The following is a 122,079-nucleotide window of genomic DNA, read 5'->3' on the forward strand; positions in this document are numbered from 1 at the left end:
CAAGCAGCAGCGGAAAAAATTGTCAGTGCTATACATGATGACCTGCATTATTGTGATTCTAATGAGAAAAGCAAACTATCCACGCCTCATTTTAATACGGTGCTCCTGGTCAGGAGTTTCTGTTAGGGCGCAGTCCTGATGCTACTCAACAGACAAAAAGACAGCAGTTTTCTAAGTTTGTCAGAAGACAGTTTGAGAAAATGATGGCAGAGCTGAAGGCTGCCTGTCAGAAATCTGACAATGATTTCCTTGTGAGTGTTGAGACTCCTGAACAAGATGAAAACGAACTTGAATATATTTTACCAGGATTTGTTCCAGAGTATCCAAAATCGACACCTTCTTCTTCATCATCTTCTTCTTCTTCACTGACACAGAGAAGAATGCTGAAAAAACAATCGTCTCTCGATTTTGACACTATCAAACCTGACATTGACAGTATGCTGGAAAAATTAAACCAGTTGCAAAAACCTGCGAAAAGAGCCAGCGGCACACAGGCAAACATGTACAGCAGGGAAATTAAGGAGTTTTCAAGGGAGCTGACTGATAAAATCTACGAACATCTGATGGTTGGCAGCACATATCAACTCCCCTATGTTTCAGCGGGAAGAAAATGTTTGACTCTGTACTCTCTATGTTCAGGAACAAACTTGATGACAATCAGTCGCGCTTTTCTCCTGATGTCCTGTATGCCATGACGGAGGACTCAGTGGAAAAGTTCTTGCAGCAGGTGCTATCCTGTAAGGAGAGGGAGAAAACGCACCAAGAAGCCCACATTGAGGAAATGTCTGATGCAATGGACAAAATAGAAAACCTTGTGAAAACAGTGCTGTCCCCTGTAGGGTCCTCTAAATCCAACAATGAGCAGGCACAAACTCCCCCTGATTTAGGACCTGAATCATACGAAGATGATTCAAAACATGTGGAATCAGTATCCAAGACTGTCAGGTCTCATGTTGACTCGTTACATCCGATCTCACAAAACGGGATTCAGAAGATCCTATCTCTTGACATAAGCATTCCACCTCCACCGACCATCCGTGACGCATTTTGTTTCAGACCCGAACAAACTGAAGGGTCAAGAGATGAACTTGCAGCAAAGGCTGTTGGTACTTCATCTGCAACTGAGAGCATGACCAACGACTTGATTTGTTGTCTTATCATGAGGATAATAATGAAACCCTCCAATAGAAGCAAGAGGGCCTTGAGGAAAGACACAGTCAACAGAATAATTGATCGGCTGACAGGCAAAGTGCTGGAGGAGATCAGCTCCACTGACACGAATGTCAGAATAAACAACAAGAACATGAAAAAACTTGCCAAATCCATGGTGAGAGACATTCGCAGAGAGTTTGGCTCTCCAGAAGAGCTGCTGTTTACTGCAATGTTAGACGATCCATCTTTTGACGACGCTGTTTTGAAGTATCTGCAAGTCCATCTCCATTTCCTAACCAGTCCGCCACCAAAGAAATCTAAACTTTGCGGATTCTTCTCAGCAGCGTGGAAAGCTTGCAAAAACTCACTGTATGGCTGTTCCCTTCAGGGGTCGCCACAAGGAACCATCTAGTTCCATCTCACCCAGTCCTCTCTATCCTCTATCATCTGTCCTCTATCTTGGATCCTGTATCCTCTATCCTGTATCCTCTATCCTCTATCCTCTATCATCCATAAACCTCCTATCCATCTTGGTCATACCCAGTGAAAACCTCAACACCTCCAGCTCTTCCTCCTGTCTCTTCAACTACTATCTATCTATCTATCTATCTATCTATCTATCTAAAAAAACATAAAAAAACAATAAACAAAACAACAAAAATAAAAAATAAATACTGTCTATCTACTATCTATAAAAACTAAAAAGTAAAAACATACAAACAAAAAACACAAAAAATAAAACAATGAAAATACAAAACAAAACAAATAATAAAATAATAAAAAACAAAAATACAAAAAAATAAAAAGTATGCCGAAAGGAGATCTACTCCAGCTGTCTCCTCTGAAGGATCCAGGATGACCGCGCCCACCCAGGAAACTCTCTTTTCACCAGCCTTCCCTCTGGCTTTCCCCGTTCAGTCCAGAGTTACCTGTCTTCTGTAGCCTTTATTTTTTCTATGCTTGTGACATGTAGATGCTACAAGAGATGCTGCCAAAGAAATTTCGTTGTATTCCTGTACAATGACAATAAAGCTTCTTCTTCTACTTCTTCTAATCATGTCACTTCAGGTGCTTACCCCACACGTTCCCAAATAAACACCCAAATTACCCCAGACAAATAAACTAACCCTTTTATACCTCCAATCAACTTTTTCGTTGTCTGTCATTTTGACCGACAGGGTCATAAAATGACGTCATAATCTATTTTTACCCGTCACTTTACTTTACTCTTAAACTAAATATGAGCCCTTTAAGATCTTCAAGTCACCTTTGAAACAGTATGCTTTAATTCACAACTCAAAACTCAAGAAAAAAGGGCCATCTGTTGGAAAACCTGTCTCGATCTCTCTCGTTCTCCTTTAAGCATATTATCATAAGAATGAGCTACAATATCAAACGCTATCTCTTGTCGAATTAGCATTGGCTCACTTTAGCTTCGGAAACATCTTAATGCTAAAGCTATGATACACAGGCACATTAACATTGTATGCTACCGCTAGCTAGCACGTCACTAACCGCATTACACATCCAGTTGAATCCAGTTGAATTACGTAATCCCAAGAGGAAAGCGGCAAGGGGAAAGAAAAGGACCCCCTCAACACGTGTAACGTTACAACTCAGATTGTTCTGTAACTGCAGATGAATCAGAAATATTAGGAACTTCAATACAGGCATAATGAAAGGAGAGGAGAGGAATTCCTTAATGAACTGGGAGAATGATATTCCCAACCCCATTAGTTTGCCATCCGCCCTCTGCTACAAGTGTAGATACATTACATACAGACAACATACACATGCGGAAATACACGCTGCGTTCCCCTGGAGAAGACTGGGTTGTTAAGTGTGCATGCGTTTTTTATACATTTTCGATTCAAAGCAATGCCCATGTTTACAGAATATGGATTGTCTGATATTTCAGACGCCAATTATTTCGAATTGTCTTGCAGACCAGTTGAAGACAATTGGCCAATTGGGATACCATGTCCTGAGACAGAGCAGCATGCCTAAAAGGATACACAAGCATGGAGAAAAGTGATGTTGGTGGTGTTAATTTGCGGCACCGTCTTTGTTCAAAATGTATTATATAGCCAACTCTTAATCTGCTCTGCCAATATATTTTGGTGATACAGTTACTGCTGCTTGGAATATGCAATGTTTGTTTCTATTTCAAGAACAGAAAGAAGGATGGATACCGTATTAATTGCTTTCCTTAATCATAAAACCCATCATTCTCCATTGTTCACATTTGGAGTACCTCAGTAGTTCCTCAGGACTCTGGACTATCCGTCTTCACACAGCTCTGTAACACTTAGGTAATGTCAGTTGCTGAGTCGGTATTGACTTTTAAGTTTAGCTAAGTGCATTGTTTATAGTGGCTATGATGTTGTAGAGGGGCAAATGTCAGAATCAATACCAAGGTTCAGAAAAAAGCCCAAAGGAAGAATTCAGAGAGAGAGGCAAGTGGATAACGGGGTGGCCTAGGAGTAGAAGAGTTACTGTTGTATACTGTTGTACAAAAAAAGTAGATACACTGACAAAACTTGCGGACTTAGAATCCACTAGATCAATTCAAAGAAGTCTAAATGAGTAGTCTAAGCAAGATTTGAGTAAATAGAAAAAGTAAAGTGGTCCTAGGTGAAAAAGCTGTAGAGAAAGTACATTTCCCAGAGAACTCCAACTATCTACCTATACCTAGAGATACAGTACATACTGTACAGTGTGTTTGTGTAGATGCATTCCTCCACCTCTTCTGACATCCTAGTGGCAAGAAGATGTTTCCATCTAGTTTAACTCTCTCCTCTCACTACTCTCATCACTCCGGTGTATTTTTCCCTTGCTCTCTCCTCCTTCTCTTCCCCCGTCGGCCCTGTTCAGTGTTATGCCCAGTAGCCACGGGCATCCCCAGCGGCTGTTCACAGCACTAATGGGGCGCTGAGAGGGAGAAGGAGGTACACACAGAGGAAGAGACAGACGATTGAGGTATGAGTAGTTTGGTTAAAAAAAAAAAAAAAAGAAAAGAAAGAGATCGATACCAGGGCTTCATGGGCGAGGCAGCACGCTGAGCACACAGCAGGTGTTATCTGTTAGTTTTTCCTGCACGCACGTATGTCAAGTATTTGCTTGACCCCATCATAGGTACCTAGGGAGTGAATTCTTTTATCAAAAACACTCATTTCAAGCTTTTATGTCTTATTGGGACGTTTTATGGTTAAGTGTACATGTTGATAATAGAATTATGCCTTCTGTTTGGCTGCTTCAGTGATTTATAGCCCTAGCTTTTTTTTTTATAGCAAATACAGTATATGGATGAACTGTTATCAGTAATTGAAAATAGAACAAAATACCAGCCATAAATACAGAAAACAATCAAACCTGGATTCCATATGCGTGGTTTATGTGCATGTGAGAAATGTAATGTGACTTTTACAGAGCGATTTCAAATGAAAAGTGATGATATCTCTGCGGACAGCCAATAATTGTGGCCCAGTAAATGTACAGCATGCTGCAGGCAACCAAAGTGAAATAACACTGCAACAACGTGACGTAAACTGTGATAAAGCACGGCACAGATAAACACAGCGCTGCTGCGTCAGTCCCCCAGGTCTATTCTTCATTTGTAGCCGCTGTACAAGTTTCCTGGAGTGTAATTGTTTGAGAAAGTGAAATGATGTCCTCCTTTAAGATGAGATGATGTTTTCACTGTGTCAAATTCTATCTGTTCCGCTCCGTTTAACTGAGCTGGGAGGGGAGCTGGTTGATTGGTTCGCAGGGTTTCATTTGTTGTTGAATCAACTGTGCAATCTGCTGTATCTGACGAAGCCATGTACTTAGCAATTACCATCTGTTTCTTTCGGTGCACTCCCCAGCATTCAGCGGCAAATATGCTCAAGTTAACAAAACTCCTTCAGTTTGCAGGTTTAAAAGTTCAGTTTCAATAACTGAGCGAAACTGGGCTCCAGTGGTTATTGAAATTGGCTGTTGCCCATTGTATTGCACTGTCATTTAAGTGGCAGTGGATGTGTTCTATTAGTGAGCATTGCCTGGTCTAACCAGACAACAGGCAGAGTGGGCAGAATATTCATAACACACCAAAATCAGGCTACTTCTGTGAAGTAGCAAACAGAATATTTTTGACATCGCTGTTTGAAAAACCAATTGCCCCCGTAGTCCTCAATCATTATTTTTTATTTGGAACATTATGTAAATCTCTTTCTTGCAGTGCAACTACTGCATCGCAAAAAAACAGGAGAAATTATGTGAGTGCTGTTATACTGAAAAATGTAAGATTTAGTACTCTTTCTCAGTTTATTTTTGGTTTGTTTATTTGTTGAACTTACTTCACACTCCATTAACTGTTGCCCCATGTAACCTTTATCTGAGATATTTGAAATGCGCAGTTGCCCAGTCATCCATTTATATGTATAGGTCCTCCTCCTCCTCTGTACCAGCCCTTTTGACCATAAAGTATAATGCAAGCCGTGTACCGACTTACCCTCCTCTGTTAGAGCTAAAATCAACTTTATCTGGTGCCTCTAGAGGAACTTTGATGATCATAGTGTTTAAACATCAGAAACTGGGCGCAGGTCATCCTCAGTCTGGCGTCACAGTTCATCTTTGTTCCGCGCTCCTCTGTTCATGACAGAAATAACTGGACAGATGGCAAAGCAGGAACAGGTCGCAGTTATGAGGCAAGATGTTTTAATAGCTTTGTTCTCATTCTGGGTTGCTATTCCCTGCGATAGAACAGCCAAGAGACTCGCTGAAGTTATTAAGAATTTACATGTCCCATTAAACAAGAGGAGGGCACAGTTTAATAAGGCCATTTATTTGGTAACAGAGAAAAGGTTACAAGAAAAAAAGTCTCATTCTTTTTCAACTGCATTATTGCTTCATATATCAGTTGTGGGAAGTGTACATGTGTGTGCAAAAACACCCTTTTCCAGATCACAATCAACAAAAGCTATAGAACAATTACAGTTTGATGCAGAGCATGGGAGTCCTTTCAAAATGTATTCTGAAATTTATTTTTTACAAAATTTATTTTTAAAAATCTATCCACTTTTTTTTGGTTATTGATTGTGATGAGTGAAGATTACATTTTGTTTTTCCCACAGAATCAGATTTTCTGTGCGCTTTTGATTCAGAGTATCTACACAGAGGACGGCCAATGCACAGACAGGCCGGTTGTTAAGGTTCGTGTTTACATAGATAAATATTCTGGTTTTCGACCTGATTCTGAAAAAAACAATATTCCCCCAAAGCTGCTGACGTGACGAGTGAAAGTAAATATTCCACTTCTAGTTGTGTTCACATGAAGCAGAATAGTGTTCTACTCGTAGCAGAACTCAACTGTGCACAAGACAACCTCCTTCTTTCATTACATATTTGCATAGATCCATAAACCTATTGATATCAGAGTCTTTCATAATGTTGATGAGTCTGGCTTTTATACCCCAGCCTGGCGAACTGTTGGTTAATTGGTTTGACAATATATAGAACTGACCCTGTTGTAAACTGCACTTAATTAAAACTCCAAATGAGATGTCTAGAAAGAAAAACTGACCGATTGGATCCTGAGCAACCAGGATGATGTGGAGATGTGAGGGCCTGCTAGAAAGGTGGTCTGAAATGCAGACATCCATCTAAAGAATGGAAACCTGAGACGGACTGGCTCAGAGAACGTGGCCAAACTGATCATTAGACAAGAGCAGAGATGATGAAATTGAGCATGAAGTGATACTGACTGCGTGTAATCAGATGTGATGAGGTGAATGGAGAGCTGGAAATAGCCCAAGCTGACTATAAATGAATAGAGACTGAACGTGTGAACAGATCTTCCTCGTTGAACTTTTGCCTAAGCTTCATTTAAACAGCATCTGCTGTTAACATGTCCTTTGAAAATCTTACCAAGCATTCAGGGGAGGAGGCAAGCAGGCGTGGCTTATTGCATGATCAAAATCTTTGACACAACCTTCCATTTTTAGCATGCGCGTTGCTAGTTTAGAGGTTGCCCTTGTTGTTTTCTGAAGCGAAGGGAATTTGGGTAGACAAATTACAACAGGCAGACAGTGAGCAGACAGTGGAAGGGGAGGAGAATGCTGCAGGAAATATGTGCCTAATGGCAGGATTTATCCCAACAATCAGAGGAGTGTCAAAGGAGAAAGAGAGAGCGTTGGGTGAGGAGGGGCAGAGAAAATCAATGTGTTGCTTGCAGCTCAAAAGATGTTTACCCATTTCAAATACTAAAAGAAAGGGAAGTCGATATATGGTGATCAGTGTTGCTGTTTTGGAAGGTTTTCGCACAAAACTGATTGAATGGAAGTCCACTAAATAAGGCAGCAATATCAGAGACATCGTTTTTATCTTGCAAGTTCACTGTTAATTAGATAGCTAGTATAGGGAGCAATTTTCATTTCTGGCAGGTGTTGATATTTATAAACCGAAAAGTGTTGCTAGCACATTTAACTGAAGCTGCTGTTTACTTCTTTGTAAAATCAAGACTTATTGTTTCAAACATTTCATCTACACTGAAGAACTTCGTCACTATTGTCTCTGCATAGGCCTACTATAAATGTGCCAAATGGGATTAGTCATGGAGACTCCCTGACTCTACGACTTTATCACTCTTTGACTCAGTTACTCTTTGATTGTGTTGTAAGGTGGCCGTACAGCTCACCCTTCTGTTTATGTGGAATGGCTACAGACTTGAAATAATGCCCATAGTTTTCATGTTCTTTAGGAGACAATGCCACGTCCTTAGCTTGGCATTTTAGCAAACAAACATTTTCTTATTAACACTATGCACAAAGTGCTGATGAGGATGACTGTGAATGCCATCAGTTCTCATGTATCCCTTTATACTCAAATGTATTGGACAAATGTACACGTTAAATGTTCAAATTTGGGAAATAGTGTTATCACAATGTAGCCTGGGTGCCAGCCGAACTTAGTCCCGCCCACAACATTTGAGGTCTGGAAGTTCGGTCTGGCATTGCTCCGTTGAGGCGCAATTATGCTCGAACAGGAGCTGTTCGTACCAATCAGATTCTCAGGGTGGGCTTTATACGATGATGGACAGATGATTAACAGTAACGTAATCAACCACGTCACCAAAGAGCGCTTGGGTTGAATTTGTTTACAACAAAGATGGCTGCCGCTGGAGAACTGAGATGTGTAGATTCGCGTCCCAACCGTGTTATTAAGGACTGACAGGACCGACAAATGCGACACGATTTGTTTGCTGTTTTGTGGAGATGTAATCCTAAACTGAGAACTTGTTCGTATACGCATTCACCTTTAATATTTATCTCAAAAATGATGGCCGTGTTGGTAAGTACTCCATGTATCCTTAAATTCTTTTTACAACACCGGCAAAAATCGTTTACACTCATCTTCTTCTTCTACTTCTTCCAGCGTGCGTGCAGTTGAGTTCTGTTGACAACTATGCGTCGCTTAACATACGTCACACACTCCGTTGCTCTGATTGGTTATAGGTCTATCCAATTGAGTGCAGAGGCATTTTTTTTCCTGGTTCGGTTGAAACGCCCCATAATCACAGCCCAATGGAGCAGTATCAGACTCACATTCTGACTAGAATTGAGTATGGCTGCGTCAGGCTAATCACAATGTATCATGTAGGGAACTTAAAGTACATCATTAAATGACAAGGGTCCTGGTTCCCCACACTACAATAATTTTGGTTTACAGAAGAGGCTGAGGTTTAGCACTCACTGCTGGCTTATTTAGCTGTCAAATCTAGTAGAAATGTTCAGAAGATAAAAGGATTGCCACTTTACAGCTGTCAGGTTCAGCAGATGCTGATTCATCTTCTTTTGGAAACTCAAAACGATATTTTTGAGTTCCCAAAAGATACCTTTAATACCACTCTTGGATCAAGTTTTGAAGATCATTTGAGTTTAGAATCTGCTCCGATCACCAGTTCCAGCTCCTCAACTTTTTCTACTCAATTCAGTAGTCCTCTAGCTCCTGGTGTCTTCTTCATCACCTCATAGGCTTCTCTAATCAGGCTGCTTCAAGCTTTTCTTGTTCCTCCATGACTGCTGACTGTTTTGGTCTTCTCTATTTGTGCAAAGTGACATTAACAACAGGAGACCACTTCCTACTTTCTCTCTATGTTGCTTTTTTCTGTTCTCATATCTCCTGAGTTTGTCCTCAATCTTCTATGGCTGGGATCTAGAGCTCTCACTCCAAGTCACTGACCTCATGCTGGAGTCAGAGTGGATCAGTTTCCTTTTTCGATTGTCCTGACTGATCTTGATGCAGTGGAATTCTGCTTCCGATCTACTTCAGGACATCCTGGGGTTGGTGGAGACCAAAACAGAGAAAAAAGGAGAGTAAATGTTGGGCGACAAGTAGGAGGAGAGTCACCTGTTTTGCCGTTTATAGTGAATGGAAGTATTTTGTATAAATGCCTCCTCTGAATGCATGTTTCTTTTACATGTCACAAAAAGGCCTCTCAGCACCTTGGACGTTTTTGCGACTTACTGTGTAATGCAATTAATAGGAAAGACATATTTCAAAAAATAACCTTCTGTTGTCATAAAGAAATGAAAAAAAAAATGAGCTGATCAGATCTTTGAGTCTGATCTCTGCTCTCATCTCCTTCCTCCACCACTGTCTAGACCAGAAGAAGCGGCACTCGTTATTGGAGGAAGAGGAGAAAACGTGCAGTGTCACTGGGTCGCTCGTGCCAGCTGGCCAAATCAGAGGGGCCTACACCAGCAACAGGCCTGCAAGCTTTTGTTCAGTGCCCTGTTGTGCATGCAAGTACAAGCTGTGTGTGTATATATATGCCTATTCGCCTCATCTTCTTCCATCTTCCATCTTCCATCTTGCCAAGGATTAATAGTCACAAAAAGGAAGAATCCTCAAGTATGGAGAATCTGGCAGAAACAGCAGTCACATGCCCCACATGCTCCCCCAAATCATTTGACCCATTTGCCATTTTTACCACATTTCTGTTTCAAGACTGTAACATTCGGTAGTTAAACATGTTGTATGTGTCTGGTCACCTCCAAGTCTGGACAAGCTCAGATTTTAAGTCAACCAGATTAACCTCCCTGGAGACCAGGGCCTAAAATGAGGTGATGGGCCCCATACGAATTTGGGGCCACATGTATTGATATGAAAAATAGGATCTCCTGACTCAGTGTATGTCCAATGCCAGAGAGAATCTGAAAAGACCCAAGCATCTGGGTGTTGTCGTCTTTAATTTATAATATCTTTAATTGCACTTTAGTGTAGGAAATAGGACTTTTATTTGGTTTTTATATAAAGTTTATATAAACGTATCTAGCCCTGTGATAGACTGGCGACCTGTCCAGGGTGTACCCCGCCTCTCGCCCAGTGCCAGCTGGGATAGGCTCCAGCATCCCATTCGACCCTTCACAGGACAAGTGGTTACAGAAGATGAATGAATGAATGAATAAACGTATCTTTGGACAATATTTACAAATTACTATAGTTTACATTCACTTATAGATAAGTCTGATCATACCTTTAACTGCCCTGTGGAAGACTAATAAAAAAACTGAGAGATCAGGGCAGCGGCCGTGAAAAGGATGAAACTCAATAACCTTCAGGGCCAGAAGAGATCATAGTGAACAAACTTCCTCCTCTCTGTCAAAATACAGCATATTATTGCCTGGTATATTATGGTGGTGTCACTAAGAACAATACGGTCACAGGAAACAGGAGTGTCTGGGTACTCGGACTATGTGATGGCCAGTTTGACAGGTATACTAACTGACATTTTTGCAATGCAGGCAAAGCAGTAGGAGTTGAGGGGCAGGTCTATGTCACCTATCAGACAGGAGAGTGCCGGACACTTACAAGATGTTTATCCTCACTAAGGTCGGCTTGACTGGCCCCTGAGCATTCAAGATAAAGTGAATAGAAGCATATAGACAGGTGAGACTGCGGATTCTGTTTGTTGTTGTGTCTGTGGTTTTCAGCCATCACGTGTTGTTAAAGGAGTTCATGTTTTAATTTCGTCTTCCCCGGTGATTGTGAGAATGAAATGATGCCAGCTGTTGAAAGATGCCCGATGCACATTACAATTGGTTTTCCTCGGAGGAGAGAATGTGAAACCTAACTGCTTTGCAGTCTCCAAGCTTTTCACTTTCCTCTGGGGTCAACATCAGTCTGACATGATTGGAATTCCGATGGCACAAATGAATAACTGCCTGGTCAAGACTGCTTCAGGCAACGTGTACCCTTAATATTGCAAAATACAGAAAAAAAACCAAAAACCTGATTGAATATTTTGTCAGGAAGGTAACCAGTTTCAGCTCCAATCAGCAAGAATGAAGATTGCAGACTTAGGTTGCCTGGTTTCCAGTTGTGCAGTGTGTCCTTCTGATAAGCATTCTGTTTCATAATTTCTTGCTGAGGTCGATATGTAGATGCCAGCTGAAATTAAGGAGTGAAATTGTCTGAGGAGGCCAATTTATAAGCTAATGACTAAAATAATAATAATAAAAAAAACATAAACCCATACTGTAGTTAGAGCATATTCTGGACAAACATACACACTCAACCAGAAAATGAGAAACCGAAATATATTAAAAAAAAAAAAAAAAAAAAAGATAAAAGATACATTTTAATTGCTGGAAGATCAAGTATAATAGCAGAATCTAAGGCACCCACAGTAAAACTCCTGAGCCAAATAGTATAAATGCATGTATAGTGCATGCAAGTGAAAGAAAGTACTGTTTATGGGAATAGTTTAACATTTAGTGAAATGCTTCATTTCTCTTTTGATGATAGATAGATGAGAAGATTGATAAGTCTCTCAGATGTGTATGAAGCTACAGCAAAAGCACAGTTGGATTATCTCAGCATAATTACTGGAAGCAAGGGGCATTGTGTAGCCTAGCTCTGTCTTAGTCCACCTATTGGCATTTGTCCAAGGCACACACTGACTGGCCAAGAAACAGTCCCAGTAAAACCACAAATACTCATTTTTAAAACTTTACTCTGTATTGATATAAGGTCTGGTAATAAGTATTAATCAACGGGCTAACTGCACAAACACTTAAGAGGTCACAAGGCCCCTGGTCCAGAGCCACTGTCTGAAGTGAAGGTAATATTTCATGTTTGAAAGGGCAATCAAACACCCACCATTCGACTCAAACAACCACAGGGACACAAGCTCAAAACACATCAGTGTCACTAGTAGTCGGGTTTTTGTCTCTTTCAGTGTGATCGATAGCAGTAGTCTGCTATTGTAACACTTGGACAGAGCCGGGTTAGCATGTTCCCCAGTTTTCTGTATCTGTGCTAAGCTAAGCTAACCACTGTGTGGCTGTAGCTTCATAATTAATGTGAAAGATTGTTAGCATGGAGAAACAGGGGTTGCATTGCACTGGGTGTATGTGTGTGCTCTTGTTTTTATTAAGGGCCTTGTGGAATACAAAGACTGTGGGCACATGTTGTCCTTGTGGGGCCATTTTTCTGGGCCTCACAACTTTTTTGACGGGGCTAGGGAATTCATTATGTCAATGAAAAGTCCTTTCAAAGATAGAAACACGTTTGTGTGTCTGGGTGCGTGTGTGTGTGTGTGTGTGTGTACGGTGGGCAGGTCTGTTGACAGTGAGAAAGAATTGAGCCAATGAAAGTTTAAAGATGAAAGAGGCTGGGGGAGCGAGGGATGAGGGACACTTTCACAGCATTTGTTACTTTACACACACACACACACACACACACACACACACACACACACACACACACACCCACACACACCCACACACACACACACACACAAAACCACTCTCCAAACAGATCAGTTTGCTCACCTGCTTTCTGCGGGCAGACAGCTCCGAAAGCATCCAGCAAAGCCTGGAATACAAATAATGTTTAAATGTTTTAACATCACTGTTTCGGCTTGGTTCATGAGCAGAGCAGCAGATGCTCTGTTAGCGGTGTCAGAATCTACAAAAATATGCAGGATACACGAGTAAACTGTCAGCATGGAGGGAGGTCATAAAAAACATTGCTGCTTGATTGTCTCATTATTCAGTTTATTAAGCTTCATAAATATTTAAAGACCCTTGTATCATTTTTAAACATAGTCTGTAACTGTCAGCATTCATTGGTAACAGTAATTTGTGTTTGCGTGATTGTAATAATTAGCAACATCATCACCATCAACAACTTTAAATATATCAGAGATGAGTGGTCCCATGATGAGACTGCACCAACATTAGAAGTGTTATTGTTAAAGAAGATTAAAGTGGCATAAAACATGTTCCTCTTCATACATTCAACTTTTAATTTTACGTATAAAAGCTTCAGCTGAAACCAGCTGCCATTGGGGGATCCATCTGCTTGAGGCTGGCCGGGTAGAGACAGAAAAAAAGAGAGAACAATCCTAGCAGCAATTTTCCACTGATAGCAATCACACTTCAAAACATGTTCCAGCGAAAGCCATGGAAAAGACTTGCAATCGGGTTGGAACCAAGTTGGTAGGTTTGTTGGCGTCAAGGAAGCAATGTATATTGGTAAAAAACACTTTTTATTCCAATGAACAACAGTTTCACAATTTGCAGGCAATAGAGACCAGCTGTCGACCCAACACCAACATGCTAGTGTCAGCAATCACTTGGATATTTACACATCTAGCAGACGTGTAGCACTATCCTCCGTTTAGTAGCCCCTCAAATGTAATTTAAAAATCACCTCACATCTGGCTTTAGTTCTGTTTTTGATCTCCACTAATTCCTGAGTGGAACTATAGACAGATTTTATTACAGACGTGATACAGAATAAAATACATATCTAGTTGAAGATGGTGTTAATTTACCCGACAGACCGTAAGCTAGTTCTAAAAGAATAACCAGGATGAGGTCTATCTGTGTGTCCTCGAACTGATTGGATACCAAGAGAGCAGGAGCCATAGATTATCTGTTGCAACTGCAGCAACCCAAAAGGATTAATGTTAGAGGCAGAGATGAGGCAGAGCCACAGAAGTTCGCAGACAGGAGCTTTGAGTTTGTCTTACTGTCTTCCTTAAGTCTCAAATTATTGGGTATTGTGTTTGTGTTAGAGTCATGAATTACCGTCATTCCACATTCTTTACGTGTCACTTCACAGCTCTGCTCAAGGTGTAAGATCTCTGCGGTTTAAAGTCTTTATTTGGTGCTTATTTAAAGATATGACTTTTTCATGTATCACCTTCTAGAGTCAGTCATTTCTTATATTGCTTCTTTATTACTTCTTCTTTCACATGCAGAGAATTGCAATCATTTGTTGTATTTCCTATGTTTTTTCACACCGTTTTGGCTTGAGTTCTGCATCACAAGAGAGGCTCAAACATAACATCCTTTCCAAAAGGGGTACCACAAGGATCACAGATTGGTCTCAGTTTCTTCTCAATCTGATCTTCTACACAGCATATTAGTTTCCAGAGCCACACCTCAACCCCGTCTCACTACTAAGTCTAAATTTGGTATTGCTGCTGAAACGCAATTATGCATGAGGATGGGTCCCTCTTCATGAACATCAGACCTTCCTTATATTAGTGAACATTAATTACACAATGACTCTACATGGAACCACCCTATTTAATTTACAGATAACACTCACTGTGGCAAGAAAGTGGGGCCGTATGGTTTTTATCCTACCACTCTTCACATTTTACACGTGCACCTGTTCTATACTATACGCCTAGGTATGCACGTGTATTGGCACTTCGCAGAAATCCAATTACATCCATGAGTGGAGGGCGGCTGTGGGAACACGCATATAATGCACCAGTGTAACAGCCACTCACAATCCCAATAACAGCTGGGCTCTCTAAACATTTCACAGCTCACGTTCGCGCGTTCATGTCTCATTATGTCGAATGCTCCACAGTCGCTTGGCTTATTCAATTACATCATGTGATGTTTGAGGCCTCCAGGGAGATTGATTTCAGTATAAGTTAATATTGCAGCTTACAAGGCAGAGGATTGAGCCACATATTGAGCAAATATTCAATGTTCAGTATGAGTTTAAAGATCAAAATGAGTTAATTAGTTGCTAAAGGTCAGATAACCTTAAATCACGTGGAGATGTCAAACAAAAGGATACCTCTAGCCGTGAGCAAAATGATTAATTGATGTTTTTGTGCGGAGGTCCGTTATTGTGTCCGCGCTCTCAATGACAAAACACACCATCTCTCTGTGTTCTCACTCGGCTGCTCAGGTGGACTTATGGAAGCAGCTCATCGATCAGCGCGTCTAAGGACCGCTCCGAGTGTACTGGACTTTATATTGGAGAACCAAAGAAGAGAACGAGTGAACAAAGTCAGAGCGGGAGATGAAGAGGAAAATTGGAGAAAGAAGTATATAACAAGCACTTTGAGAATGTATTGATTTCTGAAAACACATTTAGTTTTGCTTTCTTAAAGTTGCACTAATCAATACTTGTATATTAACAATAGATCAATTGTGTGCAATGTGAAAGGTGTCAGTCATAGTGATAAACTCACTGAATAGTTACCACCTAATTGTATATTTCCCCTCAGCTCAGTGGTCCTTTAGATTATTTTTTTTTTTGCACAGAACTCAGTGTGCACGACACTGCCACAACACTTTGGGTTCTTGCTTATAAAATTTGGTTTTGCATTATACTCATCAATCTTTGCACCCCTCATTCTCCACATGACTGTGCTGCTAACATCTGGCAACTATTTGCAGACTTAACACATTATTATTGCCTCTGTGTCTTTCTCTGTCAGGGAACGTTTCCCTTTAGTCTCACAATTTTGATGACCGCAATTTTGTATTTACTGAAGAACTATCACATGACAGTTCAGAAGTACACACACACACATACTCACGCTTATATGACTGATCAATAACCACTTTAACGTGGTATCTCAAAATGTTTCTTTTCTTAAAGAAATGCACTTCTTTACGTCAGTTTATCTGTTGTGAAAAAGGCCTGTGCCGCCTGCACTCACCAGTGAGGTGGACACTTTTGTGTGAATGAATTTTGTACAATCAGTCCAGTTTTACAACACACTGTTAAATATTTGTCTGCCTCCTAGGTGTGTAAATGAGCAGACATTTGCTAAAAAGCTAGCCATAACCTTAAAAAAGAAATAATAATAAATAATGAATGCCCCCAAGTGGCCAAATATTTGAGAACAACCAATAATAAATTAATGATTTCATGCAAACAAAATTAGCTATCAATGAATTTATTTTGCACATGCAGCTAGTTTGCTATAGTTTAAATCACAACAGTGGAACACAGCTGATTGTATTCAATATCAGTTTTGAATGCAATGTGATGTAATTACCAGTCTACCCTCAGCTGCCTGCAGAGAATGTAAGTAGTAACCAATCATGTAAACACATTGAAACTCTTTAGTTTATCCATCACACAGTTCTTTATCCATTATTTTATATCAGAATAAATGTGCTGAAGCACAGATGAAGAATGTTTCCAGTGTGTCTCAATGCAAAAATCAAAACCGTCTTGTGGACACACTGTTTGCTGTTAGTATTAAAGCTAATTCATTCAGTGTTTGTCTCATCTTACTACCCTAAGCTACTTCGTGTCTGAGCATTGTTTGGGGTTTAGTAAAAACTAACAAACAGTTGTGTTTTCTTTCATAAAAAAAAAAATCAAAAAAAAAATCATCCATTTATACATTTCTAGGTTTCTAATGTCATTGTTTCAACACCACAAACAGGAGAACTTTGCCTTGCATTGATCATAACACCACAAGGTTCACTTCAGTCCCTCTAATACAACTACAGCAGCTTGGTTTGAAGACGAGCAACACATCACCAACACACACGGCGTGGAGGCCGCCCTCTCATCCAGTTGTCGTTGTGCGTCGGTTTCACAAAAGAAAAAATTGTATAACTGAGTAAGTCCTTCATGCAGACAAAAGATTACGCATTGATGGTGCTAAATGGTGCTAAGATGAAGCAGTACAGCTTGCAGGTTCATGATCAGGTTGTTGACCAGGAACCAGTCCAGTGTGAGTGTGCTTGAGTGAATGAATAGGTAGATGTGTCAAAGCACTTAGCAAGTTGGAAAGACGCTATAAGGAAGATCATTTACCATTTATTACAGTGTTATTACAGTTTATATACAAAGTCAGAGAGCAAACAAATGAAGGTTTAACTGAGGCAGAAATAGGAAGTGAAGGAAAGATTAGGGAAGATCTTCATATGCTGTAGCACACATCAGGATCTCTCTCAGCCCGGTCACCCGTCCTTCCCCTCTCTTGTGTTTTTTTTCCCTCCGCCTGCATCTCGCACGTCTCTCCTGTGCACCTTCCCTTTCCCCATTCTCCTATCACCACTCGGTCTTTCTCCTCTCTCTCCACAGCGAGCAGATCCATTGTGAGCTCAAGGTGCGTGCGTGCGTGCGCCTGTGCTACAGTTTCAAGTCGGAACAACAAAGGAGATGGTGGGGAAGAAAAACGACACTCTTGCAGAGAAAAAAACATATACGTTTTCTTAAGAAATAAAAAAAAAAAAAGAAGGAAAGAGAGGTGCTGAAATGATATTCTATAACGCAGACAGTAGATGCACACAAATATAAATACATATGGCAGAGGATGCCTTTTCTGGACGGCACACTCTTATCTGCACACTGGCACTTTTTTGACTGCTTCCCTTCTGCTTTTCCTCTGTTTCATCTCTTCTTTTTTATTTACGTTCTCCTGTTTGTGGTAATTTCTCTGGGGATTCTTGTGAGCCCTCTGCCTTAGAAAAACAACTAGAACTCTAGACGTTAATAATTTGCCATGGCTAATTTGCCAAGGGATGAAACTGTACACAGACAAACACACCAGAAAGATGAATAGAGGGCCTGCTCGGTCTTTTAATAAGCAGGAGTTCCTCACGTCCAGCAGTAGAGCAGCATGTGTGTATGTGTGGAGAAAAGAGGGGTGGTGAACGATGAAGCAGGGACACGGATCAAAGATGATTTGTGTCTGTGTGTCTGAAGGTTCACTGGTTCCTCTGTGCGGGTCTTTACTCGTCCATTGTTCAGTTTTATTTTGTAATCAAGCTTTATGTTTTATTGAGCGTGGGACATTATTCATAAGCAGCGTTCCAGTGAGGTCATCAATAAACAAATGATCCAGCACTTTTGGATCCTAACTCATCGGAAACCGTTTTCGAACGGCGACTCACAAAGCGCTCTGTGCTGCAGAGAGGACCATGTGAATATAGAATATGAAGGTCAATTGATTGGTGTGCGGCGAGGATCAATGCGGTTGACACGTGCCGCGTCTGGGGTCTTATTTTCTCAAGGCCTCGCATTGTTGGGACGTTGATTACAAACAAATATGGCGCAATTCATCAGGCTCAATCTGCCTCAACACACAGTGAGGCCATGAGGGCTGTGGAAGGAGTTTCAACAGCAACCTGTTCTACCAGTATTTGTGTTTAACATAATCCACTGTGGGTAGCACTGATGCTAGCCACCACACCACCACCTCACAGCAAGAAGGTTCAGTTCCATCAGTTGACTGCGTGGGTTCTCTCCGGGTACTCCGGCTTCCTCCCACCGTCCAAAGACATGCTCATTAGGTTCATTGGTGATTCTAAATTGGCCATAGGCAGGGTTGGGTCAGATTACTTTGAAATGTAATCGATTACTGATTACAGATTACATGGCAAATTTTGTAATCAGTAACGTAATCTATTGGATTACCCAAAACATGTAACGTAATCTGATTACTTTAGGATTACTTTTTACACAACTTGTACAAGACATACTTTTTTTTTTTTTTTTTTTTATTTAACCTTTATTTAACCAGATAAAAGCCCATTGAGATCAAGATCTCTTTCACAAGGGTGACCTGGCCAAAAAGGTCAGCAGCACGAGGCACAACAGCAGCACATGTCAACACAGACCACAAAGAGCAACAGACAGAACAAAACATGCAATCCTAGAGATGCAACAGCAGTCCCAGTCAGAGACGTGGGAGCAGTAGCACAACAAACAAATCAAGATTTGAAACACAGGCACTGTTCAATGAATTTCTGCTGCCTGTCTTTCAGGATAGAGCGGAAGGCTCCAAGTGAAATCAGTTTAGAGAGTTTTAGCTCAGTCTGTAGAGTATTCCATGCCAAAGGGGCGGCAAAGCTGAATGCTCTTTTCCCAAATTCGGTCCTTACCCGGGGGGCAGTTAAAACAAGGGTTAAACAGGAACGCAAGGCATAAGAACTGCTTGTTTTCTGCAATAAAACACACAAATAGGAAGGTATCATGCCTAAGAGAGCCTTATAAATTAAAGTCAGCCAATGTGCATATCTGCGTGCACTCAGAGAAGGCAAGTTCGATTTCAAGTACAATTCACAATGGTGGGTGAGGCGTCTACACCCTGTGACGAATCTCAGTGCCGAATGAAAAACGGTGTCCAAAGACTGGAGACATTTGGATGACACATTCAAGTAGAGCACGTCCCCATAGTCAAGAATGGGCAAGAAGGTTGCTGTCACAATTTTCTTTCTGACCCTGAGAGAGAAGCAGGTTCTATTTCTAAAAAAGAACCCAAGTTTCACCCGAAGTTTAGTGACCAGCTTGTTAATATGGGCTTTAAATGAGAGCTCCTGATCTAGGGTAAAGCCCAGATACTTGTAGTTCGAGACCAGTTCTATAGGTTTTCCTTTGGTTGTTAAAATATTTGTAATGTTCTGTGGTAGCACCTTTGCCTGAGAGAAAATCATGAGCTTGGTTTTATCTGTGTTTAAAACCAGTTTAAGATCATCTAAACGAGTCTGGATAACACTAAAAGCAACTTGTAAAAACTCAAAAGCCTGAGTGAGAGAGGTTGAACAGCAATAAATAATGGTGTCGTCTGCATAAAGATGATACATACACAATCTTATTTTCCTCTGTCTTTAATTCAAAGTTGTGGCGATGTTGCCAAGTACTGAACGTATTTTTGCCGACTGGAACAGGTCTTTTCCCAGATAGCAAGAGGCTGGCGGACCACCGTCAGCCCACTGGGGATAGACCTGGCAGTCCGCTGGAGTTTTGCTCATCGGTTCACTGGCGGTCCGCGAGCGAGTTGTCGTCAAATGCCCCAATATTTTGTCACTATTGGTCTAAAACCTTTTTCATTTATTCAGTTATACTTCATCCATCACTTTAATAACATTTCATGTATTTTCTTAATATTCATGATAAGTTAAATTTCAAGAGATGGTGGACCACAAGTGGCATGCCACCAGCGGTCTGCTATCTGCCAATCTGTTTTTTTGCTATCTGGGTTGGTTGACGTTGACGGTTCCTCCATCTTGGGTTTTGATTTGAACCTTTTTCTTGTCAAGAAACTACACAGGCAAATGGATGATAATGACATCTAGTGAACAAACAAATGGGCTGCTTGTCAAATGAAAACACTGGCTAGGCTATCATAAAAAAGTTGCATTGTTTGCATGATAAAATGTAATCAGGTAATCCCCAACAATGTAACTGTAATCTAATTACGCATTTTTGTATTCTAGTCTGGGTTGATTACAGTTACTTGATTTTTGTAATCTGATTACGTAATCTAGATTACATGTAATCAGTTACTACCCAACCCTGGCCATAGGTGTGCATGTGAGTGTGAATGGTTGTCTGTCTCTCTGTGTTAGCCCTGTGATAGACTGGAGACCTGTCCGGGGTGTACCCCGCCTCTCGCCCAATGACAGCTGGGATAGGCTCCAGCCCCCTTGCGAAACCCATGCAAACACGGGGAGAGCTTCACATCTAGCACCATGTGCAGAGGTGCAGACAAAAGCGGGCAACTGTTCGCTGCCCCGGGCTAGTAGGAGACCCTCTGAGGAATGACAACCGTTGAATTACAGCTGTGGAATCTGTGCTAACCGGCAGTAGGAGGTCTCCCTAAGGGGCCCCCACATGAAACAACTCTGCACACAAACTCCCCATGCATGTCATGCGCAAGACTCTTTAAAGTGACGACGGGCGGCAAATTCAAAATGAAATCAAAATATTATCGCCCTGAGAGTGAAAAAAGAAAGAGGAGGAGGAGAAAAGAAAGCAAGACTGTGATAAGTGAAGCGGATAACGGCACCTAGTAATAGTACTTGTAGCGGTCCCCGGTCAATCAATGGTTTTACTTTACAGATATTGATGAGACGTCGGTAGATTTTCGCTCATTTAATACCGTTCCATTCAACATCCACCAACACCGTAAGAGCTGTTCATTGAACAAAAATATATACAAATCAATATAACTACATAAATCACAGACACAATCACAATCACTACAACATCAGAAGATTAAATAAAAGATACCTTGTTGCCATTTTGACAGGGCGCTCAAAAATATTTACATCAATTTACAAAGTACACTCCTTTCTTCCCTTTTTTGTGTACTCTTATCCGTCCACTTTTCTCCGTCACCTCTGTAGCCATGACAACATACACGAACATTCGAAACAACACAGAACTATGATTATGTATTGCAAATAAAACCATATATTGCTTCCAAGTCTTTTACAGTACTAAATAGCTAGTCTTAATATGGGGAGAGACATTTGAATATAATAACTTCCACTAGCATCATGTTCTTTCATATGTTCTTATTTTGACCATTGACATTAGATACCCCAGCTAGCAGAGCAATGTGTCCAGCTCTGTTGTCCATGACCAAGTCTGGCTTATGCAACCCCAGAGGGAGGGAGCCGTATATTTTCATTGCGCTGTAAATGTAATGGCCCAGCTCAGCGTAGTGTAGGAGGAAGTTTAATAATCTGTATTGGAGCAACGTTAAATTTAACTGTCCCTATCAAACGAAATGTGAATAATAAACAATGTTCACCATTGTTTAAACAATGCTTATAGGAAAGCATTCAAAAATTAATAATGTGAAAACATTTTAAATTGAGTGTATTCATAAGCATCATATACCACATCACTTGACTCTATCTCTCCTCAGGATCATTACTTAGGTTTCTGACAGCAGCTCAAGAGGATAAAACGCCCCCTCCAAACTGTACGGTCAGTATTCCACTTTTAATGTATTAAATATGTACACCGATCAGGCATAACATTATGACCATCTTCCTAATATTGTGTAGATCTCCCTTGTGCCTCCAAAACAGTTGTGACTCTTCAGAGAATGGACATGGGTCTTCTGAGGGTGTCCTGTGGTGTCTGGCAACAGAATGTTGTTAGTGGAGGCCTTTGGGTCCAATGGGTTGAGGGGAGGGGCCTCTGTGGATCATCCCACAGATACTTGATCAGGTCAGCAGCTCTTGTACTGTGATCTGTAGTTGTGATAGGAGTTTTCGAATGCGGATGTTGGAACACTGGGCTAACAGCTCGTTGTTAGCCTTGATTGTGGGTTTCGAAGTGACCATTGGTCCCACATTTACTGCATGTATCCCTTCTCTCTGGGGTTGCTCATATAGTAGCATTCCAACAGTTTCGTGTTTTCCGCCCTTGTCCATCTCTGTCTTGTTCCAGTAGCCCATTTCTCATCAGGTTGCCCTGGTTCCCTAGCACCTGACGCGGACCTTGTTGACCCGGGTGACGTCCGAGCCAGTATGACTCTGTCATTTGTCTGTACTCTCATGTTCCTGAGATAGGCCTGATACATTAAGCATCTTGCCCAAGGATCCTCACTGGATGCTGTTGTATTTGCCCCTCACTGGCAGCCATTATATTATATATAATTTATAATCAGAGACAGCACAGAGGCCAAGATCTACAAGAGTAGATCAGATCCAAGGTGCAGACTGTGCAAACATGCCCCCGAGACGGTCCAGCACATAGTAGCAAGGTGTAAGATGCAAGCCGGGTCAGCGTACATGGAGAGATACAACCAAGTGGCTGGAATAGTATACAGGAACATCTGTACCCAGTATGGAATAGAAGTACCCAAATCCCAATGGGCCGCACCACAGAAGGTGGCTGAGAACAACAGGGCCAAGGTGCTGTGGGACTTCAGCTTCCAGACTGACAAACAGGCTAACCAACCGGACATAGCGGTGGTAGACAAAGAACAGAAGAAGGCGGTGGTGATAGATACCAGCAGACGCCAACATCCGAAAGAAGGAACACGAAGAGGTTGAAAAGTACCAAGGGTTGAAGGAACAGCTGGAGCAGATGTGGACGGTCAAGGCGAGCGTGGTCCCCGTGGTAGTAGGAGCACTCGGGGCAGTGACCCCCAAACTAGGGGAGTGGCTCCAACAGATCCCAGGAACAACATCAGAAGCCTCAGTCCAGAAGAGCACAGTCCTAGGAACAGCTAAGATACTGCGCAGAACCCTCAAACTCCCAGGACCCGAGCTTGAGGATGACACAGATAACACCTCCTTGAACCGTTACTCCTCCTTGAACCGTCACCTTATCGTGGTGGAGGAGTTTGAGTGTCCTAATGACCCTAGGAGCTATGCTGTCCGGGGCAATTTGCCCCTGGTAGGGTCTCCCAAGGCAGATTGGTCTTAGGCGAAGGGCCAGACTAAGAACGGTTCAGAAGACCCTTGATGAAGAATAAGAGCAAGAGAAAGTGTACCCGGCCCGGAGGGCTACCGGGGCCCCACCCTGGAGCCAGGCCTGGGGTTGGGGCTCGTGGGTGAGCGCCTGGTGGCTGGGCCTTTATCCATGGGGTCCGGCCGGGCCCAGCCCGAACTGGTGACATGGACTCGCCTCCCTGTAGGCCCACCACCCGCAGGAGGTTCATGAAGGGTCCGGTGCTTTGTGGATTGGGCAGCAGACCAAGGCGGGGGCCTTGGCGGTCTGATCCTCGGTTACGGAAGCTGGCTTTTGGGACATGGAATGTCACCTCTCTGGCGGGGAAGGAGCCGGAGCTTGTGGAAGAGGTGGAGCGCTATCGACTAGATATAGTCGGCCTCACCTCGACACATAGCGTCGGATCTGGAACCCAAGTCCTTGAGAGGGGTTGGACTCTCTTCTTTGCTGGAGTTGCTCCGGGTGAGAGGCGGAAGGCCGGGGTGGGCATTTTGCTTGCCCCTGGACTATCTGCCTGTACGTTGGGGTTCTCCCAGATGGACGAAAGGGTTGCTTCCCTACGCCTTCGGGTGGGGGAACGGGTCCTGACTGTTGTCTGCGCATATGCGCCGAACAGCAGTTCAGAGTACCCACCCTTTTTGGAGGCCCTGGGACGGACACTGGATGGTGCCCCGACTGGGGACTCCATTGTCCTGCTGGGAGACTTCAACGCTCATGTGGGCAACGACAGCGTGACCTGGAGGGGTGTGATTGGGAGGAACGGCCTGCCTGATCTGAACCCGAGCGGTGTTCAGTTATTGGACTTCTGGGCGAGTCGCAGTTTGTCCATAACTAACACCATGTTCGAACATAAGGTTGTTCATCGGTGCTCTTGGCACCATGACGGCCTAGGTCGTAGGTCGATGATTGACTTTATAGTCGTATCATCTGACCTGCGACCGTATGTTCTGGACACTCGGGTAAAGAGAGGAGCAGAGCTGTCAACTGATCACCACCTGGTGGTGAGTTGGATCAGATGGCAGGGGAAGACACCACGTAGACCTGGTAGACCCAAACGAGTAGTGAGGGTCTGCTGGGAACGCCTGGTGGAAGAACCTGTCAGGATGGTCTTCAACTCCCACCTCCGGCAGAGCTTCAACCGCGTCCCGGGGGTGGTGGGGGACATTGAGTCCGAATGGGCCATGTTCCGCTCCGCCATTGTTGAGGCGGCTGTTTCAAGTTGCGGTCGCAGGGTCGCTGGTGCTGGTCGCGGCGGTAACCCCCGAACCTGCTGGTGGACACCGGAGGTGAAGGGAGCCGTCAGGCTGAAGAAGGAGGCCTACAGGGCATGGTTGGTCTGTGGGTCTCCTGAAGCAGCAGACCGGTACCGGATGGCCAGGCGATCCGCGGCAAGGGCAGTCGCTGAGGCAAAAACTCGGGCGTGGGAGGAGTTCGGTGAGGCTATGGAAGAAGACTATCGATCGGCTCCAAAGAGGTTCTGGCAAACCGTCCGGCGCCTCAGGGGTGGTAGGCGGCAACACGCCCACACTGTTTTCAGTGTGGGTGGTGAGCTGCTGACATCAACTGGGGATATTGTCCGGCGGTGGAAGGAATACTTTGAGGAGCTCCTCAATCCCACCAACACGTATTCCATAGAGGAAACAGAGCCGGAGGGCCTGGGGTTGGGTGGTCCAATCTCTGGGGCAGAAGTCGCCGAGGTAGTGAAACAGCTCCGCGGCGGTGGAGCTCCGGGAGAGGATGAGATCCGCCCCGGGTACCTCAAGGCTCTGGATGTTGTAGGGCTGTCTTGGCTGACACGTCTCTGCAACATTGCGTGGACATCGGGGGCAGTACCCCTGGAGTGGCAGGCCGGGGTGGTGGTCCCCATTTTTAAAAAGGGGGACCAGAGGATGTGTTCCAACTATAGGGGGATCACACTCCTCAGCCTCCCCGGCAAAGTCTACGCCAGGGTGCTGGAAAAGAGGGTCCGGTCGATTGTTGAACCTCAGATCGAGGAGGAACAATGCGGTTTTCGTCCCGGACGTGGAACCATGGACCAGCTCTTTACCCTCACTAGGGTGCTGGAGGGGAGATGGGAGTTTGCCCAACCAGTCCACATGTGTTTTGTGGATCTGGAGAAGGCTTACGACCGTGTCCCCAGGAGCATCCTGTGGGGGGTGCTCCGGGAGTATGGGGTGGATGGCTCCTTACTAAGGGCCATTCAGTCCCTGTACCAAAGGAGTGTGAGTTTGGTCCGTGTAGCCGGTAGTAAGTCGGACCTGTTCCCAGTGAGGGTTGGACTCCGCCAGGGCTGCCCTTTGTCACCGGTTCTGTTCATAGTTTTTATGGACAGAATTTCTAGGCGTAGCCGGGTGGGGGAGGGTATCGGGTTCGGTGGGCGGAGAATCTCGTCTCTGCTGTTTGCAGATGACGTGGTCCTCTTAGCTTCATCGAACAGCGACCTTCAGCTCTTGCTGGGGCAGTTCGCAGCCGAGTGTGAAGCGGCTGGGATGAAGATCAGCACCTCCAAGTCTGAGGCCATGGTCCTCAGTCGGAAAAGGGTGGACTGCCTACTCCGGGTCGGGGAGGAGGTCCTGCCTCAAGTGGAGGAGTTCAAGTATCTCGGGGTCTTGTTCACGAGTGAGGGTAGGAGGGAGCGGGAGATTGACAGGCGGATCGGGGCGGCATCTGCAGTGATGCGGATGCTTAACCGGTCTGTCGTGGTGAAGAGAGAGCTAAGCCGAAAGGCGAAGCTCTCAATTTACCGGTCGATCTACGTCCCAATCCTCACCTATGGTCATGAACTTTGGGTAATGACCGAAAGAATAAGATCGCGAATACAAGCGGCCGAAATGAGTTTCCTTCGCAGGGTGGCCGGGCTCAGCCTTAGAGATAGGGTAAGGAGCTCGGACATACGGGAGGAGCTCAGAGTAGAGCCGCTGCTCCTCCACGTCGAGAGGAGCCAGTTGAGATGGCTAGGGCATCTGGTAAGGATGCCTCCCGGACGCCTCCCTGGAGAGGTGTTTCGGGCATGTCCCACCGGAAGGAGACCTCGGGGCCGACCTAGGACACGATGGAGGGATTATATCTCTCGTCTGGCCTGGGAACGCCTGGGGGTTCCTCCGGAGGAGCTGGCTGAAGTGGCTGGGGAGAGGGCTGTCTGGGTTTCCCTGCTGAAGCTGCTGCCCCCGCGACCCGGACCCGGATAAGCGGGAGAAGACGAGACGAGACAGATAACACCCCAAGAGGGTGAGAGGGACGTTTTTTTTATATATATATATATATATATATATATATATATTAGTTTTTTTTTGTTTTTTTTTTTTAGTTTTTCCGTTTTGGTTGGTCAGTGTATGCACCTCCTGCCTATCATGATCAGGATTATGATGATGATGATGATGACACAGCATCAGCACAGGCAGATCACAAACCTTTTCAAAAGACTGATCCTGGAGTTAAAGAAATAAGTTTCCATTTCACAATTGTCTTTGTCTGCGTCAGATTATTGTAAGTCAGTGGTGATGAATGCTTGTTGGAAAGGTCGCCTTGAAATCTTTGCCTTGAGCCTCAGTGGACTCTGAATGGCCTCTGACTACGTAGCTTAAGCTCTTAACACTTTCCAACACGGAACACAAAAATAATGATGCTTCCAACAGTCTCAGCTGCACTTTTGGTTTACTGCTACCACACTGGGCTAAGGAGGTGACAATGGTACATATAGTGTACACACTACACAGCAGGCTGCTAAAATTATTACTGCAGTGGCATTTAGCTCAAGGCGACATTAAGTCTAAGGACAGTGTGGCTGTAGAGAGTTCACTTACTGTATTTCTGTGCACTTTAAACGTATACAGTCCAGAGTGTAATTATTCATATTTGCACCCTTTTGTTTGTCAGGCTGCGAATTTCAGTCAGTTTGAAACACCGTTTTAATCCACGTAAGCCTTTTTAATACGTGAAGACAAAATTACAGAGGCTCAAAAGTAGCTGGACACATGAAGTCAACTAGAATCATCATATTTGATGTTGTGGGAAATCTTCACCTAAACTCATCAGCAGAAACATTGTACCTAAATATTATGCATCACACTGAACATATCTTTGATTGCTTTGCACATATGTTGTTCTCGTCATCAAGCAAACAGGTTAAATGCAAGTCATCATTGTAAACTACCTGACATTCTGAAACCCTCCTGTAAGTTTAAGATGTGGTTGTCCCGGTCACTTCCCTTTGCACTTGGCTTTCTCCTATGTCTTACTGGTCTTGAGACCCCAGTGTACAATAACTATGAACCAAGCTCCAGACTACGTTTTATAGTGCTGTTAAAAATCTTATAAAAGGTAGTCTAATTACAACCTCTGGAAACGTACTCAGACATCTATATCTCTCACATAGTTCTTTATCTATTATTTTATTTCAGGAGGAGACTGTTGATATGTCTCAAGATGTATAGTAACTAAACCACATGTGGGTCCTGAGCCAATTCATTCAGTATTTATCTCAGCTCAGAACCACTTTGCATCTGAGCATTGTGAGGAGTTTAGTAAAAACAAAGAAGAGAAGAAGTAAAAAATAATTAATTCTTTAATAAAAAATACATTTATAAATTCGGCAGCATGAACTTCATTTCCATCAACCCAGGAGGAGAGAAACAATGATAACCAACTGTACAGTAGGCATTTACAACCAAACACGTTCTGGGAAGCAAACACGTAGAAATTAGTTAAGAACAAGTTGAAAGGAGAAACAGCGAAATCAGTATAAAGGACTTTAAAATAACAGAAACAGATCGGACGAAGACAATCCACAGAGAACTGAGCAGGTTTCTAACATCATTGTTTCAACGCCACAAACAGGAGAACTTTGCTTTGGGTTGATCAAAACACCACGAGGTTCACTTCAGTCCTTCTAGTACAACTACAGCAGCTTGGTTTGAAGACGAACAACACATGAACACGCCGTGGAGGCCGCCCTCACATCCAGTTGTCCTTATGCACCGGTTTCGCAATCGGCTTCACCCCATCACACTGAAGGAGAAGTGATACACCAGGGCTTAAGGACAACTTTATCTTCTGTGGAGCAAAACTGAGTCACCAAACATAGATGGATGGATGGACAGGCTAGGAGATTACAGATTAAACAGCAGCCCTATTGCACATGGGAGAGAGCTTTTACTGGAACTTATCATCCAGAATCAGTCCTGTACACCCTTTACATATATATACGATTTTTTTCTCGTAGCCTCTTAATGTGCTCAGCTTGTTGTGGCTCCATATGAGCTTTTTCAGAGGCCACTTGAAGTTTCCATCCTGCTTAGACATGTCACATAGTGGAGGGGGTTGTGGACACGTGGAAGGGTTAAGCTGTTGGATGTCGGGGCCATACACGTGCTCTCACACACTCATGGTGTAATTTAAAAAGATGGGGACCGGTTGGCAAAAATTAGCCTTTTTCAACTCACACAGTATGCATACAAAAACCATGACAGGTCCAAACGTTCTCTGTATTGACTGGCTCTAAGTGACAGCGCAGTCAGAGACAGTATTGTCACGTCCAACGCCGAGTTCACCCGGAGCCGACACTGTCCTCCCAGTTTTAAATTATTGCCCCTCAAGGTGCTGACCGAAAATATCACGAGACGTGGTTTTAAGTGAGGAGCATGGGACAGGATGTGTGCCTTGGGCTAGATTTCACTATGCTGCTGTTATTAGCTGCCAACAGAGTTTGGGCGCACGCAGACAACAACACGACGGCGGGAGCTTTCAGCCGATGCACAGGAGTTCTGTGTCTGCAACGTGCTTAGAAAGAAGGAGTAAGGAAAGACTTTATCCAAGGTATATGAAGTTTTACTGAATCTGTGTCCTTTTTTTTTTTAGCCACTTGTGGTAATGGTCATGGATTAGTATGAAAATAAAAAATATGCTGTGACCAGTAATGGACATAACAGTCTTCTGTTGTCTCTGAGGATTATGTTGAAAATATATTAAATTAATATACTAGAATTTAATACACTTGCCACAAATACAAACAAGGCTCCACGCCTCATTAAACATAAATTAAACAGTTTTGCAGGTCTTTCAGAGGAGCAAACAAGTCCTGTGTTTATAATGAAGTCTTGATTCAGGTCAATACTGCACTGGTTTGACCTTTTAGTCTTTGCACAGAGAGCGCGGCTCGGCCTCATGACTAACTCCCCCCTATAGCTGTAAACGTATTGAGGAGATTAGTTTTTTTTTTTTTCTTTTATAATGTTTCTTTGGGAGAAGTATCTTTCCCCACACACATTTTCTCTTTCCTCCACAGGCTTTCAGCAGCAGACGTTTATTTTTTTTTATCATTTTATCTCCACTCCTCTTAATAACAGTTATCAGGCCAAATGAGTTCCTGTGACTATATTGCTTTGGCGTATTTTACTGTGCTTGGATGTATCAGAGGTACTGTATGATATTAAAACATTGTCAGAATAACTGCTGGTAAGTGAGGTTCCAGCGGCTAATGCAGGAGGATGAACTTTAATTAACCGTACACACACACTGTACAGTATTTAGCTTCAGTGCTGAACTGCACGTTATTATTTCAGTAACGCTCTGCCAACGTCTTTGCCGGGTATTACTGCGCATGTTGTGCTCATCATCTTCATAGTCACTTTCAAACTGGATTTTTAATGCAGTCGTAAGTATCTCACTGCACTTGGTCAACGGTGCAACTCTGGCAGTGAGAGGACCTAACATCTGAGTGTGGCAGCGCCCAGAATCTGTCACCCTGGCAGAAACTGTCAGGGTGACACGGTCACGTGAAATATACAGTTTCTTCCTAAGTGCAACTTCCTCAGACCAAAATCAAAACGTGGTCCAAAGTCTTTTTTTTTTTTTGTCACCCAGGTATCAGTGGTAAATATGAATGGCACCGTGATGGAAGTTGAGGATTCTGAGCTTGATTCTTCCGTTCTCAAATGACAGTCTTCTGATTGGAGTTGCGCCATCAGACGGAAAGGGTCAGGAGAAGATAGCCCTCCTGTGATGATGTTTTACTGAGGATGAACTTCCAATCAGAGCTCAGCAGCTTGGGATTCCTGTCACCGCCTGCAAATAAATAGACGCGTTAGATTGCACTGAGAAAAACATGAGATGAAATGGTAAATCCCCCTGAATGATTTTATTATATTGTCTTTCAAGAGAATAAAAATGTGTCTCTTTTTACATGAGACACGCATCATGGGGACCCACTTTCATGGTTCAAATTTGAGCGTGGAAGCTAGAACGACTTTCCACGCCTAAATATTTTTTTTTGTGGCAGGGAGTTGATCTGTTACTGCTCTGTTTGGAGATGATTAGGCTCCAGCAAAGATCTGCCCGGACAATCACATTGTTTGGACGGGCTTTATGTGGTGATTGGTTGGAGGACAATCCAATTGTGTGCGGAGATATTTTTTTTCTCTTTGTATCAGTTGAAGCTTGAAATCCAAATGGTACTGCTCCGTGACAGAATAATATTTCCAGTGTGAATAAAGCATTGTTAATTAATCAGTCAGCCAGTAGATGATGTGTATGTAAATTTGAATAACAAAATGAATGCTTATTGTGTTTGAAGCAGCAGTGTCAATAAATCAGCCTGCATTGATCTGCATAATTTATTCTGATGCTTGCAACAACCTTACAAAACGGCCAGTAGGAGTGGCCAGCTATGGTTGATTTTAAAGTGTTGCTCGTGTCGTCCTTGGTTTAAAAATAAACTGGCGACGTGATTGGTTGGCATGTCTCTAACGTCACTAAAAAAACGTGTAAGCCAGCTCAGAATTGATGCGTGTCAGTGTCAGGCAACAGTGAGAAGCTTCGTATCGCTGGCTTCCTTTCAGAAGGACTTGTAGCCTATTGATTTCTGTTAAGTTCATTAATGCATCATCTAAAGGCAGCAGGACACCTGCAGTATGCTGATAATACTGAAGCAGTGCAGAGCTATTACACACGAAATCACACCAGACTGGCAAAATAACCCCTAAAATAAGACTTTCACAGTGAAGCCATGAAGTCATTAACGGAGCGCACCAGCATTTTCATTGCATCAAACGACTGCCTGTCTACACCGTGGATACGCAGTAAGCACGATTACAGCAGCAACACTTTTGAAGGGCAATTTCCTGCAACCCAACTAGGAAGCAGAGTTTACGGCTTATATTCCAAAACCGGATATGAATAAACTAGCCTCATGTCAGCATGAAGAACAAGGTCAGAAGTGACTGAATTCAATTTCCGGAAACAATGTCCAAATAAGTACACAACAGGCGTTACTGTCAAAGATATGAAATCAAATGTCTGGGCCATATTTGAAATGTAGATTAAAGGCTCTAGGTGCTATATAAAGTCAGGACAGAGGAATTGCCGGTCAGTAATAAGAGAACATTTTCGATTAAAAGTGATCAATTATTTGTGGGGTAGTCACGACCCAGAGTTCAGCAAACAAAGCTACAGAACACAGTACCTCTGTCTTGTTGAGGATCCATAGTTATCTAACATCTGAGTGCTGGCCACTTCCAGGTTCCAGTCACACATCTCCAGCAGCTTGAGACACTCTGACCTGCTCCTCAGACCCAAACAGAACAACTGCTCCACCTGAAGAGAGGCAGATCACAGATAAAAACAAAGAAGTCAGGAGTTATCCAGGAGGAAGAGGTGAGACGGGTCTGGCATATGAAACAAAACAACAGTCTTTAACAACAACACCCTATTTTCTTTTTCAGCCTCAACGTGTGTGTGATGGGAGTGCCAAAACAAATTATATTATTTCAGTCCTCAGCACTCTTGTACTGAACCTCAGGCGTCTCGATTACATTTTTTATCTTATAGAAATTGCCGCCGCCATGAAGGAACAATGAAGTGTTCCCTTATGCCCACTTCCATCCACCCGCACGCTCCATCTGGCCACAGTGGGCCAACCATGGCCACTTAACAGGTTATTGAGGACTGCGGCAGACGCATCAGAGTGTCAGCACACTTATTCATTTGTCGTCGGCTCACTGTGTCAGCAGTGTCCTGATTTTCCCTCAAGGATCATCAAAGTTCTCTTATCATGTCCTGATATGAACCTTTAAAGCAGGAATGACGTTCAGCAAGTCGCATTTGTGTCCTGTACATAAAAGGTTATTTCAGAAAACAACTTGAGGCCCAGGATGAAATGCATTGAACTGGATCTCTGAGGATCCTTGTACAGCAGAGAAGTGTTTACCTCTGAAGACTATGGGCTATGGGTTAGTAATTGCAGTGCAGCAGTATAATAGTCCACTTCATATAGTCTTTGGTTTGATGAACTAGAAAGATCTTTAATTTTATGGAATTTGTTTTTCCACCATAAATCATTTACATTACATACATTTTTTGTATGCGGTACTTCGACACCATAGAGCCCAAAAACTGATCAATAACATAACTGTATAGCTTATTAAAGTCACTGTGATCAAATTCTATTTTTAAGGTTTTCCTTTTATATGTCTTGTGTTTCGATTTGCCAGTAACTGGCCCGACAATGACAAAAAAAATCTTTTTGTAGGTTTTCCTCCCTCCCCCTGCATCTGCCTCAGCCTGTAAGCACTCTGCAAGCAATAGGATGGTCCCACAACCAATCAGAATCTTTCCATCACCACATAAAGCTCGCCCCAAACATTTCCATTGTCCTGGCAGATCTTTGCCAACAGAGCGAGTCCAGACCAACTTTAGGCTCCGCACAAATTCTGCTTGTGGGTAACATTCAGACTGACACTGTATGTGTGGGAAAATAAAAAATCACTAAGAAAAAATAAAAGATAAATAGCAGAGTACCAAAAAAAATAATGAGTTCAACAAATTGGAGGTAAAACGAAAACAATTCTCTAATTGAACGCTGAAGGAGAAACACAAACTCAATTGTCTTACAAACTCAATTTACGTGTTAGACTAAACTATTTAGACAGCTTGTGTAATAACTTTTCCCTACCTTTTGTCAATTTCAGTCCAACGCCTTTATGAAAACTATGTATTATCGTGATGACTAAACAATCTTAGAGTGTAAAAGGGATATAAGGAAATGTATTGTGTTCAGAGGCTTCATAAACGCTCTCACCTTTAGATAATGCACAGCTTTCTGGACATTCCAGTTGTGGTTCTGAAGGGCGGCGTGACACTCCTCTATTGTCACACCATGCACCGCCACCTGCACCTGAATCACACGACAACACTGTAAGTCTTTGAAACACTGGACAACACTTCTAATCTGATGTGATCCCTCGGCCCTGTTTACGGACCTATGAACATCAGCAGCATCTCTTTTTCATGCGATAAAATCGTCTGTATTAACTTGACGTAATACTTCACTTACAGTTTCAAGACCGACACAGGCATATGAATGCTTAATAGAAATATCTGAGTGCTGTGGTTAAAGCATCATAGCACTGATTAGGCACTGAACAGTCCCATTTTGTCTTTAGAAATTAAATTATGCTTGCCTGAGTTCTACTAATTATTTTACCTACATCCACCTTGAGCTATGACTTTATACATTTTGCAACTGCTTTTCTGGGTGGAGTGAGACTGTGGCATCATCATCACCGATTTTCGTTGTCAATATTTCTTTTTTTACTAGAACTGAACTCCTCTGCGGTTAATTTATGATTGTATTTTCGAACTGGAATACTCCTTTTGTGCGGGCAAAGATCTCAGTATCTCCTGCAAAATGCCAAGTGCCTGATCAATGTAGAGCTTTGAGCGTCTCTGACCCAAGGCTCGGTTGGTGTAAGGATCAATCGGCAGGCGCGTAAAGATCAACAAATCAAAATCTGGTTCCTCGTCTTTCAAATTCAATTCTCAGCAAAAATTAATATGGACTTTCTCTCCCAAAGAAGTGGCATATTTTAAAGAAGTCATGAGAGGTCTTTTTAAAATGGAAAAATGTGTCTGCTACCAAGTGTTGCACTGAAAACATATTCAAATGAAATTTCCCCATTTAATGAGAGGCTTTTCCGAGTATAGCTCCAGTTTGAAAATGATGCTGTTACCAATCAATTACAATTTGCTTCTCAGAGCGATCTGAAGCTGAATAGAGAGGTAATCTGTTCAGCTGTAACAAACTTGAGCTGTTTAAAGCTGCTGCAGTGCTGTATATGTGCCAGAATTAGCATATTGCTCACTCCTTCTCTCAGTTTGAGAAATGAGAAACACATTTGCAAACACGTCCACAGCCGGTGTCTTCTCAAGTAATGTTCACGGTGACTCTCCAGAAAATTGACGTTTCTGAGAGAACTCATTAAGCATGCGCTGCGCAGTGTTTCATCACATTTAAAGTCTTCTTGTTATGGCTTAGTGCCCCTGAATTACCCTGAACGTCGCACTGATGTTTTAGTTCTTCGATGTCTGATAAGGACCTAACCTCGTAAGAATGGAACCATATGCTTTCTCACTAATGACAGAAAACTAAGAACAGATGGTATCGGGTTAAGGTCAGTAGTTTTAAGCCAATTTAAAGTAGTCACGGTTGTGTGAAGGAGAAGATGAGGACAGCTATATATAACAGGTAAGCTATCCCACAAAGCTAAGCAACCTTTTTACAGATAATGAGAGACAATACATACAAACTTTCAGCATATGATACAACTCTTCACATTTTAAGTATAGTGTACACATCATCCAAGTGTCTCTGACTTTACCATTTTGACCCTGTCAGCTGAGTTCCCTCCTCCGTCAGTCCTGGTACAGGAAGCAGAAACCACTGGTGCTGTCACCCCATCTGAACTCACACGAGGGAGACTAACTGATGTCTTCATCCCTGACCGTGATCCACTTAGATTGCTGTTGTTATTGGTGGAGAAATTAGCCTTGAATTCACCCGGCAGGACAAGCCCCTGCCCCTGGGCGTGTCCCTGGACTGTCTGACTGCTGACCACCATGGGTCTCACGGTGGCAGTGTTAGCTTGCCGCACATGCCTCTCCTCGGCGTCGCTGCCAGGGAAGCTCTCTGCCTCCCTGAAGAAGCGATCAAATCGATCAAGGTACGGCGGCCTCTCTGGCAGAAGGTAATAGTGGGTGTTGCTGACTTTTCGTCCGTCGCGGACGATGGGCAGGATACAAGGGCCCTTGCTGGCAGAGTCCTTCCCCTGCGCCTGGGCTTGGATCACTTTGGGTGCAGCATATTTAGGATCTGAGGCAAAGCTGTGTGTCGTGGGCATGAGTTTACCTGGAGAGGTGGAGAGGTAGGAGCTGTAGGTGTGTGTTGAGGAGCAGGATGAAAGGGGAGCTTGCATGGCGGTGGGGCTGGCAGAGTACAACCTCTGCTGGGGCGAGCCCACTACCAGACACATGGGGCTTGGAGTTCTGGAGCCTGGCTGGGACAAAGGGTCTCTGGGGGGGATCTGAGGTGGTCGGTCTTGGCCTGTGCCTGAAACGTCCTCTGTGGTGTCGGCTGGCATTGGAGAAAGGGAGAGGTCCCTTGACCAGCGAGCAGACGTGTAGTCACCCCTCTTTATAGGGCGAGGGGGGATGGGAACACGAGGGGGGATCTGGGGTTTGTCTTCGGTGGACGATAGGACACCTTGCTGTCCCTCCTGAGTGTGGGGAGTCTGGGGACATGAGGCTGAGCCCTTGGATGGTGAGCATGACCGATGAGCGCTTCCTATGGGTACATTGAGCTTCCTCATGCATTCTTGCTGAAGCTCTTGAAAGATTTCCGCAGACTGGGAGAAAGAGGTGGACAGACATTGGCTGTGCTTGCTGGGGAGAAAGAGGTTGTCCTCCAGACCTGGTCTGTCCTGTCCCCTGGAGTCAAGACCCTCACCCTCCACGTTCTGTCCATAGGACAGGATTTCATCTGGATTATGGACATCACTGTGTTCCTCTTCATGCTGCTGCTCCGAGCTGTTGATGGAGCTCACCTTTGTGGAGAAAGAGGATTTAAAACATTCAATTTAATCCAGGTGATAGCAGGACATACTTTAATTTCTGTTTCATTTTAACATAATAATAAATGTATTGGATTATTGTACCTCCATATCATCTTCATCTTGTGCTACATCGTCATAGGCTGGAGGTGGGGGTAATGGACGTGCATCCCAGTCCACTACCGGTGTGGGATGAAGGGGGCGGGGCAAAGTTCTACACGGGCTTTGAGGTGGAGTCCTGTCCAGGATGTTCTCTGCATCCAAAGCTAGCTTGGCCAAAGAGGGAATCTGAATTTCAACCACGGGGGAGGGCGAAGGAGTGGATGGGGAGAACTCCTCCCCAAAGTCGATGAGGGACACTTCACTGTTGGGGTTATGGGCCGAGCCTAGAGTCTTGCTGCTCCCCTGTCTAGAAGCAGAGACCCACGCAGCCGGTTTAAGCTTGAGGCCTTTGAGAGAACCTGTTTTCCGAAGTGATAATCTCTTCAGTCCTGCCGAGGTCAGATCTTCATCTTCGTTTACTGGATCATAGCAAGGTTCTGGTGACAAAAACACAATACTTCATTACTTTATTGATTAAAGTTTAGAGAGTAATGACACCAAGTCTCTTTAAGATCACTTGACATCACAAACACAAGACACACTCTCCAGGTTAGTCCTACAGTGCACAGCAAGGACACTGCACACCTGTTAGTGGGACTCAGGGGTGGAAAGATGGGAAAACCATATTGTTATGAAGGGGAAAAACCAGATGGTGAAAGCACTGCAAAGACAGGCAAAGGAGAGGTGGAAATGAGCGCTGTACCTTTGAAGAGCGGAGCTAGGAGGGAACAGAGAGGGCAGGAGCAATGGGTGAAGAGCTGCTGAGAGAAACCAGACTTACTCTTGATTATCACTGCTGGCTGAGGAGGGCGGGGAGGAGGCTCCTCTGGTAAAAATAATAATGGATACCACCACCGGAAAAGGAGCAAGAAAGAGGAGGGGAAAAATGACAGCAGGAAAGATAGTAAGATAAGAAAAAACTGAAACCCAAATAGCAGATTGCATATTAAAGCGTTGTTAGGACAAAAAAAAAGCAAGCTGTTTGGTGGTCTTTTTCCGCAGCAAGATTTGCACCAACTTAAAATTTTAACCTACAATCTGTGATGTAAATGTAGAAAAATGTTAGGCAGTCTAACTCCAAGTAAATTTTTATACCGCACTGAATACACAGCCTGACAGTGACTGCTCCAGCAAGAATTCAATGAATGCATATTCTGTGATTGTTTGTTAAAGTGGCTGTGACTGCAGTGTAGATTAGGTTTCTATGAACGACTCTTTCACTCACTTTTAGATCGTCCCGGTAGCTGTGTGGGTCGAGCAGCACTGAGGTCTAAACCCAGAACATCGGGAGGATCCATGGGATTCCCGAGGTACAAACTGGACAGAAAAGAAGGACACACAGGATTACATTAAATGTCAGTATACTGTTCTTAGGTGTTAAGTATGAGCTGGTTGGACACATTTATAAATGGCATGCTATTGCCATCTATTGGTGAGAGTACGCCATTGCTACACAACAATCAGACTGTTCAGCAATTTCCAATATGGGGCACAATATGATGCATATGTGTAAGGAGAAATAGTAGAATATATAAGAAGTATCTTGATGTATTGTGTTATTGGTATTTTACATCCAAATAATGACTAAAGGTCAGTAAACAGAAAGAGGTTTCTCACTCATCAATCCTGTCAGCGAAGCCCCAGCAGCGATGGGGGTCGCTGTCCCCGTGTCCTGTGTGGATGAAGCTGTTCTTGAGCGGCCGACTGATGTCGTGTGCAGACAACCCGGCGACCGACGTCACCACGTTCCTGGGGAACTGTCCGACCTTAAGGGTGCGCTTGTTTTGACCTCGCCACCAGTAATTCTCTGCCCTGAAACATTGTGAGATAATGAGTATGAGCAAGGGGCGCGAATTTGTTTATATCTTGCATATCTGCAGGGGATTACTACAGCACATTTAGCAATTTAACATTTCCTATTACGTTCATTTGGCTTAGTAGAAATTTGAAAGCATTCATTGGTAAGCAGAAATAAGCAAAATACCGTTCCACTCAAGGCCTGAGGGGTGATTATTTTGTGAAGTGAGACACATTTAACTTTTTTCTCCTCCACTATCCTTCCTTTAACTAAACAGTATGTGCTTATTTTAGAGGCGGGATGTAGCTTTGACATATAGAGAGACAGAGAGACTGTATATCCACACTCTTAAATCACAGTTATCAGTTTAACAGGCCTGTCTTTATAGTGTGAGGTTAACTAGCACACTCTGTTTATCAGTAGGGAGGTAAAAACAATGAAACAACTTATTTTTAAAACTTGTTATCACCCACCTCCCCTCTATGATGGTGATGACATCGTTGATCTGGATCAGGAGTTTGTCAGGCTCTTCAAAGTCCTGTAGAGCACACATGTCCGTGGGCATGGTCTGAAAAAGATGCAAAACACTGTTAACACAGCAAACTTTTCATTCATTCATTCATTCATTTATTTTCTGTAACCTGTAATCTGTAACTTTGGACAGTGGGAGGAAGCTGGAGAGAACCCACGCAGACACGGGGAGAACATACAACCCCCACACAGAAAAGCCCCAGTCGGCCTGGATTGGAACCCTGAACCTTATTTGTTTGGTTTTGTTGTGAAAGCGTGTTCATTTTTAGTAATTCCACTAGGTGGAGCTATAAGTCCTTTTAAGACATGATGGATTGGCGAAATCAAAGCTCTTGTGCATAAAAGATGCCAACCATTACCATCAAGTGACTTTTGCAAACTCAAATACAAAGCTTTATTAACTGTTCAAAAATAAGAAGCTCAGCATTCATATCTTATGACATACACAGACACACCTTTGGCTATCTAGATGACCGATTCCCTACCTCAAGCAGGAATTCACGCAGGGCGACAAATGTTGGTCTGTCGTCTGGTTTCTGAGCCCAGCACTGCAGCATGACATTATAGATATCTTGTGGACAGTCCTCTGGCTTAGGGAGGCGCTCACCTTCTTTATCAATCTTATGGAGAATCTGTAAAATCGCAAAAGCGAAACAAAGAGAGAGAGGCAAAAAATGAGCAAACCTTCCTACTTTATCTATACCCCCGTGTATACAGCAGTGAAGTATCTTTACCTGGCTACCATTAAGGCCAAGCCAAGGCTCCTGGCCATGTGTGAACATCTCCCAGAGAGTGACTCCAAACATCCATGTGTCCGTAGCATGGGAGAAGGTTCTTGTCTTCAAACTTTCTGGGGCGCACCTGCAACAAGACAGACATGTTATTTGCATTAAAAGTCTGGCCAGAGGTTTGGGGTCGTCAGTGTGGCCTCTCTGACAGACAGAATCTCCATAAAACGTGTATATGGAAGTCACAATGATAAATGCACATTAACAAACATTACAGGAGCAGGACAGATCCTAATTTATTGCTTGATTGGTTCTGCCTGGTTTTACACCGGAGGAACTTACAACAGCAGCTCTGACATGTCAGATTTCTCTACTGAAAGTTTCTGTAGCATGATCAAATAAGATCACACCCTAACCACTAAATTCCACCCTTGGGTCGCACCCAAGGACGGCTTCAGTTATTGTGCCGCTCGATCCGTCCACCCACCACGCAAAGGGGACCTTGCGATGCTCCTGCATGACATAGTGCTCATGGTTGTTTGGCAGCGCCCTCATCAGGCCAAAGTCACCGATCTTCACTCTGTGAGCTGAGGCCAGCAGGATGTTCCTGAAGAGAGAGGATGATGTACAGCATGTAACAATTACACACAGTACTATTGGTGTGTAAATAGTATTTTTTCACAATAACAATATCATTGTAATAGTAGCTTAAATATCTATTAAGATTTTAAACTCCAAGTGTAAACTGAATCATGTTTTAGTGTAGTATATTTGCAGCCCTGTCCCAGGACCATTAAGTCAAATCAACCTGGGATTTATTAAGAATGAATTTAGCTTTCTGGTAGGTCCACAAATGAGCAGAACTTTATCTTGAAAGCCTCGGCACATTAGGAATGCGTCTACGTTTGGCATACTTAAACAGCCGTGTGTGATGATTAACATTTTATCACAGCTTTAACTGGGAAAGTGACTCATTTTCACCAGCCATTAAGGTTTTCTCAGACATCTACATACTTTCACCACTTCGGTGAATGTGACTAATTTGGGCAAGACCAAGAACTTAAACCACCCAGCGCACGTAGCCAACCAATGACTCATTCCGCCTGTGTGCCAAGTCTTCTGGTAATGGCCTGTAAATGTCTGGGTGGAGGAGAGGCAATAGAAATAATTTACCGTACCATAAAACATGTCCTGAATTTGAAGAATACAGGCAATTTAAAAGAACTTTTGGGCTCTTTTATGGATGCTAAATCTCTATGTTGCCTACCTGGCTGCCAGGTCTCTGTGGATGAACCTCCTTTGTTCCAGATAGGCCATGCCACAAGCCACCTGCACGGCATACTGACACAGAGTGTGGATCAACACCGGACCTTGTGGACGCACACAGCGCAACCGCTCCAGGAGAGAACCCAGGGGAGCCAATTCAGTCACCTACAGAATGCAGAGAGAGATAAAGAGAGGGTGGGTGAAAAGAGGGAGGAGGAACATGGGAGTAAAAAATACATAGATGATATAGATAAGAAATGTGGTTTGAAGAAGAAAAGAAAAGGGAGAGGGATTATGAGGAAGTAAAAGGAGAATGCAGTAGTCATAACATGGTCTATAGCAGAGGACAAAAGTAAAACATTACACAACGAGGCTGAAAAGTCATCCTTTATTTAGTGACTTCTACACTTTGTGTATATAGTGAGGCCATGCATACTGCATGTGGTGTGGTGGTGACAATGACTATGTCCTCTATGTGTGTGCTTGCATTTATTCATCTGTTTATTCCTCCCTGTGTGTGTGCGTTTCTGTGCGTCCACTACCATCTTCATTGGGTGTGTGAGCACCACACCGTAGAGGCGAATGAGGTTCTGGTGGTCCAGGGAGTGCATAGCGTTGACCTCGCAGATGAAATCCTCCAGGGCGTCCGGCTGGCTGAGCACATCCGTCTTCAGACACTTCACAGCTACATTCAACTGGAAAAGCGCAAAAAATTGATTGGACATATTGAAACTGATCGTAGCGTTCTGTTTTCAATGCGTCTGATTCGTCAAATTTTCAGCAACTCATCATCACATGCAAACAAGGAACATGTTTTATGTAAGAACAGCTTGACCATACCTTAACATAACCAACACACTGTATACTGTTAAATCTATACTGAATAAATCTGACGAGCATGTATGTCCTCACCACCTTTCCAGCAGGTGTCAGCCACTCTCCTCTCTTCACAACGCCAAAGGAGCCGTCCCCAAGCTTCTCAAACAGCGTCAAGTCCTTCTCTGGGATGAGGCAGGTCAGAGCCTGCTGCTGCCCATCAACAGGAGCCCCAACACCGGACTGTGTGGATAAGACTCCCTCCCCCAGGCCCAGCGGAGGCGTGGGAGACATCTTCCGAAACGAGGAGGCTGGCTGGCCCTGCTGGGGAAAGTCTCCTCCATCTGGACGCTTGCCACTGAACACCTTGAGAAGAACAGAAGAAAAGTAAACGTAATGAAGCTGGCAGTACAGTCTGGAAAACTAGACATCTACACAGAGAGTGAGTGTATTAAAAATATAGTGTGGTAATGTACTGTCTAAACTGTAAAATAATGAGGCCGACTTTCTTGTGGGCCTTAATATGAGATTCAAAAAGCTTGTTTGGTGCTCGAAAAAGACTCTAATGGCAAGACTTTTTCAACATATTCACTGCTTACTGAGCTACTAGCCTGGACACTTTGCTCTCTAGGGCACATTGGGCTAGAGATGGAGAAAAATCAAATCAAACACATACAGTATACAGTATAATCTAAAGTTTATATTTCACTTTTTTTCTTTGACAACCTCGCAGAAAACTCTTTATATCTCTATGGCCCTGCTCCCGCCTGGTATTAGCATGTGTCACGGGTTACCAAGTCACAAGTGGTCAGCTCTAAGTGCGTGTGTTCACACCTAGCATTAAAATGTGTCTCCACGTGCGTCTTAAGTGACCACTTGTGATCTGATCTGAGTTCCGTGCTGTATATCCAAACAAAACACCTAAAATCATTTGGGGTGAAGTAGACTACTGCGCAAACAGCTGCTGTATCAAAACAATTGATTGCTGTCTACTGCAGTTGCAAAACCGCAAACAGAGGGTGTGCATTGTGACATTCAGATTCAGATTCAGAAAACGTTATTTATTTGTCCCTGGGTGGCAATTTAAGGCACAGTGAGAAGCATGACGTGCAAGAACAAGGAGTGACACATAAAGTATCTTCACTGACAGCCTATGTTTTTTTATTTACTTATTTTCTGCCCTGATGTTAGTTATTTTAACCACTTAAATTATAGCTTGAGTCCCGCTACTCCAAAGGCTCTTTTAAAGAACCTACACACGCTGCCTGCCACAAGCCATTTATACTTGCGCGCTCATGAGTCTGGCTTGCTCTGTAACAGCACCACCCAAACACTAGTTGGCACTGCATCTTTTTTTTTGCCAGTCGGGTTAATTTTTGTTTCTACTTCCTGCTTCATATTCAACAATGGCGACTTAAACTTTGGCTGAAATTTCGCAGCGCATAGTTACATTTCTGGAATGGTGCGCCTCAGTTACGGAGCTAAGGTCTGTGCAGTTCCAGTTGAAATGTGCACCTATGCAATTGTGTATGTGTGGTGTGTAAGGAGTGTGCAAGTGGTGCAATGTAAAGAGTGAATAGTACAAATACAAGTTATTAATAGTGTTGGCTGAGAAGTTACCTAACAATGATCCGTTGGGTCTTATCTGGGCCAGAGGACATACTTAGCAACCCCTCTACGCTCTACATGTACACTCAAAACCCTAACTCCAGGCAAATGTGCACTAAATGTATTGAATAACGTACACGCGACACACGAACCGAATGTAGCCAGTAAAAAACTATGCACATATATACACACACACACACAAACCCTTATCATTATGGCAGGAGGAGAAATTTCTTGCCTTTTGGCTTAAGTACTGACAACACAGCAGGAATGACTTAGCTGTTAGGAAATACTCATTAGATAACACTATTAGATTAAATGACCTGAATGTTTCTGTGTGCATGTGTTTGTATGCCTGTGTGTGTGTGTGTGTGTGTGTGTGTGTACTTGCGATTCCTTTCCATTCTCCTAAATGAGAACACACACAATGTGTGTGCTGTGTGCAGGCATTAAGGGAAACCTTTGTTTAGAGTCCCTGAATTAGATTGTTTACCAAAAAAGGAATGCACGGAAACCGGTGGTGACATCAGCTATTGAGAATGATACCAAGCCAATAACACATCAGGTATAGGAATATAACTCCTCCTACAGTAACATCCAAAAGGAAGTTGCTGTCTTTTTCGGTGTATAAAGCAATCAGATATCAAATTGTAGAGGATGCTGAGATAAATAAAACAAATGTGAATTCATTATTGGCCTCATGGAGAAAAGGTCACTCCTAAAAAATAGTGTCATCAGTAAAAAAGAGGTGTCAATGAATCCCCTGGTGCCAAACATATTTGACCGGCTGGATATAAACAGTAGCAAGCCGTATGTGGTTTCACATTCACACTGGACCAGACATGACATAATGCAGCAGACCTTTTTAAAAACACCACCTCTCTGTAGTCATGGTGTGGTAAGTCGGTTTCAAATAGGAGGCTTGACATTCAAAGGATTCTGACTATGGCTGCGCAGCACGCGCGCGCGCACTCACACACACGCACGCTGAGGAAATAGATTACTCTATCTGAGGACGGTGCCAGAGGCGGAAGCAGACAGGTGTAATTATAGACGGCGAGCACCGTTCTGTGGACACCAGAGCTACACACAGCTAACACACACAGACACAAACACCCACACAGACAGGGAGACAGAGAGAGTACAGAAACTCCTTCTGCATAAATTATTTTTTTTTTCGGTGTTTGTGCCGGCTTGTACATAAGACACCTTTCGGTTTTTCTATCTTTTAATACATCCTTCAGGACTGACAGTCAGTCATATACAGATCTGCCTCTTTAAGGGAGAGACTTAATCCTTCGTGAGACAACATTTCTGTAAATGCAGCATGCTCGGCGTCTGTGTGTCACCAGCTCTTGTGACTTGACTTGTGTATGCGTTTTTCTATATTTTCATAATGGGTGTGCTCATTCACCTCGTATGTTCTCTGAGGGGATGTTCCTTGCAGATGCAAACACATCTGTTTCACTTTTAAAAAGAAGACACAAAACTGATGAAGAAACCCCTAAGACCTCCTCCATAATCACCACAGACCTTCACACATACATTACTGATTCAGGAAAGCCTGAAAGCGAACACTAAAGATTTAAAATAGAAGCAAACGAGTATTGAATTGACAAACCTAATTATGATAAAGCCGCATTTTAAAGCCAAAATCTATTCGGAAAGTGTCGCAAAATCTGAGGGAATCTGCCTCTCACATGTATTGTTCATGAGTTACTGTCTGGACATGAACATATCCACACTGTTACATACAGACAAATGCCACAGTGGCGACATACTGCCAAGCATACCATGTACCATAATTAAAGTAGCCTTGTGTGAGTGTGTGTGTTGTGCCTGTCTATGTCTGTCACCTTGCTCATCCAGGACTTGCGCTTGCACATGGCTTTCCTCCTTTTCACAGCCTCCCATAGCCGTCTCTGCCCTTTATTAAGAAGAACCAAAAAAAAAAAAAAAAAAAGGGAGAGAGACATGCAGTGCTGGTCAAAGATTAGGCAGTCAAAAGAATGAAGACAGCAAGTCCATCTAGAGAACCAGTACAGTTAATATTTGAATAATGGAAGGTATACTACATAGAATTTCAATGACTCCAGACTCCACACAGCCAGATAAAATTAAAAAACACATATTTTTTTACTTAAAAAGGAAATAAAGAGCAAAAGGAAAGAATGGATGGGAGATAAATGAGGAAATAATTAACAGCAAAGACAGGAGAGCAGAAAGACAGACATTAAAAGCCTGGAGAGCAGGGAGCTGAGAGGTGAAGAGAGACGTGAATGAATGTATGAGCAGCAGAAGTGTGTGTAATTAGACTTAAGAGGCTCTGTAGACGAGACCCTCAGGGCTTCAGTAACTGGATTTAGAACATTAGTGCTGTGATCCTCCTCACACACATACCACAGACAAAGGGTTTGGCACTTCAGTGTTCCCTCCTATTGAACATAATTACCTTTTGTGGGTTTTAAATTATATTAAGGGTCTTAGTGATGAGGGATTCACTCCAGCTACATCGATGGTGAGCCAAATGACGCACTGGCATTACTGAACACAAAAGTAATGACTACTATCAGCAGAACAATTAGTGACTGAAAATGACAATTTTAAGTGTAAGAAGACATTGAAGTGGAAAAGATTAAGTAGCTCTACCAGTCTTTATGCGCTTGATGACATGTAGACACAGCAAAGACAGGAGATGAAAAGATACTTAATCACACACTTACAAAGTGATTTCATAGGGAATCAGTGGCGACATGATAAAAACGAGATGAGGAGTGTGCAGCCAAGCTATGGGCTCTGTAATGTTGTTCTAAAGCTCAGTGTTGGGTCAAAACAGCTACAATCTATTGATCTAACATGCTAATGTTAGCAGGTATAATGTTAACCTTATTCACCTACTTAGTTTAGCATGATAGCATGTTGCTAATTAGCACTAAACTCCAAGTATAACTACGGCTGATGGCAATGTCAATGGTTTTGCACATATGTGCTCACAAACCAAAGTATCTATAAATGTGTGTACAACGCTGACACTTTCTTTTTGCCTTTGGCCAAACTAGAAACACAATCATACAATATATACTCTATAAATACAAACTAATATTCAACACAACTCAGACTGTCACACACGCAGACATTCCGTCTCACCAGGTCGACCCATGCCAATTTTCTCCAGGTCTTCATTCTTGACGTAGTCAAAGTGTGACAGCCGGGTGACGTTGAGGTCATCTCGGATCCGCAGGAAGTACTGCTGCAACTGCACCTCCATCAGCAGCTCCAGCAACCATTCTGTTCCTTCTTCACACTGCATGCTACTACCCAGTTTCTGGGAAAACACAAAAGAATAAAGAAAACTGAGTATAAATCATTCAACATTCCACTACTCAGTCAACAGTTTTCTCAATACTTGCTTCAAAATCTGCAAAATACACAACAAACAAGCCATTCATTACTGTGAGAAAAGGGGAGGAAACTGAGTTCAGATCCATTGTTTCTTCCCCTGTAATTGTTCACAGCACACTGCTTAGACACATTCACTGCACACCATGGTCAAGGGAGTCAACAACATGCATGCACTGTACGGTCACACACACACACATTGCAGACTGGGTAGCCCAACTGTTCAGAAAAGGACACAGAGGGCAAGGGTCCAAATATAGCTCAAGCTAAGTACAATGATTTCACTTTAAATGCTAGGTTGATTGCACGGATCAGATTTTTCCTGGCGTAAATCAACTACTTATCAAACAGCATCTGAACAGATTAAATAAATACTGGATGGCTGATGGATGATGGATGTATTTCGGCAGCCTGGCTATAGACCGTCCACAGACATCCTGGTGTATCTCGTGTCCACAGGTGTCAGTGAAGGCGAAGGGAAGGCTCCAGAACAAATCGACCACAATGTATATACACTACCTTCATCCACATAACGCTGATTCCCACCATCAATCTTCGATGTCAAAACACAAACTCCAGCTTAAAACATCATCCATCACTGTCCACTTAATGTAAGAAACTGAAACAACAACATGTTCCTGAAAGTCAGCTTAATATACAGAAGGGCTTCTTCATAGGGCTATTTGTCAAGTTGACGGAGTTCGGACAGCAAAGGACAATGAAGAAGAACAACTGCACCTGCTCATTACTCCTAGAAAGGGAGTTAACTTGCCAACCAACCTAATCAACGCAAACAAAATGACAAACGTTCCTAATCTGTGGAGACTGACAGGGAGACCTTTGGGGTTGATGCTCTGTGCTGTAGGGGTCACTCCACTGAGTAGTAATTAGACTCTGTGAATGAGGAACTTCCTGTGCTGGCTGAGGCAAGGTTACAAGGTCCAGAGAAAAATGTCATAGGGGTCACAGCTTCCTCTCTGCCATTTAAACTTCCTAATGGGCTTGGTAAGAGGCCACTTCCTATTGCTTAATGACTGCAGCCTGAGGAGTTGAAGACACTTCTCATACACACACACACACACACACACACAGAAATGCACACCTAATGTTGGGACCTAAAAATAAACTTTAAATGTATGTATCAACCACTCTTTTTCAGAGTGACTGGTCCTGCATTTTCCACCAAGTTTAGGTGCGAGCTCTGACTGAGGTTAATGTACTGGGAGGGCTCAGTCCCCAATGGCTATGCCAGATGTGAGTATCCTGCTACGAATTCATTCCAGTAACCATAAAGGCGAGTCAGCTGACATCTCTTTGCACTGCCCAAATGCGCAGATCCGGCCGCCTGAGTCAGCGTGAGGCTTTGCACGCTTGTTTTGGCTCAAATTCACACTGTGAGGACGTTCTTTGATGCTAGATCGAAAATAAATCCTCTTGTTTATTGGAAGCACAACTAAAAAGGCACTAGTATCAAATAAATAAACCCCAGATAGACTGACAACATAACCTGACAAGCTTGGATCCATTGTAGGGAGATCCAGGGGAAAGTTCCGGTAGTGCCTGTGGTTTTAGGATTAACTACAGCTGCAGTCATATGAATCCAACGCCATATTTTGCATTTTGCTGCATCATGACTGACTCTTACCCGAGAAAGATGATCCAACAGTCTGATTGGCCGGTCCACTACAGGCTAAGCTGTGCCAAAAGCATACCATGTGGCATGTTTAAACTGAGCTGCAGTTGTGTTTAAAGGTCCAGCATGTGGGATACTAGAAAAGGTCAGGGCACAATCACCTGAAAATAGGAACTATTGTGTTTTTGTTTGCTTCGTTTGCAGTGAGGCAGTGAAGCTGTCCTCCTCCGCAGAGCCCACCGCATTGGGTGCACCCAACTGTGGTTCTTTCTCATTTTTAGCTGCCAGCTTAAGTTCTCCTACATACTTGTAAAATGAGGGTGAAGCTACTAAATGATCCACACTGGACCCTTACGGCAAAGGGTTTCCATAGTAACATTCAAACAAACTGTTTTTCATTTAGGAAGAGTAACTCTCCCTGCTGTATACGGACCATGCACCAACCACTACACCCGTTATCCACCACAATGCAGCTCAAAGTCTGAGCTCCCCTGGCAGTCAACACATAAGTGTTATTTCTCAGCACAGTGCCAAAGACGCCAGTCAGCTTCCTCCTGGGCCTCTTTCCATGACAGTATCATATCTGAAGCATGGGGTCAAAGTAAAGGTGTTAAAGCTTTATATCCATCATATAATCATCATATAACCTTACACGGGTATACAAATATACAGTAGATGGTGGGTCAGGCAGTGCGTCGATATAAGCTGTCATACAAAGGTGGAAAGAAAAACGCCACAAAATTATCACTCACTGACCAAATCACACATTTGCAGGAGAAAACCAGTGAGCTGTTCTTCGTTCTTTGGTAAATGCTGTTATATGTAAAACTTTTACATCACTCCTATGTGCTTGAGTTGGAATTGGATTAAGAGGAAAACATTGTGGAGATGTGAGGCTGACAGGAGGAATGCTGTGTTCCAATCATTAGGCGTGACTTGTGGCAGGACTCTGAGGAATCCAACTGGGGCCAGAAGTCCAGTATTGAGTCTCACATTTCTAAAATCACATAAACACGACAAATAAAAGAGTTGAGAAGCATGAAACGTATTTTACTAGAAAATGTTTCTGCCAGAAAATCAAGATCGAGTATGACGCAGAGAGGAGAGGGAATTTAGACGCAGAGAAATAACATGATGTCCCTGCTGAGAAATACTTCTGGCCTGAACTCATTCCTCATGGTGGTGGTGACTTGCACGCACACACACTCACACTCACACACACACACACGCGTCCTGGCCAAAACCATGTCCTGTATCAGATCTGTTCTGCTGTAACATCCTGCTGCAATAACAACAACCCTCCCAGAGGAGAGCCTCAGTCCAGATGGCGAGTCCACACATACACACTGACAGACCACTGACCTCCACCGCACTATATTCATCATTCATGTATTCTACTGCCTGAATCAACCACATGACTTTAGTTACAACGATCTGTGTGACATTACCACAGAATTACATCCTTCATTGGACAAGGACTCTCCCTTGTCCAATGGGTTTCATTCTTTGGTAACAATCCAGTAGACCAGACTTACTCGATACACATGAAAGTGTGCCAGGAAAGGGAATGTCTTTTTCAGCTTGTCAAAGCGTCGCATCCTGAAGTCCTTCTTATGGATGAGTGTCGGTACAAATAATGTGCACGCGCGTTTAAATGGTCGCCGGCGGCTGCTGCTGGTGCTGCTTGTCCTTTAAACCATTACCAGAGCCGCGGTACTCCCGGTTTGATGTTCCAAGTCTCAGAGGGAATTCTAAGAAGCACGCACGCTTTTTGGATCCAGACCCAAAGCCCCGAACCAGAAAGGGGGAAGGAAAACTTCCTGCAGCCCTGCACGCAAATCTACAACATTCCATGGCGGGGCAATCCTCCTGTAAGCCCCTTCTATAGCTTCAGCTCCCTCAAGAAGTCAAAGAGGCATTTATGAGGCATTAAAGTGTGCAAACAGGGACTCAAACTGTTCCTATAGTACGTTTAAAAAAAGGCTCCAGAATGATTAAGAGCTTCTGTTTGTAGCAGAGAGATTCCAGTTCTGCCCCTTGCCCAGTCCAGCCATGTGTCCTCCTCATACAGCTATGAGCCAGTGATCCAAACTTGCAGAACTTCACAAATAAGTCACTCCTCCTTCCTCCCTTCCTTTCACAGCCCCTCTCTCTCTCTCTCTCTCTCTCACACACACACACGCATACACAGACTCACTCTCTCTATTTTGCTCTCTGTCTCTCAGCTTTAGCGTGTGCTGCTACTGTCTGTTTGCTTTTCCATCCCTCCATCGAGCATGGGACTAAAAATAGGAGCGACTTCTCCCCGATTCAATCGCTCGGCAGTCGGGCAGGCAGCACAAGCATGTGTCAGGTTTCACATTTTAGGGTGCAACAAGATGTGTGTTTGGGTGGTTTCAGACCAGCAGCATGCTTGTTTAGAGGTAACACATGTTCTCGTGCTTTGTCCTGATGGTTCTTAAGTTCTATATCACATTGCATGACCCTTGCTGTTCCTTCATTGCATTTCCTCAGCTCTTCTCCAGCTTTTCTCCTCCTTCAGCATGTACCCCCTTATGCTACCTCCTCCTGCAGCTCTTCTCACCCTATGTTTCTGTCCTCCCCCGTTGTCCCCCCTCCTGCAAGCAGTAAGACAGTCCATGCAGTGCAGAGCAGTGCGTGGTGCAGAGGACAGAGGCTTCATGGTATTCAGCCCGGAGGAGCATTTGATCCAGGGCCAAAGGGTCACATTCAACTGCAGGATGGGGAACTTGTTTCCTGTGATGCAACCCCCCCCCCAAACACATACGCACACACGCACACACACACACACACACATACATAACGACAACCACCACACTACTACTCCTTCCTCTTGTCCTTAGATCCTCCCTAATGTCTCAACCTGCTCATTGTAACAATCACCATGCTGGACAGATTTCAGTTTCATTCTACTAAACGACTAGTCTGAGTGATAGATTATTTATGTGAAGCTAATCGTCCCGTATAAAGTATATTTTCTCTTTAAAATTTCTTGCAAAACACAGAAACAAATCTTTTCGCGTCAAAGAAATTATTTGACATGATCTATAATCACTTGTAGTAACAACCATGGAAATATCTATGTAATGTTGCTTAAAGCAACATAATGCACTTTACCTACTTGACATTAAACAGCTTCACAATCACTTTGATGGTACACTGATTTGTAAAAGAGAGAATTGCACCACTGTTATTCCCACTTCACTCCCTGAAAGCCTGTTCTTTCTCTCGCACTATATAATTTGGTCAGTCAAGTGCAACCTTGCATGATAAGTGTGCATTGCCTTACGGCACTGCGTCACCAACAATGGGCGTTCAATAGCTACAGAAGAAGCAAGCTCGCACTTCTCAGCGTAAACGTCACGTCAGAGTCGAAGAGACCAGGAGGACATTTACGCACGAGGCCTAAGAAGATTAAAAAAAATAATAATAATAACTGAGCAAAAGGTCAGCAGAGATTTGGCTGCTAGCTACACATCTGAAAAAGACAGCTCCACTCAACTGGTTATAAAAGCATTGACTAAAGTATAACTGAAGGAGCATCCTCGTAGGAAGAGACTAGCAGCGACGTGGTGAGAGGAGAAAAGAACTTACACAGTTAATACCTAACTACTGTATAACCTCTTTAGGTTTCTACCACCAAATTCCTCATGCTCATAGTGGGCTTTGAGCATCAGGTGACCCAAGATGGAATGGCAGTGGTGTTTCTAATAGTGTTTTCTTTTCAACTAGAGGGCAGTGATGGTAACTGGCACACTAGTACATAGCAATATTTTATGGTGTGTTGTTTGTCCTTGGGAAATATACAACAAGGTTACTTAGGCAGCCAGAACCGGGAATGTCCACTCAGCTATGAAATAACACGTAAATTGCGCTATTTATTGGCAGGATTTAAGTTGCACTGGACAGTTAGTTTCCTATACTTATATATTATTATTATTATTATATGATACTTTTGTGTTTGTTGCATGAGCATTTGATGGGCTGCGTCTCAGTACCCTTCACTCTTCTAACTTAAGGTGTGGTGGCTTCTGTATCCATCCTGTATGCAGTGGTCTGCTGGAGCAGTGTGAGCTCAGAGAGGGATAGGAAGAGACTCAACAAGCTGGTCAGACGGGCCGCCTCTGTCCTGGACCGCTCTCTGGACTCCATCGAGGAGGTGGGTGAGAGGAGGACGTTAGCCAAGCTGACATCAATCATGGACGACCCCTCTCACCCACTGCATCAGACTGTAGGGGACCTAAGCAGCTCCTTCAGCAGCAGACTGCTGCATCCACGCTGCAAGAAGGAAACGCTGCCGCAGGTCCTTCATTCCAGCTGCCATCAGGCTGTACAACACCGGCCTGTGTCAATAATAACAGTCATTTTGCACAAATAAATCTGCTTTTTTTTTGCTTGAACCACTACCTCACCATCTCATAGTTTTTTAAAGTTCTAGCAATTATTTATTTGTAAAGTTTATTCCACCACCACACTGTATATACAGAATGTCTTTATATTGTTATTTTTTGTATATATTTTTCAAATTTGTATTGTGTTTTTCGGTAACTCCCCTGCCAAAGTCGTCATTGTTTTTTTGTATATATATTTTGCCAAATTCCGTGCTACTGGGCCAAGGAAATTTCCCATACGTGGGATCAGTAAACATCTTATGTCTTAAGAACACAGCACAATTTAATGCACTGGAATCCTGTCGTTACCCAATGTGTCCACGGGGGGCGCTGTTATCACTGCTCAGCAAAAGATGAACAGTGTTGCTTTAACAACCCCAGAAAAAAAAAAAAAAACCTTCAGGCACAAACTTCAAATTACAAAAAAATTATCATATTATTTGATGTTTGTCTTTATCCAGTATAGTATATCATTCTTTTTTAAAGTAGGAACCATCGATTTTACAAAACAAGGTAGCAGATGTGTGATTAATAATTAAAGTTAAAGCTGAAACATAAAAAAGAAAACATATTGTTTTAAGAACTGCCCAGGCAACGTAACTGCAATCAACTCCTCCCACTCCTTTTCTTTATCAGTGACGTCTTTTACCACTGTGACGTAAAGCATCACTATTCTCCACATCCATTAATTCATTCATTAATCCCTTCTCCTTCACTCTGCTCCCACTCCTCCCCTCCTCTCTCCTACTCCCCTTCCTCGGGGGTCTGTCCAAACCATTGCATTTTCTTCTTTATTTGGTGCTGCCTTTTATTTCCTGCCCGTAATCCTCTAAAAATGTTATCTCTCTTCCACTCTGCCGACTATAAACAAACCCTTACCAGCTGCCTTTCAGACCATCAGTAGGAGCACGCCCTCATTCACTCAACAGTTAGCTTTTGACTTTGCAGTCAGTCACACTGCATTGTTCCTTGCAAGTTAAACCATTAATCTATGCAGCATTTCCTTGGCTGTTCTCTTTTCACTTGATTTTTTGAACCTCTCTCTCTCTCTGTTATTCAATGCCACTCTCTTATGCTTTTAATTAGGAAGTTTGTGTTTACTAGAGAAAGGAAGGGATGTGAGCAGACATGGAGAGGAAGAGAGAAGAAACAACTAAATGGGAGTGTCTGACTTTAATCAAAGACAGTACAGCAGGCGGGTTGCATAGTACGGCCTTGTTTATTAGTTTATTGTTGAGTTAGTTTGTGCCTACGTGCTTCCATTCACAACAAAGTTTATTACGTTTTTTTTTTTGGGTCAGGTATATGTGCATCGCTGACATTTAACCCATTTGCCTTTTCGTGTCTTTTTAAACATGAACTGAGGCAAATTTTGGTTTGGAGCTAACGGCTGGAGGAGCCAATGGTGCACTCAGACTGGTGAAAAAGCATCTGACCACACATCAATTTCAATCTGAAGCCGCAAACTCTCTCCAGACCCCCGTTTCTGGCTGGTGGCCTTTTTCAGAGCTCCAACGACGCTGGAAAGCACCATCCAATCGTGTTTGGATTTACTTTATGGTTCTACTTTTTTTTCTCTACCCCCAATATTTCCTGTCCTGTTCAGTCTGACAAGTGGAAGAAAAGACTTCTTGCATGGAAGCACAAAGTTGCAACTCGCTGCAACCCGAAGTCAACGAGCTACACTAGATCATCATCTACTTGAAGTACATATGATTAATGAAAATACATCAAAGGAAAACACTAATAATCTATAGCATGATGGTGATGACTACAATATCGGATCATTTCTGCCCCACCGCGCTCATATGAGAAGGCACCTTGACAGTCAACACTTCTAAAGTGCATGGACTACATCCTGCTGGAAATGAGGAGATGGCAATGTAGAATGACAACAAATCTCTACAGACTAGAACAGAGTCGCAACTTAGCTCAAGCCAAACTCCAGCACAGCACTCCAGTTTGGATATTTAGAGTTGTTGGACATCTTTACTACTGTTGCCTAGGTGCTGATTAATCATTCCTTCTTTGCTTCAGTTATATTGTATTTGTACTGATTTGATTCTGTAGAGCTGTGTTAAACAACTTGTGAAAGAGAAGGATGTCAAGGTTCATGAGGTGCCATTAATAACATAATTCCTAGAAGATCTCTGCTGAAAACTCAGTTGGGAAATGTGCTTTGAGCCGAAATGGGCCACAGCTGAGATTGCCTTATTGCTATGACAAAAAGGAGAATAATGTTTGCTAAGGAGCAGTTATGTAACTCGCTCAGAAATAGATTTTAAAATAGCCCGCATTCCTTAAAATCAGCCGTCGGATAAGAAGCCGGTGATGGATTCTGCGCACTTGTAAAAATCTGAAAGAAACACCACCCCAGCCTAAAAAAAGTAATATCAGGAAGAAAGACAGCTAACTCTCAGCTGTATGTGTGTGTGCACTGAGCCAAGTTTCATCTGCAGCTGACGTTGAAGAAGCTGAACGAGGCGACACTTTTAAGTCCCATTCGGACAGATCATTCAAAAAGCAAGGAGAACAAGAGGAGACGTGGCGACAGCTGAGGGTATGTTCAGTGAAAGGAGAAGCTGAATGGGAGTGCGGTGTTTGTTGTATGTACAGCATCAAATATCCGAGTTCCACTGATGCTTAGTAGTTTTAAATCAGTGGAAGGAATGTGTCACAGTACCGTCAGCTGCCTCCTCACTAAGGGGATTAGAGCAATACGATTAATGGTCAGTAAGTCAAAGTGCAGCTCTGCCATACCACCACCAGGTGGCACCAAATCTTAATATGGGGAGATTAGTGAGTCCCTGCTAATACATTTAAGGTATGTAGCATGACAACTATCCAGTTTTCACTTTAAAAAATCACACACACACACTACACAAGTCAGATGAACAATGAATCAGGTTTTCATCTATTATCAGTGATTCATATTCAATCTATTTTTTGCAATTTATTAATGATAATGATGACACTGCCTGTGAACATGCCTCTTTCTTTCTCTATGTGCATAGGCTGAGTTGTACTTTGTTTGCACTTTAGCCGTAAACAGTGAAGCACATTTGCATGTGTACAGTTGCATTTATTGTTAGTTATGAGTTTAGATCTTCCCGGCTGTCCTCAGGGTTCATCCTCAGGGTCAAGGTTAATACGGCTTTATTTCAATGCCATGCTTGCAGGTGCATTAAAACAAATAATATGACAGCATGTTATTTAATATTATGCTGAAAGTCAGGGGAAGTCCAGCTTTGGTAACAGAGGTCACAAATTGCATTGAATTTATTGTCATTTGCTTTCATGTGATAAAGAAGAGTGGTAAACACAGAAACCAAACAGTATTTACTCTGTATTCGCCATATTCCAAGAGTGGAGTATCAGAACCATGCACTCAGAGCCTAGATACCAATGTACTGTAGTCAGTGTTCAAGACTATAGCTCAGTTTCTGATGTGCACCTCAGCTTGTTCTCAATTTAAAGTATTTTGCTTCAAGAGAATATTGAAATGTGGGTAAATAAAACTATTTATTTTGCCTGATTTCCTTTGACCCCAGCATTCAGGCACTGCACGCTTCTCCTGCTGCTTCTCCCTGGCCTTCATCTCATCTCCGTCTCATGCGTACACAGAGTAGTATGACTCACTGGCTGTACAACTGGAATATTAAGGGCATTAAAGCCTGACCGTGTCGATTGTATTATCACGAACTGACATCAATTTAGTGGCTTGCTGGCTAATAAGATTACGGAGAACAAAGTGCTGCGGGAGGTCTGCATTATGTCTGCAACACACACACACACACACACACAAAGCTTGATTCTGTAATACGATGCTCAGTGTACACAGACACAGGCATGCAGAGGCATGCACTCACACCGGCTGGATTCACACTGACGTACAGTGCTGGGCATTAAGCTAGCTTAGTGGCTGCCAGAGTATTTCTAAAATAAGTTGCAACCTTTTGGTGACAAAACACCGATCTGTGGTTTGGTGATGAATGCCAAAAACCAACGAGGCAGAGTGAAGGACCAAAAAACAAGCTTCATTAATCCTTCTTAAAACTGTGCAAGCAAAATACAATCCACACACACACACACACGCAGAGATGGTGTTTCTGACAGAGGCCTGCAAGCACAGGCAGACAGGTAGAAATGCGTCATTCCTGATCTCACAGATAGTAACCATCTGTGAGATCAGTCTGGTTTTTACCTTCTCCTTAAATCCCATCACCGTCCGAGCACCTCATCATTCCCAGAGTTGGGAAAGGAGAGGCATCATGACATGGTGGGCGTAAACGTGAATAAGAACCGACTGTGGGAATGAAAAGAGCCCTGGATGCAAACAGGCTGGTCGTAGGCAAACACAGGAACATATGTGTCGCCTTTTGTCGACTGCAGTCGTTTTGGTAGCTTTGCTTAATATGCATAATGCAAAAACAACCCCCACAAGACAACACTTCACATGTCGTCTCGACCCTGAAAACGCACCCCTCCTCAGCAATCCCTTCTTTGATCCCTTAAAGCTGGTTAAGAGGGTACAGGAGGGTGCCAGTGAAAAATGGCAGTCGAATATCATGACCGACATGCTGCACACGAGCCATAAATCCAGCACGGCGTGCTACAGTGACATAGATGGAAAATATTTAATCTTCCCACTCTAAAGTATAGCAGATGTACAGGAATACCGCTGGATGATACCAATTCAGCATTTGCAGACATAGCCCACTAATCCCTTCTTTCCTCCACAGGGGAAGCTGTTTAAAGGATAAAATAGTTTCTCGCAAAAACAAATGCATTGGTATTTAAAGGGAGTTTGTCTCCACTACAAAACTGACTATTCTCTTCATTTTCTCTCCAAACTCTTTCTGTTCTCTTTCCTTCATCTACCCTGATGTCGCTTTCTCTCTCTGGTGAAGTTCCTGATGATGAGGCGGCTGTGTGCAGTGTGCTGGGGTTGTGTGCACCGAGACCAGAAAACCGCTGCATTCAGCACAAAGCCGCAGCTGTAGGGGGAGACTGATCTGATTCAGGCCCCCAGCAACCGGGACAGCTGCAGCGTCCACCGGCTTAACTCCGCAGAACGGGCGCACAGACCCCCCGACACACAGCAAACATTCACAGCATTTAAACTGTTGCACAGATCTACACATTCATCAATCCTTTTTTTACACACTCGCTCAGCCTTGGCAGGGCCCGCAAAGGGCTGGGGTCTAAGAGCGGAGCTTGGCGGAGAGCGGCGCAGGGTGTTGTTTGAAGTAATGGGTGCTGGGAGCCAAATCAATCGAAAATAAAACACAAATAATAAAACACAGTCTATATTCAGGCTTTCAGTACTTTAGGTAGCAGACAGTTTCTGACTCTCTGTGCACAAAGGAGTGAGCTATGTCTGGGCCAAAATTAAAAATACATGAGTACAGGTTATCATGGGTTTTTAGAATATCTTGGATCTCTTGGGTAAAGTCAATCTGATAATAATATTTAGTATGTTTAGTGGGTAAACTTTACATATTATAGAAACGATTAGCATTTGCAGGAATATTAAGCAAGCAACCACAGTTAATTGCAATTTCTTGATACTATTGGCCAACACACACATTACGTCTGGTAGTCAGACAGCTCATCTTCTCTATTTTCAGTGGTCCTAGATAGATAGATAGATAGATAGATACTTTATTAATCCCAAGGGAAATTCAAGCACTGATTCTACCAATATTCAAGCACTGATATATTCAAGCACTGATTCTACTGCACTGATTCTACCAATATAGGTAACATTAACAGACAAAAAAAGGCAATGCAGACACTTCCCAATCACCTGATGGTATACATTGTGTATCAAAGATCCGTTCAAACCAAAAGAACGTCCAGGCCCGTCAGTGCATCGCTGCATTAGCGCAACGGCGTGGGGGTTTTGCGGAAGAGGTGGGAGGGTATAAAATGACATACTCCGCCTGTCACCGAGCTTGTTGCACGGCACTTCATCAATGACCTCATGGTTCTGCATTCAATAACTCGGCGAGCCCGGCCTTGCGTGTGCGTGGGCGAGGAAATCTTGTCTGTGGTGCGCATGGGTATGTGGTGGTTGAGGAGGGCGCTGGCGACACACGAGCGCAAAAAGAGACAGCAGTGTGAGGCAGATGAATGAGCGCTGAGGGAAATCTATGATACGGAACCGCGTTTACACGATCCAACAGGCCTTTTTCCTCAGCAGACATCCGAGTCAGTTGGTCAGAGCACAGGCGTTACTAATAACAAAGGCTGTGCTACGTTCAAGATTCCTAGTCAGCCCTGACGGTGGGACAATGACTGAACACAGACAAAACCACAGAAACTAAAGTAGCGAAACCATCTTCAGCCACATTTAATTTTATTGCTTACACCTTTCATCTTAACAATACTTTCTTACCTTGTCTTTGAGGTGCTGCTGACGCATTACACCAATACTAATAAGACACACCAAAATGTCACAAAACTGCCCGAGGAGTAAAGGTCATGACTCAGGGAAACTGCTGTGCATTCCACCAGACCTACACGGCAGACATGCACGGCAGACATGCACAGCCACAGATCATCTCACGCCCTTTTCCTTTGACAGGGTTCATTGTGTACCTGCTGAAAGTGCTGTTCACCGTTCATCTTTACTCATCTGATTGTCTAAAGCTGAGCAGGAGGATTACTGGTACAATATAATCAAGGGAACTGTAGAGGTCTACCTCTTCGTCATCGCTGGGCAGGCGTTGGTAGTCACATTCTGACGTCTCCTGCAGCCTCTGGTACTCTGCCGTCTCCCCCATCGTCACCACCCGGCCGCTACCTGCCCAGGGCTACGTGTCCTCCGTGTCCTCAAATAGCTACCGCTCCAGTCAGAAAGCAACCCGCACACACAGTCAGTCGGCTTGCTTTGAGGTCCACGCTGCCATTAGGAAGACAAGTATAGCATTCTGTGTGCATTCGCAAAAATGTATTGCATTATTTCACCTGGCTTGGCACAACATATCTCACAGTTCAGCTATCCATGCTGGTCCAGTAAGGCTACATTCATTGTCTTCGTCAAATAGGTTGAGTCAGCATTTGTTGAAAATGGCAGGACAATGAGATTCTCATTTTCACACAGTTAAAACTGACTGACCAGTCTGTCAAAAAAAAAAAAAATAAATAAAAAAAAATTCGGTAAAAACACGGGTGTTTTATCTTTGTAGAAACAATGAATTCATCCGGCATGCTGCAGATAATAATTCCCATCAGAAAGCACACAGTCTCAGTTCTTGCATTGTCACTGCAGACAGGAACGGTTCCTCTTCAGGAGAAATATAAAAACGCAATCCACTTGTTAGAAGAAGTGCAGCTCATCCTCATCATGTGTCAGTCGTTTCAGTCTGAAGCTGATGATTCCAAACTGATGATTTCCCGGCCGTTGTTATCCCTTTCTGTGTGCTGTCAGAGCGGCTGCAGTCAGTAAGGAAGGAGTGTTGGCATGATGCAGCCAAGGTGTGGCACAGAAGGTGACAAATCCGTCAGGCTTTATTTGTATCGTCCCATCAACCTCTACCCTCAATCTGTCTCTTGCTCTACCTCCCTCCCCTGTGCTGTCACTCTCTCTCTCTCTCTCTCTCTCTCTCTCTCGGTCGCCCTGCCTTAGTGCTGACGCATGCTCTTCATAAGCAGCGATGCTCCTCTGTCTCACTCTGCTTCTATTTCTATTCCCCAGACATCAGCCCCGCCAGCTTACCTCCTCTCATTCATCAGCAGGAGTGAAACATGAAAGCCGTGAAGGAGACTGTCCCGGAGCATTTTTTTATTTTTTTTATTTTCACCTGTTTTATTTCATTCCTCCTTTGTGTGTTTCCATTTTTTTTCCCCTTCACAGCTTTTGAGCAGCTGTCCAATCGGACTGGCAGATCAGGCGTGACGATGACGACCGAAGCTGGGAGGATTGTTGGCACTGCTTTGTCCTAAATGGACTTCCTGATTGCTCGGCCGATGCCTAATCCCTTTGCTGTTGTTGTTATTGTTTCTCCCCTCCTCTCCTCCTTTCAGATCCTCACCCTCCAACCCGCTTCCCAGGCCCCTCCACTTGTTTTTTTCGCCCCCCCATTTCAGCTCTGGCTCGATGATTTGGTGAGTGGTCGCCTCCTCTATTACCGTGGCAACATCAACCCATCCCACCTCCTCCCCGCTCCTGTGTCCTACAGTCGCAGCGGCGCAGTCAGCAGCCGTCCTGATGGACGCAGCCAATGAGGGCGAGGCGGGCCGACAGGGGAGGGAGGGAGCAGCTAGAGAGCGAGAGGCGGGTGAGCCCTAATGAGGAGAGTTAATCTTCCCTCTGAGAGGGAGAAAAACATGGCCATGCTGCTTTGTGTGCGTGTTTGTGTGTATGTGTGTGTGCCAAAAGCACCTCTCCACTACAGGGAGGGCATCCAGGCCATCTGGATGCTTGCTGAGTGGACATCTGGATGGAGGGGAAAATAGGATAAAAGAACAATGTGTGCGTGGGTGTGTGTGCCCTGGTCTTTCCCTGGTGTGGCTAGCACCAGAGCAGTTCAAGCACTGATGTACAAATCTTGAACAAATATACAGTAAATGACACAAGCACACAATGCTTGTTGAGTGATGCATCTTGTTTCCCCCCCCTTAGTCAATCACTCTTTATCCCTTCCTCTTCCTTATTCTAAACACTCTTTTGTTTTCTGTCCTCTCATTTCTGCCTCCTGCCTCTCCTCCCTCTCTCCCTCCCTCTCTTTCTCTCTCTCTGAGTCCATTCCAGTCTCGTTCATGTCCTCGGGCCTCTTATTTGCAGCCCACTGAGCAACATTTGTATTTCTGCTCTCATTCCTCCACGTCTCCTCTGCTCTGTTACTAGAGCTGGTCCTCCGGAGGCCGACTGTCACGTTTGCCACAGTGGCGCCGCGAGAAACACAAAACACGCACGCAACTCCGACCACTCACTCATGAACACGTGCAGTATTTCAACAGTGTTCAGGCAGACACGATACACAGCTACAATGCATTTCTACATGTATCACTGGACATAAAATTGCAATATTGTGTACTGTTTTCTACAAGTTCTAAGAGCCAACAACTGAAATCAAATGGCCATAAACAAGCCATGCAGTGAATTCTTACAGGCTGTCCCATCCTTTTTCTTCCTCCATTGGAGCCTTGTTTTCTCTGGGGTGTGCTCGTTCCCATCCTTCTCTTCCAGCTGAATTCAAAATCAATAATCCTTTATTCCTGATCTTTAGCTCTGATCTGATCAAGTGGAGAAGCCTTGATCAGATGTTTGGGTGCGCACCTCATTTTGCCAGCATCGCCATCATCTCCAACCTCTCTGGCGTCAATTTGTTCTTCCTTTCATGTGTCCGCGCATAAACTGAATGGACAGTCAGGCAGTATTAGTATCATCAGTGCCCCTTTAATCTGGAAGCGTTTCCATTCCCATGCCTGTACGTGTCCTTTGGGAACAATAAAATTACTGAAGAACTTGTCACACGTCGTCCAGCGCGCACATTTGGAGCCACTCCGCCTGTTGCCGCGTTCACACGAACTCCAGTGTTCCACAAATAATCAGAATAATAGTCCACTCAGAATAAAAATGCATCCTGTTGCCTCAGTTAGAACTGATCCTGATCTGAAGGGATTTTCCGTGGGATTGAGAGGAGTGGTGCAAACCTTTGGCAGTCTATTCAGTAGGAAAATATTAGTGCCTAATAAGCATGTAAATGCTTGATCCGGTAAGCCCTTAATAAGTATTTTGGTGCACACGTGGGGTGAAGATCAGGTGAGGTTTTAGGAAATAACAGAAACATGGAGGCAGCAAAGCAACAGGCTGAAAAGATTAACGAAGCAAGAATCATTGAGGGCAGCGCTGATGAAAGCAAGGGGTGCTCTTGGTTATTTTCCTCTATTAAATAAATTGAATGTGAATGTAACTGCAAGTAATTTGAACACAGCTGTATAAATAATTTATCTCTATTGTATCAAACATAAAACAGACCAAAGTTTAGGGATAGAAGCACAGTAGAGAAGATGAGCAGGGGAGACATGGTGGTCAATTGCGGCCATGATAAATGGGGCAGCGCTGAGTTGTGGAGTTATGTGGGGTCACTGCTGCCCACCAACTCCCCCTGATGAAGTTAACACACTCTATTACAGGCTGTATGGTAGTTTGGTGGGACTGGAGGGCAAGGACGGAGAGTACGATTTTTAAAGATCAGTTAAAGAAGACAATCATGGGGAGGTGCTCTTCTATCAAGCAGAGCACTGTTTTTTAGAAAATAGATTCCTTTCTAGAAAAAATGTGGATAAAATGACGTCATAGAAAGAATGTAAAAAGCTTCCTGGCTCAGATCTTGCATAGAGAGCTGTGTGTGCCATACACCTGCTCAGAGATGAGGATTCTTAGCAGCCTCCAAGTATGTTGTTCAGCAGCACACCAACAGTAAAATCTATAATGTTCCTGTTTTCATTATAGACCGCATTTTACAAACTCTGCTCCAGAAACCTGGAGAACTCCTTTAATAACCACATCCCGGGGCTCGACCTTCGACCCCTGGAGCCTCATTTGTCAGCCATCTTGTGTCAGGGGGAAGTTAAAGCCAAGCCTGCTAAAACATGTAAACGCCTTCTCTATCCTCATGACGGAGAGCGAGGAGAAGCGCAGCAGACAGGCTGTGGGTGTGATGATAAAATGTTCCCAGCCCGAACACCACAAGGCACTTAAACCCACCTTTAAGACACGGCTAGTCCTGAAAGACAGAAAGGACTGTAACTCCTGGGTCCCTTCTGCCTCTTTACGACTGTTGGTGGGTAGACCACGGTCTCTGGGGGCAGCAGTAAGCTTTTCAACAGCAGCTGGATAAAATCCCTGATGTCTACTACTGATCTGGGGCTCGTAGGGTGGAAATATAATCAGGGTAGTAACTGGACAGCACAGACCTGGTGGTTACGTTGCTCTGTGTCTGTGTGACTCCGTGGAAAGTACATTTTCTTTGAATCTTTATCATTTTATGTTACCGGCGTCAACCTTTCTACATTTAAAATGACTCGCTGAATCTTGGATTTTTAAGTTAATCTTCTGTATAGTTATACTAATAAATGATTGAGTCTAAAAAAATTATAAACGCTCACCATTTTATCAAAAACCCTAGTTCTTTTTTTCGAACAAAAAAATAAATACAGATATCATTATGTTTCTCACTTTTTGCACAACTGGTTTGATGAAATTACCAAAAGGTCTTCAGATATCATCCTGATATTAAAGGGAAACTACTGTTTTTTTACAGCCTGGACCTTATTTCTGGCATAAAATACAGAATCTAAATACGGCATTATCTGCCGCAAAACTCGCTGTAGGTCAATCTACAGACTGCCTCTAACTCGGGACTCTGCAGGGAATAGCACTAGGGTGCAATAACAAAATATCGTTGAACTGAACGAGTTTCGCGGCAGATAATGTGTTATTTAGAGGCTGCGTTTCAGTGCCCCAGTCACTCCCACTATATGGATATACGCAGATCTAAATATCTCCTGAAGGAATACAAATTACACAAAAGTTATATGGGTGAGTAAATGACCGTATTTTATGTTAGGGATAAGGTACAGGTTGTAAAAAACAGTAGTCCCCCTTTAACATATCTAATAACGAATTTTCTTCACAGAAAAAAGAAGAAGAATCATCTTCCAAAAGGAACAAAAGATTCAAATCACGGACCACAATTGTACAACAAAACCCACCGGTGTGTTTAATCTCCCCTGTAATTCACAAGTACCACTATTCAGTATTTATATTTTCCATCAAACCATAACTATTTAGAAAAGACCCTGATCAAAAGTGATCAAACAATTAATGGTAAAACTGAAGCAATAAGTCAACTGATCAAGAATTGATTTTTTTAAGCAAAATTATGAAACATCGTTTAGTTCCTGTCTCTTCAGATGATTTACTGCTTTTCTTATTTTTAACAAATTATCCGTTGGTTTCCGGTAATACAAGTCCTTTTCACATTATTTTTTTCCTCATTTTTTATAGACACACCAAATAATATATTAATAAAATAACTGGCACGGTCATTCATAATCATTAGTTTCAGTCATAAGGATCTGAAAATGGATCCAAGGTACTGTAGTTACTGTCTTCTCCACTGGTGTAGCACAAACACTGGATCATTTTTACACTTGCTATTATGCATGATTCATATTAACCCTTTTTCCAAGTAAACAAGTCTTTCATAGTCTTAACACAGTAGTTTTTCAGTCGTCAACCACAACCTGAGGTTACTTTCGCAAATTTGAGTATATTGCTTGTACATCGCGCATACAGCACATCCACATATAAATACTTTTATATGTTAGATGACGGATGTTCGGCGTGAATTGATTCACAAGGAGCCATCCAAAAAATAAAAGACTTTCGACCCACTTTTGAAAGACTATGAAAATTGTGAAACAGTCCTAAAAACAGCGAGCCAACCCACCACGTACACTAGAGTCAGCTGTAAGCTACAGTTAAACTTAAAATGTGTTACAGACCTGTTTCTGCTCAGGCTTCACTTGAATTCTCTTTACAACCAATTTGTCTCCCGGCACTAAGACACACTAAGAAGAAATATTTCTTCTGTTAGGTCATTGTAGTAACACCAACCCACAACTTCTGGACAAAGATCAAATTTTGTTGCTTTAGGTGATGACTTATACTCACTGACTGTGAAAACTGCCAGACATGCTACCAGATGACTCACTACTCCTCGATACAAAAGAAGACGTTGAGATTGACCAATGACTCCGCTGCCGCGCTGAGGTCAGAGCTCCTGGGGAAAGTGCTGACACAGTAAAAAACGTCATCAGCCAGTGGCGAAGTTGTGGTCTGGGTGTGGACTCTTGAGAAATGGTAACGGCAGCTACCTCAGCATTTCTGCTCTGCTTCTATTTTTGCCTTTACCTTCAACAGCAGTTGGTTAAATCCCGCCCGCTGATCCGTGTGCATCAGTCGAAACTGTACTTCTGCTCTCTCCCAAAATCCTCAAGCAACCCCAGCCTATGAAAACCTCTAAGATTCAATGGTAGAAAGTTGCTAGACATCAGATATCGTCAGTGTCAATGGTGCTTCAATCCGCAACTTAACTTTTAACAGTTTAACCATAAATTAATCAGTCTAAAAAATGCCAGAATATCCAGCTTTATAAATGTGAATGTTGTTTTCTATTACTGTAAATGTAATATTTCAGTTTTTGCTGGATTTATTCATTAAGACTTGTCGCACAATTTCAATATTCTCATATTTTATAATTACTAAAAGGAAAAAAATTGAATAACTGACAGTGCAAATATAATTGTAATTCTATCTAATAAGAGCACCATGTTTACTTTAAAGCAAAATAATGGTAAAATGTGCAAGAAAACGAAATGCGCTTTATTTTCAGTATCACTGAGGGGTCACAAATATTTTTTTTTCTTCTTCCAGACTGCATTATGTTGTCCAGTCACAGCATAAAATAGAAAGAGAGGAGACCTAACAGTTGAAATCTCAAAAATGTCAGTGCTGGTTGATTTGGCAACACCTGTAGTTACTGGTACTATCACATCAGTAACTACAGGTGTGGTTTAATAATGTGGTTTATTACTCCAGACTTCTGGAGGCAGCCAAACAATCTGTTGTTGTTTTTAATAAAGACGCCAGGCAGTAATTTGTCTTTTCCATCCTTTTTTTAGTAACTGTAGTCTGATTTCATGCTGTAGCCTGTAAACAACAGGGCGTCACGAACGGATTTGGTTACTCCTCTGAGGAGTTGGACGTGTGTAGTCCGATTTGTTTCAGACTTCCTGAAATATTTTTAAATGATCTGCTGCCAATAAACATGACACAATGGCCATTGTCTTGTTTTGTAGATGCATTGTTAATGAACAACGGTGTTAAGTCCCAAACTCACTGCATTTCTGTCATTATAAAAGTCACCTTGTGTTTTGCCAATTAAGTGCATTTAATGTGAAGCTGCTGCTGCAGTTTACATTAGCAGCGGTCTCCGGACTCATCGAATATTGTCTGATGACAGACAGACATTCTGCATTTTATTTATCCGAGATTATATTGGTTGAAAGTCAAGCACTTTTTTCCTGCAGTTGCCAAAAACTGCCACAGAAACCAAATTTACAATGATGATAATGTATACTTGCATCAGTGTGGCTTAGCCTCAGTCATTGTTGTGTTTCTATGATAGATAGTGACCTAATACACACGTACTTCAATGAAAATCTTTGAGTTACCACTTGGCCAAGAATATAAAGATCTATACTTTAGACAATTCATTCATTCATTCATCTTCTATACCCGCTTATTCCTGTTAAGGGTCGCGGGGGTCTGCTGGAGCCTATCCCAACTGTCATCGGGCGAGAGGCGGGGTACACCCTGGACAGGTAACTTTAGACAATTCTTCTCTATATTTAATATTTATTTAATTATGATTTAATCACTGTAACAGTATTAATCTGGTGAATGAATTAAGGCACAATCAGACTCCATACCCTAGCTGTCACCTTTTTACCCAGAGAAAGATAACTTGCTTCACAACTATTTGCCCAAAAAGTCAATAAAAATGTTGAACTTGAAAGATGGTCTGTCATCTGCCCTGAAACCAGCAGGCTCATTTGGGATCCATCTGGGTAGGGCACAGAGCCAAACCTCCCAATGGCATTTATTCACTATTTCAAACTGAGTTGTCAGAAGAAATATTATCCCCAACAAATCCTCTCTCATCACCCCTTTCGCAGAAAGATTTCCACTTCAGCTGAATCAGACGCGGGACAGGCACGCTCAACAAATCCACTGGGGACAGAGGTGCGTGTATGTGTGTGTATGTATGTGTGTGTAAGAGAGAGTTGAGGAGACGAAGACAGAATATGTTCATATGAATGTGACGGAGACAAAGAGACAGATAGACCTCTCTGCAATATGATCCTCAGCTCCCATGTCCCCTTTCTAGGAAGAGTCGAGGGGTCGAGTTGGTGGTGTTGGCTTTCCTCTGCCCCTCCAGGCTAAACAGGTGGGATTTAAGAGGGTGATCTAAAGCCTCAAGGGGGGGGGGGGGGGGGTAACACTAGGCAGTTCAGGGTGGTAGAGGACAGGATTAAGGGGGGGAAAGAGAATGGGATGTGGGTCCTTGTGTTTCACTTAATCTATGTGTGCGTTTGGGCCAAGGTCGCAGGTGATGAGTTCTGCAAATCATCAGAAGCTGAAGCTCAGTGTTTTACTGCCATCTGGGCGCCTGGCTGCACATCATGCCAGGAGCTTTGTGTGGTGACATTGAAGTGACACAGAACGTACTAACTCATTGACGCGCTCAGCTCACATGCCAACCGCGCTGTCTGGAACCAAGGCAGATCCCACGTGTGGCTCTTCATTTTAAACCAGGGCCATTATATGGTATCCATCAATATTATCATCTATCAAACTTTATATTATGTGCTCCTGATATAATGTGTTGTTGTTCTGTACAAAGTATAAATTGTAGTTAAAGTTTTACATGTGTGATTAATGTTGTCCAATGTAATGCTTGGCAACATAGCATCTTTATAGCATTGTCTTATCAATTGTTATTTTATATTAGATGTTGGATATTATGGCCATACTGTGGCAAATATATTGGGCTAATTACACGTTCTACTGGACTCAGCATATCCATATTGTAAATTAAACTGACCAGCAGTCCAAAGCCCAAAGATATTCAGTTGTGTATATAACAAATGCTAACTAAACAACAACTAAACTGACCATTTATCAAATTATTTGCAAGCCAACTAGTCAATCACTCCCCTTCTTTTTAATCAAGACTTTAAAGACCTTATAAATGCATTTAGACTGAATTAACTGAGTGGAATAATAATTTTGTTCTTTTAAGCCTTTTTTAACTTGCAGCATACAGTAAAAGGAAAAAAAGCATTTCCATCTGGTCAGACTGTACTCTGAGTAATGTTCAGTCTTATCTGCTATTACTACATGTGGCCACATGGGGGCAGTCTGAGGCAGTGAGAAGAAAAAGTACCACTTTTTATTTATGTATATTGAGGCAGGTGTACGTATTAAACCTGTATTTTCTCCCTCATAAGGCAGCACAAACAGAAAAAAAAAACCACATAGTTTTAATTCTGATTTGGCCATTATTATCTGGTCCTGTTATTTTAAATTCTACTTCAGCTGAAACAAAACCCACTAACACAATCTGAATGTGTCTTAAAGTTACCTTGTACATATATATTGTTTAGTTTGAGTATTTTAAAGTTAACAAAAGTTAAGTAAGTAAAGTAACTCAGCAGACAAGAGAAAGACTTCTGCCCAAACCAATGCCAGGTTAGATGTTAATAATTCCCTGTTAACGTCCGTCTGCAGCTTCCTGAGACATAATCTCTTCTATTTTTAGAAAAAGCAGACATCACTCACTTGGACTGATAACTGCAGGCAGAAGTGTGCTGCTTATCCTTCAGCTTGGCAGTGAGAAAAAGTGAAATGCTAGCTTAATGATTTCAAGCGACACACTCCCCATGGCTTCGTAAGCGGCCTGACGGATCGCTTTTTGAACAGGGCCGCAAGGTCTCAACACATACAAATTGAAGCATTACTAAAACAAAAAACACTTTTGTAAAAGTAAAATACCAGAACTTTAAACTTGTAAAAAAATGTTTAATTTACGACTAATCGGGAGGCTCAGTGTCCCTTTCTCCTTTTCTGTTCTATATAGCTGCCTTGAAGTGAAACAAAGTTGAACGTGGCGTATGTGTAAGTGTGTGTGCGCGTGTGCGTGTGGGTGTGTGTGCGTGGGCGGTAATATGGGCTCTGTCAAGGACCTGCCAGAAGAATTGCATCATCACTCCCTACAGTGCTGCAGAGGTGTGTGCGTGAGCCTGGCCAATGTGTAAGCTGCTCTTCCGGTCCCCTATACTCTCCAGAGTGTAACAGATAACAGAGACAACAACACACACTGTACTCTATGGCCCAGAGTGTGTTTTGGCATTAAGTGGATCAGCCATGCAGTTTGCTACAACAGGGCCACGGGGGTATCTAGAGGACTGCGCTTTCTCTGAGCTCTTCTACTAGGCTACTGGATGGCCTCCTGGTATTTCCTTATACAGAGAAGGTGATCAGTCCTGTCAGAGGTGCAGAGATACGATGATTAAGTACACAAACTGATGTCAGATGCAGGTGATACATATGTCAGACTAATCACAAGCAGATTTGGGTCAGTAAATCTTTCAGATGTAAAAGCAGACCTGCAGCTATGAGAAGTCTCCTAGTCTGTGCCAGTGTCACAAGATGATCTATTACAGGGTCACCCACTCAGGTAACCTGATGCATTAACAACACGGCTAACATACAATACACCCGGAAGCCACAGACAGCACGCCAGCCCTCCTGGAGCCTGGTAATGCAATGCCTGCATATCTGGGTGGAGGATCTGAAAAAATTATAAAGAAAAACGACAGGTAAAAGTGAAAAGAGAGGAACGACAGAGAGGGAGTGAGAACCTCAGCGAGGCGTGTGACGACTGGTCCGCAGGTAGACTGGCTGAGAAGCCAGCAGACTGGGGCATTGGGCGGCGGGGAGGTGGGGGGGTATGGTGTGACAGCCGGATGCAAGTTCATGGTTAAAATAACACTGTGCTCTCTCTCTCGCTCCCTCTCTCACACCCACACACATACACTTTGACTCCCAGAGGCTCTCTTTACTCCAACTTCTCCTCTGTCAGTCTGGGCCCCCAAGGCCCTCCAAGCATTCAGAGACACTCTCCACAAAAAGAACGCTCACTGATCACTGCTGCTATTCTGGGAGCTTCCTCTTTGCTTCTCAACTTCCGTTTGGTCCCCTTCTGTCCATCCTCACAGTCGCTCTGCCAGCCTCTATTCTGTCCGTCACTTTTGCATAACATTCAAACTTGACTCTCTTCCTAGGAAGTATGGGAGGAATCTTTGAGCATCACCAGCCATAACTGAACAAACATTCTTTCCTACCTACTCTTCCATTTTTTTTTTAGCAAAGGCAGAAATTAAATTGATGGATGAGTAGATTAGTAAACCTTAGAGCAGTCATTTATCTAAATTCTGCTCTTAAAAGGCATTTGTTTAATATAAAGGAACAAATCAAGTCTGCATAACCAACGACAACTAACAGAAAACGTTTGCCCTCATGCAAAGTAGACGGCTTGAATTTTGCATTTATTAACTAGCAGACTCTTTTTTCCCCGTCTGTTTATAAACCCGATCTCATAAAGGCCAGCTCTACAGGGACGCCACAAGAAAGATACTTTAGTACCAGGTTGATACTCAAATGAAAATGTGAGATGCAAGACAATAACAACAACATGCATGGTGGATGCAAGTGCAGCTGCAGCAAGATGTGTACTGTGATATGTGGAAAAGAAATGATTGTACTCATGTCAGATCTGTGCAGCATCAAGACGGACATCCAGATCTGTACCCAGAATTCACAGTCAGTGAGTAGTGGTAGTTAACTTTATGTTACCAACAGTCATCAAATGTTTGGATCCACTAGTGATAATTATTGATTGTAATGTGAAAGGCCCACTGTAGGCTAGGGTCATTACTATCCAACCTGTCCGCACATAATGGTGTGTTTGTATGTAATCTAATCTAAAAGCTGTTTCATAAGAGGTCTAAATACATTCATTTGATTGTGTGTGTTTTTTGGGTTTTTTTTGGCAAGTGAATATCAGGGCTTGTGGGATTTCAATATGAATTCTTCCAAATAGTCTAGTATCATAACATCCCTACTTTTCTGCATATCTTGCTCGCTGAAGGATCAGTGACCTTTTAATGACGCTACCAGAATTAAAGAGTCACATCGTGTGTGTATTCATTTACATGCACATCATTTAAATTGTTATTTTTGTGCATAAGACACAATGTCAGCAGAGTTGAAGAAAATCCTCATGTTACGTCTAATAAACCCACTTTTATCAACTTTCCACCATAAAAAAATGTGTGGTCCGGCAAAGATCGGACTGGCTTCCAGTCTATGCAAAACTACTTCTTTAAAATACGCATTCATATTGTACCGAAGTAAAAATTCTATAACATTAGTATGAAAGTATACTAGAAGTAACACAAGTCAAAGTACTCATTTAGGCAGCAGAGTAGCCACAGTGTGCTATGTCATTTCATTTCTGTTAGCAGGATTTTGATGGTGTAGAGGTTGTAACTGGATGCCACAGTGACTGGATCATATACTGCTGCAGTTTTCCAGTTAAAGGGGAACTACTGTTTTTTACAACCTGGACCTTATTTCTGGCATAAAATACGATCATTTACTCACTAATATAACTTTGGTGTTATTTGGAGTTGTTCGTTAGATATTTAAATCTGCGTATATCCATATGGTGGGAGTGACTGGGGCACCGAAATGCAGCCTCTAAATAACGCTTTATCTGCTGCGAAACTCATTCATTTCACCAATATTTTGTTATGATACACTAGTGCTATTCTGTTGAGTTACCTGATACCAGATAGTGCGTTATTTAAAGGCTGCGTTTCGGTGCCCCAGTCACTCCCACTATATTGATATATGCGGATCTAAATATCCAACGAATATATAATATAAATGTATGGGTGAGTAAACGATTGTTGTGTTTTATGCCAGAAATAAGGTCCAGGTTGTAAAAAACCGTAGTTCCCCTTTAAGGCCACACATGTACTATTACAGTCAGCTATCGGAGCTAATTGGAGTATTCCCTCTAGCAGAAGGAGGAGGCCTGAGTCAAACAGTTCTGTGAGATATGCATCTTCAACAAGGCTGCCACTCCTCCTGCCCGTCAACACAACACAGAGCCATTCACAGACCTATACACTGATGGTCTGCCGCTGATAAGTAAACAGCCTCAATTCAGCCATTCATGTGCCGTTCACAAAAAAAAAGAACAAGACCTAAAGCGTCACAGACTGCACCCGCTCAGACAAAGTCACGTCGGCGCAATTCTCCCAGTCACATACGACAAATACAGTATAAAGAGCGTGTTACTCTAACCTATCCCTCCACTTCATAATGGCTCTCAAACACGCACTTGATTATGACTTCTCTTTGTGCTGCGGTTTTCAGACACCTGCTTGGGAGGGTCTGGCTGGCCGGCATCCTGTGCGTGGGTCTGTTTGTGCCTGAGGAACAGAGGGGTTTGTATGAAAGCCACCAGCGTGACTCTCACTTCCTCCAAGTCTACCCCATCAGCAAGGAATTGTTATTCAGTTGACTGAAATTAGAAAATAAACAAATCGGGGACGTGGCACATCCGTTTTGGACGCACAAACACGAGCCTGGCGAAACAGGAAGTGCTCGACCACATCCATCTTCTGTGTATTTTTAAAGAAAACACATCAGGTTTTGAGAAATCGCCCTCTTTTCATGGCAGTTCCGTTATTCTATCGGCAACTTTAAGCCACACAAGAGAAACCACCGGTGGTGACCCCGGATGACATCATGCCTGGATCCTGTGCATTTCAAAGGTGAATAGTTTTCTTTCAGACCTACAGTGTGGACAACAGCACAGTCACTGTTTGGCATGATCTCATGTCTGCATAGCTAAGACGCACACACACAAACGCACACCGTGACACAACTGCAAACAGAAAGTATGACAGAATGACATTCAGACACACCAGCCACACTCGTACGTGTGTTTAAGCAGTGCACATGGTAACAAAAACAACCACAGCACACAGTCACACCCAGCTGCACTGAAAAAAAAGAGGGCATTGATACTATTGTCTGACATGCTGAATATATGAGTGTATGAGCACACACACACACGCACGCACACACTTCTTACCAGCAATATCTGCGCCACGGTAACCTGGATTCTTGTCTGACACTGTAGACGCTCCTCTCAGGTTGATGGCAGAAGGTCAACCGCAAACAGACGAGGCCCCCAGTCCATTGAGGTGAGATTTCGCCGAGCTGCATGAGGCACTGCAAGGTTCGCGCACGCTCACATGATTTCATCTCCGTCCATTGATGAACACAAACTCGGGAGTTTGTCGCCTGAAGTGCCTGGGAAAAAAAACAATCAAACATAACAATGTAACGGATTAGATGATGGAAGTTCTGGAAAACCCCCTTTGAGTGCCGACTGCGGACATACACCTTTACTAGTGCTGCCTCCCCTGCCCTGAGTGAGCGAGCACCGTGGATCTCTGAGCGGCGAGAGACTTAATACTGTGGTGAGAGAATGAATCAGAGTCCAAGACCCTGGAGGGGTTTACTGGATTTCAACAGGGGAGGGCCTTCGCTGCGCTGGAGGGCCCCGTGATGAACACAAAGTGTGATCATAAGCACAGTTCGCTCTCCAGAAAGAGGACTGCAGATCCTTAGCCGAGGTTAAAACCGAAACCAAAAGGCAATATGAAAAGCTTGATGCTTTAAATAATGTGATATCTAACCCAGAAACATTTCCATGTTTGTAACATAAATCATTAAAAATGTTTAAGAAAAAGAAAGACCTAACTCTTTAGAAACACTGCAGACATACCTACAATCATCTGCCAGTTTGCTGTAGGATTTGCTAGAAAGCTGCTGAGAGAGCTGCTGATTTAACTGTGTTTTCATTGTAGTACTATGTTGAAGTACAACCTAATTTTAGGGTAATAACAAGAGTTTAATTCAATCCAGTTTAACAGCAACACACACTACTTCCTTATATAGTTATTATACAGTTCGGTTAAGACCTTTCTGATGCGGTTTCAACATTAACTCAACATTACAACAGTCTCTGAGCTTAGATCTAGTGCAGGACTGTTATATTAGAATGCATTAGTTTGTACCCAATGAACTGGCATTCTGCATAAATCCATTATTTTCCCACTTTCTAGCAAATCCTACAGTTCAATCAATTTAACCTCCACGAGACGCCGTGTCTTATTTCCTATTTCTGAGCAAATGAAACCTTTCATCTGTTGAGGTGAATCAGAAGTCAAGCTCTTGACAACCATCCACCCACTCACACATGACCTAACAGGGCGCTGGCAAACACCTGATGTCAGTTAGAGACATGCTTGAGTAACTCCCTCATAATAACACTGTTACAAAACTGAAAAGTGAAAACACTCGGGTCAGTTGAATTTGAAACGTTTTAAAGCATCACCAATAATCATGTGGGAGCACAATTCGGGAAGCAGCAAAGATGATGTGCTGCGAATCCTGAAAACTATCTGACAGCGCGTTAGCGTTAGCCTTAATGATTTAATAACATACAGTAGGCTGCTACCGGAAGCATCTTCAAGTGCTGGATGTGAATTGACTTGACATCATTCTATGCCAGGTCTGGGGGCTGGGGTAGGAATGCCTGAGGGGCCCTTCGCAGGAGAGGGCAGTGTGAATGAATAAAATTTGATTCACACAAGACACATGAGGACACAGTCCACCCACCACCTAGTAAAGTAGCTGACTTGAAGTCTTCAGTGTCAGAGACTAAGCCCACAACAAGGAGAAACACCAAGCTATTCTTTTTCCCTGCATACGCGCCACAAACGACTCCTTTGTCTGTGTGAAAACAAACCACATACGCAACCGTTAGCGCTGCAGCAGGACACTAACGCACATATTCATAGGAACTGTAAACAAATACACACACACACACACAACAGTCTGGCGGCTTTTAAATGACAGACACCCACCGGGTCGTCAATTATTTATCGACATGCTCTATTCATGCATTAGTGGCAGAGGAAAAAACAATAAACCACTTCCTACTTCTATTGACAAAAACCCGCAGCGTGCCGGAAGGCCACGGCGCAACAGATACTCAACAGATTTTACATTTTTGTTAAGCAACAGGGAGAAGGTGGTCCATGGCTGCAGCTCCAATCCTGGCACACACAAACACCTCCCAGTCCCTAGAGAGTGTGAGAAGGGCCAAAAATAAACTGTGCACACACACAATCAGTCAACCACAGAGGCCACTCAAAACACTACAAATACTACAGGAGCAGCAGCTCTCATACACAACTCAGAGAATCAGCTACAGTGACGAGCACTATCAGCAAGTGAGTGGTGCTTTCTATGCTATTAAAACTTGAACATGTGTTTATGTTCCTCAGAGCATAAATCACGTGGTGACTGATGACCAAAAATGCCATTTCATTCATTTGATTTATGACCAAATACTTGAAAAGCAAACACTTACCGATTAGTTTTCAGGAAATGCTAGCCAGCTAACATTAAACTGGGATGGTGAACAAGATAAACTTTACCTGCTCACATAGCCAAGCGTACTTTGCAGGTGCCCCAGTGGCTCATATGTATATGTGGTTGTTTTAATTCAAAATTACATTTCTTTATTAAAAAATGAAGAAAAAATGTATTAAAATTACATTTTCTTTTTTGTATTACATACATACATACACCAATCAGGCACAACATTATGACCACTGAGAGGGGAAGTGAATAACACTGACCATCTTATGACAATTCAATGTTCTGCTGGGAAACTTTTGGACCTGGCATTCATGTGGATGTTACTTAGACATGTAGCACCCACCTAGACCAGACCAGACACCCCCACCCCATAGCAATGACACTCCTTGATGGCAGCAGCCATCCCCAGCAGGATGAAGGATGCAATGTTACGCCTTGACCTTTTCATACTTCTTTAATCCTCCACGCAGCTTGGAAGTAGATGAAGTTGCGCCAGAAATACAGCTTCTTCTCCAGCATTGTAATTATCAGTACCACATCCAGAGCGCATCCTCACAGAAATACTAGCATGGCTGTGGATTCTTGTTTTAATAAATCAGTACATGGATTTCCTTTTTTACAATGTCTCACTTCTGAAATGTTCGACCTCTTTCATGACCAGTCAAACATACCGGGTTGTAGGCTCTCTGGCTGGCTGAGCATCCAATTGAAAACTAGCTGTGACAGCTATTGTCTTCATGTTTGTAACAGTCGGTAACTAGAGCTTAGTTAAACAGAGAAAAACCAAATGCCAGAAAGACGTTCACAAGACATGTGATATGAGTGCATAAAGCTCCTCATCCTATCTCTTTTTCTTATAAATTGGCTTATAATTAACCCGGGTTCGTGAGGCTGAATAGATAGGCCGCTTCTCCCGTCTTTTTCACTGCAGAGTCACTGCTGATTCATGCACTGCGCTGGCGACAGAGAAGCCTTTCTCTCATGCTGCCTTCCCCCACTCAACAAAAATTTGTTTTGAACTGCATCATCTTGAGATCCCCAGGACCTCTTGAACACTGACAATGGTCTTAGTCTAAAACCGTTAATGGCTTACACGGCATGAATTTTGCGGTAATATGTAACAGCGTGTGATGCACTTATGACACAAGCTAAACATGCGCATAAATGAACATTAATCCAAAATCTATTTAGTAGCAGAACATGCCTGTTACTCTCATGCACTGCTTTGGCGATAAGAGATGAATGGAAAGTGACCGAGGCAACAGTATACTGCCCGCTGGACAAAGAAATGCTGCAGTTTGGGTCACACGATACAACGCGGGAGAGCAACACTTTCTCTGCGGCGAGTGAGGAAGAGAAGACGTGAACTATGAAATATCATCCTCTCTTTGCTAGAGGACACAGCGCAGGGAACACTATATCCTCTATTGCCATGCCACACACACACACACCTTAGAACACAGTGAGGACAATATGTTGTGTCAATAGGCTCATACATGTCAGCATTTAATAGTTTAGTTGGAACTGACGTTTCTTCATGGCCACTTAGCAATATACACAAGTACACTGGGGCTTACCTAAACAGATACAAGGGGTTTGTAGTAATATGACAGTGGTTTTAGAAAAGCACTTAAAACATTACAAACTCCAAGTGGGACAGAAAGGTTTTTAAATTTGTGGGACAGTCATTATGTCAGTAAGAGGCAGGTACAGGTACTCTTTGCTGGTTGGTGTCTGACGCTGGTTCAAATTTCCCTACTGTCAACAAACATCACAAAAAAGACTAAGATTAAACTCTGAGCCAACGTGAAATGGTGAATTTGTAGGAGATGTATGTTTAGCAGCAAATTAAAGCACATTTGCTGCTCTAATGAGCATCTACAGCACCAGGAGCCATGTGAGAGTACAGAATCCATGATTTATTTTTTATTTTTTTTGATCATAACATTTCCATTTATGATCATTTCCAGGCTTCAGCACACAAAACAAGTAGTTTTCCACATTTTGTAAGACTTGTTCACCACACAGCCCTGTACCACCTACCCGCATCAACCCTATTGAGCAATCAAACTCCTCCCTCCATAAAGCTTCCGGCACGCTTTCTCTTGTATCTTATTCTTGGCTGTCATTCTTAATTGCCTGACTTGGACTTCCGGCGTGTTAACTGCAGCTCAAATTGCTCTGAGTCATCAGGTGTTTTAAGAGATTTTATATTCAGATAGGAAGGTGGCACACCACCCTTAAAGGCTGCGACTTCCTGCAGGGGAGCTGGCACCGACGCGAACTTGGCACCTTTCCTGCACTGCTGACTGCTCGCTGTGCATCAATCCAGCCCTGACAGACAGTTTTCTCTCAATACGTTTTACATGTCCCATCACCTGTAATCATACCGTCTCGGAGCGGTAATAACAGTTTCAGTGCTGACATCTTTAGAAGACCGTGTTTAAACACGCTGGGTCGAAGCAGAGAGTGGTTCTTTCATTTTCAAAGACTCTTTTTAGGGATTACAATCATCACACTGTACGGTGTCATGGTGTCATTGGGAATGTGCTGCCTGGTGGGGTTTTTTTTGGACAAGCACCCATACTATACAGCATTATAATCAGCGTAATTGAATGCCTGTCTGAGACTGGCAAATCAGGATAAGGTAAACACATATTATTCTATCTATTATTATAATTATAGTACACCTTTTATTTTTCTATTGGATCTCTTTCTGTGGGAGAAAGTAGTCCTCAGTGGAAACCTGGATAAAACATCTGCAAAGCTTCACCATGATGATACCACACAAGCCTGCATCTGTAAACCCCAAATTAACAATTTTATGTATATCACTCAGTCCCAATATCAATAAATCTGACAGTTATTTTCTCAACCGATAATAATTTTAACTCTAATGTATTTTTTTGTCCCACCGTCTCTCCCAGAACCCAAAGACATTTCAGCAACTATCACATATGACCACTGACCAGAAAGCCCTCACATCTACAGGGCTGGAAAGCAAATGTTTATTCAGTAGTAATGACTGAGAAGATCAAGATTCAGCTGTAGAATCAGGATCAGTCACACAACAGTGTCCTGTCTGTCACTAAATCAGTCCTAGAGAGGAGAGCGTGACTGCGTGTCAGTAGCTTTGTTTAATTGCATTTATGTCATATGACTGTCAGCCTCCTGCTGCTGGTTTAGAAGCCAACAGAACATCCTGCAAGTAACGAGCACAGAGCTGGATTTAGACAGCGATATGCAGCAGTAGAAAACTAGAGCCAAACATTTTTTCTAAAAGATGTAGGCTATAATGATGCAATAAGGTGAAACTTAGATGAAGAAGTACTTAAATAAGGGATTCCAGGACTGTGACTGGCTGTATATTTATCTGAGCACTCCAGCATGATTTAGTATTCACTGCAAGCCCGTGTTTCAGAACTCTATCGTATCCACCTCAAACACCCCTCATGATCCTACTAAAGCATTTATAAGCCAGAGCACATGAAAGGTGTGGTCAATCTTATATAAAGTATATAGCCTAGTAGTTTTGAGGTGAAACAACCCTGCATTCCAGCATCAGGACCTCATACCCATCTATGAAACATGGGGGTGGTAATGTCCTTGTTAGGTCCTATTTTGCCGCATCTGGGTCAAAACGACTTGCGATCATCGATGGACCAATGAGTATCACCAATGAGACATCTGTATGTGAGATGAATCTCTTAAAAAAAACTAGGTCGGATAACAAGACAACGACCTCAAAAATACGAGTCATTCTACAAGTTCTACAAGTTAAATAAGAACAAAAGTACTGTTTTGGGTTAGGTCAAAGTCCTGTCCTTAATTTAAAAGAAATGTTGTGGAAAACCTGAAGCAACAAGTTTATGTGAGGAAACCCACCAACATCACACAATTGAAGTGGCTAAAATTCTGCTGCAAGACGACTGATCAGCAGTTACCGGAAGCGTTTAGTTGCTTTTATTGCTGCGCAAGGGAGTCACGCCGGACACTGAAAACAAGGATTCACATACTTCCCCAACTCACAGATCTGTACAAATAATTCATTTTCTTGACTAAATAAATGCAGAAGTATATTATTTGATTGGGTCCTCTTTGTCTGTTGTGAGGATAATCGACGGATGTCTTGAGTCACTTTTATGCGGAAATGTAGAAATACTTTTAAGCACCGCTCTATGGGCACAGTCCAAAGAAAGACGTTGCTTAAGAGCGTGACCCACTCTACAAAGACGACGAGCAACTAAACAAAAAAAGGCTTCGGTGCAAATTCAGGAGGGAATGAGGATATGAAAAACAGTATGTACAGTGTTATACATAGAGTATACTATATATGAAATCAGTTATGCTTCTACACAATTCTACAAAGTGTAGCTTGTGCCAAAAATCCAAGAAATTTGCAGTTTGGGAGATGACAAAGTTGGTCTTTCCACTAATTTACAAAAAAAGATTGGAGCTGCATTGCTGGCTTTTTTCCACTTCTGAAATGAGCTTTCACATCTGTCAAAATCAGACAGGGGCCCTCTGTAGCAACAGACTCACAGTGTGTTGTAAAGACTCTGTGGTGAGGAGACAACATAATCTTTTTTGCAAACTACCGGCCTTTGCATGTCACCACCGAGCTAATCAGGAAACAGCTCTAACAGCCTAACTACATCTGAAAGTGTGACAACAGCATCGCAGCTTCAACACAGTGGAAGGAATATCTTCTAGGGTCTTCTACCATTATGCAACTAGCCTGTGGTTGCCTACTCGACAAAACGTTCAGATTCATGTAAACAAAGGTGGAGAATTGCTGTGGCCTCAAATTGCTTAAGCCAGTGGCTTTTGTTGTGAAAGGCGGTTAATTTGTTGGCATGCACACCAACTTATCCAGTTGGGGGAGTAGAGGACATGTAGATTTTCCTGCATTAAATGGTCAAGCCAAGTTGACAAAAACTTAATGTATGTGCCTTTAAGTTGTATTTCCAGATTGTAACAACCGTGACGAAATATTGATTTGATTGATCTATCCATCTCAGATATGGACTTTGCCCCATTGAAAGACAGTGGGTCAGTCTGACTTTATTGTCAAACACTGGCAACCATTAAAATTAAATGCTGTACTAAAAGAAGGAAAAATCAGTAAGGTAGGGACGGCTTGCATAATGCTGGACATAAAAGTATAAACATTACTCACAGATTTGCAGATAATGGCAGCTATTATGGCAAGCTGGCACTGGGTGTGTGATATGACAGGCGTGTGTAAAGGGGTAGTGATAGCGAAAGGTGAAGAGGGTTTGCAGTTTGACAAAGTATAATGTACATGCAGTGGTTACAAGTTTTTTTGTGTGTACTCGTACACCTCTCTTTAGGAGCACCAGTTTGAGTTTTAGTACATCGGAGTGAGGACATTTTGGAAAAGTGAAGACATTTAGGCTGGTCCGCATTTCCTTAAACTCCTTCATGGGACTATTTAAGGGGTTTAAGAGTTGGTTTTACAGTTATGGTTAAACTTAAGTGGAAAGTTAACTCATTATGTCAATGAATGTCCTCTCAAAGACAGTCATAAAATCGTCTGTGCAGTTGTGACGTTTCCAGAGCTAAGCCAGCTGAGGTTAAATTTACAGGGCAGAGGTAAGAGGGATTTGCTCTGCCGCCCCCAGGCTTCACATTTGACACCAGGGTTTGTCAGGTGTGTGCGAGAGAGAGCAAAGAGGAACAGAGGGAGATAATTTACCACAGGTGGGAACAAGATGAAAGCCTCTGTGGAGCTGTTACGTCCCCATGATTCCAAACGTCCTTTACTTGCAGGTGTTTCATTCATCTCTTGGATGTGAAGTTTCATCCGCTACACACAAGTCATCTGTCAGAAGATGCTTCCTGATCTTACTGAACCGCTTTGATTTACTGAATGCAGTTCCTAACAGATGACGAGGACTAATTGTGCAGTGCATCCCAAGGTGATTGACGGGTTTGTAGCCTAAGGTAGAAGGAGCCGAGTTGTACAGCTCTCATTACACGCACCTGCAGTTCAGTTCAACTCTTCTGGAGACTGCGCTTCGGCGTTTTAAGAGATTAGATGTTGTGGTATTTCTGCAAAGTAATCACTGTCTGCCATTGCGGAGTCATCGTCAGATCTCAGGGGATTTATCAAATGGTGGCGACACTAGCGGAGGGTGTCCCTTCATACAGCATAGTGAAGAAGTGGGCAGCCGAAGAGAAACGCGCCAGAGAGAGGAGCCTGGAGGATGGAAGACCGGTTACTGGACACTTAACTGGACCTCGCATTAACATCCGTCCTTGGGAATCCGATCCCAAGTGGCCAGCTTAAAGTACAGGTGTGAACGCATTAAGGGCGCATTGGAGTGATCTGATCTCAGACCGCATGCGGACCACATTGGGGACGCATCTGACCGCATTCCTTTGGTAGTGTCCTGGGTCACATTAAAAAACGCCTACTCAGCAGGGGAGCTCTTGCATCAGCTGAGATTTGCCTCGTTCATTCAGAGAAAAAAAACACACACACACACACACACACAACCACTGTTATAAATGATCACCTGAGAAAGAAGAAGCTCTGTAAGGGATGTTTGTTTGAATAAACATAAATAAGGGAACGTATTAAATACGACTACACTGTGTGCCGCCACACAAGAGACCACCTGACAAGACAAAGAAAGAAGGGATCCCTGTTGTCAGCAAATTCGTAAAAACAATAAATGCACCAGGTTGTCCCACAGTTGTTTCTTCTACCTTAGATGACAAACTGTATTCATATTCACTCCCTTTCTTGCATTATGATCACCTGTAGGTGCTGTCCTATTTGTCCAAATAGTCACTGCCTGTGTGGGGAGGTTTGTATTTGCAGTGGAAGCTGGCTGCACTAGTCATATTTACCTGCAGAAGGAGGAACAGGTTGAGTTCCTTTTCAGAGAAAAGCAGGCTGAGTGTGACACATTAAACTTATCATTTTATCAGCAGACATTTTGACTCACAGCACGCAAAGCAAAGCAAAGCAAAGCAAAGCAAAGCGGGGAGCAGGACTTCAGCCATCTTTATTAACATGATCATATGTGGATTTCTCACAGCCGAGCGAAACGCGCGTCTTTTCATTAATTAATGATCTAAAGGACCGCGCACAGTCTTTTTTTTTTTTTTTGCCACTTTTTCCCCCCTACCTGGCTGAGTCACATGCGCTGTCAAACTACTTCACAGCAACCTGCAGGCCCATCTAAAGGGTTGTCGGGCTAAAGTTAGCTCCATCAGTGACCCAGGTTGTGTAACAAGGTGCCGCAGTGTTTCACAATAGAGCCGGTGACAGCAGCTCTCACCTGCTGCCTCCTTCCCGCCATGCAGCCCCTGAAGCCGGCTAGCATTGCATTATAGAGCACTCACACACGAGGCTACCTCACTCCTCAGCATCCCCCGTGTTAAGTTTTAATTGCAAAGATAAAGTTTTCTGATGCTAATACATATATAAAATAATAATAATAATAATAATAATAATAATAAAGTCTGTGTCTGCGGTGTGTCACGCGTGTCTCTCCACTGACTGCGCTTCACCTACCTGTCAATCTCAGCTCCAGTCACTTGCTGTCACCCTCTGTGTTCCGGTGTGCGGGGGGGGGGGGGTTATTTTGTAGTCCAACGAACCGGCTACAAGTGACCAAGTTGTGACATCTCCTTTAAAGTTCCTCAAACAACGGGTGAATGAAGGCGAGCGAAGTGTGCATCAGCCCGAGCGGAAGGGGTTCTCCTGCACACACCGGCCCCGTCCCTGTCCGAGGCAGAACACAGTCGGGGTAGAAGTGCTCAGGCTGCGGCTGGCGTCACTTCTATGCAGTCTTTGTACAGCGCCAAGATCGTCTGTTGTGTGGCGATGGATCACTCCGGGGCGGGGAAGCACATTGGCTCTCGGTTGAGCAGTTGTTTCTGTCGGTTAACTGGATTTCTTCGTTGTTTTGCTCAGATTATGTTTTGTCTGTTGAGGTGTATCTTGCCGTTTTGTCTATATCTTTTCCCCAGTAGCATAGCATGGAAAACATCACATATTTCTGTACGTTGTTTTTTTACAAAATTATTTTATCAACAAAGGGAAGAAAGATCAGGGATATAAAATGTCATTAAACGTTATAATTTTTTTTTTTGTATTTATTCAACTTTAACTTGCATCTCTTGTGTGCACTCTCCTTTAAACTGTGCTGCTGCAGTACTGCAAATTTCACCACTGTGGGATAAAGGATTAGTTTATCAGTCATTGTGACTGTTTACTTAGCTAAAATAGTTTCATAATAAATAAACAACGCAGCCACATATCCATCTAATGCGACATTCATGCAAAGTACAATTTGGCGCAAAAAAAAAAAAAAAAAAGAAAACTTGTATTTAAAAGAAATATCACTACTTCAGCAATCAGTAGCGAAGTGAGACCTCTTTGTTTTTCTCCCATCTCTAGTACAGAATCAGGCTGTCAGCCCACTCTTAAAGGTACATGTCACATTTTTCAAAATACTAACACTTACTGACTGCAGCCTGGACAAGATAAGTTCAGTGCAGGTCGTAAATTGAACTCAGAAATATTTACAATCCTCCTTGAAAAGCACAGCAAGGGGTATTTAAAGAGGACAATAAATCTCCTACAAATTACTCATGAAGTACAGCAATTCTTTTTTAACTGATTTTTTTCTGACTTTTTAAATAATTTTGTTCCTCTTTGTGAGGAATTTCTGGGAGCCTTTAATGGTCAGTTCTGAAATGGATGCAATTTTCCAGTCTTCTGACTTTGGTTAAAGAATCATGACCTTCGAATTTGTTTTAATGGATCATACTTTGTCTCCATCATCTGGTCAAATAATGTCACTACAACCTTTCTTCCAGATAGATCCTTTTCTAAGGGCACACTGGCTTATGACCATCACCTCAGAACAACAGGGATTCAATATGCTCCCCTAAGATAAGAGAAGCTCTGGTTTCAAAACTATTAGGTTACCATTAATGAGTTTACAGAAAATAAAGCAATTACAGAATTATAGACAGTGAAGAATTATGTATGAATTAAGCCATGATTTTAAACAGATGTGATTGTTTATTGCAGCAACAAAAAAGTAAAGCTAAGCAGACATGTATACAGTTTGAGGGGGAGAAAAGCACATTATTTTGACAATTTTCAAACACATTCTTTATCCATGCTGTCAGAATTTTGAATGCTCTCCAAATAAGTAGAAAATTAATCTAAAATGACTTTTTTTACATTACACTTTTGAATTGAAAACAGTGACAGCGTGAACAAATGTAAAATTAGCTACAGAAAGGAGGGCTCTGTTAACTGCTGTAGCATTCACTCCAATTTGAAATCCATTTACACCTATTTAGTTTTTTTTCCTCCAATTTCTCTGATAACTTTATCTAAAGGTGTTGCAGCTTAACAGGCTTAGATACCAGTAATAATTTATTCTAGCAGACAATAGGAAGAAAACAAAAATAAAAACATCAAAACAAGCCAAACAATTAATCCTCTAAAACCTGTGTAAGTACTAGAATCTCCACTGTATAATGCAGTCACAAAGGAGAAAGGCACAAAATAAATCTGGAGAAAGAACACATCAAAATAGAAGTATGTACTATCACACCGACTGAATTATTAAATTATTTTTCAACTAAATCCATAATGCAGAGTGGTGATTGTTTATGGAAATACTGGACCACACCGCTGTAAGTGGTCCCAAAGCATGTTTCTAACATACTTGTCTTTAAAGGTATACCAAGCAGGTTCTTCCTAAAATAAAAATAATGTACAGCCTCATAAAAACTTGTCACATATGACCCATTACAAGTGTGTGGTGGTCTATTTATCTGCAGAGATCCTGCCCTGTCTGTATTTTCTCATCTTATTTCGCTGTGTTCGGGATGTTTCCAGGCTGCAATCATAGGGCAGTTGGTCTGGTGCCACTCACACAACACAAAATCCGCTAAAGGAACCCCTGTCTAGAAGTGCTAATTCATGGTTCATGTTAATTTGAGCTTTAAAAGTTAATCTCTATAAAACAATTGCAAAACGTTTGATTTCTCTGATTCATAGCCTTGTTCTTGCCAACGCCGCTCCCTCTCTTCATTCACTCTCTAGCTCAACTACCACTTTTCTCTTTAGATTGTTGAACCAGGGCGGACTGGCCAAGACTCAATGTTATGTTTACGCAACAGAACAAACAAATACCTCCTAGTATACCTTTAAAGCAAAATACCTTCTATGTTCGTTCCATACGCCGCAAAGAAAAGACAACACAACACCAGTGTTTGATTAAAACGAGATCAACCTCTCAATAAAGATATGTTTCTTTATCTTACTAATGAGACAGACGCTGATCTGTCTGCACAAGCTCAGGCCTCATTCTGTCTGAGAGGAAACTGTGGAAGCACTAGCATGACAATACAAAAGAGATGTAAAGATGCGAACATGTGCATTGTGTAAGCTATGCAATGTATTTACACATTATGGGAAACACTGTTCCCGATAATAAAAACATCCACCCCTACAGTGAAATATGGAGGGCACTGCCTCCGATACGGACACCCACTGGTAGGCAAAAACTACCTTCTTTTTTTTCACATTATGGAAGACACTGCTCCCGATAATGTTTTCAGGTTGAGAAGTGTACATGTACCAAGGATGTGGTACTGGGGTCCAGAAGTGAGCCGGCATTGTGAAGAGACCAGTCTATTGTCAGTTAAGTAGGAAAAGATGATGACCTCTGAGGTGCACCCCATTGTTCTGTTCAGTACTAATCGTCGGTCAACATGTACACTTCCCTTAGCAGATGCTGCTTTTGTCATTTCGACAGTATAACTGTCATAATTATGGAAGGCACTGCTCCCGATAATTATACTTTATATAAAAAGGCGATAAAAAAACTATTTATAGTGAACCCTGCCACTGATAAATAAATAACACAATAAATAGACATACGGTTTGTTTCAATGCCACACGGTTGAAGACCTTCTCCCTTGCTTTTTGAAAGGCCTACATGGATTAGCTTGAATGCCAGGTAATGACGGGTGATTATTCATTAATTTCAGTTGTTTTAACGGTCGGGTACATGTAACTTGTGTGGCACAGCTGCTGTGTTAATGTTAATTACTCTTTCGGCAATTTCTGAATCTCTATGACTTGTGTAGTCACGTCAAGCACAGAACAAAATTATAGCTATCAAGACAAACTGGCCCAGATCTGAACATCAGGCTCCAGCAGCAGAGGAAGCACCAGACATTTGGAATTAGCTTATAGCTGTACTACCATTTGTTCGTTTGTTTTGATCTCTGAGGTCTGGCCTGATAGTGTACTGGAAGACTACACAAAAATAACTACATTCAACTCATTTAGAGGCATTACCAATTAAATGCAGTCACATGACATGAGCATTTCAAGGTAGTTAATAGCACCAAAGAATTCAAGACTGTGATAAATCGGGTACCCTCTTTTCGGATTTAAGATCTTTGTTCTTTTCCAAAAATAAAATTAAAAAATGACGTACTTTTTTAAGGCAGAAGGCTTATGCACGTTGTATCATTAATGTTAGGTAGGTATGAGACGGCTCACTGAGGCTGCTCAATTAAATGTTAGACTAGTGGTGATAACTATGATATAGGTATCCATATAGAAATAGCTTCATGTTTAATTGAAATTGCTGAAACTGTTGGTTAATCACAACAGAGTATTGGTTTTTACACTGTCAGTTGTGATGTTAGGGCCATACCATCAACAAGGGAGAGAGGAGGGGACATCAATTTTGTTGTTGTTGTTTTTTTTTTTTTTAGATTTCATTATCCAAAGACCAGATGTCGCCTGCTAGCGAGTTGGCGCAGCTTTGAATGGTCCAGGTCGCCAGGGCAAACTCGTTGCGGAACAAGTCAGCGTCTGCGTCGGAGTCATCGGTATTGAGGGCATCAAGGTGGTTGGCCAGACCCTTGAGGGTGTGGGAGCCGGAGCCAAGCAGGATGTGACGGAAAGGCTTCTCTCTGGGAGAAAAGTAGGGTGACAGGAAGTCCCTTTCCACCTATCAAACAAGAGGAACACGAAAAGAAAATTGATAATGTTTTCGTGAAGGGACGGGTCTGTCCTGCAAAGGCAGTGAGTAGTACTAGCAGAAGCAGGTGACAAAAAAGGCCTATAACTTGTAAACAGGTAAACAAGGTTGTAATTCTCATTTTACACCAAAAACCACAGTGATAAAATTTACATAATACCTTAAAATGCAGATACTTTGGAGAAGAGTCCCAACTGCAGTTAAAATTTACTACACTTGTAATGAATCAACACAAAATGTAATACATTTAAATATGTGACCAAGCATATCTTAACCAGATTAAATCACAGATTTTGAGGAATAACCATCCACATTATCAAGATATTAAGATAAAGTATTTGCCATATCAACTATGGGAGAAATAAATGACAAAACAGTTGTAGATTGAGCTACGGTCATCTCACCAGTTTTTTTTATACTGACACTAAGCTGTGCAGTTACTGCGGCTGGGGAAAGAATAGAAACCACGGTGTAGTAACCACAAAGTGAGAATGCGGTTTTCAACTATGGTTTGTAGTTCCTGCAAATTCTTTTGTTTGATTCAAATTTGACAAAGGTTATAACGTATGCCTACTTTTATGCTTAAGATTAAATAACTATTCCGTCCATTATCTGGTCCAGTATCATTTCCCTACGCTAATAGGCTACCCTTCTTTTTTGGACGTGTTAAGAGTCATTCCACAAACTATCTGAATACTGATCACTGGAATAAAGAGGTCTTACGGTCATGATGCGGTCATTGATGATGCGACACATCTCGATGTCCTCCAGGTCACTGTTCTGGATGTCAGCTACCAGGTTGCGAGAGGCGCGGCCGTAGGAGCCAGAGGCTGTCGTCAACCACCGCATTGTCAAGTTCTGGGGCAGCATTTTAGGCTTCATCTGGAAGCGGACAAAACATTCAAACGGTTTGTTTAGTTTTGTGAATAAACAAAACTAATCTCCTAGGCACAATTTTGACTTATATATGATCAAAGTTTAAATCAGCTACTTTTGAATGTTAGAATTTCAGCAGGAAAAAAGTCATTAATAAAGTAAAGGCTCTATGAGGGAAAAAAAAAAGATCTTGTCTAATATCAAAAATACTATCTTGGATTTCCAGATCACAACCGGACACTCACCCTCTGAACAATCTTGACTTTCTTATAGATCTGAGCCACTTCAGCACGTAATATGTTGCCATACTTCATCAGGTCGAACTGCAGCAGATGATCATGTACCAGCCTCAGTGCTATATGACCTGCAAATCGTCCCGCCAGTTCAGCCAGCTGAGACACTTTGTTGGAAGTGACAATGTTGAGCTTCTCTGCGGTGTCCAGTGATGTGCCAAAGTAAATGTAGTCCTGAGAATTACACGGCGGAAAGATAATTACCCAAGCTATAATGGCACAAAGTACAAAGCTGCCATAGGTTATGGTATAACATGGTTGTAGTAAAGGAATAATACTTACTGGCTTATCAGAGATGAATCTAAAACTGACAGAGGGAATGCCAGAAAAGGCAAGGAAAGGATATGCAGCATTATCCATCTTCAGAGGCTCCAAGCTGAGAGAAAAAAAAAAAGGAAAGATTAGACTTTCAACATTCAAACAGAGTGAGGATGACAGCTGTGTTACAGCTATGGACGTGATGCTATTGAGAAAGCTTGGATGTCATACGACTGACAGACTTACATGTCAGATTCCCATTTGCCGCTTGCAAACAGCGAGGTCAGAGACCCAGGCTTGCTTGACTGCATCTAAGTACAAAACAATTGGACAAGTGATTTTTAAATAACATTCTGAAAATTTTGAATCAAAATGAATTAAGATCAGCTGTGAATTTACCTCTTTCAGGGTGTTTCCAATCAGGCTGTGAAGCAAGGGGCTGGCCGCTACTTTAAATCCAGCGTGACCTACAATAACAAGACTTGATTCAGTTATTCTCATTTAAAAATTGCACTGTATACACAGTATAGGAAGATGGTAACTATTCAATCAGGCAAATTTAGGGATCAGCAAGAAACCCCAACACAAATAGGTTAAAAGAAGCTTGTAACCATAACAGTAAATACCTGTAACAATGCCATCCAGGTTGATGTAGGTAAAGGCTTTCATGCTCAGAGAAGACAGATAACCCTATATAAAATATACAAAAAAAAGGATTGTACAAGAGTACTCAACACATTTTAACTTAATATTACTGTATAAAAGCTGATGACAACATTTTACATGCATTTCTCACCTCTAACCACTCGGTGGCACCAACGCTCCCATATTCTCCAGCACTCCAGCTCGCAAAAACAATACTCCTACGTGGTTTGAATCCACCTGTCAAAGTTTATAACAAGGGCACGTTAACACACACACAAAAAAGCGGCACTCTCACTAATAACAGTCACTCTTTAGCCCATTACATACATTATACAAAATCCAAAATGAAGTGTAAATCCAGTCAAAACTTTCCCTACTTCAGATTTACAACTAGATATCAGCTGCCATCCAAGACTCACCGTTCTTCACCATGTCTGAGATGGAACGCGCCAGCTCAACCAGGACGCTGGTGCCAACTGTTGATGCAGCAAAGCCTGGACCCCATGCATCCCTCTGGGCACCAATAACCACGTAGCGGTCTAAAGACAATGAGAGGACATTCATCATTTCACTAAACTGAATTCCTGACCACACAAACTGTCCCTTGCTAAATTCTCATCATACCTGCGTCCACAAAGCCTTGGATTACCCCGAAGACATTATTTATCCTTTTCTCAGCAAGAATATTGTTGACCTCCACGGTAATGTTGTTAGTCTCGTCTCCTAGATTGTTGTAGTCACCCCAAAGATTACTAAGACCTCTCAGACTCCTGAAATATTTGAAGTTCATACATTACAGTGAAGCATTTATTACAAGCTTTAATGTTCTTTCTGATTTGAAGCACACCATTTCACAGTGCATGTATGACCCTTACCTCAGTATCTTCATTGCCGTGCCTTGTGTGATAGTTTGAGCCAAGATTTTGGGCAGGCCTGAAGACTGTATGGGAGGAAACTGGGTGTGGTTGAAGGAGGGGAAGCCTGGGGTGAAAGGATCGCCAGAACCCAAGTGGACCTGTGGGAGACAGACGGATGAAGCTTAGATGTTTACTTCTTGGTTCTAATCCATCCATTCATTAGCAGTGCATGCTTTATGTTCAGCTGCATATCAGGGCATTATGTTTTAAAATCCTAATTGCGAGAAAGATCTTATCATCCCCCTTTACTCTTTTCATTCATTTTAAATTTAGCAGGTATATAAGGGCCTAAAGCAACAACCAGCCATCAGACTTCATCTTCCCTTTTTTTGCTGACATTTTTCTACATTTCTACACTCATACCTGTCAGTAATAACAGTGAAACCATGAGCAGAAAGTCATGATTAGCTCCATAGGACTCTTAATTGCCCTAAGCTACAATAAATCACATGTGATGTCTCAAACCTTTCATGCTCCAACATGCAATATGCCTTCAAACTGTCCTCACTCACATGTCCAAAAAGCTGAGTGGCTTCTCCAATAGAGTAGTCACTAGCATCAGGATAGATCAACACGGCAGAGGCATTCATTTTGGCAGCATTGGCCACCTATAAGCAAGAAGTAAAAAGACAATGGAAAGGCATGTACAGGAAATGTTCATTATAATTCATCAACTATTATTTTTTTACTACCAGCAAAAAAGAGGGTTTGCAGTAATGTTTAAGTTCTGCATCCTTTCTGACACTACCCACCTTCTCTGCAAAGCTGTTCCTACCAGCTCTGATTAGCATGACCCTTCCATTCATGTTGATGTTCCTGTCTCGCAGCATTCTGAAGTCATCTTCAAGCCCATAGTGGCCATACAGCACAGCACCCTGGAGTCAAAAGAAAAAATGATTTCACTACATCTTTTTCTAATGTTAACATTTTTTCTTTACTTGATTTAGCTTGTCAATTACCTCTACACTTCCAGGGGCACTGTAGGACAGGAATCCAGTTGGTTTTTCCTCCACCCCGTTTAAAACAATTCTGTTAAAGCCAGCGGATGGACCGTCCTGAACCTTGATAAAGTGCTCGTCAGTCCAGGTTTTCATGCCATACTGTTGAAACTTCCCGTGCACCTTCTTCCCCAGGGTTTCATCACCAACAGAACCAGCCCGGTGGTCGTTAATGGAAAACTCTCTGTGATAGAAGATGGGGGAAAGAAATTCAAGACAAGACACAGTTATTCACTTCTAAAATTCCAGTGCAAATATTTCTACAGTGTAGGTGGCAGTGTGTGGGGCGTCTGGTCACCTGAAAACAGCCTTTAATTTGTCTTCTGTCAGTTTTTCAGCGAGGAGCTTTTTGACATCATCCCAGTCCATGAGGGGGGCAGCGCCTGTCTCGTGGGCAACAGGGACTTCAGCAGGGATAGAAAAGGGTGCACAGGTGGGAGCCAAGTCCTTAGTGTGATTAGCCAGGTAGCCAATCAGGAATCCTGAAATCAGCAGTGGTTTCAAATGAGGAACAGAAATAGAATGAGGAGGACATAGATCCAAGAAGAGATTTTGAACTGCAATACCAATAACTGATCTCGACTGTACTAAATGTCATTTAGGGTTTGTACCTTCCGTCCCTTGAGAAATTCTTTCTGTATCGAACTGACTTTTGGGTTTAAAAGCTTCCACTAATGTGCCTGCCTTGCTCAGATAAAGACACTGTCACAGTTGAGCCATGTTTAAGTGTTTAATGAAAATATATCTATAAATGAATAATAATAGTAATAATAATGATAATACTTAGCAGTGGCTCAGGTCCTAAAACAATTAAACAATATTTCCGTTTTATCCACGTTAAACTATAAAGGATTTTCTGGCAGCCAAGCACAGTTTAATGAAAAACAACTTAGTTGTTTGTTGTAAAATCTGCCCAACAGACCCTGTGTGTCAACCGCGTAAATAAGCAAAGCCGTACGTCCAGACACCAAAACAACGAATCAATACAAATACAGAAAATCATTTACCCCAAGACTGACCCCTGAGGAAATCTACGTTATTTTAAAGTGACTCAAAGAAAATATAAAAACAGCTTCTTCATTCAATGCCCCCCTCTTACCGATGATAAAAATAAGGAGGATAGCTGCTGCCATGAAGACCAGGTTCTTGGGTGTACGACCCAACTTCTGAGCTACGTAGGGTTTGCGGTTAGAGTTGTGACTGTGGCGCTCCCCAACGCCGTTTTCCCCAACCTCCTCATCCATCTCAGAGGAAAGCTTCATCTCCACTTGGCTGTTGTCACCTTCCATGTTCTGGGTCAAGTTAAATCTTGTGTAGGAGTGTGGTTCGCCATTGAACTATTGAAAAACACAACAAAACAGGCTGGTTTTATCATTCAGCAAAAAACCTGTCTTAATGGGAGTTAATGGGATGGGCCTGTGTTACAATCTATGATCTGTGTAAGTGTTTTACAATTTTTACTGATTTTCAGTTGTGACACCCTCGAGATGACAAGGAATTCTAAGCAATGGATGAATGTGTATAACGAGAAAGTTGATTCTCAAATGTTAAAACAGGAAATCCATTTTAGTACCACTTCTTCATAAGCCATACTTTAAATAAACAGTACGTTGTAGCTAATAGTTTTAATAATGTTAAAAAATCCTTTGTTAATGCTTATTGTTGCATCTTTGTTATAGCAACCACCTCATTGGCTACTTGCTTTGTGAATGTATGATAATTTAAAATGAAAACACTTATTTGATTTAGTTAGAATTTCTTTTACACAAATTGATTTATCCAAACTTTGAAAACCTCTCTTGAAAGTGTGTGTTCTACTCTGGTCTCTCAAATATAATGCACGTGCGTTATAAACAGTACTCAGATATTAGTATCCAAGAGTCAGGGATCCCAGCTCCCAAGAAAATATTATTTCTGCATTTGTGTGGAAGTGTCCTGGCAGAAATCCAGAAGTATTTAAAGCAGTATTGCTTACATATGAGAGCAATAATGATTAAAATTACTTGTCTACATTAAAAAGATTGAATCACTTTAAAGTAGCAGCTAGTTCTAAAAGAGCATAATGTAGCATTTTTTAATTAAAACAGTTCCTAAGTTCCTCTGTATTAGTTCAAGACAAAAAGAAAAACACTCAATTATGAAACCGTCATTTCAGAGGTCATAACAATACCATCCTATTACAGGAGTGTGTCATTTAAGGGTTTAGATTGTAATGCTAGTTAAGAGAGTACTTACAATTTTGGTTATTGTTGACCGTGCCTGGTCCATTGATGAATTGAGAAAGATTCTAAAAAGGCAAGCAAACAACAACAACAAAAAGGTTAGCGTTTTATACTGCAGCCTTCCTAGAAACTAAACAGTCACCTAGAACATATCTTTTTATTTTTCTTTACACAGTGTTGAGCGTGATACCATTTAACTTGTGAGAATATTGCAGTGTCCAAAGAACAAGTCCCACCTCTTGTCCAAACATGCATGGGGTTTCCTTTGCTGCTAACTAGAAAGGCAGCACTGTTTGCAGACACAAAAGAGCTGTGTCCTGCACAGGTCAACACAGACTCTATGTGAACTCCATCACCAGCAGAATACAATAACAGAATAACTAGCTTCCCACTAGCTTCAGCTCAAATCATACGCCAAACAAAGCAATGTTTCAGTTCAGCAAAGGAACAAGTTCTGAAATTTAAGTCCTATGTATATATTTTTAAATACTGTAATCCGCAACAAATGGAATGAGGGCCAGGCATGTGATCGCTCCCAGGAGAGTACTGATCTGTACGGTGCTTCAGCTACGGACAGTCAAAGCTGAACCTTGTACATTTTAATAGTACCGAGCATAAAAAAATTAAGGAAATAAAGATATGAAATGCTATTGAGGACAGTTGTTCACTTGAATGTTGTGCCCTTTCTGCAGTTTTATTTTTTGTTTGTTTAAATTTCTGCGCACGTCTTAAACACAACTATCATTCACTACAGATTTTTTTTTGTTTCTTTTTTTTTTTAAAAAAAGGCATAAAGCCAATGTTTCAGTATAGAATTTCTGATCACTCAATGAATATTGTAATCATGCATGCATATACGACACTGCACAGTCGCTTCATGGCCATGCACTGACCATTTTCAGTGCTGGCTGAGGTGTGCCTTTTCAGGGGTTTTTTTTTTCCCAAACATAATGATTTGGGGTTATAATCTCAGTGAGATCTAAACAAGTTTGGCTTCTTATACACGCTATTAAGTTTCACAAGAAAAATACAATGGGCTGAACACAAAAAAGTGAAACTGCTGTAAATGGTGACTCACATACAGATTCACCTTGCACGCACACTTCTTAAGAACTGAAAATACATCAATGCAACATTTCTATGAAGTGTTATTTGCGCGCCTTTTGGAAACTCCCCAATGAACAGCATTGCTTCACATCAGGATGTGGGTGTTTGTTGAAATATGATTCAAGAGATCAGAACCAATCCCATACCATGCACCATATATGCTACTGAGGAGAGTGTTCAGATTGAAAAACTAGCTTATTTTGAATGCACTAATGTTTTGTATTTTAAGAGAAAACAGGGACACCATTGTTCTTCTATAACTACACTTCCATTACACACAAAATTACAAAGTATACAGTGAACAACGATGCATATACTGTACCCATACATGGACACAGTATATGCTGCAATGCAGAGGGGGTGGCATAGTGTGCTGCACAACAACTTATACATTTCCAGTCTTGCATGCAGCAGTTATACTGCTCCAAATGCATTCCAAGCATTTGTGCATTTCTCCATTAGGTGACTGAACAGAAGGTGGTTGTTTCGCTGAAAAAAGGTTAACCAACAATAACCCCAGTACCACAGAGCAGACTAGATGATTTGTTGATGACTCTCATGACCTCATATAACACGTCTGACCTCCAGAAAAGAACAAAACACACTACAATCTCTGAAACAGCCCATGTCTTATCGTGGCCTGAAGTAGGTTAATCCGGCAGCTTTTAAACATCAACCTCAGCATACAACTCCAAGGGTTAAATCATTACCACGATAACAAACTTTGGACTGAAAAACAAAACACAAAATAATGCTTTGTCTATAAAAGCTCAAGAACAACCCACATGCACCAGATTTAGATTACAACTTTATTTGTGCATCATATTAAAGCCAGTATTAATAACTGTGTGTTCAGTGTAAACAAAGTAATAAGAGACCAATTGAAACTTGGACAGCCAAATAGGAGATAAACTCAATCACCTCCAAGACCAAGCCCTAACTGGACATTGCGTGAGACGTGCTTGTGCGGGCAAATGTCAAGGGGACATGCTGAGGCTGACACCGCTGCCCTAATTTGCTGCACCAATGACGTGCATCCAACACTGCATAGATAAAAAGCTTAACCTTGCATTTGAAGTACATTTAAATAAAGCAAACCAGGGTGCACAGATGTTGTAAAGTGGCCACAGAAAACACTTTAGCTATTTTAGACATTATGAAGCACGGCTAACTTTAGATTGTGCCTTGGCCTCAGACAGCCCCACGACCATCTTGGTTTCTATGACCTTGGGGGCAGGGGCACAAATCCACTTAAAGAATTCCAAAGGTCAGAACGAACAACAAAGGAGCAATACATTTTTCAGGTTTATAACCTGTTTGATAATGCAACTTTAAGTCTAACTGATGTGGGCTGTAGAAAGAAGTATCAGGCAAGGATTAGTTGCAGTGTAAAGCTAATTGCTCTCTATGGTGGGCAGAGCCAGGTCTCTAATCTTACATACCAAACATACCAGTCCTTAGCTAATACTTTAATCAGATTAGCCACTATTTTAGATGACGAAACCTATTCATATTAACAATATAAAACAGAACACAAAAGGCATGACCAATAAATAACTCTAAACACAACACTTACACATCTGAAAAGCTCCATGTCCTTAAAGCAGACTTGGGGAATTTTGCGAACAATTTTGTACGGAAGTCACTGAAGAATATTTGGGAACATATGGTAAGTAAGATAGTAGAGCAAACTCAAGCCACACCCTTCTGAGAAGGACACTGGCTGGCAGGACAGGTCTGGCCCTCTGAGCTCAAGAAGCAGAAGAAACTTGCTATGGAGTAGCTAATAAAAAGCAAAATAGTTAAAAAAATTTAAATAAATGGGGAAAATATGGTAAAATCAGGGACTATACATTATTTTCGAACAGTAAAGAGAATCGCTCAAAATATTGATAAGTGAATTTTTTACTTACTTTTTTACTCAAACATTGCACCTATACTGATGGTTATTAATATAAAGAGTCTCACACTTTTTACTCAGTGTAAAGTAGCGCGGCTGTAATGTTTAAGGTCTATTTTTATAAAACATTTAACAGACTGAAAACAATTTCTATGACTCAAGTTCAACCTCAAGGACTGCGTGGCCCTGCAGTCAGATTAAATGTCACCATCAGTGTTTGAAGGATGGATGCATCTCTGGTTACACAGGCCAAACGAGACACAAAAGGCAGCGTCCTCATAATGTTCTTAGTAACAGCAAAAACTGCTTTTGGAAACTATTGCTTCATGAATAGGTTGCTGAGGCAATAAGCCTTTAGCAAGATTACAACAGCACTATTGTGAATTATGATGATGGGGGTCATTGCGAGTGAAGAAAGGGTTGGCAGTCTGTCACAATTAAATCAATCACACTCATTCACTTATTCAAGGGACTTAAGTGAACCAACAGGAGAAGCGTGAACGTGCACCGTTACTCCACTGTTTTCCAGTCAGATATAGACATATACATTTTAAATTGCTGACATGATCAGCTACCAGCCATTGCACTCAACAGAAAAAGGTTAAATAATTACTATCCAGTGAATCTTAAATGCATCTCACACAGGCATAATAGCAGTAATTATGGTGTTAAAAAATTCACTTATATGCATGTTTTGCCATCAACACACGTATAAAGTTTGTTGGTGTTCGTGTTTAATTTGTGGTTATTACAAAGTGCCAATAATCTGGTATTAAACTAGGACTCAAATGGACTCGCCAGGTATGAAAGACATCGCTTCTTCATTCCAAGGCAGACTACTGCGTGATAAAAAACGTCTTCTTCCTGTTAGAGTAACCACTCTGTAGAGAAAGTGCCCGCACGTCAGCTCCCTGAAGCCACATATCTACATAACACACAACTAAGAAAAAAAATGACTTGTCTAACCAGTCTAACTGAAGCCTAACTGGTCCAGGATATGGAACCCAAAAAAATGGCAATGACACCATTTTACGTTTTCTTGAACACAACATGCACTCAAAGACGGATTCCAAATGAATGGATTAAAGTAAATCATAGGTGCAAAACAATGCCAAAAACAGAATACAACATTATCTGCATATATGTAGATGCACAACTATTGCACAACTTTATTAAGAAAGAATAAACGGTGAATTACTATTTCATTATTCCAAAATCCACACAAATCAGGACCATTACAAAAACTGGGAACTGAGAGAGGAGGAGAGCAGAGGGAAAAGGAAAAAGTGAGCTGCGGGATATGGTGAGAAAAAGAGAACAACGCCGGGGGGGAGTGGGAGAGGGGAAGGAGAGAGGGGTCAGGGGTGTGTAGGAGTCATTATGGTGTGGCACATCATGTGAGAGTCATACTGGGGAAAAGTAGCTCAAGCAGCTCCTGGGAAAGAGATCCAGAAGTAGAACAGTGTACCAGACAAATCCCACTCATTTTGCCCACACAAGTATCGTTAAAACAGCAGCAGATTGTAAACTGCAAACATTACCAGTGACACGGGAGCCCACTATGTCTAACCCAAGGAGAGGAGGCAGTGACCTTGTGTTGGCTTACAGCACAGTTTTTACTACAACACTGGCTTTTATAGTAGTCACTTTCGCAATAGTGATGCTTACCTTTATACACACACCAGTCCCAGCTCGTGGAACCACAGTGTCTGAGCGTGTTTAACACATTAATCGTTTGTCTTAATAGTATAAATGATGCATTCAGATGTACTGACAGCACTTTACTTTCCAGGACAAAGAAAGGACAAAGCCAAGTGTTTGAAATGTCAATATCACCTGCTGCTAGTCTGAACAATGTCCTAGATGCTTTAATAATGACTAAGACAGCCGTTGGGACAAGTCATCTATTGCAAAATCTAGTTCCTGTGCCACCATGTGTTAGCATGAGTCCTCTATAAGCTAATTTCTGCTGCTGCAGCTTCACATTAATGTAAACAAGGGGGTTAGATATTTAAAAAAAAAAAAAAAAAAAAAAAAAAAGCTTCTGGGTGTAAGGTTACAGCCATTAGTATTATAGTAAAGATAGGGTTATCTGTGCAGGGACAGATAGCTGTCTGTCAAGGTCAGCACGCAGGGGCAGTGTAATGTCTACCTATTGACACTGTTATCCCTGAGCAGTCATTCAGTGGAGCGAGCCAGTATTTTTCATCTATAAAACGCGGGTCAGCTGAAGAAGAACGTGACTACCAGCTCCCCTCGTTATGGCGTCCAGCATTCATTACACGCCTCCTGTCATTATGAAGCCGGGGAAAAATAACCTCTTACAACAAAGTGACAGGTGGCGTAAGCGCTTCATCCAGTAAATGCTTCTTTCATCACGCTAGAACACGGAGATAACATTTAATTGGAGGTTATTTAAAAAAAGGAGACCATTAAATATAAATATGAATATATATTTGGAAATTAGTAGCACACTGTCTGAGGAAAAGGGATAAGTTATGGCCGTGCACAAAGCCGCCTTTCAAGCGATAGAGATAACTTATTTCAGCAGAATGAGCTTTAACGCCATCCTGCAGCTCTTTTGGAACCGCTGCAGCTGACTACTAGCAAAAATAACCTCACCTTGTCTTCCACACGGTTCAGAGAGACTGACTTCTTCAGTGACAACCCCTTCACACGCGGTTCTTCTACCGGCGGCTTCCTTTCTGTCCTTCTTGTCCATGCGCTTTATCAAGAGCACGTTTAATGACGTGGTTCTCGCGAGATTTGTTTGCAAGCGCGGTATGAGCGCGGGCAAATATGACTAACTACATGTATTTAAAGTAAATTAAATAGAAAATAAGCCACTGTAACGCAAATATACAACGTAAAATAGCAGGATACACTTTAAATAAAAATGCACATGGGATAAAACAGAAAACCAAAAGTTCAAAGGAGGTCACCTTCAGCTGTAAAAATGTATGTGGATACGAGTTTACTTCCGCATTCATTTCTTTGTACACTTGTTTGATGCCATCACGTTTTAGAAAAAGAGTTCTTTAAGTAAATTACAATAATAAAATAAATCCTGACCAGCTTTATATGTAGTTAAAGGTATTTAACACATTAAGCAAAAGCATATCCCCATAATATAATAAATAAAAAACATTACAATGACCACCGTGCCCAATACTGTGTACTTTTCCTTAATTTTAGTGTTTTAATGCTTATATGTTCATTAATATTCATTTTTGAAATGAGAGTCTGTTGGATTGTGATTTTGCCTGTTTTATTTAATATTTTGGTTGCTGCAGTTTGACCTTGCACCAAATACGCACTTATTACATCCGTAGAAAAAGTCTACTCACAACACTGTAACAATACTATAACTGTGGAAAAGTAATGGAGGAAATGTTTTCACAGAAAAAAAAAATAACATCATGAGGTGGAGTTGGTTCTGGACTTGCAGTGGAAGGATTATATGAATACAGCTACATCAATAGAGATTCCAATTTATGTTGCATCATTAGACGGACTTTTGTGTCCCTACATTTTGATTTCAAGGCAGCAGAGAGTTTATCTATGCCATGGATTACCTTGAATGACCCCTGTGTGGGCCCCAGACAAATCGGCGACTTCCATCTTCTGTTCACCTTGAAATGAGAATAAACACCAGACCAGTCCGCCCAGGACTGTTACCTCTTCAGACCCCACAGTCGGCAAAATAGTGTTTTCTTTATACTGCAGCTGTGAAAATGTCAGCTATGCCAAAGGAAAGGAAGTGGGGGCCTATTAAGTACAGTCGGTGTGCTGACTCAGACAGACAGATTTATGCCAGTTAAGTTGTCTGGAACTATTCCTGCTTTGTGTGGTTTTTCGTGCTCGACACAGAAATGAAACATCTCTGCTGACATCCAGAATAAATGAATATTGTACTGTGTTATACAAGAGGCCAAAACAAGTTCGTTTGATCGGCCTTTATGTGAAAGAACACATCTATAATGTCAGCAGCCATAAAAGGGGACAATATCGATAATTTGGTCATTATATTACTCACTGTTATGTTCATACAGACAGGATTGGCCAATCAACAACCCCTGTGATTGGGCATTTGTGGTGGGCAGAAGCAAAGCAGTCGCCACTGGTGGTAAATTATTAGTAAATCGTAAACAGGCTGTCCTTTTTATTTTTTGATAGCGGTTTTGCAATCTCATTTATTTACCACCACTTTTAATTATTGATTATTGCGCCAAAACAGCCTTAGCAAGATTATGTGACTGTCCCTGTAATTCCTCTGTTGGGCCAGCTTCAGTAATTACATATTTATGCCTGGTGTGAGGCTGCTAATATGTATTTAGTGCAAAACAGCCATAGGCCGATGTAAACTCAGGGTTTAATAAGGTTCTCACGCCACCGTTTTCCCACTTATAGTGTCATAATTGAAATGTAAAATAATGTAAAAGAGGAGCTGAGAAGATGCATACTTTACAGGTATCCATAACAACTACCTAAAGTCAACTCATTTTTAAAACATGCATGTTACCGGTACCCAAATTCACACTACTATATATCTCCTGCCAAACTAAACCGGGGGCATGCTTTGAGTTTATTCTGTCCACCCTTGGAAACTTGGGCCTCTCATCAAACGATTTACAGTACTGAAAGTTCAACTGCATATTTTATAGTAAGTCGTTGTTGCAGTTTCGTGCGGTTCCGTGCCAAGAATGTAAACACAGAGACGGCAGTCAGACTACATTCACTTGTCTTTTATATCTGCGTAATTACTTGAAGACTCGATGTGGTCTAAATGGTGTCAAGCAACAGGTAAAAATGCTCTGGCCTGTGCGGTATCTGCAGCCTCTACTAACACTGTGCACCATAACAATACTCCCACTGTGGAAAAGTAGTGGAGGAAATTTCTTCTCAGAAAAAATAACATGGTGGGGTGGACTTGGCTCTGGACTTTCACTGGAAACGTCTGGGTCTTTTAAAACATTTACTAAGTAACACATGTGCAGTGTGCACACTGAGTGTCAAGGGGCTGCAATACAAAACCACTCAGCTGAAGAAAGACATTACAACACATTACTTCCCTTTCTAGACAAAAAAAACTACCTCTTTTGTGTCTAATAGTACATTGTTTTGTTATACTGTTGGAAGCACATGAAATGTATTTGTTATTTTTTTTTTTCGGTTTCAGTTACTGTCTGACTTCCCTTTAAATTGTGTAATATCTACAAAAAAATGGATAAGACAATAGATTTGTTGTTACTCTGGTGCTGTCGCCCCAGGGAAGCCTTTTGTTCGGACAGAAATATCGCAACAACTGCCAAAAAATTTTGACACCAATGACATTCCCCAGAGGATGAGGCCTACCGACTTTGGTGATCCCCTGACTTCCCCTGTGGCCACACGAGGTTGACAAGTGTGGTTCGGAGCAGAATGCACATTGTCCACTTCTTTAGGTACAGTACACCCATACAGTTTAATGCAATCCATACAAAAACTCTATTACAACATCTCTCTATATAAAGCCCATAATTATTGCAACTGTCCATCTTTGCTTTCTTGTAATTTCAACAAAATTACACATTTTAAATTAGTGATGTTGTATTTGAGTACATTATGACAAGTGATTGTCAAGTTTTGTCACATCCTGAGCACAATATTAGAAACATCTCTGAATATTATGCAGCCCAGTACAACATGACTAAGTTCATAACTATGACGTAAGGGATTATAAATATACACTTTATGGCAACACAGTTGTATTAGATTGTTTAGATTGTGGTGTATCGCAAGTGACACTGTGCAATGGATTCAAGATATTTATGATCCCCTGGGGATGAATTCTATTGATTTTTCATCATCACAACCAGAAGTTGTGACGTTTTCACATATTTGCTACTAGAAGATGTATCCACCATGTGCACCAAAACCCACCAGGAGATTGACATTTTTGATTACTGGATGGACTGCTTTAATATTAGCTATAAATTCACAGTCATCAAATCTGATTGTTTTGGTAATCGCCTCATCTAGTGTTTGTTCAGCACTTTGGTTTATGACTAAGTACTTTCATTTTGTTCAACCTCACCACTTTGTATTAAGCAGCTGTTAGTAAAACAGTTCCTTCAGAACGTCTTCAACAATCTCTACAACTCAAGTTGCCCTTGTTTCGACTTGCTTTTTGGACACATCATGACCTGGATGGCTGAGAACCTTCACAGACATTACCTGCCAAAGTTAAAATTTCAGTCCCGCACAAATAAAGCTCAACACTAGGTATGAGTAGACCTGTGAATCAGAGAGGATGTTACTCTTTCTCTGCACATTTCCCCACAAATGAAACCCATACTCATCTCAGGGACTCTTTCTTTGAGGAGATCAGAACAGCATGGGAAAGAAAGGTGTGTTTCTCACAGTGCCTCTAAATCCATCCAAAGGCTGTTTTGTGTACTCTTCAAAGTAATGAACTCTCGGATCTGCCTATTTCCGAGGTAAAGTCAATTATGAGCTCAAGCTTTGCGGATTGTAAACTCAGCGGCGGTGATCCCGACTCTGAGAAAAGCAAATGATGGTGGTCTGACACCTACACCGGCTTAGATTTGAAGTCTTTTATTCATATAGTCTTGTACTGTAGGATATGACAGAGCAAGCCTGTTAATGATATGCCACATTCACACACTGTATACTGTCAGCTACCTGATTTTTAAAAGCTAGGTGAAAGAGATTTGTTTTTCTTCAGTGTCTTCCTGTTTGTGTCTACAAACCGCCAAGTACTCACTTCATTCTGAAACTGCAGTTGACTTTCAGGTGGTTATTTGTGACAGAGAAAATGGAAATGGATCCGCTGAACACCTGCTCTCAAGTTAGCCAAAAACACAGTGCAGAGGGGAAGAGGGAAAAAATCAGTTTGATGAACTTCTCTGTTATTGCATGTTATTTCACGCATGAAAGGATATTAAAACCCATGATAACGGCTCGAGCAGTGTAGGCATTTGCTGGTTAATGACTGCTACAGTTCAAGATGTTTTCACTCAAAATTAAAAGTTCACCCATGTGGTTTATGTTTAGCTTGGAGTCCTCAGTGAATCAGATTTTGTGTTTGGCCTTAATTTTTATTTTTTTTATTCCACCAAAAACCATGACTCTGCATCTGCTGACACAGCCACAACCAAACACACACACCTGCAGGGCAGGACGTGGGCCATCACAAACTTCTGAATTCTTCGGAAACCTACGAAAAATCGTTGTACAGAACCATGTGTGCTGACATGGCATGCTGCTGCCCCTGCCCTCCAAAATTAGGATGAATTAGGTTTGGTGGACTTATTAGCCAAAAACAAGTAAGACCAAATGTGATATTGTTTTTGTTTGCCACTTGCCAACACGACATAGGATCATAAAACATTAAGAACTATTACGTTGAAAGAAGACTATTTTAAAATGTGCCATTTTGAGTCGGTTCTGTCAGGGCAGAATGTGTGAGTCCACGCAGCACCTCTTAAATGACTTACAGGAACAAACCTTGTACGTTCTCTTTAGCAAGAACACATACTTTCTCTTGGATCCCGCCTTTTTCATTTGAATATCTTCATGTGTCACCTTAAACGGGCCCAACAGCACTGCATCGCTTTCTCAGAAAAGATATCCTTATCGGAGTCACACCCAAGAGTTCTGCAGCAAGGGGAAGCACGGTCCACATTATGTGGGCACATTACAATCAGCCTTCAGCAGAGAGCTGAAGACAATGTGGCGTGAAAGATGGAATCCACAATGCTTTTGAATTTTGACAACCTCCTGGAACTGACTTAGTGTCTCGCCTCAGCTGTTCCATGAAGAATTTAAGACATTACAACTGCATCACTAAGACATTTACAGTAATAATAGAAAAGGAAGTAGGAATGGTTAATCTCGGAGACAGTGCCAAGAAGGAGCACGCAAAGATTTTTAAAAGTATGCATTTCCTTCTCAGAACATTGGCGTGCAGGGACGGTAAGTGTTAAGGAAGTAAGGTGTGAAAAGGAATTCTGGAGGTATTATGCATGCCAATTTGATCCTTCCAAAGCCCAACTAATCATACTAATTAAACTTGTCTTGTGCCATTATGTATTGAAACAAGGAGGTAAAACAGAACCATCACTGATAGTGTGATGAGAATACGGCAGATGATGCAACTCCCACCCTAAATGAACACAGCTGGGGGAGGATTGAACTTTTTTTTTTTTTTTTGAGGTATTGCAGTTGAGTGATATGCTATCTGTCTCATAACAGGGCGAAGCTTATGCACACAGGTCTTGGCTCAAAAACACTGTGACATCTTCTGGTTGCGTAATTAAATGGGCTGAGTTTGGGACAGAGGTGAACACTCTACCTTAGCGCGTCTGTGCACTTTGTACTCAGAATGAGTCAAATTGCCTCTGGTTGTATGTGTACCCACACTTTTATAGGTCACACCACAGAGCTATTAATGCGGAATTTAGCAAGCAGTACCATCTATTCCAGTAATAACGATTCAGGTTCTAACCAAACATTTTTCCACATTTTAAAAAGTCCCTCATATTCCACAGTATTCTTAGACTTACCATGCCATCGTGTAGTAAAAATCCTATCTTATACCCAAAACTTGTCCTTTTATTTAAAATAAAAAAACAGTTTGCAGCTGGAAATAGGACAACAGTGACCACCAGTGGTTGGTAAAGAGAACACACCAAGAATGAAGTAAAAAAATATTTATTGGACAAACATGTTAGCCACTTTTCAGACACTTTTCCCAGAAGAATTGTGCTAGTAACACCATAATACATAATAAATCACTCACACCGACAAACATACAACAACACTCATAACCCAACATCCACACACAACTTCACCTCTGCAAACAAGTTGGCCAGTTTTTAATGTTAGTGGCCGGGCCGAAAGGGGAACGGCATCCCCGAAATGAATGGCGGAGCCGGGTACTGAGGGTGAGTGGAGGGGTGGGCGGCGAGTGGTGTGTGTGGGGCGTGTGCAGGGTGTGCGGGGTGTGCTGGGTGTGTGGGATGTGCAGGGTGTGCGGGGAGTGTGGGGAGTGTGGGGTGCGAGGCGATGGGCGAATGGGCCGCGTGAGGGCTGAAGGCCAGCGGAGGGGTGTGGATGTTGTTGTAGTACATCACCGGGCCGGACAGCACCAACTGGAGCAAACTAGAAATACAAAATAAGTTGGTACAAAAAACATCCAAGACATGTTTAGGCACAAGTTGTACCTCACACAAAACAGCTAAAAGACAATACAAAAGGACCTCAATCAAATCTATAGATATATACATACAGTGCCATTTAAAAGTATCTGGGTCCCTCAGAATTTTCTACATTTCTACGTAAAAGTGGCTTTGTCTTTACCATTCTGCCATGTACACCATGGTTGTTCAGTGTTCTCCTGATGGAGGACTCATGAATATTAACATTAGCCAGTGTGAGAGAGGTCTTTAGTTACCCTGGGTTCCTTTGTGACATCTCATAATATTATGTGTCTTTCTATTGGAGTGATCTTTGTTGGCTGACAGTCGTCTTAGATCTCCTCCATTTGTACACAATCTGTCTGACTGTGGATTTCTAGTTTCCAAACTTCTGGTTTTATAACCTTTTCCAGCCTGACGAGCAACAACAACTCTTTTTCTGAGCTCCTCAGACAGCTCCTTTGTCCATGTCATCATACATTGACTGGAAACACTTCTGAACAGATGACTCTTATTTGGCCTTTAAATTAACTCATAATCCTGGAAGTGAACTTACTTTTGCAACTGACAGATATGTAATATTGGCTCATTTTCTTAAATAAACAAATGCACAATTCTAATACCGTACTTCCTTTTCATGTGTTTAACTGAGTTCGCTGTCAACTCTCTGGACTTGTGTGAAAATCCACTGATGTTTTGATTCATTGTATGTAGAAATGTAGAAAATTCTGAGGGGTGCAATTGTAATTCACAGATTCGCAGATTATAAAATTGTTAATTTACTAGGGATGGGACGAAATATCGTTTGGCGAAATATCGCGATACAAAACGTGACGAAACGCATCGAGTTCGAAAAAAATGGATCGCGAAATAAAGACTAGATGGCACTGCTGCATGATTTGTGTAGTATATAAATAATTTAGTGTATTATATGTGTGTGTGTGTGTATGTATGTGGGGCAGGCATACAGTCTATGGTGGCAGGCTGGCAGAACCATATGCTGATCAAGCAGGGTAAAACTAAATGAAAAAAAAATAAAATATATCCGGGGAATGGTGCAGTGCGTCGTCACGTCAAGTCACAGGTCACAGCGCGTGTTGCAAGCGCTATCCTACTCGACATCTCGGACCGGTACTCCGGGGACTGTAATGACATGCTGCAGGAGTGCACAGCGCTTGACCCACGATTCCGAAGCCTGTCCCATCTGAATGATGAACAACGCGAGTCCATCTATGCCCGAATACGTGAAAAAGCTTCAGCACTTCATGAACAGCGCAACCAGGTAGGCTAACTTTTATTGAAAAAAAAATTGAGGTGTCCTGCGCGTGTGTAACTATGTATATGTAGGCCAGAGCCTGAAAACTTATTTCTCATGGTTTTTTATTAGTCGATCCGAGAGAGAATGTCTCTGTGTGCGTGTGTCTGTGACTGTGTGAGAGAGGGAGAGAGGGAGAGGGGGAGAGAGAGAGAGAGAGAGAGAGGGAGAGAGGGAGAGAGGGAGAGAGAGTCTGTCTCTGTGCGTGTGTCTGTGTGAGAGAGAGGGAGTGAAGGATTGAAAGACAGAAATGTTTGAGCTAGTTTTTCTATTTATTTATTTTTTTCTTCAGACCAGTTACACTGATGAAAGAACCACTAGGGCCAGTGCTTCAACATCAGGGGCAGCAGCAGAGCAGGCCAGGGTCATGGTTGAGGCAGCACAGGGTTGTTATTATACAGTAATATTTTTTTCTTTTTTGATATCGTATCGTGACGTATCGTTTCGTGACTCTGACATATCGAGGTGCATCGTATCGTGAGTTTAAGTGTATCGTCCCATCCCTATAATTTACATCATGATCCAAATAAAAACCTTAAAGGAGAACTCCGGCGCAAAATGAACCTGGGCTTAATAACACATGTGTACCGAGTTCGACCGTTCTCTGGTATTTGTTTTCATGCATTTGTTTTGTTAGTCAAATGTGACCAGTTTTCTTGCAAACCGCTAATTAGCGTGTAACGCTAGCCTTCGGGGCACACCGACACATAAAAAGAAATCGCTATTTCTATACCACTAACAAGGCTCACAATATCACCACACTTAGCGATTTCTTTTTATGTGTAAGTGTGCCCCGAAGGCTAGCGTTACACGCTAATTAGCGGTTTGCAAGAAAACTGGTCACATTTGACTAACAAAACAAATGCATGAAAACAAATACCAGAGAACGGTCGAACTCGGTACACATGTGTTATTAACCCCAGGTTCATTTTGCGCCGGAGTTCTCCTTTAAGTACAGTCCTGGGTTAAAAGCTAGTTGCCTGTGGAAACGATGTACTAAAGGTAAAAAACAAGAATCGGTTCTTACTTGTTGTGTGGGAGGCGGGAACAGATGGCTCTCAGGTCCTCTGTAAAGACAACATTATTTGGATAAGTTTCAGTTCCTATATTTCTGAGAACACTGTATACCATTCTTTTTTCCATTATCAATCTCTCATGTCTCATGCATCACCTAGTATCATGTTTGGACCACAAAATATGCTGCATGCATGCATGAATGAATTTATTGGCTTGCTTCTGCTGATCTCTTCGCCTCCCTTCTTTTCCATCTCTTTTTTCAGTGTCACTCCCCGGCTGGCCTCAAGCAGATGTGTTGTTAAAAATAAGGTTTTCCTTGCCATTGTCACAGCTTGCACTGAGGGATAATTTGTATTGAGGGTGAGCTTTAGAAACTATCAAGGCTTCGTTGAGTTTAGAAGACATCATAGTGGAAGTAGGACAGAGAGAAAGAGATAAAGACCAGGTTGAATATAATTATTTATCAAATCTCTTTTGCTGGCCCTCAAGCCCAAAGATGCAACTACTGTGGAAGGGCGGGAATTCATCTTGAAATGCTTCCGTAACTCTCTTATTTTACTCAAGCTCTCTTACCTCTCGAGCAGAGCAGGGCTCCACTTGCCATGGCCACCTGCAAAGCCTGAGCCAGCCGGTCGAGGGCCAGCTGGGACAATGCCTGTGTCTCGGTGGATGACGAGTGTGTGTGTTTGTCGGCCTGGTCCAACAGTCGGGAAAGGTCGGAGGTCAGTGCGGCCAAGGATTCCATCTGAAGCAGTGCCAGGCGACCAAACAGCCCCTTCTCATTTAGAATGTTGGGCAACAGCATGAAGACCTAAATGTAGCAGAAGAAAGACCATAAATGGAGAAAACTGTTTGATAACCTTCACTGTGCATGTTGCAGGTGTGTCTTCATTAAATATGTAAACACACACCTGTAGGACACTCAAATGAAGTGCAGAGAAGAGAGGCCCTGCTTCTGGTTCACTCTCAGTGCTTCCGTTGACCAGTGGCTTCTTCTTGTCTTTCCTATAGACCAGCGGCGCTTTGACACACCAGCGCACCAAACCCCCTAATGGTGTGACATCAAGTGAGCTGATTGGCTGGCTGCCAGTAAGGGGCGTGTTCAAGAAGTTGATCAGGACTAGTCTAGGGTCATCTTGAATCCACAACGCTATCATCTGGAGGAGTTCCATCGGAGGGGTGAGCTCCTCTGAAAACACGCACAGAGACGTGGTTAAAATGACAAAATTCAATCACATCCAATTTTACAGAGGTAATTTACTTCAGATGTGTTATCCCAAAGTACCTGAGGTGAGGTCGTAGAGGGTGGTGACAGCAGTGATAAACTGGCAGCAGAAGCGTGGACTGGCACTGTGGATATTCTGCAGGGTGGGCACAGAGCCTGGTACCATGCTACAGTAATCATCAACCAGCACCTGCGCCAGGCGTACGCAGTACACACGATGGGTTCTCTGCATGGTGAAAACACAACCAAAAAAATATGGTTAGTATGCATAGTTAACACACACACACACACACATCCTAATGAATAGAAACACTTAGTAGCCTAAATATCCACAAAACTGCAAAATGTCCTCACACACAAACTATAGGAACAGACAAGATACACACACTTAAATATTTGTGTTTGTTTTAGTCCTCACCTGTAACCAGGTAGCAGCACACTCCAAGATCGGAACCCTGCCCACAGCGATCGCCATGGAGACCAGCTTCCCTAGCAGTGACATGCGACTTTCATCCGCCTGGTTGCCTTGGAGACTGAAGAGGGCGGAGAACATGAGCTGACGGACAGTGTCACGACTCTGCTCCTGAAAACAGCTGCACATGATCTCCAGCAGCTGGAGCTCCTGGAGAGCGCTCATCCTCTGAGAGAAAGACACAGAAGGCCAAGTTCACTGGCTGTCTGCAAGTGTGTGCTTATGTGCAAGCGTTTCTGGGTCGCGTCTTACCCTGGCTGGAGTGTTTCTGTCCTTGGGTGCATGCAGAATGAACTCCTCGACCAGCTCCAGGGTTTTGGAGTCGACCTGGGGAGGCTGCCTCCCAGACTGCACCAGGTTAGAGATGTAAATGTCCAGGTGGTACAGCAGCTCCTTGGCTGCACTCAGCACATCCCGAGGCAGCAACGACTGCCGAATGTCACCCATAACAACCTGACAGAAATCCACACAAAATATGAAAATATCCTCACTAAGAGTAAAGTGTATAAATGAAATAGTCCAGAGATTACATGACTGGGCGTTGTTCCCCAGTATGTGTTGAAACTGTTGCAATTAATTGCTGTTTTCAATTCTGAAAGTTGTTCAACACGGGCAGTAAGTATTGGCTTTACAAAGTCTTGAACTATAGTATGTCCTGTACGTTACAGATATTTAAAAGTACACAAAAAGCAAACTGTACTTTTAACAACATACTAATCCTCGCAGCTTGCTCATACACAAAAAGTAAAACGACTCTACAACGAACACTGATACAACATTATTGTATTTGCCAACTTTATTTGACTTTACAATGTACACATCAGCGTTACCGACTGTAGGTGCACAGCTGTAACACTTCTCGAGTGGACCAGCTCCACATTGAGTCGCTCGGTCCCCTCCATCCTGCTACAGCTAGTGTTAGCAACGTTAGCTAAAACGGCTATTTCCTACTCCGCAACGAAGCATACGCACATTAGTTATCCCCAGAACATTCAAAACATATTTTAACATCTTACCTCTGCTAAAGGCTCTTAACTGAATGGATAAACGACCCGAAGAAGAGACTCGTGAAAGGTCTCCTGACAACAACGGCACCGCTTCCTGTCTCTACGGAAGCCTGCGTGGAACAAAATTCCTTCCCAAAGTCGTTTTACTGTTCTGTCAACGACTGCTTAGTGTTAACCAACTAGCAAAATCATTAAACGGTGAACTCTGTTTAAATATAAGATAATTTACCAAACAAAGCTCTGAATATTTTAATTTGATGATGATATTAATCTAATAATTTTTAATCTAAAAAATATGTTAAATATATTTATTATCGTACACTTGGAAATACTTATACGTTGACGTAGCTAAGCCACCAAGCTGTGAGTTTTCAAAATTAAAGTGCATAGAAAGAAAATAAGGCTTATGGAATTATATAATTAGACATTATATAGACCCTGAATATTTCAAAATTGACAATAATATTATTTTTAAACTCAAACTATTTCATGAAAGGGAAACATTACGTGTATACTTATCTAGCCATTGCATAAAAAGGATTTTTTATTTATTTGTTTATTTATGCAGTTTGATTTCATAATAGTCAAACAACCTAGCCTTAACAAAGAAAAATAACTTTTTTCATTATTTTACACAAAATTACGTAACAGGAAAAAAAATTGTTTTCTTGGATCTACGTATTTACGTTGCAGTTGAAATGCAACAGCTGTTTTGACATACTCAGATTAAATACTCGGAATAAACCAACACTGAATTAATATTAAATTTAATTTGTATTTCGCACACGTTCCTCGAGCATTTAAAACTTTAAGATGGTGTCAGGGTGTTTTTATGCCAGTGGCATAGACGCGCACCGAGAAACTGTTGTTTTCGTCTGTGCAGAAACTATACAGCATAGGACCTACTGAAAATCACTTCTACTGTAATCCTTTCTAATCTACACAGGAGCGCGCCCGTCAGGCACGGGACCGCCTGATGAGGAGGGAAAAAAAGAGAAACGGTGGCGCGCTCCCGGGCTGCACTTCGTTCTTGCACTTTATCGTCCCGTCGAGTGATCTTAAGCAGCCCTGCAAGATGACCATCAACACCCTGGCTAAAGGGGTGTGGCATCGGGAGCAAATGGCATGTTTTCGAAAGGTGAGATTGTTTGATTTTATCTTCTTTGGCTTGTTTTTGATGATTTTGTGACATATTTTGAACACAGAGGCAATTCCGTGAACACCAGCCCCTGAGCAGGTCAGGGTCTAACATGAGAACAAATTAGTGTAAAACTGTGTGTAACATATTTCTGACCTATTTATGTGTGCAATCACTCCTATTTGCGTTGTTCTGCATGTTCATGTGCATGTGTGTGTGTGTGTGTGTGTGTTTCCCTGGCAGATGGAGAAAGTGATTGTGGCCATGCAGGACCCTGACATGGGGATGAAGATGAGAAACCAGAGGCTCCTTATCACTGTCATTCCACATGCCATGACAGGTGCGTGCGTCTTTTTGCGTCTGTGTATTCTTGTGTGGCCCGACACATTTGCAGCTCGCGTTTGTCCCAGCAGTCATACATTATGCAGCTGTAAATTCAGTGGAATACTTTGTGTCTTTGCAGAGCGGAAGTTCTCCCTCTTTATACACCTCTTTTGTTTTGTAGGTCATGATGTTATTACCTGGCTGATCCAGAAATACAGCATCTGTGAGGAGGGTAGGTGTATTGATACATATATTTGTGTGATTAAGTATGGTGAAGGACCTGCTGTTATTCCCTGTCTCTGTGTCACTGGCTTGTTGTGTGTCGTTGCTAGTGTGTTGCCAGGATATGGTGTTTTCTCTCAAGCTGACGTGGTAGTGATTTATGAGGGCATTGTTCCTAAACAGGAACGGGGTGAGCCCCAGTGGGTCCGAGTTTGATTAAACTCACCTGATGATCTGGGTTTGATTAGCGTCCCGCGGGGAGGCCTGCGCCTCCGGGGATTTCACCCTGCCTGAACTAAATTGCAGGTCGGAAAAAAATAAAGTAGCCCTCCGGTCCCTTTTGCCTCAGAGCAGACTAAAGACGGAGAATGTGTGGAGTCCGCCTGAGGAGAGGAGAGGAGAGGAGAGAGCTGATTAAAATGCATCACACAGCTTTTTTTTTTTGGTAGCTGTCAGTCATGAAAGTAGGGCTTTCTAACAAATGAGGAGAACATTGATGAGGCGCTTCATCACTGGAACAAAGCCTTTATTTGAGAGAGAATGGTAAGGGTGTGAGTTTGTTGGACAAACAAAAAATGTGTGTGATGGACACGGAAAACAATATTTTGCTATTTGTAATTATTTATTTTCCACAATCCTGATCCTGTCGAATCAAACCTCATGAGAGAGATGCTGATTTTAATGAGAAATGAAAACCATAACGCTTAGAATGTAAGTTACCGTATATGTTAATGTGTCTTATGGATAAACCCCATAACCGTAAACATGTGTGAGCTCAGCTGAAAAGCTCCTCTCTGCAGAAGACAGACTGAGACACGGTTTCTTCTTCTGTGGTGTTTAACAGAGGCCCTGCACGTCGGCGGCATGCTGGTGAGATACGGGTACATCTACCCCCTCAAGGAGCCGAGGTCCCTCGTGCTGCGGCCCGACGAGTCGCCCTACCGCTTCCAGGTCAGACCATCATCCCTCCCGCAGTATGTTCACCCTGCCCGCTTTTCAAAAAACCCTCTCTCAGTCTACCTTCCACTAAACTGCCTCCCGTTTTCACTCTCGCTCCATTATCCCACTTCCTAATCCCTCATCCATCTGCCACTCTCCACTGCCATTGTGTTTCATCGCTCGCTTCAACATCAGCCTCACGCGAAATTAAAAAATATATAAATGTCACGTGTATTTCTTAGACTCCTTACTTCTGGACCAGTACCCGGTGGCCTGCCGCAGAGCTGGACTATGGTAAGAAAGACGAAGGGACGAGAAAGGATCTTTGATGGAGACAGAATAGTATTTGTAGTTATATATGTGACTATTAGGGAAACAATCATTTTTAACGGATCATGTATATTATTGGGCGGCACAGTGTTGTGGTGATTAGCACTGATGCCTCACAGCAAGAAAGTTCTGGGTTCGAATCCATTGGCCCACTGGGGCCTTTCTGTGTGGAGTTTGCATACTCCAGCGGTACTCCGTCTTCCTCCCACGGTCCAAAGACATGCTGGTTAGGTTAATTGGTGATTCCAAATCGGCCATAGGTGTGAGTGTAAATGGTTGTCTGCCTCTCTGGGTTAGCCCTGACTGGGTGTACCCCACCTCTCGCCCAATGACATCTGGGATAGGCTCCAGCCCCCCAGCAACCCTGCAGAGGACAAGCAGTTACAGAAAATGAATGAATGAATGAATGTATATTAATTTATCCAAATACATTACTACTGATAATGATGTGTTTGTTTTCTTTCCTAACCCCCTTCAGCAATCTATTTGGCCAAAAAGAATATCAGAAAACAAGGAGAGCTGATGGAATATGAAAAGGTGAGGATGGCGTGTGTGTCCGTGTCTAAGAGACAGAGAGATTTGTCTGTGTACAATGAATTATGCAGGGGGAACATCGGGGCAAGAGGCCTGTGTCATCATTCCGCTTCCGTCCCTCCGTCCCTCTTCCCTTTTTAGGAACGGTACAGTGTGTTGCACAAGAGAATCAACCACACCTGGGACTTTGTGGTGATGCAAGCCAGAGAACAACTAAGGTACACTCACAAGCACACATGTGCCCATACACAGTTCCACGTGTGCAAAAACCTGCGTTGTGATTTATGTTTAGAGCGTCCAAACAGAGAAGGAAGGCCGACCGCATTGTTCTAGAATGTCAGGAACAGGCTTACTGGCTCATCAACAGACCCCCGGTATGTCTATTATTATTATACTATATTATACTATACTTTACTATAGCATTCTATACTATACCATACTATACCATACTATGATATGCTATGCTATTCTACACTACACTATGATATGCTATGCTATGTAATATGCTCTACTATACTATAGCATTATTATTACTATTCTATAATCTAAAATACAGTGCTATGCTATGCTATGCTATAGCATTATTATTACTTTTCTATAATCTAAAATACAGTGCTATGCTATGCTATGCTATAGCATTATTATTACTTTTCTATAATCTACAATACAATGCTAAGCTATGCTATGCTATGCTATAGCATTATTATTACTATTCTATAATCTACAATACAATGCTATGCTATGCTATGCTATGCTATGCTATGCTATGCTGCTATGCGCTGTACTAATAATACAATACTGTATAACATTTAAGTTATATAAAACTATACAGCCACTAGAAAGCTGTATCACAGAATATAAAACGTTCCTTCTGCCTCCTGCATGAAATATTCAATCTATCTGGTAAAAGCCTCAGCTGACAACAGGAGAAACAGGGAGAGAGAGGGAGGGAAAGCCAGAGTGAGAGCAGGGGAGTAACAGACAGAAAGAAACTCATCATATACCACTTCACCTATGTGTCACCTAAACGCCACAGTCCGTTTTATTCTTAGACAGACAGACAGAGTGAAGGATCGATGGGGAAGACGGGAAGGAGGATAGCGAGGATGCTAAGAGTAGAGAAGTACTGCGGGGGAGAGAAGCGGGTGAAGCAGAGGACAAGGGTTTGGAGGAGGGACTCCATCTTGTCCTGACCTTATGAATTAGGGACGAGGGTTTGGAGAAAAATAAAGAAACCTGGGAATAAAAGTCAGAGCTAGTGGAGTGGAAAGCTTAAAGAAGGATAAGTGCTCGCTCACACGCATATTCTCATCAGACGCCCACGCACATACTGTACAGACACACGCAACATACTACAGCACATATGGCACTCGGTATACTTACTGTGTGTGTTCGCGTGTTTGTATTTTTTTCAGCCTGGGGGTCATAACGTGTTGGACATGGGTCTAGAGCGTCCAAATAACTTCAGCTCACGAGTTACAGTGGTCAGTGACTTCACTACCTATCTGTACTTCCTGTTTTAAATTCCTCTCTGAAAAACCGAATGTGACAACACATACACTGTGCATCTAAGTCTTCTCACCATGCTTCATTACTCTTCTCCTTTCTTGCTACTGGGATTGTTTCAAAGTAAGTGTAAAAGTGAGTTACACCATACTAAGGATGGACAGCATATTCTATTATATTCTGTTAAATAGGTAGAATCTGAACAGTTCCGTGTTAACGCATGTGGACACAGGGAGGCTATAAATATATACAGTATATATAGTACATTTAACATGGTGCATACATGAATGTATAATGCAGTCAGTGACCTTATGTGATGACATTGTGTTATTCTTTCCAGACCTAGAACAGTGACTTCTACAAAAGAGAGGTAAATATCATATATAGATGTATAGTATAGATGTATAGTATAGATGCTATAATTCTGCCTTTGCTTACAGATTGAAGCTACTAGAAGGGCCCTCGGAAGAAACCGTGTAAAGTCATCCATCTGCCTAGAAGGGTATGTGCCAGTTTGATAGAGGCTCGGACACACACACACACACACACACACACACACACACACACACACAGATACACATGAGATCTAATGGATGTGCTACTGCCTCAACCCAACTTTGCGTCTCGAAGCACGCACACACACTCATGCACATAAAGCTTAATGCTCCCACTGTAAGAGCCACTAATGGATGCTTCCTGAGGCAAGTCAAGAATTAGTGGCCATTAACTCTTATGATCTGCCGCACTAATGCAATAATACCGTGTGTGTGTGTGTGTGTGCGTGCGTTTTCTTGTGTGCGTGCATGCCTCTGCACTTGTGTGTGAATGTGCAGTTTTCTGAAATACAGCGAGCAGTACCAGAACCATGATCCCATTATGCAAGGCTGCCTTCCCAGTAACCCGTGGATCTCCGACGACACCGCGCACTGGACAATGAACACTGAAATGTGAGACCCTACACGCTATAAAAATAAATCAAAAGCAGCTTTTAACATGCCCCTCCATATTTGAGTTCGCATTTAATACAGAATTGAGCACATCAGCGCGTGTGTGTGACCTGGATCTTTGAGTTTCTTTGTCTGTTGGTTCTCTCTGAGCAGGGTGCCCACCCCGACACGTCTTCGGGTGGAGCGTTGGAGCTTCAGCTTCATGGAGCTGCTCAATGACTCCATGGGGAGGCGGGAGTTCATGACCTACCTGGAGAAAGAGTTCAGTGGTGAGGAAGAATGACGACAGAGATGTTGGATTATATATTTTTGAAATCAGAATTTACATGTACAGCATGACATATGTATCTATCTATATGTATCTATAGATAGATGTATTGTGAGGACGGATAAGGCTGGATCTGTTTTGTAAGTTGAATCAGGTTAAGATTACTATTACTACTGATGCACTGATGCACATAGAAAAAGTATTTCAGTTCATTTCAATTCGATTTTATTTATATAGCTTCAGGAACAATGCAAATTGTCTCAAGACGCTTTACAAAATCCGGCCTGAAACCCCCAGAGCAAGCCTGAAGGCGATGGTGGCAAAGGAAAAACTCCCTTTCAACAGGAAGAAACCTTGAGCAGAACCCAGCTCATATGGAGGGACCCATCTGCCTAAGGCCAGCCGGGTACAGACAGAAAAGAGAGCAGAGAACAGCAGGAAAACAAAATAAACATACATCTGACTAAAAGCGTACATGTAGAATCTAATCTTGTGTGAACTTTTAATTAATTCTATTTTTATTAGCATCTAATATTTCATCATATTCAGCTGATGACAGTTTCCAATCCCAGTGCTGAGAGATGGAAAAGTTGAGGTAGTGGAAAAGAAGATTAATCTCATGACATGGTTAATTGAGAAGATCAGAGCGAGTAGATAAGGGAAAAATAGAGGAGAGAGGTAGATCACACTGAAGAATGTATATACAGATGTATATAATATATATGCGGTAGAAGAAGGAAAAGAATAAAAAGCAGGAGAGAGATGTATTCGTCCATTCAGACACACCGTATGAAGCACTGCCAGGGGCCGGTCTTCTCCAGCGAGGTCATCCTTGCTATAAAAAGGCTCTCGTGTGACTTGTTTTATGCACCTCCGTCCAAGCTCGTCTCCTCACTGTTTACGTCTCTGCTCTCAGCGGAGAACCTGTGTTTCTGGCAGGCGTGTGAGGACGTCAGACACGGAGAAACTTCCAGGATCGTAGACAAGGTGGAAGAGATCTACAAGTAAGTGCACGACCCTACAAACACGCACAAACACACGCTGATGTTTCACTCCATCAGATGACAGCCACTCTCCTGCGTGACCCAGGAACTTCCTGGCCCCCGGAGCTCCCCGCTGGGTCAACATTGACAGCAAGACCATGGATAAAACCCTGGAGGGAATCAAACGCCCGCACCGCTTCGTCATGGACGACGCGCAGATGCACATCTACTTTCTCATGAAGAAGGTCTGACTCACACAGTTTACCTTCACATGCTATGGCTGTTGCTGCTACTCAGTGTAGAGGACCACGCAGGTGTTTTTTGCACGCTTATTCCTATTTACTACACAGTTTTGCTTTACAGCCAATCGGCTTGTTGTGAGGCAATTCTCTGCCTATTTCTAAATCAATCCTCACATTGCAAATGATTCCTCTCTTGTTGAGAGTTTAGTTGCAGTACAGTTACAGTAGCTCCTCCTATTTTCAGTCTTTATGCTAAGCTAAGCTGATTACCTGCTGGCTCCAGCTTCATATTGCAGGAGACACATGTATTGATTTTCTCTTCTTTGTCTCAACAACAACAAAAAAAAATTGTAAATTCTTTAAAAACTTTGCTCTCCATAAACTTTTATATCATTTTAGTACTTGACAGTTCTGACATTATTATGTGGGCAAATTCACAACTTGAATAAAAAAAAAATATATATTTTTTTCTTAAAGCTCTTTCGGCTATGAACTAAAAGCTGACAACTCTCTCTCTCTCTCTCTCTCTCTCTCACTCTATGTCTCTAGGACTCTTACCCAAGGTATCTTAAGTCTGACCTATACAAAAACATGCTGGCCAAAGCGATTGTCCCCCAGGAAACCAAGAAAAGGTGACCTCTCATATTCATTACCACTTTATTCTCCTTTCCAACCAAAACATGTATTTATTTAGCACCTCTTTCTTTCCATCGTCCTAGTGTGTTCCCCTTCATGAGACGCCAGCGTCACTCCAGCCCCTCCCCCGCTCAGGCCGCAGCCCCGGCAACCGAGGAAGACGGTGGTGCCAAGGGGGCCGGTCAAGCAGGTACCAACTCTGCAGCCGGCTCCAATGTCTGATGGCAGGCCAAAAAAAAACAGTCAATCACTTCCGCCTCCGTTGTCTTCGCCGATCACCGCAGCGAACCAGTCCGAGGAGTTCTCTCAGTTCTCTCTCCTTCTTCTTTCTTTCAAGTCACAGCTTTCACCCCACCACCACCACTGCAACGTTAGCAGAGCTAGGATTTCAGCTTCCAGTCAGAGGCCAGGTGTTAATGCATACCTCAGCAGCATCACAACATCTGAGCAGTGACCAGCAGAGAAGAAGGCTTTTAGAGCTACTGTTACATCCTGCATCCACATCCCACCTCAGCCCAAAAAGTGTGTTGAATTACATCAAATGTTCCTTTCTCTCTCAAGCCATCTGTTTCTCATTAGCAGGTTTAGGTACAGGGACTGTTAATGAAGAGTAGGGGTGCGTTCAGTCAGAGATAATTTCCTTCAGCATGTCTGTGATTATCGTACATTTTGCTCGCCCGGTTCATTCCACGCTGGAGCTTCACGTCGTGACCGTTGTTGTCGCTGTTAATTTTGCTCGAACATGTTTTCATCCCAATAAAGTGTCACCACAGCATTCAGTGTTGTGTTGTGCTCTCAGATGTGCATGCTGTCAAACTGTGTGCGTGTGCGTGTGCGTGGCTCTGTGATCAGGCTTTTAATATAATTCTCTCATACGTCTCATTGCAAATCTGTTACAAGGTTTGTTGTAGGATTTGTTAAACCCCAGATTTTGCCTCGTATAATGCTAATGCTCAAGCATTCCCATGGCTACTTCAAGAAGTCTTATTTGCTAAAAATAACAGCACCAGTCTCTTCATTATAATACTGTACACCGATCAAGCATAACATTATGACCTCTGAGAGGAGAAGTGAATAACATTGACCATCTTGTGACAATTCAATGTTCTGCTGGGAAACTTTTCAAGTGGATGTTACTTAGACATGTACCACCCACCTAGACCAGACCAAGTACCCCCACCCCATAGCAATGACAAACCTTGATGGCAGCAGCCATCCCCAGCAGGATGCAGCCTGACACAGATACTCAAACAAAAACAGTTTAGGAACAACTCAAAAAACATGAAGAACAGCACAAGGTGTTGACCTGGCCTCCAAATTCACTAGATCCCAAACTGATCAAGTACAGTCGTATGAAAAAGTTTGGGCACCCCTTAGGAAAATCATTGCATCAGTTTGTCACTTGCTGAGCTTTTGAAGCAGCAACTTTATTTTAACATATGTTATACCTTATGGAAACAGAAACATCTCAGTAGTGAAATCATTTTCATCGGTCCAACAGAAACATTTTTATGTGTATTTAAACAAAAATAGGCATGTGCATAAATTTGGGTACCCCAAAGAAATAATTCCATTAATATTTAGTAGAGCCTCCTTTTGCTGCAAGAACAGCCTGTAGATGCCTCCTATAGCCACAGACAAGTCCCTGAAGTCTGGCAGGTGGTAGTTTGGCCCATTCTTCCATACAAAACACCTCCAGTTCAGTCAGGTTTCTTGGCTTCCGTGCGTAAACAGCCTGCTTCAAATCAATCCATACATTTCCAAAGATGTTAAGGTCTGGGGACTGGGATGGCCATTCCAGAAGATTGTACTTGTGCTTCTGCATGAATTCCTTGGTGGATTTTGAACAGTGCTTAGGATCATTGTCCTGCTGAAAAATCCAACCACGGCGTAGCTTCAACTTTGTGACAGATTCTTGAACATTCTTGTCAAGAATCTGCTGATACTGAGAGGAATTCATGTGGCCCTCAACTTTAACAAGGTTTCCAGTCCCTGTGCTAGCCACACAGCCCCATAAAATGATGGACCCTCCACCAAATTTCACAGTAGGCACTAAGTTCTTCTCATGGAATTCAGTGTGTTTTTTCGCCATGCATACCTCCTCTTGTTCTGACCAAATAACTCTATCTTAGTCTCATCTGACCACAGTATTTTTTTCCAAAATGCTTCTGGCTTGTCCTGAAGTGCTTTTGCATACCTCATGTGACTCTTCTTGTGACGAACACTCAGGAAAGGCTTTTTGCGCATCAGCCTTCCAAAGAGCTTTCCCTGGTGCAAAGTACGCTGGATTGTGGAACGATGAACAACTACACCATCAGTTGCCAGATGTTCTTGTAGTTCTCTGGAGGTGGTCTGTGGCTTGTCTGTGACCATTCTAACCATCCTTCACCTGTGCCTTTCCAGTATTTTTTTGGCCTACCACATCTTTCCTTCACAAGGACTGTTCTTGTGGCATTCCATTTCTGCACCACATTTCTGACTGTGGAGACAGACAGTCCAAACCTTCTTGATCATTTCTTGTACCCTTCTCCTA

The 122,079-nt window shown here is 42.5% G+C and overlaps 4 protein-coding genes across 8 annotated transcripts; 1 reads left to right on the forward strand and 3 right to left on the reverse strand.

Annotated features, from left to right (window-relative positions):
• Positions 1–28,031: 28,031 nt before the first annotated feature.
• On the reverse strand, positions 28,032–83,696 carry LOC311489198 (activated CDC42 kinase 1-like). Of its 4 annotated transcripts, none has more exons than XM_084546153.1 (17): positions 49,911–50,274; positions 46,491–46,668; positions 45,200–45,270; positions 41,832–42,101; positions 41,462–41,614; positions 40,921–41,084; positions 40,141–40,260; positions 39,660–39,786; positions 39,411–39,557; positions 38,868–38,962; positions 38,214–38,408; positions 37,822–37,913; positions 36,600–37,033; positions 35,268–36,488; positions 33,689–33,784; positions 32,075–32,205; positions 28,032–30,678 (listed from the first exon to the last, which is right to left on the reverse strand). In XM_084546153.1, the coding sequence occupies exons 1-17, from the start codon at positions 49,971–49,973 to the stop codon at positions 30,672–30,674; spliced, it is 3,564 nt and encodes a 1,187-aa protein (XP_084402279.1). In that variant the 5' UTR covers positions 49,974–50,274; the 3' UTR covers positions 28,032–30,671. The 4 variants fall into 4 exon arrangements, with proteins under 4 accessions (XP_084402279.1, XP_084402280.1, XP_084402281.1 ...); XM_084546154.1 differs by lacking the exons at positions 28,032–30,678; positions 49,911–50,274 and adding exons at positions 73,601–73,821; positions 83,513–83,696 and having other exon boundaries at positions 31,846–32,205; XM_084546155.1 differs by lacking the exons at positions 28,032–30,678; positions 49,911–50,274 and adding an exon at positions 73,601–74,038 and having other exon boundaries at positions 31,846–32,205.
• Positions 83,697–87,424: 3,728 nt separating this feature from the next.
• LOC311489437 (transferrin receptor protein 1-like) lies at positions 87,425–99,961 on the reverse strand. 2 transcript variants are annotated; one of them, XM_084546511.1, is made up of 18 exons: positions 99,864–99,961; positions 94,248–94,299; positions 93,112–93,349; positions 92,311–92,494; positions 91,974–92,196; positions 91,767–91,889; positions 91,527–91,622; positions 90,973–91,112; positions 90,722–90,867; positions 90,517–90,636; positions 90,249–90,334; positions 90,079–90,142; positions 89,852–89,919; positions 89,699–89,763; positions 89,477–89,570; positions 89,147–89,368; positions 88,749–88,907; positions 87,425–87,995 (listed from the first exon to the last, which is right to left on the reverse strand). In XM_084546511.1, exons 2-18 carry the CDS (start codon positions 94,278–94,280, stop codon positions 87,753–87,755), a joined length of 2,304 nt encoding a protein of 767 aa, XP_084402637.1. In that variant the 5' UTR covers positions 94,281–94,299; positions 99,864–99,961; the 3' UTR covers positions 87,425–87,752. The 2 variants fall into 2 exon arrangements, with proteins under 2 accessions (XP_084402637.1, XP_084402638.1); XM_084546512.1 differs by lacking the exon at positions 99,864–99,961 and adding an exon at positions 96,918–97,074.
• Positions 99,962–105,946: 5,985 nt separating this feature from the next.
• On the reverse strand, positions 105,947–111,618 carry ints15 (integrator complex subunit 15). The gene is given in 10 exon segments (XM_084546630.1): positions 105,947–106,252; positions 106,255–106,327; positions 106,329–106,406; positions 108,784–108,823; positions 109,347–109,584; positions 109,685–109,962; positions 110,059–110,224; positions 110,417–110,638; positions 110,723–110,923; positions 111,487–111,618. Coding segments are annotated over 9 exon segments (1,416 nt in total). The 5' UTR covers positions 110,918–110,923; positions 111,487–111,618; the 3' UTR covers positions 105,947–106,126.
• A 1,240-nt stretch (positions 111,619–112,858) lies between these two features.
• rgs11 (regulator of G protein signaling 11) lies at positions 112,859–119,768 on the forward strand (the record flags this gene model as incomplete). Its single annotated transcript, XM_084546470.1, has 16 exons — positions 112,859–112,955; positions 113,121–113,171; positions 114,006–114,112; positions 114,343–114,394; positions 114,909–114,967; positions 115,106–115,182; positions 115,257–115,338; positions 116,380–116,448; positions 116,817–116,840; positions 116,911–116,972; positions 117,304–117,417; positions 117,571–117,686; positions 118,602–118,689; positions 118,775–118,913; positions 119,460–119,542; positions 119,630–119,768. 16 exons carry the CDS (start codon positions 112,859–112,861, stop codon positions 119,766–119,768), a joined length of 1,359 nt encoding a protein of 452 aa, XP_084402596.1.
• Positions 119,769–122,079: the final 2,311 nt, after the last annotated feature.

The sequence above is a fragment of the Chelon labrosus genome (genome assembly GCF_963514085.1).
Source record: "Chelon labrosus genome assembly, chromosome: 6".
Classification (NCBI taxonomy): Eukaryota; Metazoa; Chordata; class Actinopteri; order Mugiliformes; family Mugilidae; genus Chelon; species Chelon labrosus.

Excerpts from the sequence above, each read along its gene's own strand:
- LOC311489198 (XM_084546152.1), bottom strand. The coding sequence starts at position 49,973 with ATGCGACGCTTTGACAAGCTGAAAAAGACATTCCCTTTCCTGGCACAC. Across the intron at positions 45,271-46,490 it reads AATTGGCATGGGTCGACCTG|GGCAGAGACGGCTATGGGAG; the intron begins GTGAGACGGAAT and ends TTCTTAATAAAG. Across the intron at positions 36,489-36,599 it reads AAGATGAAGATGATATGGAG|GTGAGCTCCATCAACAGCTC; the intron begins GTACAATAATCC and ends TTCTCCACAAAG.
- LOC311489437 (XM_084546511.1), bottom strand. The coding sequence starts at position 94,280 with ATGGACCAGGCACGGTCAACAATAACCAAAATT. Across the intron at positions 92,495-93,111 it reads CCTCCTTATTTTTATCATCG|GATTCCTGATTGGCTACCTG; the intron begins GTAAGAGGGGGG and ends TGCTGATTTCAG. Across the intron at positions 87,996-88,748 it reads TCAATGACCGCATCATGACC|GTGGAAAGGGACTTCCTGTC; the intron begins GTAAGACCTCTT and ends CTTGTTTGATAG.